A 121,896-nucleotide genomic window follows, 5' to 3' on the forward strand; every position below is an offset into this window, starting at 1 on the left:
AAAAAGTAATAAATTACTTTGCAGTAATTGTTCAATTACTTCTGGGAGGCAGTAATCAGTAACGGTAATCGGTTACTTTTTTGACTGTAGTAATTGTAATTGGTTACTTTTTTTCAGTAACGTGTACAAGTCTGGCGTGTACCCAATCAGGATGCAGAGGATCTTGAACTTGATAGTAGTACCAAACAGTCGGCTACTGGGATGACCCAGCAACGATGTTAGCAGCGAGACCCTTGGGGCCGGCCCGTTGAAAATCTGTGTAGTACGAAGAACGGTTAGATGCGGTGTACACCCCGTGCTGCCGCCGCTGCCAAGCACCGGTGCACTGCATCGCAGTGCACCGGTGCTCGGTAAGTAAGCGCACTGAGCGGGGCTAACCCACCGCAATCAACACTTCGAAAAATTCGAATAGTGCGGTTCTTCTCGACGCGAATATCAAATAGCGTAATATTCGAAACTACTATTCGAAATTTCTTATATTTTCACAACCATAGAGGTGTGCTTCCAGCTAGCATCTGTGGCTAAAACACTATGATTCTCCACAGGCACAGAGACCTTCAGGCGACTGGAGTCTGTGCTTGTGCCAGCCCACCTGCTAAAAGACATCCCTCGGATATCTGACAAGCAGCAGACGTACGCACTGGAATCGTTCTATGGCCTGCTGATCCATTAAGCACCAGAGTCCACCAAGTTCACGTATGCAGGAATGCTGGCACGGTAAACAAATGTACTCATTAGGGAGGTTTAGCATAGCATGCCCAGTTAGCACATATTACGGACTTAGGCACATGAATATAACTTCAGACAGTTTCAGAACGGCACTTGGCAGCAACTGAGAACATATGTGTTGTGCTTCCACCTCTACATGTAAGTAGAGACAGACTGGCAGGACCGCTAAGCAAGAATATGAGCCGCCAGCTTCGATGGCACATGTTGTCACTTGGGGCTGCAATGATTCGCCAGCAGCATATGATGCTAAACACAGTATACTCTGTTTCACCTTACGTCCGGGCGCAGCGGATGCTACGAGCATTCGGAGCCAATCCAAGGCCGTGTGAGTGTCACTTGACTTCAAAGAGGGGACACAGCGGCGCGCAAAAAGCGTATCATGGACTATGTCCATGATCGGGATTGGCTAGGATAGCTTCATCCGGACATAAAGTGAAACGGAGTATAGGCGAAGACGGCACATTAGGCCGCAGTCCGCACACCTGAGGCCCATCGTGTAGTTTCGTATGTTTGCACTAGTGACAGATCTCTCTTCCCTAGCGTTCTAAGACCCTTACTAGCATTCTTGGGCACTACTAACATATTGTCAAACTTGCTGTTTATAAAAAAAGCTTATTTGCCCACACTGCAACTTGTTTTGGGAAAGGTGAAGCATCTGCACGTACGCTGTGCGGTAGGCAGTAATTGTTTGTGTACATTTTTTTTTTCATTTAGTTCCCCCAGGCAGACATGAGCAGTTGCAAAATCTGCTTTGCCACTTATCCATGGCACCTTTCAGACAGGAAGCACGAGTTCACACAACATTTTCAATTTAATTACAAGTTCATACAAAGATGGAACTCTCTAATGTGGAGGCTATTAGATTGTGAGACAGTTTTAATACTTAATAAGATTATTTAGGAAAACCGCATGAGGACGCTGACTTTTACTTTTTCTAGGACCCGGGTCGCAGCCCTCCACTACAACTTTAGTGCAGACAGGGCTACTCTAAAAACTGCGGATTGCCACCCACAATTTTCTAAGCGTTGCTCGAAGGGGGACAGGCAGTGGACTGTCATTCCTGTGAAAGAAGCTGCAGCATATGGTGAGGATGCTTGAAGCAAGATTACAGAAGCTACAAAGTACAAAAAGAGAATCAAATGTGTGCCATTATAGTGCAGATACGTGTGATATGACCAGTCTGATTTTCAGGATAATTGGTATACGTCCTAAAGCATCGATATAACAACTCTCTTGTGACATATTTGTTTCAGGCTATGTTGGCAAGCTCATCGACGCCGTCTTGACATGCGTGGCACGCTGGCCAACATACGAGTTGGCAGAACAAGCCGTGCCACATGTCGTGCACGAGACCCTGAGAGCCAGGTGCGGACCACGGCCAGACAAGGAGGAAGCAGTGCGACGCCACCGATCAAGGTTTGCTCTGTAACTGATTCTGGCCTTCAGTTGCCCCTCCCAACTGGGAATAAACTTTGCATGGTAGGAAGATCAAACTCCGCTTATAGTCTGGGACATGTTGACAATTAAGTAGAAGCTCTGCCTTCATCGGGCTTTCTAGCCTGCCAAAGCATGGCAAAAGGCAATGAGTGTGTGCTGGAGGTGTAGCTTCTATCGGATTCTTAGCCTGTCACCGACCATAGATATTAGCGTAGCGGTGAGAAAAACTTCAAATAGTGTAAAAAGTGTAAAATAGAATACTCAGCTGCACTGTTTTCAGACATTGTGGTATTATCTTATGTACTTTTTGCTTGTGCCTGTGTTATCGTCTTATTTAGATGTTCAACTTTTGATCAGGTGTTTCTGTTACTTGCATGCAGGTTCCCTATTGGCCACTTTAAGGGACAGTTCATACCGATCTAACTTGTACTGATTTGATGCAGTGTCATGACTTTGCTGTAGCTTGTATCGATTACTTACTTTTTCTTTGGTGTTCTTTAGCTGAGGTTCAATCGCTTGTATTGGTGTGCTGAAAAATTCTCTTGCAATTTGTAGAATATCCTGTGCATTGCGCAAACACTCTTAATGTGCAGTATTGTCACTTTTTCCTGTTGTATGTGCTATTGGGAAAGGTAAATGAATGAGCTTTGTTTATCAAAATCTTTTACTAATATTATATGTTGTACTGTAATCAAACATTGAAAAAATATCAGATAAAAGTAACCTTATTCATTATGGTTGCAGCATTTAAAGGGATACTACAACGAAATTTCGGCGCTTTTTTTTTGGTCTATACGTGTTCAAAGGAACAGCATCACATCGGAAACACCAACAACTTGTTAAAAAAGACACAAAAAGGAATTTTTAAACGAATCAAACGATTAGCAAGAAGCACCTGGTTGATGTTGCTAAAGCCTTTTTTTGTAATGCCCTTCTAGGAACGTTGACAGGTAGTGACGATGGCTGTCTCTCCAGAACTATACATGCTTTGAACCTGACGTCATCCCGACAGCTCTACGGCCAGCACAAGAGAAGAGGGGAGGGACGAACTCCCCTCTCACCTGAACTCTCTTTTGTGTGTCCCAGGCGTCGCTATTCTCCCTCTACGAGATTACAGAAGATTAACCCGTCACCCAAAATTCGTACAAGAGCAGCTTTGGGGTTAGGGCCCGATCGCTAGCGTGCTTCGACCGCTTTGGTGGCTGGAATGGCTAGGGCATCCTGACGACGTCAGCCTCGCCGCAGCTTTGCTCGTCTCGAGACAATCGACGTCGCGATTACGCCGGATGTGACGTGCTCTCCGAGCGCTTGCCAGAGTAGGCCGTTTATAACTAAATATTCAGCCATAAGGCTTAAAACAGAAATCTGTGATTGTCATTTCCGGATATTGTGAATCATATTCAGCCTATTTCTGAACACGACGGGTATATTTAAAATTCTGTTGAAGTATCCCTTTAAAAGACGACGAAGGAAGAGGACCAGACGAATGCTGAGTAACGACTGAATGTTTTATTTGGAAAACACAACACATCACTATGGGCGGTTGTGCACAGGCCTTCACAGATAGCGACACTGTTAGCGTGGATACGCAATCGGCAGTTTTTGCTGTTTTTTTGTTTGTTTTTTTTAATCGGAAGGTTACTGGTGTTATGGGAGGTGCTCATTTGGGGCACTAACCTAAGCATTAAAATTTGGTGTCCACTAAAAACAGTAATAGTGAAACCCTCTGATAGTAGGCTTTAATTTTTTAATATCACTGATACACTCTGGGCGGTTATGCCTGCGCAAAACCGCCCAAAGTGAGGTGTTGTATTTTGTTTTCCAAATAAAACAGTTAATCAACGGTCGACTTGTCATCTTCGACCTCATCTTTTCTTGCTGTAACCATAATGACCCCCTACCAACTTGCCTAACTTTCCAGTTTGTTTTGTAGTCTTACTTTTCAGTAAATAAACATGTAAACCCTTATTTGTTGTAATTTTCTTTTACCACACAACAGTGTGAATCAGAGGCACCCTTCATTTCCCCTCTGCTCTGACAGCATTGAGGCGCTCTACCTACTACCTTTTGGGGTCTCTTGACTCCATATGCATACTCACAGTGAACGTGATGCCACATTTAGTAATAGTAATATTTACTTTGTCCCGGGAGAGCCGCGGCACTGCAGAAAGGGAAGTAGCCCGTACCAAAGAAGCCCACGATGATGCGTCCAGTGATGATGTAATGATAATTTACAAATGGCGGTGACTAAGAAATGAGGGGAAATTAATGACGATGGTGACGACGGTCTTCTTGAGCTGTCAGCCTCCCTGTTTTTTGGTACGGCCCTGCCGGTGTGAGTAGTCAATATACTACTAAATGTAGCAGGCCCTTGCATCCACCAAGATGCCTTATAGCCCTTCCCTGAACTAGTTATTAGGACAGCAATTCTAGGTTCTAGGAGGGCTTTAATTTTCATTTCAATGAACTCAATAGTATGCTTGGCAGTAGGCTCACAACAAACAAGTTTAAAAAGAAAGTTGACATACTCGCCTTATGCCCATGAAAATAGCTGGTAGCTAGATGATGGGAACTTTTCTCGAATCCTCCGCAGGACGCAACCTGGTAAACGGTGTCTTCGCGACTTTCCACAGTAGGCCCACACCCAGCTTACGAAGATCCGGTATGCCGTATACCTCAGTTTTCTGAAAGGGAATAAGTAACACTAGCACGGAAATTTCTGGGTCAGCAAATGTAAACTTCATAAATACTTCGGTTGCTAGGAGCCTCCCAAAGTGCTCACATAACCACCAAAGTCATATCATCTACACGCATAGCAGTTTCCATCGTACGTCTCTATTTCTGTCGGAGTGAAGTGCTCCATGATCCGCGCGTGAACCTCCATCTGGGCCCGTTTGCTCGAAGCACTAACCGCGGCTAAAGTTAGCCGCAGTACCTAGGAGAGGGATTTTGAAATCACGTGACTGGCTCGGTAGGGATGCGGGGAAACATGGCGGTGCCCCGGTGAGTGAGCGCCGCTCGCTTTGGAACTATTATGTCGTTGTAGCTGCGATATCGGGCGCTTTCGTCAGACACGAATGGTGCAGGAGGCTTTCGCTTTGCCTTACCTCACTTAACTTGCAAAGCATGAGCAATGACCTCGCCTTATTTTTTAGATAGTCTTTCGATTCTGGCCATTTCTAAGCCTAAATGAACGCGATAATTGTCGGCATGGCAACGTCTTTGGAAAGTGTATTGCCTTGACTCAATCGGCCGGGTATTGATAGCAGACAAAAGCAGACAGCGTCCCCCAAACACCGAGGTACATGCTACGAGTGTAGTTACACGCGTTGCACGTGCTGGCGTCTGCAGTACTAATTGTTCTAAAGCAAAAAGTCTAAAACAAATTTTGTCTTGCACGCGCGTTCGCCAAAGCCTTATTATGATTATTTACTTGGAATATTTTATAAGAGGAAGGCTAGCGAGCGCGAGCCGTAGAATTACACTTCCAGCGTCCTCCTCGATGGTTGGGTATTTCATAGAAAGGTTTATTGGGACTTGATTGGGACGCTGACTGCTTTTGTGTGCTATCAATACCCGGCCGATTGAGTCAAGGCAATCCGCTTTCCGAAGACGTTGCCATGCCAACAATTATCGCGTTCTTTTAGGCTTAGGAATGGCCAGAATCGAAAAACAATCTAAAGAAATGCGGCGAGGTCATTGCTCATGCTTTGCGAGCAGTGAGGTAAGGCAAAGCGAAGGCCTCCTGTACCATTCGTTGCTGACTAACGCGCCCGATATTGCAGCTACAACGACATATTAGTTCCAAAGCGAGCGGCGCTCACTCACAGGGGCACCGCCAGGTTTCCCCGCATCCCTATCGAACCAGCCCAGCACGTGATTAAAAAATCCCTCTCCTAGGTACTGCGGCTAACTTTAGCCGCGGTTAGCGCTTCGAGCAAACGGGCCCTGGTCTCTTTGAAGGCGTAACCGGTCGAATAAGACGTTGCTCGTCACGCACCCGTCCCGTAGTAGTGGGGACATTCTCGCAATCTCCCCACAGCACAGGTCTTCATCCGGCAGCATTGGCCTACAAGGGCCACAAGGGCACCTTGTGGGCACCCTGGCGGCTCCCCAGCCAAGTTGCCCGACTGCGAGGCAAAGGTGCCGAAGTTTTCCCGCGTGGCGGCGACGTCACGCCAGCCACGCGCACATCGGATGCGCCTCCTTGATAAGGCAGATCAGAGGCGGCGCACGGAGAGTCGCTGCCTGGACTCCGGCAGCGCCGGTAGCAATGTTAATCGTCTTGTCCATGTCCAATTAAATGTAGTTTCTTGTTGTTGAAACCGTTGGCTCCGTGTTATTCCTCCGGGTCGGGTATGCAGCAAGGCAAACCGACCACAGTGGCGCCCAACCATGGTATGCTACCCACTCGCAGGAATTTCACGGGGCTTGGTTTCTTCTTTCGGTAAACCTTTTTCATATTCCCCGTGTTTCCTATCGTTGTTTCGTGCTTCTGTCACGTCCACGTTTGTTGTATTGGCGTGTTTCTGACTGTTTGTTTTGTGACCGCGGCAATTGTTTTGCGCGCTCGTGTTGGGTTTTTGGGGGGCGTTTCTTTTTTTGTGCTTGCAGGAATGCTCACGCGGGAGCAGGAAGCCGCGATGGCCGCAGCAGCACATATGAACCTGCTCACAAAGGTCACGGAGATGTGCGACTCCGTGATGCAGCGCCTGGCCCACACGCCTGGCCAGCAGGAGACCCCCCCGCGAGAGCCCCGACCACACTTGACTGTTCCGGTCTACATGGGCTACAACGACGTCAAGTCCGTGGCAGACTTCCTGGGCGAGCTGCAGACGTACCACCTTGGCTCCGGTGCCTCGGAGGCCTTCATCGTGGACCGGATTGTCCCGCTGGCGTTACAAGCCAGCGCCAGGTGCTGGTTGGGGTCGCAGGCCCCCTTCACCAGCCTGGCGGACCTCCAGACAAGGCTTCGCGAAGAGTTCCTGCCTGCAGGCTACGCGACGCAGATTCTCCGAGAGCTCGAGGCAAGGACGCAGCACCCGGATGAAAGTCTGGTCCAGTACGTTCGGGTCATGCAAGAGCTCTTCAAGAGGGCGGACCCGAAGTCACCGGAGTCGGACAGAGTAGCTCGGGTCAGAAGACAGTGTCACCCAAGGTACCACGTCTACCTGATCAACCGCACCTTTGAGACCCTTGAAGCGCTAGCCCGGGGCGCCCGCCCCCCCCCAGGAAGCTCATCATGCCGAGCGGGACTACGTGCCGCCGCCACCAGCCAAGCACGCGCTCGAACCGGCATGCGCATGGCAGGGCCCCGAGGCCTCCACGCAAGTGGACTGTCCGAACGAGACCTCCCTTCCCCACCACGTCAACCAGGAGAGTTGGCGTGGCATGCATGGTGATCTCCAGTGCGGGATAAGGGTATGTTCGCCTAACTCTCCCCGAGAGGTCCCCGGAGGTCACAGCGAGGCCCGTGAGGGTTTCGGGCGGGGGTCGCCACGACAGGTGGGAGGTCGTTGGCCGTGCCCTATCGTAAGCTGGGGCCCAACGGAGATCTCCACCCAAGCGAACCTTCTTCATCAGTCTGCTCCTGCAAGTGCTGGTGAAAACTGGCACGGTGCGGTCGCAAACCCGCAGCCCAGCAGCATTGACCCCCGCCGCAACGGAACAAGCCCTCCCCACAACAGCCAGTCGCAAGCCTGGTGGAGGCCCTCCCATAGTGGTTCCTTATCCGATCACTGGAGGCGGTCCGACGGGCACCTCGGTGCGGGTGGCCTAAGCAGGCAACTGTCGTCAGACTGCTGCAACCACTGCGAGCAGCCCGGCCATCACCGAAAGCAGTGCCCAAGGCTTCTGGACACTACAAACAAGAGGTGGCACGAGACGGCGGCAAAAGGCCGGAACCAGAACCAGGGAAACTACTACGGCCGGCGACACTGAAACCAGACAGCCACTCGCCGACGGCCGTTGTAGTCCCTGGGAGCAGTGAGGCCGTGGCACAGATTCCATCGGCATGTCGAATCCAGCCCGAGCCTAAAATCATTGAACAGCGCATGACAATATCACTGCTCGATTTTCCCATCGCCGCACTTTTGGATTCCGGGGCCGCTATCTCGCTCATAGGGGATTTCGTTTTCGAACTCTGCAAAGCAAAAAAGATGAGCCTCCGGGAGTGCGAAACCCGTTTGCAGCTAGCTTCTGGTACAGCGATAACAGCTGGAGGAGCCGTGAGGCTGCAGATTCGGTTTAATGGAAAGAAGCGGCGTCAGCAATTTCTTTATATGCCAGGACTTGTGGTACCCGTGATCTTGGGCCGAGATTTCATTACAGGCGAAAGCATGACACTCAACTTTTCTGGTGGTGGATACCGGCTGAGACAACAACCGGAGCTGACTCCGTTTGCCAAAGGGGAGGACTGCATCCCTAACTCGACCACTGCAGCCCACTTCACCGCGGTGCCAGACGTCTTGCCTGCCGGCGTTCGAGAGTCGTTGCGGAAGTGCCCCGCAAGCAGCCAGCAGAAGCAGGAGCTGCAAGCCGTCCTGGAGTCTTTCTCACCGATGTTCACGGAAACACCTGGAAAGACTGACATTCTGCTGCACCGCATTGAAACCGGTGACGCGCCGCCTCGGAGGTGCAACCCTCGACCGATCAGCGTCTACAAAAGGGCACTCCTTGATGCGGCGCTCGAGGAAATGATCGACACCGGTTCAGTACGTGAGTCGAAGAGCCCCTGGGCATTCCCCGTTGTTCTCGCCCCGAAAAAAGACGAAACAGCCAGACTCTGTGTGGATTACAGGCGGCTTAACGATGTGTCCGTACGAGACAGCTACCCTTTCCCCAGCATTTCCTCTGTGATGTACGCGCTCGGTAACGCGACCGTGTTTAGAACGCTGGATTGCAGTCGCGGGTTCCTTCAGATCGAGATTAACCCATCAGACGTTCCAAAAACGGCTTTCATCTGCCACAGAGGGTTGTTCGAGTTCACCCGACTGCCGTTTGGCTTGTCTAACCCTCCAGCCAGTTTTCAACACCTGATGGATGTTGTACTTGGGAACTCGAAGTACGAATTTGTCATGGTATACATGGATGACGTGGTTGTTTTCTCGAGAACTATCGAAGAGCATGTCGAGCACCTTCGCATTGTACTTGAGCGAATGCGTAATGCTGGGCTCACGATTCATCCCGGAAAGGTTCAGTTAGCCGCGCCCAAGATTAACCTCCTTGGATTCGTTGTGGATAACGGCACGCTCCGCCCCAACGAAGATAAGTTGCGCGCGCTAACGGAATACCCAAGCCCACATGACGTAAAGAGCCTACAAAGATACCTCGGAATGATTGCGTTCTACAGGGATTTCATTCCACACTGTTCCGAGATATCGCAACCGCTCAATCACCTTCTAAGAAAAGGCGTCAAGTGGTGTTGGGCCGAACAACAACAATGCGCATTCGCAGCCCTTTCAAAAGCCGTGACTGACAACGCTTGTTTACAGCTCCCAGACTTGAACAAGCCGTTCGTTCTGCAGACAGCTGCAAGCGACTGTGGCCTGGGTGCTGTCTTGCTGCAGGAGTATGGCGGTGTGCTTCGGCCAGTTGCTTTCACGAGCCACACGCTAACTCCAGCCGAGCGCAACTACAGTGTCGCAGAACGTGAATGTCTCGCCATTATTCATGCTTTGAAGCGCTTCGATATGTACCTAGATGGCGCAACGTTCCAGATTCAATCTGATCACTTAGCGCTATCATGGCTAAGGGGACTTAGGAATCCAGCTGGACGTCTTGCTCGTTAGGCGCTTAGGCTACAACAGTACGACTACTCCATTGTGTACCGCCCGGGGTCAAGTAACAAAGTTGCTGATGCGCTCTCTCGTGCTCCACGTCCCGAGGAACACTCGCAGGATACCCATGGCTTGGTGACCATCGCGGCCACGACACGAGGATCCCCAGATTCACGGTGGGGTACATTGGTGAGCCGCGAGGAGCTTCGCGAGGCGCAGCTGGATGACGGACTCTGCCAACGCGTGTCCGCTTGGCTGGCAGCAAGAGGTCCAGTCGACCGCCCAAGTGACGAGGAGTTCGACTCCTACCTGATGAGCGACGACGGCCTCCTGCTGCGCTACATCCCCCAGGCCGACGACGATCCGGATGGCTCGGCATTCCGGACCGTTATACCCCGCAAGCTACGTAAGCTTTTCATCCGATACATGCATGACTCTGCCTTGGCAGGACACAGCAGTGGGAGCAAGACTTACGAAAAGTTATCCCAAATTGCTACCTGGCCAGGCATGAGGCAGGATGTGCTCCGATACGCTCGTAGCTGCTCGGTGTGCCAGAAGGCAAAACCACGTGGTGGTCAGCCCCCCGGTCTCATGCAACCAATCGTGAGTCAGAGCCCTTGGCAGATTTGTTGCTATGGCGTCATGGGCCCCTTCCCACGTAGTACCCGTGGCAATCAGTACCTATTCGTGGTAACCGACCACTTCACGAAGTGGGTCGAGTTATTCCCTTTGCGGAAGCTAGATTCGCAAACAATCTGGGAGTGTCTACTCGAAATATTCGCTAGGTTTGGCTTTCCTGCACAGCTTGTAAGCGATAATGCCTCCTATCTCACGATTAAGGTGTTTGTGGATGCATGCGCGGTGCTGGTAATTAAGCACAAAAGAACTTCCCTATACCACCCTCAAGCAAACATCACGGAAAGGGTAAATCGGAACCTTAAGATGATGCTAGTGGCCTACACCGAGCGCCACAAGGACTGGGACGCGAAACTGCCCGAGCTGGCATTCGCAACCCGTACGACCACTAATCGGTCAACGGGACTCACTCCTGCTCAAATGAATTTCGGCAAGGAGCTTGCGTTTCCGATTTTAACAGTCTCCTTTCTACAGAGTCTGGGGGAAGGCTTCGCCCCTACGTGCAGTTCGCAGAGGACCTGCGAAAGCGCTTCTCCAATAACCTTCGAGAGGCCCGAGAATATCTCGACGTCGCCCGAGTACAGCAGGCAGAACAGTACAACCAGGGGCGACGTGACTTGCAGTTCCAGGTGAGAGATATTGTGCTCCGGCGTACTCACCCACTGAGTGACGCCGCTCGAGGCTTCGCAGCCTCCCTCACCAACAGGTGGGAAGGTCCGTTTCGCGTGCGTGAAAAGTGCTCGCCACTCACTTACAAACTAGTTAACTGTGAGTCTAGCGAGGAAACCGGACCTGTTCATGTCACCGACCTTAAACGATTTTTTCAAGCAGAAGACGAAGATTCCTCGCAGGACCGGAACGACACTGACGGCAGTCCCGTTCCGGAAACCCCCTTGTCTCCACCGAGGCGGCGGTATAAACTGCGACGTCGGTGACACCAAAGAGAGAGGAACCTTTTTTTTGTCTCCTTGGCCTCTCTCGCATTTTGGGGGTAGTTGTCTACTTCCAAAGATCTGCCCCCTTTTCAAGAGAGGGGGGAGAAAATTGTGTGCCCACCTCAGATCCGTTATTTCAAACTTTCTGGAAGGGGTGCGAAGATAACGTCAGGCTCAACCCTCAACTGAGCTCTATGTCGTCTGCTTCCTTTTTTTTCTGTGGAGCTGGCTCATGGACACCACCGTCACCACCGCCACCATCGGAATGACACGGCGGCCGGTCTCATGGTGGACCGGGCCACCAAGGACGTCGGCGGCCAGGGGCAGCCCAGAGAACCATGGACCGCCGCCACCCTCTACAGGATGGAGCGGCAGCTGGCTCGGATCAAGGACAACGTGCAGAGCAGCCACCTGCTGGAGGCGGTCCAGAGCAACAAGGTGGAGGCCTGGTCCAGAACACGCTCAGGTGACAAGCTGGAGCTGACCGAGCCGCCGCGCTCGTCAGCAGCCGCCGCGCTCGTCCAGCAGGCGCCGGCCGGACTTACGTCAGTCCGCCCAACAACACCATCCACCCCCTGACGCCCACAACGTCTCCCGTCATCGACATGCCGGACGAAGCTTGAGGGGGGGGAAGTGCGGGCACGCTGGCGGCTCCCCAACCAAGTTGCCCGACTGCGAGGCAAAGGTGCCGAAGTTTTCCCGCGTGGCGGCGACGTCACGCCAGCCACGCGCGCATCGGATGCGCCTCCTTGATAAGGCAGATCAGAGGCGGCGCACGGAGGGTCGCTGCCTGGACTCCGGCAGCGCCGGTAGCAATGTTAATCGTCTTGTCTATGTCCAATTAAATGTAGTTTCTTGTTGTTGAAACCGTTGGCTCCGTGTTATTCCTCCGGGTCGGGTATGCAGCAAGGCAAACCGACCACAACCTGTGGAAATAAGCATGTAATCAGCCCAAGCCACAAGCGCTCGGACGAGTGCAGCACACGCGAGTGCGCGCGTGATGAAATGCACGTTCACGAAGCCGAAGCTACATACGCGAATGATGTCTCAAACGACGCTTTTTCAGCGCGAGAATGGAAATTGAGGTTACAAGGCTTTAACGATCTTCCGTCCCTGCGCTCGTGCCTTCTGTCCATAGAAAGTTTTAGCAGATAGTTTTCAGAGGTTCGCTACCACTCCGGGCGCGCGCGAAAGCATGCTTGGAAGTGGCGCCACGATCTCGCGCTACGGAAGCGTCGCTTCAAAAACACAGCCTACTAAAACCGTCTATTGTCAGACCCCAAGATATAACAAAACGTGCCTTCAATTAAAAGAAATAGCGTCGATCAGTTTTTTTTTTTTTTTTTTTTTTTTGGCGTGCTGGCAACAAAAGCTGCCTTACCATTCCGCTTCGCAAGCGGCATCTGGGTCCACATGGCGGCGGATCACGAATACTGCCACCGCTGGCGGTTCCCTCGGAAGCGATGCCGGCAAATCGTATGAAAACGGGTTATCGTCATCCTCCTCAAAATCTAGCATCATATCCTCATCGTTGCTCGATTCAGACGAGCCTGATGAGTCCATCATTATCCGCGGCACAAACACAAAACAGTGACCTGCTGCCGGCTGGCCAGGCTCAAACTGCACACGTGCGAGTGTTTATACACTATGTGACGTCACGTCAAAATGGCAGACCAGGCGAGTGGCAAGTTAGTTCCGGTACCGGTTTCAGTGTATTTTAACGATTATAAATTATGTAAACAGTTTTTAACGATTTAACCGCTGCTATAGGCTAAATTTTTAGTACCCTTTCCGAAAATATGTTTCGATAAAAACGCTCAAATTGACGGCGGAGGTGCCCTTTAATACTACTTAGTGGGTCAAAGCAGTCTAGCACACGAGGAGCCATAAACATGATTTCTGCTTGGAGGTCCCATAAAGGTTCCTTTAGCTAAGATATATTTATGATCTGCGATGAATCAGTTCACGATCCCTCGCGCATGGAATGTGCTCGCGACCGAAGAGCGCTGGCTGATTCGCCTTCCAGCGAGAAGTAGATGTTCTGGAGGCGTTGCTCATCAGTATATCCGTTGTGGCGGGCCACCCGGTCGTAATGCTCGAGCCAGTCTTCTACGTCCTCATAAATTTCACCGCGGAATGGCGTCGGCACACGGGAACCACAGGCAAGAACACGTAAAACGCCTCTGCTGGAGTCTTTTCCGTCTGCTGGGCCCCGGATCTCATCGTCGACTTCATTGGCTTCTTTGTCCTGTCCGGCAGCGGTCCAAACTCAGGGCGTTGTCCTCGGAGACGCTGGCTTGCCCGGGGCCCTCTCTTTTCTACGATGGCCGACTTGGAGTGGGGCTTGCCGAACGGGTCCTCGGAAGGGTACAATTAAGAAACATTGGGTACGTACCCCGCACACACCTCCCCCGGAATGTCACGGGTGGTGACAAAAAGAACAATAGACAGAAATATATAAGTATTTAATCGGGCGAACTTCTGACCGAAACAAAATGAGAATAATATCAGGCGTGGTAGGCGAGAGTCAATGCCGGCGTAGTGGCAGGATCGAGCGCTGGCGAAGAACTAACTTCTTAGAGCCACGTGGAGTGCCCTTTGTAAATGCACGAGTTTCGCGAACATTTGAACTAGAAAGTTCGGCCTTCGAGCATTTTAAACGAGAAGCTAATCATACGTTGTAGAAAATGTGACTAAAACCCAATATTAAAGTTGCGCGGCCCTCAGAAATCAAACCTGTGGCCTCTGTGTGCGAATCGGGTGCGTTGCCACTCGGCCACTCATGTGGCAATATAAATTTAAAAAGTCGCAATTTTCGCCCCCAATGTGCGAAGAAACGAAAGATATAGCTGTAGCAAGATCGCGCCATGCGGGTGGATTGGTGCCATCAGGTACACGAGGACGGAGGTGCTACGTGGTTAATTCTCATAGCCAACGTGGTTGGCGTCGTGGATACTACGGACGACCTTTACCAAAGCTTGGTGATCCGTGAAGTGGGTAAGTCCGTGGAAGTTCTTAAAATTCATCCAGCATTACGCGTAGCAACTGGATACTGGCAAATTGGGATTCCGCATAACGCGAGTAATGCTTGGAAACAAATTTCAAGCAGACGACACAGAAGACTTTCGTCTCGTCGCGTCGATACTGGCGAGATGCCAGGGCGGCCGACGGGATAACCAGACTTCTTTGGACTCGCGCCAAGAGCGGAGAAAAGGGTCTTTCCGTATCGGTGACGACAGGAGACGAGGTCGAAATCTCTGCGATGTATCGCCCGTAAATCTATCGTTTTAAAACACCTTTTAACATCCGAAACAAATATCTAATTACTTAAAGGGGCCCTGCAACGACTTTTCTACAGGTTTTTAATTTGCACTCAACCTGAGCGCACTGAACGTAGTAACTTAGTGAGCCTTTTCTCAGAATTCGCCTTATTTTAAAAGTTGTAGGCACATTAAAATTACAAAAACAAGCAAAAATAACCTCCCTCATGACGTTCCTGGTCTTGGCTTGGGTGGCCAATGGTAGAAGCGAAGCGACTGGCCAATCGGCTGCGGCTTACGTTGATGGCCGCTTCCCCTGCAGCCGCGTGCGCGACGCTGCGCGTCAACGGCTCTATGTTTCCTCTAGCCCTCCATCGCGCTCGCCGGCATGAATTTACCGGGTCTGTCGGAGTCTGAGCTCCAAATCCTCGATAGAAGTGCGGATCGAGCTTGGAGTAGTGCCGTACGAGGACATACGGTGATCATATCACACCACGCACACGCGCGACTGCCCGACGGGCCTGGCATTGCCACCGGATCTGTCCCCCCTGTTCCCGCGCCGGAGGATTGCCCTTGACCGCGGTGATTGAGGAATGTAGGGAGCGGAGGGGAAGACAGGGAAAAGAGATGAGGCCGAGGAGATACAGCTGCCAGGGAGCGGGTCAGCTCTCTCTCCTCGGCCAGGTGCTTGTTTTCGAGAGGGTTACAGGCCCCACGGATTATCTCCGAGAACCAAAATGGCTGCTGGTTTGTCGGCGAGTGGTATTACTAAGGGTGGCATCACCCTAGCAAAGCGCACATGAAGGCTCCCTAGGTTTCACCTGCTTGTTACTGACTAGGAAATAAAAATGAGTTGAGTTTGGGACGCTCACATGCCTTCTTTGCCTACACTACGTCCCAACAGACACGCCTCGTAAGCGTCTGGAGCGCGCTAGTGAAGCCTCTCGGTCTTAACTCGACGACGCTCAAGTTCCAGGCAAGTCCGGGTGGGTCTCCTGTGCTCTCGCAAGGAGACGCCGGCGGCACATTTTGCTTCCTGCAAAATGTGCCGCCGGCGTCGTGCGTCGTCGTCTCGGATCCGCGAAGCATGGCTTCCGAGATTTCGAAGCGAGGGCGGGGAGGGAGGGGGTGGGGGGTGCTGCGCTAAGGTTCCTATTAGCCCCGAGAGCGAACACAAGCGTCGCTGCGGTCACCGCGCCCTAATTGGGTGAGATCTACCGTTACGTCAGGGGAAGGACTCCGCTTCGCGATCTCGCATCCTGCTCGCTTCTTTGCCACGGTTTCCTGGTTTGGCCGTTGTGTGCCGCAAGTACTTCGGGGAGCGGGACCTGGTTTACCCGGTGTACAATGCGCTGGGTTAGGCCGATACCGACGTGTTTTAGCCTCGTCCCACTAGAGCGACAAACACCGGTTTTTGTCCGTCGACACCACAAAGTTCCGTGTCGCCGATGCTGTCCCACTGCAACGACCGACACCCGCGACAATCGCCGACAAGCGCCGACAAACGATCGACGACGGACGAGTTCTTGTCTGTCGTTGGACTTGAAGCGCAGCAAGCAGTCCCACTGAGAAACATCTCTCGGAGACAAACTTATCCTCCTCGTCCGTTTATGCCTTCTGTTGCCTCCCTTCCCACCCTTCTACAATTCCTCCCGGAACGAGAAGTCCTTGGCGGCCACTCCTCGTTCCCGGCCCCGCAGTTCCGGTCCCTTGATTGCACGTAGTGGTCGCGGGCGCGACTTCCTGGCTGGCGCCGGGCGGTCGTGTTGGTTGCGAAAGGGAATTTGCTGTGGCTGGTTTTGGCGCGAAAACTTGGTGCGCAAGGTGGTGCTTCAAGACGCCGAAGTCTACGCCCTTGCATCAGGATGGATACACCCATGTGCGAGGACCGACCAAAGTACGACCGCTCACCACGAAGTAGGACACGACGTTCCGCCGCAAGCCATTCCGGCAGACGAGAGACTTGTCATCACGTTCTGTGGTAATCGGGATGCCGTATTGTCCACCAAAGAGCGCCTGCCATCGATCACTCGAATATGAAGTTATAAACATCCACAAAATCAGCGTAAAATTCCGTGCCGCTCACCTAGAATTCCTCGAACGGCACAAAAAGGGAACGATTCGGGTATTTCTAGTTCGGAAAAAGTTTGGTGTCGATTGTCACGACTGTTTACGGAAAGTCGCCAACGGCAAAACAAGGGAAGCGAGAGCTTCTCTTCATTTGCCGCAAGAGCAAGAGCCAAACACGAAAACGGCGTCGCCAGACCCTGTTTGTCTGTGTATTTTGAAGTGTTTTGTTGACAACTCCAGTCCCACTAGGAAACAAGTTTCCTTGCCCCCGTGTTCTGTGTCGTGTCCGCCAGGAGGGACTGCGGACTCCGGCAAACAGCCTGTCTGTCGGTGTCGTCTGTCGCTCGTTGTCGTGTACCGCTGTTGTTTGTTGGTGTCTGTCGCTCTAGTGTGACGCGGCTATTTCCATGCCTTTTATAAGCGTGCTTGTCGCTTTCATCTTTATAATTGGGTTACAAATCCCGAAAGCTATCAGCGAAGGCAATTCCGCTGATGAACCTCACTGTCGGTTTATACAGCACGACTTAATCGTACAAGGAGTCGGTGAAGCGGCGGCGTTAGTGTTTCAGACGCTGGAGTTCTGTGCCTTTGCAAACATCTGAAATGGAATTTATATCAAGGGCCTTCCAGCGGTTGGAAAATTAGCTCTCGACCCCAACTTTGCGCGCGCGCCGCTCTGCATGCGCTGGTTCGAAGATGCTTTAAGGGCCCTGAGTCTGCAGACTTTTGAAGTACTCGTGGAACAGGTTGTTTCACATACAATAGCTTTTTAGCGAATTAATTATATAGTGCGTACACGTATGCAGACATGTTTTATTTATTAGACGATGTACAATTACGGGAAATTAGTTTCTATGGTAGGAGGAAAAACAGTCGAATTGCCCCCAGTTGCCTGTATCAGATGTTTTGAACTGCTTAAAATATGCACAGCAATAGTACCATAATTTAGAATGTTCATACTTTTTTCTGACATTCTTTCTTTATTCAAGCATTGTGTATTCGGAAAATACACTGTTTAGTTTGAATTGTCATTTCCAATTAAAAGAGACTGCTGCAGGTCCCCAATAGCTTCCTCGGCCTCCAAACTCCCTACAGCTGCACTCTGGCAACACAGGAAAACAGGAGTAAAAGCAAGCATTCGAACGTCTGTCCAGCGGTAGATGCAGCACTAGTAGCAGAAAATCTGGAACCTGTGAAGGGTGACAGTTTGCGTGAGAAAGCTTCTGGTAATTTAGCTTCAGGACAATTTGATTTAAATAAAATCCAAATTTTAGAGCAGAAGGGACTAATAACGGGCTAGAAAGCCCTCGCTTACGTTTGTTGTACATTACTTGAGGGATGATATAAACAAGTCCACAGACACCATCAGTGGTGTCCATTGAAATACTATCCGAATCCAGCAAAGGTCAAATGCTAGCAATGTATATAAATAAATGTTCCTTCTTTCTTCACTTTGCCCCTGTACTTGGGTTGTCTCACTTGTGATTCTCACTTTATAGCCCAGACTATATTTAACATGTTGCTCGAGCAGCATGCAGCTTTTCTGCTTCGGCGTTTTTGTTTGAAAACAGAAATACAAAAAAGCACGAAATAACTGCTTGCCAATTTATTCACGCCATCAGCAGCATTGATTGTGTGAGATGGAAATCTATATATAGTAATGTTCCTGCAATTGTGGAAAACATTTCTTCATTTTCATACGCCAGCAGTGATTCATGCGTTGCCTGTCCAGTCAACCATGCCTGAAATGTTGGTTGAAGCTTCGCCTGCAGCTACAGGCCGTGCCTCGATAAAGCCACATACCGAACTTCACACTTCCTACGAAAAACATGCACAAAAAAATTAAATAGAAACGAGCGCGCCGACAGCTCGTCACAGCCTCCACAGGGCGAACGGGGTGAGTCAGAGAAAAATTCTGTCCTCACCGTGACGTCACCCCGGTTCGCCGTAAGGGGGCGGCACGCAAACTTCTCGGGGCTAGTACACCTTTCCAAGAAACACTCAACACCAGGGGCTACAAGCCGTTTTCAAGCCCAGTCACTGGGTTTAAGGCTACACTCTCACCGGAGTCCCTGCTAACCCTAACCGAGTAATTAGGGTTAGCCAGCAGTGTTTAAAACTGCGTCTACGCAGGCAGAGCCTGCGTAGGCGCAGTTTTAAACACTGCTGGCGGCTAAATTCTCGTCTTTTTCCGCTATATTTTTTGTGCTTCACGGTGCATGCGTTTTCCTGAGGACATTAAGAAAGCATTGTACCACATTTGAAAAAAAACAAAAAAGCAAAAAAAGACCTCCAAACCATTTTTGTTGGGTACGCGCGCGACAGAACGAATGCGACTAGAATGTTAGTTGTATGTTTTTTTTTTTTATTTTTTTACGATAAGTTCTGACGGCGCCACCCAATTAGCCGCGTGTCAAACGGCAAAGCGCTTAGCTGTCCAAAAAAATTAATTACAACAGAAGATAGCCGAAAGGCATGCATTTTTCACGCTCACAAATAACGTGTTTACTGATGGACAGGACACGGACATGCAATTTAGAAATTTTTAACACTCGAACAATATATTGTACGTACCACACGATGTTGCGTTATCTGAAAATAATTTATTTGAGTAAGATCTGAAATGACTTAGTCAACAGTCAACGACAGTCACATCTTGACGATCGGACGGAATCCAAGCTGACTTCTTTGGGGGCACTTTTCGGGGAGAGCTTCCTTTTTTCAGAACAGCACTAATGCAAAAAACCAAAGACGATTGACTCGTCTCCTACCCCAACCCGGACAACTATTTTTGTAGAGGACTCTGCGGGGATTATCCCTGGGAAAGGGAAAAATAATTGTCTTTGTTCGCAAAATCGCGTCGAAATCCATTCGACGTCCTTCCTTTCCTTCGTTTCCCGTGAATGTTGAGCAAAAAAGCTTGAATGGCAGGCACTTACCAGCTCTATTTTTCACAGTGGAAGATAACACACAAAGGGTAGGCAGCATGCATAAAGATAATTGAGTGGAAACTTTCAAGAAAAGCCAAAAAAACGCCCAATGCAAAACGGCAAAACATAGGTAGAGAATTGCGCTGAGCGGGTTTTTACAGTCCAAGAGATTGGCAGACAATTTTTAGCTGATAGAGGGCGCGAGATTCGTACCAGCCGCCTCAGCATCAGCAATAAGGCGGCGGCCTAGGAGAGCTTTTTTTTTTTTTTTTTTTTGAAAGGTGTATAGGGCCCTTATACCCTATTCACACGGTAACCTAAACGCACCTATAACATAAGTCGGGAGATGGAGGTCGTGTTCACACGGAGCGTAAAGGTCCATTTCGGTAAAGGTACCTTTGGAATAAACGGAGCTCCCTGTCCTCCGTTTGGAGCTACAGGGAGTAGTCTCGGACCCCTAAATTCCAAAGAAAAATCTATCGTTTATGTATTCCTGTCGTTTAGTGCGTCGTTGGTACTGGAATCTTAGAAACTCTAACATTTAAAATAGATGGGATCGCAAACGTGATACAATAAAACAAACTTATACTACCGGTAGCAAGTAACGGCGGCGGCAAGGGTGGCGGGAAACTATGGCGGGGACGAAAGACGCAATGGCTGCTATCCCTGCTCCCGCATGCAACGACGACGAGTCGCGCTTTTCTGCTCTAGAGATTTTCGTGACGATGGTTTCGTCAGTTCTTGAGCCAGTGAACTGGGGTGCCAGCTGTAGCGGCACCAGCGAAAAAAAAAAGACGAACAAGTGCACTGGTCCGAGCCGGAGGCGTGGGCGCTCATTCGCCTATGGCAGGATAATTTAGCGGAACTCCGGCGGCACACAAGAGCCTTTGGTGTTTATGAGACCATCCGTGTCGGCCTAGAGAGGCTGTTTGTCTCGAAGTCGCGCAAGCAAGTCAGCGACAAAATAGACAACCTGAACCAGACGTACAGGTGAGTCTGTCAGAATGATGCACATGTTCTGGGGCGCGCTCGCAGAACTTGGCCAAACACGTTCGTTGTTGTAGCTAAGACGACTTTTTTTTCTCCCAGTTTATGTCGTAACCAGACATGGTAAGCTTGTTCTTGACGCAATACGTTTAATGTTTTGATTGGAACTAACTCATTTAGCGGTGTTGTTCTCGGTGTGCCGCCTTGGTGGCTCTGAGGCAAAATGAATTGTAATCTTCGGTTGGTTAGAGCCCAGAAGGGAGTTGACAATGAAAAAAACTGAATTCCCAATGCCCTTCAGCTATTCATCTGCATTGTAAAAGGAAAATGCAGACGACAGATTGTATCTAGGTGGCATCAAGCCCAATTGGTAAATAAATAACATCACCAATACATTATTACATTCTTTTCCTCCATGGGCAAAACAGAAAAGCCTGACCACTGGGTCAGGAAAGATTTCCTGACCCTTCTACTTTGACCTCCACAGTTTCCTGGGGAGCCTGGCCGTCAATGATCCAAGCCTGGTGGACGACTCGCTCCTTGCGGATGTTGTCGAGGTATTTACCGATTTTGTATGCTTTGAATTATGAAGAAGGCGATTTAACCTTTTAGTAAGCTTGTAGAGAGTGGTTAACGAAACTCCTGAAATGTTAAGGTGAACATAACGAGTTACGGATTCGTCCTTATAAGCTGAAATCAAAGCAACTGTTGAGTGTGCTGAAGCAGGTGTGACATTCGCAATCACCGAAAAAATTTCATCTGTTTCCCTCGGCACGTAAAGACACGCTTGCGCTATTTGTTTCATGTGCACGGTGAAATCAATCATAAAAAAACTAGATTTTCTGTAGCTTAATAATGCAAACTAAGCAAACATCAAGAGAACTCATTTGGATGGAGCAATTGTGCCCCGCGCATGTGATATTCATGTGCTGCCACCTCTTTCAGAGGTGCTTGTCAGGGTCTGTTCTTCGTGGAAAGCCAGTGGGGCACGCAGAATACATGTAAAGCAGCTCTGCATCCGTCTCGGCAGCGTAAACTGCATAACTTCAATAACAATGTGGTCATTTCCAGCTCAGAAGAGCGTCGACAAAACTTAGATGTCAACTCCGGTTTCTTTTCGGTGTTGAGAAAATAATGCAGAGGAACAAAACCGAGCGGAGCACTACACCTTCTTCGGGATGTAGTCAACAAATAAGGTGACGACAGCTGTAACGGCAACGCTAATGAAACTGCTGTCAGTGCCACTTTTGTTTGTTTCAGTTTCATACCTGGATCTAAAATGCAGGTTTTAGTTCGATTATTTCAGCGTCTCCTGGTCATACACTGAAAGTTCGTATGCACCTTATGTTATATCTGTTAGTATATTGCGGTACGCATACATCATCAAGTGATAAACCTTTCTCATAAGCACCCATTGGTTTTTATCAGGAACCTGGAGACAGCCCTCACGAAGGCCCAGACGACGACAACGAGGTGGTGGCCCTAAATAAAAAAAAAAAAACACCTCGAGGGACGGCCAAAAAAAGAGTAAGCCCTCCATGAAACAGGGGGATATTCTCATGTTCTTCATTTAGGAGCAGAGGAAACAAAGGAAAGAGCTTTCCGAAGCTAGGGAGAAGGCCCACAGAGACCGGCAGCGGCAGTTTTTGATCATGGAAGAATCAAACCAGCGCCAGCGGGAGTTCCCGGATTTCATGAGGTCAAGGAAGGAAAACTAAAAACAGAAACACTGAGAAATAACCTTCGTTTTACTCCAGTTTGGATATGAAGAATTCACGTACCCCAGAGTGAAGGGCTGCATGCTTCTGTCCTGTGAACCTCGATTACAGCCATTTTGCTCAGGATGGGACAAACGTCATGCCACTAGTATAAATCTGCAAGTTAGTTGGCAGTGAAATGCAGGTGCAAAGAAGGTAAGTGCAAACATTAATGATATAGCAAGGACAATTAACCGGCCTGCGATTTTAACTGTGCAGCTGCATACTACAAGTGCGGTGCATGATTATTGGAACCTATGTATAGTACCTACACCTATATGGACAGTAAGCATGGAACGAACAGCGGATGTACGGTTTCCGTCCGATGCTGTGTGACTTAAAAGAGGAACGCCGAAGTTTGAGATGCACCGGGCGTGCGACTAACACATCGAAACAAAAGTCGCACTCGCAGCCTCTGTATGAAGCAAAGGGTGCAGCGTCTAGTGAAGACCATGCAGCCCCTGGTCGTGTTTTATTTCTAACCGACTGTAATGAAATCCCAATTTTACAGGCTTTCATGTTTATTCTAGCACACTAGCAAATGACCTGTATTTAAGCAGGCAAAGCATGCTTTGCTGAAAAGAAATGAAAACTGCTGTGTTACGGGACTGGTTGAAGGGGTGTCCAAAAAGGGTACTATATATATACAAACATCGCCAGGCGACACGGCTCCGACAAATCGTGCGGCGCCTCGCTTCCGCCCGCTCTCTTTTTTTTTTTTTTTTTGCTGGGGGTAAAGTTTTTTTTTGTCATATCTCGTCCGTGTCCTCAACGCGAGCCTTGATCTGCTCATCACGTGGGTCCGGAGGGCCACTCACATTCTCTGTTGACTGTGGGTCAATCGCTCAAGGCCTTCGCCGCTTTGCGAGTCCCGAAAACGGGAAAGGGAAGACTCGAAGGCAAGCCAGACAAGCGTGCGTCGTGTCCAAGGTTGGTAGCAAGGACGGAGACTACGTGAGTAGCGGGACATAGGCATCAGGCACACCATTGGCAGGTGGCGTGCGACGTCAAGTCTGACGAGCACCGACGTCAAAAAAAAGTGGAGGAAGCGAGAAGGAAAGTCGTGAATTTGGCTTGGCCGGTGATCAAACAGACATACGACCAACGACTACTGGACCCTTCGATTTTGACGATTTTTGCAGGAGTCGTGTGGCCTGACGATTTTTGTAGTAGCCGGTTTGGAAAGGCCTTAAGGGACGAACGTTTCTCCCTTTCTGAAGGAACATATGTGTCAAGAGCGTTCCTCCCTTTAGGGAGGACTATATCTGACCCTTTTTCCCAAGAGTGTGGGCGCCCGGGTGTCCATGCAAAATCAGACACGCCGGGAGTCTCACGACGAAGAGTGTTATGAGCTAGCCGCCCGGGTGTCTGTGCGAAAGCAGACACGCCGGGAGTCTCAAGACCGCGAACGGTGTGAGCTGGGCGCCCGGGTGTCGGTGTGAAAGCCGACACGCCGGGAGTCTCATGACGGATAGTGTTGTGAGCTGGCCGCCCGGGTGTCACTGCAACAGCAGGCACACCGGGAGTCTCAAGACCGCGAACGGTGTGAGCTGGGCGCCCGGGTGTCGGTGTGAAAGCCGACACGCCTGGAGTCTCACGAGGAAGTGTGAAAGTGTTATGAGCTGGCAGCCCGGTTGTCAATGCGAGAGCAGACACGCCGGGAGTCTCAAGACCGCGAACGGTGTGAGCTGGGCGCCCGGGTGTCGGTGTGAAAGCCGACACGCCGGGAGTCTCACGAGGAAGTGTGAAAGCGTTATGAGCTGGCCGCCCGGTTGTCGATGCGAGAGCAGACACGCCGGGAGTCTCAAGACCGCGAACGGTGTGAGCTGGGCGCCCGGGTGTCGGTGTGAAAGCCGACACGCCGGGAGTCTCACGAGGAAGTGTGAAAGTGTTATGAGCTGGCCGCCCGGTTGTCGATGCGAGAGCAGACACGCCGGGAGTCTCAAGACCGCGAACGGTGTGAGCTGGGCGCCCGGGTGTCGGTGTGAAAGCCGACACGCCGGGAGTCTCACGAGGAAGTGTGAAAGCGTTATGAGCTGGCCGCCCGGTTGTCGATGCGAGAGCAGACACGCCGGGAGTCTCAAGACCGCGAACGGTGTGAGCTGGGCGCCCGGGTGTCGGTGTGAAAGCCGACACGCCGGGAGTCTCACGAGGAAGTGTGAAAGTGTTATGAGCTGGCCGCCCGGTTGTCGATGCGAGAGCAGACACGCCGGGAGTCTCAAGACCGCGAACGGTGTGAGCTGGGCGCCCGGGTGTCAAAGCGAACGCCGACACACCGGGTGTCTCATGACGGAAAGTGTTGTGAGCTGGCCGCCCGGTTGTCGATGCGAGAGCAGACACGCCGGGAGTCTCAACACCGCGAACGGTGCGAGCTGGGCGCCCGGGTGTCAAAGCGAACGCCGACACACCGGGTGTCTCATGACGGAAAGTGTTGTGAGCTGGCCGCCCGGTTGTCGATGCGAGAGCAGACACGCCGGGAGTCTCAAGACCGCGAACGGTGCGAGCTGGGCGCCCGGGTGTCAAAGCGAACGCCGACACACCGGGTGTCTCATGACGGAAAGTGTTGTGAGCTGGCCGCCCGGTTGTCGATGCGAGAGCAGACACGCCGGGAGTCTCAACACCGCGAACGGTGCGAGCTGGGCGCCCGGGTGTCAAAGCGAACGCCGACACACCGGGTGTCTCATGACGGAAAGTGTTGTGAGCTGGCCGCCCGGTTGTCGATGCGAGAGCAGACACGCCGGGAGTCTCAACACCGCGAACGGTGCGAGCTGGGCGCCCGGGTGTCAAAGCGAACGCCGACACACCGGGTGTCTCATGACGGAAAGTGTTGTGAGCTGGCCGCCCGGTTGTCGATGCGAGAGCAGACACGCCGGGAGTCTCAACACCGCGAACGGTGCGAGCTGGGCGCCCGGGTGTCAAAGCGAACGCCGACACACCGGGTGTCTCATGACGGAAAGTGTTGTGAGCTGGCCGCCCGGTTGTCGATGCGAGAGCAGACACGCCGGGAGTCTCAAGACCGCGAACGGTGTGAGCTGGGCGCCCGGGTGTCAAAGCGAACGCCGACACACCGGGTGTCTCATGACGGAAAGTGTTGTGAGCTGGCCGCCCGGTTGTCGATGCGAGAGCAGACACGCCGGGAGTCTCAACACCGCGAACGGTGCGAGCTGGGCGCCCGGGTGTCAAAGCGAACGCCGACACACCGGGTGTCTCATGACGGAAAGTGTTGTGAGCTGGCCGCCCGGTTGTCGATGCGAGAGCAGACACGCCGGGAGTCTCAACACCGCGAACGGTGCGAGCTGGGCGCCCGGGTGTCAAAGCGAACGCCGACACACCGGGTGTCTCATGACGGAAAGTGTTGTGAGCTGGCCGCCCGGTTGTCGATGCGAGAGCAGACACGCCGGGAGTCTCAACACCGCGAACGGTGCGAGCTGGGCGCCCGGGTGTCAAAGCGAACGCCGACACACCGGGTGTCTCATGACGGAAAGTGTTGTGAGCTGGCCGCCCGGTTGTCGATGCGAGAGCAGACACGCCGGGAGTCTCAAGACCGCGAACGGTGTGAGCTGGGCGCCCGGGTGTCAAAGCGAACGCCGACACACCGGGTGTCTCATGACGGAAAGTGTTGTGAGCTGGCCGCCCGGTTGTCGATGCGAGAGCAGACACGCCGGGAGTCTCAACACCGCGAACGGTGCGAGCTGGGCGCCCGGGTGTCAAAGCGAACGCCGACACACCGGGTGTCTCATGACGGAAAGTGTTGTGAGCTGGCCGCCCGGTTGTCGATGCGAGAGCAGACACGCCGGGAGTCTCAACACCGCGAACGGTGCGAGCTGGGCGCCCGGGTGTCAAAGCGAACGCCGACACACCGGGTGTCTCATGACGGAAAGTGTTGTGAGCTGGCCGCCCGGTTGTCGATGCGAGAGCAGACACGCCGGGAGTCTCAAGACCGCGAACGGTGTGAGCTGGGCGCCCGGGTGTCAAAGCGAACGCCGACACACCGGGTGTCTCATGACGGAAAGTGTTGTGAGCTGGCCGCCCGGTTGTCGATGCGAGAGCAGACACGCCGGGAGTCTCAACACCGCGAACGGTGCGAGCTGGGCGCCCGGGTGTCAAAGCGAACGCCGACACACCGGGTGTCTCATGACGGAAAGTGTTGTGAGCTGGCCGCCCGGTTGTCGATGCGAGAGCAGACACGCCGGGAGTCTCAAGACCGCGAACGGTGTGAGCTGGGCGCCCGGGTGTCAAAGCGAACGCCGACACACCGAGTGTCTCATGACGGAAAGTGTTGTGAGCTGGCCGCCCGGTTGTCGATGCGAGAGCAGACACGCCGGGAGTCTCAACACCGCGAACGGTGCGAGCTGGGCGCCCGGGTGTCAAAGCGAACGCCGACACACCGGGTGTCTCATGACGGAAAGTGTTGTGAGCTGGCCGCCCGGTTGTCGATGCGAGAGCAGACACGCCGGGAGTCTCAACACCGCGAACGGTGCGAGCTGGGCGCCCGGGTGTCAAAGCGAACGCCGACACACCGGGTGTCTCATGACGGAAAGTGTTGTGAGCTGGCCGCCCGGTTGTCGATGCGAGAGCAGACACGCCGGGAGTCTCAACACCGCGAACGGTGCGAGCTGGGCGCCCGGGTGTCAAAGCGAACGCCGACACACCGGGTGTCTCATGACGGAAAGTGTTGTGAGCTGGCCGCCCGGTTGTCGATGCGAGAGCAGACACGCCGGGAGTCTCAAGACCGCGAACGGTGTGAGCTGGGCGCCCGGGTGTCAAAGCGAACGCCGACACACCGGGTGTCTCATGACGGAAAGTGTTGTGAGCTGGCCGCCCGGTTGTCGATGCGAGAGCAGACACGCCGGGAGTCTCAACACCGCGAACGGTGCGAGCTGGGCGCCCGGGTGTCAAAGCGAACGCCGACACACCGGGTGTCTCATGACGGAAAGTGTTGTGAGCTGGCCGCCCGGTTGTCGATGCGAGAGCAGACACGCCGGGAGTCTCAACACCGCGAACGGTGCGAGCTGGGCGCCCGGGTGTCAAAGCGAACGCCGACACACCGGGTGTCTCATGACGGAAAGTGTTGTGAGCTGGCCGCCCGGTTGTCGATGCGAGAGCAGACACGCCGGGAGTCTCAACACCGCGAACGGTGCGAGCTGGGCGCCCGGGTGTCAAAGCGAACGCCGACACACCGGGTGTCTCATGACGGAAAGTGTTGTGAGCTGGCCGCCCGGTTGTCGATGCGAGAGCAGACACGCCGGGAGTCTCAAGACCGCGAACGGTGTGAGCTGGGCGCCCGGGTGTCAAAGCGAACGCCGACACACCGGGTGTCTCATGACGGAAAGTGTTGTGAGCTGGCCGCCCGGTTGTCGATGCGAGAGCAGACACGCCGGGAGTCTCAACACCGCGAACGGTGCGAGCTGGGCGCCCGGGTGTCAAAGCGAACGCCGACACACCGGGTGTCTCATGACGGAAAGTGTTGTGAGCTGGCCGCCCGGTTGTCGATGCGAGAGCAGACACGCCGGGAGTCTCAACACCGCGAACGGTGCGAGCTGGGCGCCCGGGTGTCAAAGCGAACGCCGACACACCGGGTGTCTCATGACGGAAAGTGTTGTGAGCTGGCCGCCCGGTTGTCGATGCGAGAGCAGACACGCCGGGAGTCTCAACACCGCGAACGGTGCGAGCTGGGCGCCCGGGTGTCCTTGCGGAATCAGACACGCCGGGAGTCTCACAACGGAGAGTGTTATCAGGAAGAAAAAGTGGTGGAGGGCCACCGAGGGTCGATAGAAAAGAGTCTGTCACCGGAGCCCGTGCGAGCCTCCGGGAGGCCCGAAGGCGGCTGCGGCGGCTCGATCTCGTGGATTGTCTTTTCGACGCGGCCGGCGGAGAGTAGAAATTTCTTACCACCGTCGGCCGTAGCCGTTTCCCTGTGTCTGAGGCGGCTGCTGCCGTTCGCTGCAGTCCCGGTGTATGTGTCCTAACTGATCGCATCGAAAACAACGGGGCGTGACCCGCCCGTCGGCTTCGTGCGGTGTCCCGCTCTCTTTTGCCTCTCCCAAGCTCCGCGTTACCGGTCAAGAGGACAAGAACTCATCTTGACCAATGGAGGGGCTGTAGCGTTGTGAATGCGTGCCTTCGCAACCGCTGCACCTCCGTGATTCGTATACACGAGGATCTAGGGCTCGTGATTCGTATGCACGAGGATCTAGGGTTCGGGGGACGGGCACCTGATTGGAATCGTCCTGTTCTCTCTCGACTCTATGTGCACGTGCGTTTCCAGACCACGCAAATGATGGTTCCAGAGTCATGTTCTGCGGTGGAGGGGGTCGGTATCTTAGTTCCGCGAGGATGTCGGCCTGGATGGTGATCGCCTCCCGTGCCATCTCGTCTAAATTCGTAAAGGTACGTCCCCTGAGTTGGGGATGGAAACGCGGGTGGCTTTGGCGGATGGCGCGTTGCACTTTCTCCGCGTCCGGTGCCGCGGCGTCGGCGATATCGTACAGGCCCTGGAGAGCCCTTACAAACCCAATAAGTGACTCTTCCGGGTGCTGTGTGCGCGCGCGCAGCTCGTCCTTAATCCGCACGCTGAAATCCGGAGGCAGGAACTCCGTCCTAAATCATGCCTCAAAATCTGACATACTTGTGAATTTAGTTTGTCTTTGCCTCCACAGTGCTGCACTGCCTGTCAGTGCAACCGGCAAAAGGCGGGTGAGGATGGTTTCGTCGTCAATTCCCGACGCAGCTTGGTAGTCCCGCAGTTCCGAGACGAACATCGCGACTGACTTTCCATCTGCGTACCCCGAAAAAACCGGAACGCTAAGCGAGAGCCTTAGGAAGTCCCTGGGGGGCGTACTTCCAGCAGGAGTGGGTCTTGAGCGCATCATCTGCTCTCGTTGTATGTTAAGAAGCATGGTCATGGCCACTCTTAGTTCTGCTAGACCACCCTCTAATGATGCGCCCACCGGGACTGAGACTGCAGGCTTAGCGTCTGGTTTTATGTCGCTGACGGCGTTATCCGCGAGTGCACCGAGCGTCAAAAGGTCGTCCTCACTCACGTTTCTGTCGGCGTCCTCTGTAGACGGCATCGTGTTGTAGTGGAGACTTCCGCAGGTCGATGAACTTAGGCTTGCGAAGAAACGCCCCCTCAACTGTGGGCAAACTCAGGAACGCAAAATGGACTATGTAAAACGTAAGAACGAACCCAGTTTGCTGCCATCCTCCCAGACGAGCAGCATATCACGTCTGGGCGCCAGTGTGGGATTTCCCTTGCTGCTACCCGTCTCGGAGAATGACACAGCACACTGGTTCAACAACACGTAAACATTTAATGAGCGCTATCGCCTGCGCCGCGATCCCAACAGCCCCCGCGCATCCGCTGCGACGGCCTTTTATCAGCGGCGGAGCGCCGCTCACGTGGCCAGTTGCCCTTGGCCCCCTCGTGGTCAAGATGACCACTTATGATTGTCGGAGGGGCAACCTGGGCCAACCGCTTGGAATCGCCAGGTTGCCCACAGAGTAGAGGAAGTTTGGAAGGTGGAACGAGAGAAGCGCATGTGTTTACATTTGTTAACGTTGAGGGACATTTGCGAATTACTACACCAGTTATTAATAGAGTTAAGGTCATCTTGTAGCGCTGCAGAATCAGAGGGAGATGCTATTTTACGATAAACGACACAGTCATCTGCAAACAAACACATTGATGAGGACACCTGGAGTGAAAGGTCGTTGATGTAAATAAGGAAGAGTAGGGGACCAAGGACTGTTCCTTGGGGCACACCGGATGTTACAGGGGCCAAGGCAGATGAAGAGTCGTTAGCATAAACAAACTGGTTTAGTTGCGAGAGGAAAGATTTAATCCATGATAGTACGTTGGTGTCGAGGTTTAACGATGAAACTTTTAGTAGCAGTTGGTTATGTGGTACTTTGTCAAAAGCTTTAGCAAAATCAAGAAATACAGCATCGGTTGGTAAACCGGAGTCGAGGTTAGAAAAAAGGTCATGGGTTAAGCAAAGAAGCTGTGTTTCACAAGAGAAATTTATACGGAAGCCGTGCTGTGCCTTGTTAAAAAAGGAAATGGAATCGAGGTGAATGAATAGATTCTTATGGATTATGTGCTCCAGTATTTTTGAAGATACAGAAGTAAGAGAGATAGGCCTATAGTTTAAGGGAGATGATTTATTACCGCTCTTGTGGACCGGAATGACCTTTCCGATCCTCCAATCGTCAGGAACTGCCGCTGTATTCAAGGACTGCTGGAAAATTTTGGTTAAAAAAAAGACTCGACGAACACACTGTGCCCTGCAGTATTTTAGAGTTGATGTTGTCGACGCCACAGGATGAAGACACTTTCATAGATTTAATAATTTTTACAATACCGTCAAAATCAACATGTATTGGATCCATATAAGGGACGTTGTTAGCAATGGTTGGTAACAATGCTAAAGGACGTGGGATGGTGAACTGAGCAGAGAATATGTCATTTAAAACTGAGGCACATTGACTCGCCTCTATTTTGTTTTTAAATTCATCTTCCAGGTTAAGTGGCGAGCGTGGGGTATGATTAACAACTTGCCAGAATTGGCGAGGGTTATTGAGGAGCAGGGATGGGAAGGTTTCCTGGTCGAAAATACGTTTCTGTTCCGCAAGCATGCGCTTGTACTCATTTGCGCATTCATTATACCTGTCCCGAGACTCAGTGGTATTATTATTTTTGGCTGTCCGAAAACGGTGTTCCTTTTTATTGTTGAGTGTTTTCAGCGAGCGCGAGTACCAGGGGTTAGAAGATCGGGAACTTATGGTGGTGCTTGAAACATGTATTTCAAAAAGTTCTAATAATTTGCTCTTAAATTTACACCAGTTTTCGTTCACATCCCTACTATCAAATTTATCTAAGAAGACTGAGAAGTAATTTGCGAGGTCCATGTTAAACTGCTCATAATTTCCTTTGTTGTATAGCCTTATCGTTTTAACAATTCTTATACGTTCAGGCGCTTGAAATGCTAGGTCACAATGTACTGCCTTGTGATCACTTATGCCTTCGAATCCAGACAGCGACGAGACACACTCAGGTTGATTCGTTAATACCAAGTCTAATATATTTGAGCACACGTCATTTACACGCGTTGGAAAAGAAACCATCTGGGACAGATTGAAATCTAAACAAAATTTAACAAACTCACGACAGTCACTGGTAACACAATCTTGATCAGGAGAATTCCATTTAATATTGGGGAAATTAAAATCCCCAAATAAAAGAACAGGATGGTCAGGAAGTTGCACACATAAAGTGGACAGCTCGTCATGCAAAGAAGGCACAAAATTAGATGACGCATCGGGTGGCCTGCAACAGGCGCCAAGCAGGATTGATTTAAAACCGCATTTCATTGATACCCAGATTGCTTCGATAGTGCTCGAGATAAAGAGAAGGGAACTTTGAATACTTTCATGCACGCATATTACAACGCCACCACCACGACTGCCGCATCGATCTCGCCTATAAATGATAAACTCAGGGTGACTCGGCAATATTTCATTGCTGTCTATACCGGAATGAAGCCAAGTCTCGGAGATGAGTACAATTTTAGCATCACAAGAGGAAATAAGCTAGAACAAAGCTCCTCTCGTTTTGGCATTAGGCTACGCGCGTTTAAGTATAAAACACTAATTTGGGAGCTAACAGCGGCAACAATTGGGGATGTAACAGCGGCAACACCACCAATGGGGGAGCTAATAGCGGCAACATTTATGCTCCTACTCCCTGCCCGGTCCTATGGGAGAGTTTCAATTACGGAATCCGAAAGTGCGTCGCAGCTGAAAGTCTTAGGGCCCATGTGCAATTTGTCAAACCGAAGTTTAAATGGGAGACCCTGCGGTTTTGCGAACGAGTAAAGTTTCTTTCGTGCGATGCGGATGTTCACAAAGAAATCCTCAGAGAGAGTGATGGGTGTACCTCGCAATTTAGGCCCACAAAGAAGTAGTTGATTTTTCGTCTTGTAAGAGGAAAAGCATACAATAACCGGCCTGTTTTTTTCTTGTGAGTGCGCTCCCAGTCTGTGCGCACGCTCAATTTGGGAGCTAGCAAGCGTAACACCTAGATTATTTTTGGCCAAATCTATTACTTTTTGTTCAGTGGATGACCAAGATTCACCTACGCTATCGGGTATTCCATGAATTATCAAATTACATCGGCGGGAACGATTTTCCATATCTTCGAGCCGGGACGTCATTTCTTTAGTTACAGCTGTTTGTACAGTGGCCAAATGCTGAAGGGCACAAACATCCGTTTTCGCCTGCGCGATGGTTGCCATTTCTCTCTCAAGAGAATTGAGCTTGGTGGTAAGGGCAAAGACCGAGTTCTCGAGTTGCGTCTGGTCATGAAGTACCCTCTCAACATCGGTTTTTAGAGCAGCCTGGCCCGTCGTCAGGCTCGTTACATTGGCGTCTAGGCTTAGTAGCAATACATGCATATCCTCAATGTGCTTTGGATCAACCTTTGGAGGGCCGGGGTTGGTTTCGACGTCACCAGAGAGTAATAGTAGCTTAGCAAAAACATGAAAACAATCACAAGCAAAACAAAACAGCACTTTGGGGCACGGGAACCATAAGATGAATACGTAGCTTGAATTTTTTTGTATGTAGCGAGAAACGTTTACAGACCTGCACAAAGGGAAGCATGTCGTGCGTGAGCGTCGGTGTCGTTACGGCGCTCCCGTGCCCACTGAAGGGGGCAGCGCTGGGTCGGTCCTTATGTAGGCCGGCGGCCGGGGATTCTGGGGGCGTTTTCGGCCAGGTTGACGTCACTGTGCCTGGACGGAAGTTTTGGCGGGGCTCGATGGATGACACGGCTGGAAGCGTTGGCGATAGTGGCCCATGGGAACAGCTGATGACAGAGGCAGAGCCCAGTGACAGCGCTAGGACGATGACTTTCTTAACGGCAGCTGCACGAAAAGTGTAAGCGGGTTTTTCAGCGACATAGCTCTGACGGAGTCGCCGCGCCCGCTGTCGTTGAACCACCTTGATTGCGGCTTTATAGCTGGTTGAGCCCAGGAAGTGACCGTTGATGTTTCCGGTCGCGTATGCCCGAAGTGTAGAATCGGAGCGTGCTCGATAGTTGCCCGGTAATCGCTGGATGATGCAGGAATATCCCAGAAAGTGATGACTGGAAGCTTCGCCGCTGAGTCAGATGTTGCTGTTCCTCGTGCACTCGCTGGTGCATGAATGGCCGAATAAACCGCCAGGGTCTGCACGAAAAGTGTAAGCGGGTTTTTCAGCGACATAGCTCTGACGGAGTCGCCGCGCCCACTCGTTGCTATCTATGGGGCGTTCTTTTCTAATAGCGAGTTCGTTTCACACGCACTGGCACCGTTCGAGTTCCCTCCCAGAATGCATCGCACTCACAGAGTGTTGCACGGAAAACTGGACTCAAACGAACTCGCCAAATGCACCGAGTGCAAAAGACTGATGCTGCCGCCATCTATGTTGTAGAAAAAGTACCGACTTCAAACCGAAACTAGCGCCCTTCTGTTCCGTGTGATGCGTGGGAATGCGAGAATGCAGTCGCTACCAACGTTTATCTACAAACGCTGGCAACTGCAACCCGTAGTTTGTAATTGCGATGTCTTCAAGCAGCTCGGCTGCCGTAGAGATAGTTACAAACGGCGTAAATTTCCGCAACCAGCTGTCTACAAAGCAGCTGGTTGCGATCTTTCAATTCTTATAACCGTTTACACTGAAGAAAACTGATGATGCTGTCCGAGCAGAAGCTTGATCCGTTTGAGCATGGTATTATGCGTGAACCACTGAAAGGGCACGGCTTAAAACTAGCCTGTTGGAATATCCAGCAAAACTAGGACTTTCGATTTGGATCGTCATTATAGGTGGATTAGATATTAGCCTTGGTGAGGGCGTCGATAACGAGAGCTTTCTCGAACAAAATACGACGGGGCAAGTTAGCTGCGTAGGTAAATGTTAAATATGATGATGTTGCCCAATCCTCGGGTAAAGTCACCATCTTTAGCTTTATCTGATGCTTATTGGGCAGTCAGAGGTTTCTGCTGGGGGAGTTTTATCGACAAATGTTAAATTTTTCACCCGCACACGGATGGTGATAGACATCTCGGGGGCCGCTGTTGCGTTTGTTCTGAGTAATTTAAAACCTGCAAATAAATCACGGGTTGTCAATGGATTCTTTCGTGAAATAGCAGACGCTCACAATTCAGGCTCGCGTTTGATTTCGTTGCCCGCGGGACGCGATTTCTATCGGAAAATCTACTTTTTTTTTTTTTTTTTTTTTTTCCGTTCGGTCCCGCGACACATCGTAGCAGACGAACCCTCGTCGTCTGCTCCCGCTCCTCGCCGGCCCCGCCGGTGCGAGGCATGACGGGATTGCATTTTGGCGCACTCCCGATTTTCTCGGAGCAGCGATTGTATGCACGCGTGGGGTGTCAGCGCTGAAACGAACTGTAGAGTGCAACCACTCGTGGAGCGCCGGCCGAAACGAACCCGTTCCACGCTGCGAGTGGGCACGCGTGGGCACGAGTGCCGTGAAACGAATTCGCTATAACCTTCTAACTTTTAAACCGAAACTACAAGTAAACCTTAAAGGAATGCTAAAACAAACAAATCCTTAAAAGACACATGCAAAGGAAAAATACATTTTTTTTTAAGCAGCCTGGTTGGGAAAAGGAAGTTATAAAACGAATTTACAACGAAAAATAATTTTTTTTAGAGCTATATCTGCAGTAGGCGCTCGGGTGCGCCGCGGAAAAGTGGCCGCTACTTCTCACGCGGTACTTGCGCTCTTTCGGAAGCTTTCTGTAATCTCTAAAAGCTGCTTATTCATCTTTGGTTCAAGTGCAACAAAAAAAAAGAAGAATAAGTAACTACTAGACCCAAAGGAAGCTTCTGAAAAAGCGCAAGCACCACGTGATAGACCTGTGCGCCAGTCAGATGACGGCAGCGGCGCCGCGGAGCAGACGAACTTGCGCGGCGGCAGCGTGGAGAAACGCGTTGAAACGGCGGATAACCTAGGGTGCCTTCGTGTGCGCTTCGCATAGAGTGATGCCAACTGCCTATTTCCCTTTCCCACACCATCTTCCACCGCCATTTTGTTCCTCATTGTTTCCCCGTGCGCTGGAAAGTGGCCTTTGTGTCCATCAGTCCTCCAATCCGAGGGGGAAAATGCTACTCTTCCCTCCGCGGGTTCCACAACGCTGCTCCGAACTTGTGAGATAAGGTGCTTGTTTCCGGGAGGGTTATAAACCCCACAGATTATCGCCGAGACCAAAATGGCTGCTGGTTTGTCGGCGAGTGGTATTACAAAGGGTGGCATCACCCTGGCAAAGCGCACATGAAGGCTCCCTAGGATAACCAAGCTCAGCGTGCGGCGGTGGCGTGACTTTGAGGCGGCGGCGGCGCCGCGCGACGGCGCACAGGTGTACCACGTGACCCGCGGCGGCTCCCGTTGGCGCAAACTACAAATTCGTTTTGTGCGTAAATATGGCTTCTTTTTTTTTTTTTTCGATGTAAATTCATTTTATAACATTCTTTTTCCATCTAGGCTGTTTAAAAAAAAAACTTTTCCTTTGCATGTGTTCTTTAACATTCACAGCGATACAGTATATTACATATAAAGAAATAGCACAGAGAAAGGAGAAAAAAACGGATACGGGGCTGCATCAAATGTGTTGAGGTGCTTGAACCGCAAAAATGCGAAGCTGTTAAGCGGTTCAACGCATAACAGCGCATAACTGTGAAGCTGTTATGCGCTAGTATCTGGAAAAAAATGTGTCTGCGGATTTTGACTCCCCATTGGTCGCGGCAAGTATGAATAACTAAAAATCAAGAGGGAGCAACCAGCGTGAGTCAGCTTTCCTTGGTATTATTAGATAATGAGGTCCTGATCCCTTGTTATCATGTCTAGGCATCGTCCTCAAGGTCGCCCTAGGCGTCGTCCTCGGTGTCAGGTCGTCCTAGAAGTTGTCCTCGAGGTCGTTCTTGAAGTCGTCCTTTAGGCATCGTCCTAGACGTCGTTAAAATAACAGCATTCTCTTGTCCTCCATCTTCACGTGAAGAGGAAGGGCTCTACAATTTAATCGACGTTCTTGCACCTTGAAAAAATTTCCGCATTTTATTAGTTTATTTTGATTAAGAGTTGTAAGCTTACAATCTTTTACTGCCAAGTTATTCTCGTTCATTCAACTCAATGTTTCCTTATTTTTTCATTCCTTGAAAAATGCAGGCATTGCCATATCTTTCTTGTTTGGTTCTCCAAGTTTTAGTTTCGGGTACTTCAATTTCTGAAAAGCCCATTTCAAGTGGTTCGAGATAAACGTGACTACCAAATTGGGTCATTATACACTGTATATCAGATTTTTTTTCTCTCTTCTTTTATGGTGTTGAATTCGTAGGCTCCAGACCTTAGGCAGTTTTTCAAAGAACGTAGTAGCGATATGTGGATCTTATCTGCCATGCACACCCTGTAAAACATATTGTAAATAAGCGTTGCAATTAAAAAAGGGGACCCCTTTTGTACCACAGAGGTACGCTATCAGCCTCCGAGAGCAAAAAGTAGGGTTTGAACTCTGGGCGGTCTCTCCTCATAGGAGTCTCTGGGGCGTCGCTCATAGACTCAGTTTCAGTGATGTGATTGGCCCAAGCTGTTTTCGAGCACCTTTTGAAGCAGCCAAAACAGTGTTTTGGAGTAGCAAAAGTGGCTTTTGGAGCTGCCAAAACAGTATTTCAGACCAGCAAAGAGCGGCTTTCGAAGTAGATATTCTTAGAAAAATAAAAATGTTTGTTTTAAGTGCTAGACAAATAAAGGAACTTCGCTCACTGCAATAAACAAATTATGGCGAAGTTAGACACCTGGGAGTCTTTCAACATGCTAACTGAAATGCCAATGACATGACACATTTTGCAATGCTTCAGTTAAATTAGACATGTATAAGTACCCGCTACAGATAAATAAAAACCAAACTGCACATATTAAATTTATATGAAAATGACCAGCTTAGTAGTAAATATCAAAGCATAAAGTTGACTAGTTATATAATATGATAAATTAAAGCCGTCTCCAACATAACTACCCTAATACTTTATTACTTTTTGTCAATCCTTCCTATGCCTAATTTGTCAGTGAATATTTCTAGAACTGTAGCCAGAACAGTTTTTTGGGGGAAGCCGCCTTAAATGTCAACATCGCGCGATACGCAAAACGCGCACGTGACTAAAGTGTGCTAGCAATTTTTTTTTTTTTTTTTGCAAAGACAAACTTTTTTTTTTTTGAAAACCAATATTGGTTTTATTTTTTTGGACATAAAGCCAGCAAAATGTTTTTTTTTTTCATCAAAATTTAAAATAGTCACTGGACATGGTTGTTCGATTTTACCTGAAAACGCCCTGTAGGCGTTGCCAGTGATGTGATTGCCCTAAGCCATTTTGGAGCACCTTTCGGAGCAGCCAAAATAGTGTTTTGGAGCAGCAAAAGTGTATTTTGGAACAGCCAAGACAATGTTTCGGAGCACCAAAAGTGGCTTTTGGAGCAGATATTCTTAGAAAAATAAGAAAAAATAAATTTGTTTTCATTGTTGTACAAAGAGCACTTTATGTTGCGTTGTGATGTGACTTGTTGTGACGGAACTCGCTGCTTGTGGTTTTACTGCTGAGACATCCCACAAGTGTACAGTGCTGTAGGCATTGCCGAGCAATTCCGAGAAACCGCTTGCCACCGTTTTACTGGTTCCTGACGTGCCAGATTTTAAGCAAACGTCAAACAATGGATTGCAAGCGTCCCGGCTGGTGCCTCTGTGCACGTAAGGACAACTTCGGAACCGCTTGCCACCGTTTTACTGGTTCCTGACGTGCCAGATTTTAAGCAAACGTCAAACAATGGATTGCAAGCGTCCCGGCTGGTGCCTCTGTGCACGTGAGGACAACTTCGGTAGGCTTGCAGTTGCGCGTGCTACGTCGCGCGATCGGAAACAACGGCTGTTTGATCAAAACCGGAGCCATGCCACTCCGCTCCGTCGCTAACTGATTCCCAAAATTCTATGCAAAATGTAACTGTCGAGTATACAACCAGGCCCGGCCTTACATCATCAAGCGCCCTGGGCGAACTCCAGCCGTCGCGCCCCCCACCCTCTTTTTTTTCTTATAGGTAAATAAATAAAAAAGCTAAAATAATTCCAAAAGGGGGGCGCCAGGGCGCCCCCCTATTGATGGCGCTCTGGGCGACCGCCCAGGTCACTCACCTCTAAAGCCGGCCCTGCATTCGACAATGAACAGTCCAGTGGTGCGTGCCTGCCAGGCCAGCAAGCCAAATACAAGCTAAACACACACACACACACACAACAAAAAAAAACGTGAGGGCATCGATGCCAGACTTTGCGAGCCAGGGTCAAAAAGTTCTTGCCGCCGTACAGTTCGCGCTTTCCACTTTTTCTGCGTTTCCTCCTCTCCTGCCCTCCTTTCCTTCCTTCACCGCCCTCCCCCACCTGTTTACCGCCCTCCCCCGAGGGGACAACATGGAGAATGGATTAGGAGACGCCTCCGTTAATCCGGCTTAACCCGCCGAAGAGGGGGCCTGCTGCTTGACTAAAAATTATTTCGCTGCTCGAAAAAAAAAAAAAAAAAAAAAACGCCGCGGGCAGCGACCGTATGCGCTTTGCCGGATGCGCAACGCTCCGTCCGCCTTGAACAAGCTCGTATGCATTGGACTAACATTTTTTGAAGTGCGGCAGGTTTAGTGTAGGTCCTATCATATGGTCCTGCAAGACTTCCCTGTCCGCCACAACCTAGCCAATAATTCAAGAACATAACGACGGCAGCGTGGTCAAACAGTGTAAAATAAAATGTATATAATATTTCTAAGAACACCGTTGTCTTCGCTGCTTGGCTTTCAAATTCTTAGCGCTGCCAATAATCGTAATCAAACTATTTTTATGATTGAAGACAACTCGTCGTGCATCGACCCCAAGATTACGCTTACGTGAAACATGATTCGGCGCGGGAGCGGCTCGAGTCACCGTAAACATTTTTTTTTTTTTTCAACGTGGATTTTGTTTTTTTAATTTAGCTGAGGCACCACTGGCAGAACACGAATCGCATACTTGGAAGGTTCAGTGAATGCAATACTATCGCATTCGTTGAAGCTTGATTTGTTGATTCGAACTTCAACAAATCACACGCACCCATTCTCCCTATTCCTGTTTACCCAGTCATAGTCGTTCCCTCACGTTGCAATACGAGTACAAGTAACTGCAGTTTATGCATTGTTGGCGTTAATTGGACAGCCGTGATCACACGGTTTTTAGAAGCGCTATAGCACGAGCACAAGCGTCGAATTCCGGTACACTGATTCATTTCTGTCTCACCGCCGTGACGCCACACAAGAAAAGCGATTTCGTTCTGTCTGTGAAATTAGGAACACAGAAATCAAGCTATAATCCCGGTAATAAAACAAAGCGAAATGGATCTCTGCAGCCAATACCCAACCGTTTGCGAGGTGACTAGGCGAAAGCATATATTACCTCCGTGCCTTTACCCTCTGCACACTGCCAGAGAGAGTCATATACAAACTCCTTGGAGCTATTGTCAACACGATTGCGTTTGCAAGCCTCTAGTTTGACTCGGCTGGGATTCGTCCCTTTCATAGCTCTCTATGAAACGAGAAAGGTAGATACTTTTCTACATTGGGTGGGTTTGCCCGGGGCCTCCAGTTATTTACGGCCAAAATCACACTGGAGGCGCTTCAGCAATGTTCACTCTAGAGTTCCTGTATAGCTACCTACGGTAGCAGAGTTGCGCATTCAGTCTCGGCGCGTGGCCGTAGCGCCGGCTTTCCCGCACGAGCTGGATGCTTTGCTCCTCACGTGACTAAATTTGGCGAATAGCGGCGCCGCGCCCGCCGCCGCGCCCGCCGCCGCGCATGGAAAACAGGAGAGGAGGAAAAGGAGGCGGAAAGCAGGGAAACATACGCCGGGGCAAGAGAAACGTCGGCGGAGCGACCGTAAAGGTGCCTTTCTTGCACGCCAACGGATGCTTTGCTCCTCACGTGATGGATCTCGGCAAATAGCGGCGTGGCGGCGCGGGGAAAACAAATGCGCAACTCTGGCTCCCGTAGGGAGCCTATACAGGAACTCTAGTTCACTCTGGTCGACACACGTGCACACTAAAAATGCGAGTCGTCTGCCTTCCCAAAAGATACTTGAAGAGCCAATCATAGAGACCGACGGATAACGAGGCCGAAATTATGCTTGTGCCTCAAAAAAATTATAACACAAATTTGGCCTCGTCATTCCCAAACTGGTTGCCGGACGAAATTCTCTATGCGTATTGTAAGCCAGGGCTGGTAATAGTAACATAAGATACGTACGGCAGAATTCCCTACCATAAATAAAATGATTTGGCTAACGCTAATGTAACGCGAAATAGGTGCAAAGAGCTTTGCAAAAGGGAGCGTAAACCGAAAAAAAGGAAAAAAAAAAAGACAGAAGAAAAGGAGAAGTAATAATAATAATAAAAAAATCTCTGGCGACGAGGCCAAAAAAAAATTCTGTTCATGTGATTTTTATTGTCACGTGACCGAACAAAAAAGAAATAAACGAAATAAAAAAAGAACACGAGAAAAAATCATCCCCTGCCCGGTTTCGAAGCTAGGCCCTCTTGATCGTGAAACTAGCGCGCTATTCGTTGCGCCTAGTTGCGCCGACATAACTTTTTTTTTTTTTAGAACCGTGCGCATCTAATTCAAGCCCCGACCAGGGCGCCCCTAGCGGCAAACGGGTCCATTTCATCGGGGAGCTTCTGCCAGTCGCTCCGTTGGTTGTGCGTTGTAGTGGGTTAGCGCTATAATTTCTGAGATGGCTATTCCGCACCAAGCCGCAAAAATTGCTGCGTGGTCGGCTGCAACAGTACGTCGAAGATCGCGCACGGCACGTAGTACTACATCGTCCCTACGAAGCCGTACGAGGCGGAGTACTGCGCGATCTGGGTGCGACTTGTGCGTCCATACAGGTTAGTGGCGTTTCTTACCTTCCAGTTCGCGCTTTGCTTAAGCTGCTGACGAATAATACAATTAACTTTTTTCCATTCTAGCGACGATGGAACAGCATCGACACCGACGAAAAACTCTATAGTATGCAGCAAATACTTCACCGGAATCGAGAAGCGGAATGCGGTCGCCCACCTAAGCCTACCGTTGGATGTTTCCATCAGCCTACAGTGGGAATCGCGGAACGGCGCGAAAAAAATCGCCCAGTTATTGTCAAGCTGATTCAGAAATAAACGTACATAATTACCACAGTCCACTCAACGCCAACTACATTTTTTGCGGGCGCGCTTAATTTTGTTAGCGTAGTACGGCGCTCCGTGACATCCGCTTGTCCGTCGAAACGGACCTCCTTCACGTCGTACACGCGGCCAGATTCACGAAGGAGTTTTCCCTTCTTCATATTGGTACAGCAGAAGAAGCTTTCTGGGTTCGTAGCCGCCTTAAACCCCGTCGTAATCACCCCGGAAACACTGTCCGCTGTGCTGCTCATCGCCATGCTTCCCCCCCGATGATTCTACACCGGCTACCGAAGAAGCTTTCCGGATTCGTAATCGCCCACTGTCCTCTGTGGTGTTCGTTGCTTTACTTCCCGATGATTCTGCGCCGACGGCACCGGCTACCGAAGGAACCTTCCGAATTCGTAACTGCCTTAAATTCCTTCGTAATCACGACGGGGACACTGCCCGCCGTGCTGTTCGTTGCCATTGCTCCCCGATGCTCCTGCGGCGGCTACCGCTAGGTCGCAGCGAACAATAGGCGACCGCAGCGACACGGCCGGCTTGCTCGCTTCCTATTGCAAGTTGCGCCAACATAACTCTGCCTGTAATGCTCGCGCATTTTCACATCATAGGAGAAAGCTTAGGTGCCTTCGTAGTTTTTCATGTATGTGTTATTTTTATTTGTGGCAAGACTTCACGTTCCAGAATGCTTTTAGAGTTTTGGAGCAAAACGAGTTTTCTTCATCCGAGTCACCTTCTAGAGCCAGTAGACCGCACTGGGTCGTCCAGCTAATCAAGCAGCTATTTTCAAATTCTCTGACGTGCCCGTCCTCGCATCCGAGATCGCCGTTTGACAAGCTTATCTTCCACCAGGTAGCCGGAACCCCCACGGCAGCTATGTTCCGTCCCCACTCCCTCTCGAGAGGATGCCCTCGCCCCGAGGCTAATCCCATTCTCTAGACACCCTTTCCACCCAACGCTGGCCCTTTCCCTCCCCGTCTCCAGCTTCGGGAGAGAAGGTTCTTCCCTGCAGAACGTCCCGTTTGTACAGCGGCCTTTAACTCGAGACAAACAAGCGCGCTGTGCGGGTTCAGCGTGCAGACATTGCTTGATTTGCTTCAGCTCACTTCTCTTCACCACCTTTCTGTCATGGCAGATTTCTCAGGTACCGGGGTCCCTCTCGTAAGAAAGCCCACCGAGAGAAACCTAGGTAATCAATACTTCAACACAGCTGTCTCGGTTAAAGAGGGACTTTTATAGTAACGTATGCTTTAAACAAGAACAGGAATGTTGATGAACCTGCGGCGGTACTTAGTTCCATTTTAGAAAGTACCATATCTGCAGTGATGTGGGGACGGCAACATTCGAAGTCGCGCGACCACGGTGACTGAAAGGCAGCGACCAAATATAGTTTTCCCACAGCCGTTGCTTCAGCTCACAAAGTAACTCCCGCCGCGCAAAAACGTGGTTTCGTTTCTCGGGAGGCACTCATTTGATCGAATGACGTTTTAGCGAACGCCCACGTTTCATCGAACGACACTTTAGCGAATAGTCGGACGCCGCGAAGCGGCGTTTTCGGGTGGGCCAAGTGAGTTCATATTTTTGTAATGAGTTGCCGCAGACTGTCGCCGCGAAGCGGCGTAAAGCGCAGCGCGACGGATGGGTTAACGCGCGCCCCCGTTATTCGCTAAAACGACCATTCGCTCAAATGTCGCCGTTCGCTAAAATGTCATTCGCTCTTGTGATATGGACCCGAGAAAAATGTGAAAGAGGCGAGGCGTCAAGCGAGCATGGCTTGTGGAGGCTATGCGGCTGACGTCATGTCCTCTCCTACCCTTCTAGTCTCCATGCGACCAGAATGCGAAACGCGAGATGGCGGGGAAACCATGCAAGACCGGATGGACAATTAGTGGAGGGTACTTTGTGTCCGACGGCCGCATGCGGCACCTCGCTCATGCATGCTCAATTACGGTACTCAGTTTAGTTTCGGTTTCCAAAAACGACCAAAATAGGTCCTTTGGCGCAGGCTTGGCGCAGATTACTCATGTTTGTCAAAATGTAGCAGGATGTAGCAGTGTTAGCACCCTGGCGCAATTGTCGCAGCAATCACATCACTGCGTTGCCGAGCAATTCCGAAAAACCATTTGCCACTGTTTTACTGGTTTCCGACGAGCCATATTATCGTCAAAAGCAAACAAATGTAAAGCAATGGATTGCAAGCGTCCCGGATGGTGCCTCTGTCGTCTAATCATGTTTGCATGCGCGTGAGGGCAACTTCGGCAGCTTGCAATTGCACGGGCTTTGTCGTGCGAGCGGAGACGGTTGTTCGATTGAAACTATGCCACTCCGCTTTGTAGCCAACTGGTTCCCCAAAATGCAACGATCCAGCATACGACAAAGAACAGTTCAGCGGCGCGTACTTGCCAGGCCGGCAGGCCAGGTACAAGCTAAACACACAGAGAACAAGAACCCTGAGGGCATCGATGCAAAAAATCACGAGTCAGGGCCAAAAAGTTCTTGGAGCGCTTTGTGCAACTACTGAATTCGAGACAAACAAGCGCGCTGTGCAGGCTCAACGAGCAGACATTGCCTTTTATTGCTTTAGCTCACTTCTCTTCACCAACTTTCTTTCGCGGCAGACTTTTCACGTACCGGGGCCTTTCTCAAGAGAAAACCTACCTAGAGGAATCTAGGTAATCAATACTTCGACACAGCAGTCTGAGTTAAAGGGAGATTTTTGTAGTAGAGTGTGAGTTAAACAAGAACAAGAATGTTGATTACCTTGCGGTGGTCCTTACGTTTCAGCTTAGAAAGCGCCATATTAGCAGCGACGTGGGGACGGCAACACCCGACATCAGGCAACCACAATGACTGGTAGGCAGGGACCAAATATAGTTTTCCCACTGCCGTTGCTTTCAGGGGTGAGTGCTTCAGCTCACAAACTGACCCCCGCCGTGCAAAAACGTGGTTTTGTTTCACAGCATGACGGCATGGCTGGTACCCGGCACGCTGGCGTTGGAGCCTCCACACACCCTTGCATCTAACCAGTGCATCTAATGTTGCAAAAATTTTAAAGACGCGGGACGAGACGACGAGGGCGCGGAACGAGAGACGGTGGTAAAAACCATGAAAGAACGGATAGACGATTGATGCAGGGTACTTTGTGTCGGGCGGCCGCTTGCGCTGCCTAGCTCAATTGCTAGGTACATGCTCAATTACGGTACTCAGTTTAGTTTCGGTTTGAAAAGCGACCGAAATTTGCTCTTTGGCACAGGTTTGGCGCAGATAACTCATATTTCAGCAAAATGTAGCAGGCTGTATCAGGGTTAGCCCGTTGGCGCAGCTTGGCGCAATTGGCACAGCAATCGCATCACGGCAGTTGCTTTATTATGTAACCCCCCCCCCTTAATCTCGAGCACGGAGTTGCCCTGGCTGGAAATAGGCTTTTCCAGCCAACTTGATATTTTTCCCTATCTGGCTGGGAAACTTCCAGCTGGGTCATGCACTTCCAAGCTAGCAAAACTGGTGCTCCAGCTGGAATTACTGATTTCCAGCCAGTGTGCAGCACCCATTTCCATCTGGTGCCAGATAATTGAGCCAAAAATGTGGCTTGAAATCCTAATTTCCAGCTGGAAACTGCAGCTTACATTAATTCTGCAACAATTTTTTCCACGGGTTAAGGACAGAAAACACCGGGTCGCTCTGTTGCAATGTAGCCGAGACTATTTCCTCGCACTTCCCCGCATTCCCTCCTACTCCAGAGGTAGAAACCAGAACCTTGACTCCTTTAAGGCAGCCAGGAGATGGACAGGCTGGTGTACGTGTTTCAAGACCGCATCGAGGCACAAACAAAGGGTACCCAGAAGACGTGGGCTGGACATGTTTATTGGACAAAGGAGCTGGCGGTGTGACTAGTAGTACCTGGCGCGTCCCTCGAAGAGCGCCCTCTGGTGTTCCATCTCCTGGCGGACCTGGGCGATGCAGGGGCCCCAGAGGTCGGCCAGCTTCCGAGAGGTGGCACTGGCTTCCTCCCACGACCAGCGGTAGCTCGGGAGGGCATGTTCCAGTGTGAAGGGCCCCTGCCGCACCTGCTCCAGGCTCGTCAGGCAGGCACGGCTGCCCAGTGCTGCGTGCACAAGGCGGAACGGAAAGCACGCTTTGTCCAGACATCGAGGCAAACGGGAAACTAAAGGGCAAAACTTCTCGCAAAACACGTCGCGGCACCGTTTCATTGGCACGTTCACTGGCCTTCCCTCCGTTTGTCGATCTGAACGCGATGGACGACAACCAGTCTGAAACGACCGCGAGCAAATGCCGTCGTATGGTACACAGAACGGCACTACTGCTAACATGGCCAGTGGATATAATTACCGTACCTACCAAGCTGTCGTCGGCAGACTACACGTTTGAAAGTTGAAAATTTAAGCGCAGCATACTGTCTACAGTTGCGGACTATTTATCCGCCAAGTTTGGAGAAACCAAATCCGGAAGATTTTCTAAGACGGGAGAGGGGGGGGGGGGGGGGTTAAAAGAAATATTGACAATGAATTGACATGAAGATAACGTCATTATATTTGTATTGCACTGCTCATGCTAGTGAAATACAACTGGGTCTCGCTATCATTGCTGCCGTCTGTCGCTACAGCAAAAACTCCTCGTTTAAAGGGACACTGACAGGGTATTTATGCTCGCCGAGGTTTTTAGTTGTACATGACATATGACAGCCCAACTACCAGGAACAGAAATCACGACTCGAAGTTCGGCTTCTTTCTGCTCGAAAACTGCCGATCGAGAACTGGCTGCTTTGAGTCGCACTCACTCTCTTCTCCGTGGTCACGCGTCGATTCTTAAGGTTTAGACATGACCACTGAATTTAATCAAAGTCGTGGGTCATTGAAGGCACCCAATCAACATTAAAAATAGAAAAAAATATGAAACCCATTTTTGCGGCTTCATTTAATCTGCAAATACGCTGACTGAAAAAAAGAAAGTTGCACAGAGAATTAAAAGCATTTTGTGTGTTCACTGCGTAATTCTCAACATGTCGTATCACATATCGTGGGAACTACGGGCTGGACGGCGACGGCAGCGGACGACGGACATGGGACGTCTACATAAGAACTGTCGTTCGTGATACCGGCGAATCTGTCTTCCTTCGAAAGAGAAATTTCGGACTGCTCAAAAGAATGGGGATTCGTTCCGTACGACACGCCCGACCACCAAGCCCATTTGGACGAAGACGTTGCCGAGCCACTTTATACATGAATTTGTTTTTTCTAGATTGTTTATTATGACGATACTTGACAGATTTTGTGAAGAACAGAATATGGTAATAATGTATGATAACAGATTCTTTGTGAGCTAATAAATCAAGCATGTGTGTACATTTGCTGTGTATGAAAATTTTTACTTGCAGACTAGGCAACAAATGTGCACGATGCACCAAAAAATAACATTCTTTTTAAAGGTTTATATAGGACTTTTTTTTTATCCAATTTTTTTATTTTTTATTTTTTGCAATATATACAATATCAGGCCCAATTTAGGTGGAGTTTGCCACCCGCTTCAGTCTTTGCCCAAAAACTGGTGGTCCCACCCATTACCACTCGATTGGCTCGCCTGAACATGTCTGCAAGCCTAATGTGTGCCTGGCGCGACGTTTGGTGCATCTAGTCTGCCGTCTGACATTGTCTGCTAGTCAAGTGGTTAGACAGGTGGCAGCATACGGTGTCGTCTACCATTGCACCACCGTCTATTGCCGTCTGCAATGCCCATAAGACGCGGTTATTAAAGCCGCGTGTCAGTGTCCGTTTTCAGCTACGTCAGTCTGCTATTCTGCTCCCATCTAAATCAGTCTGCTATGCTGCAAAATGGGACCATGAAACATTGTTCTAGCATTTCATCGTGCATGAGCCATCGTCCAAAAGAAGTGTCTGTCAATGTGCAACAAAAAAAACACGAAAAAATGAACAAATCAAATATGCAGTCATTGCAGCTTTTCTGTTCACGTTGCTTTCTTGCATGGTGTCTGTGAGCAAAGTGGGTGAGCATCACGACAGACAATTAAAACGGGACCTAAAAATATTAGCTCTACCAAGCCAGGTGCACTGTTTAAAACTTGAGAGCTAAGGGCCTTCCGAAACAAATGTTAAATTGTTAGCCTACATTTCCCTCATTTAACCGAAGCTCAAATACTGTTCCGTAGTCTGGGATCCATTTACAAAAAAAAAAACAACATTAAAACGCACAGATTCCCCATCACTGCTAATGCAGACAAATAAAAAGCACCGGCATTAAATTTCCCATTTAAATTTCCTTCATCAGCTTGTCAATTCCAAGGTTTCTCTTAGTCCTTGTTTATACGTCAGTCAGCTTTCAACCAGATCAACAAGACACAACCAATGTTACTCCTTAACACCCATTTCGCGCATACTAATATATTTACGTTTTCATACTTTCCACGGACAATAACCGGTTGGAATTCATTGCCCTTGGAGTTGTTTCCTTCCCCAATTCATCATCTTTAGAATCATTCCTGTTCGAGTGAGCCTCGGAGCTTTGTAGTATGAGTGTGGCCCTCTTATTATGTAAAACTTCCATATTATTCCAAAAAAAAAAAAAAAGGAAGAACATGCGTTATTGTTATTACTATGCAAATGGGATGTGATATTGTAGGTATTGATATATATGTATATTTTTAATGTGTGTGTTTCTACGCAGAAGTTTTCTTTATTTCTTTACTTTTCCATGTTTATTATTGTTTGTGTACTGCGATCCATCCTTTCACCCACCCCGCTTAGACCCCAAGGTAGGCAGTATGTACTAAATAAAAAAATTAAACAAATGACGGAAACACACTTGGACAAACCTGACTTGAGGCAAACACAAGATTTGTTCTGACCAAATGGCTCGCAAATTCTTACCTGCGTAGGTTGTGTCTCAGTACTGAAACCGTGGTCGCAGTCACGACAGCTGCACGATTCTCAGAGTAGCAAAGCCGCTTTTACGGGAATCAGCACATTGATACAGCATTCAAACGCTAACAAATCGAGCCAGATCAAGCAAAATAGTTTTACACCAGTCTCGCTACGAAAGCAAGTACTGGCACAGCGCTTCTGAAGACGTGTACCTGCGACAGTTGTTTGCTGCAAACTACATCGGTTGAGGATATCTTCCGCTAAACAAGTCTGTGAACGCGAAATGACTCTGACTCATAAAAACAGGCCAGCTCAAAAAGTTATGAGGTGTGAGAAACTGCTCGCCGCAAACGCTGGCAGCCACGTTCATTATCGTTTGAAACCAAAGCGGGATAGACGATTTCGTTTTATTCTTGAAAACAATATTGACTATCTGTATACAAGTTTGGTTCCCAAACAAAAGAAGAAAATGTAGAATAAAAGACTACCAAGGCACGGGGAAACAGATTTACAACAAACATTCCTCACGTCCAACCAATGAAAGCTGAGAAGTGGAGTGTAGCTGGCGACGCTCCTGGGCAGGGGTTAGGGTGAGCTACCTTCACCTAAATTGCGTAAAACAACGTAAATATTTCACAAAATTTTCTTTAAATTGTTGTTGAAATTTAAAAGGAAAAAAAGAGGTGCTCCAAAAACACTTAAAAAGATGTTAATTTCTAAAATTTTAGTGTCCCTTTAAGAAAAATAGCTTTTTTTTTTTTCAACCAATATTTGTTGCTGCGGATTATTGCACCAGGTGCAAATTATAGTAACGAAAATACGGCGTATCAAGAGCAACCAAAAAGCTTTGCGGGGGGTTCACTGTTGACGCCAGGCACACACACAACGTGCAGACAACCCGAAGGTTCCATTTCGGTTGCATTCAAGTACAGTTGACCCTGCATTCGGCGAATCCAGAAAAACAAGCATTTTGCTGCACAAGTGGGTTCCGTGATGCGTTGTGGAGATGCGACCGAAATGAAAGCCCAATTTTTGGGCAGCTTAAAATTGTATTTCTTAAAGGAAATCAGCACATAGCAAAAATAAGAGATGAGATAACTATACTGCTCGGACCCATTGTATGTTCCTATTACAGTAAACGTTCGTTAGTTCGACTTCGGTTAATTCGACTTTTCGTTTAATTCGATCGTGTTCAAAGGTCCCGGCAAGCGCCCGTACATTTCTATGGGAGGACAAGTTTGACAGTTTGAACTCGGGAAGACTCCGCATCGGATAATTCGTCCCGAGCGAATGCGCGCGGGCTCACGTTACAGGGCACCACGGCAGAAAAAGCAGTAACGTACGGTGAAACACGGGCCCCTTGCTGCAAAGCCGAACGTGCGCAAATATGCCCTTGCTCCTTTATGCCGTTGAGATGGACCATAGCAAATGACACGAGCCAGGGCAACCAATCTAGCGTGGAGTAGTGCGGAGAACACAGCATGTGGTCGGGCGCGTAGACAGGGCGTGCTCTCTAAGCGCTCTTCTGTAGCATCGTGTGCGGTCCATTTCATGCGCCGGAAAGCGCGAGCTCTCTTTTCCTTTCTTTTGTTGTTATTTTTCCTCTGGCGCTGACGGTTTGGCCGCCCGGCGCCAAATTCGCTCGCTCGTAAAGCTTCCTCAGCGCGCTCTCAAAGTGCTTTTCTGTAGCATTGTGTGCGGTCCAGCTTTCCAGCTTACACGTCAGAAAGCGCAAATTTCTCTTTTGCTTTTTTTTTTTTTATTTGTCCCCGACGGTCTGGCTGCTTGGCGTCAAAGTCGGCTTGTAAAACTTCTTCTTTTCGTTTTTTCTTTTTTTTTTGTAGCGCACGATTTCTTGGGGTCATGACGTTTAGTTACGCTGTTCTCCGGAGCATGCTTTTAGACACGCGTTCTAAGCGCAGATGGCAGCAGACCATCTCTAGGTACTTTGGATAATAAAAGGAAGTTTAATTTGAACCGTTTTTCTGCCCTTTTTTAATTCAATCATTCGGATAATTCGACCAAATTTCGAGGTCCCGTCGAGGTCGTATTTTTGAAAGTTTGCTGTATCCCACTGCATTTGGTTCGAAAATATTGTGATAAATCAATTTATATGCGGGAACTTCGGAATCGCCCCGTTCGAAAAGGCCGCCGCGGCTGAATGGCTGGTGACATCACTGGCCAGCTGCGCGGCATCCCCTCGCAAGCACTCGCAGACTTCAACTTCCTCGTTTACATTCTGCGTTTCGAGCTTGCGGTTCGTGAAAAAAATTACGTCAATGGCAAAGTTCGCCTTGTCCAAGTCTTGGACACTAGCATCAATGAGAGTGATTGTTATCGAGAGATCTTGGAAGCTGTTCATTTTGAGAGTGACCCGTTGGCCACCAGCTCCGGCCCGGCGACGGCGAGTCACGGACAAACTCTTCGCGGTCGTTGTCGTCCGGGACAATCTCGTGGACGCACGCAGGGTCGAAGGTCAAAGGGCGGGGGCGAGAGCGAGAATAGCATCGGGATTGCCGAGTTGCGCGAGCGGTTTTGATCGTACCGCGGCAAGACGAGGCGATTGTGGGACTGCCTAGAATGAGAGAGCGTTCGTAACCACATGGTTTATGGGCACCGTGGTGTGACGAACTTGAGCGGTGCTGCCTGGTTGCCAGATGAAAATTGTCAAAATTCATAAATTGATTATTGCAATTAAGCTCCAAAAATACCAAAATTTGCTGTTCATCTAAGGAGCCTATGAGCATTCCATTTCAATAATAACCTATCACTTGAATTCTCGTGTTCTAGCCCCATTCAAAGGGAAATGCAAACAAAAAAAGGCAATGTTCTGCAAAAAATAAAAATGATTTTGTGTTTTAGGTTGTCTTATTACCTTTGAATTTTCATATTTAAAAGGCAACTCCATTCAATTCCGAAAATTTTGGGATACCGAAACGTTGGCTTTGTCTGGCAAAATTGACCCCGGGCCGCCAAAAACATGGCTATCACGTGGTACGAGATGTCAGGTGATAAACTACGCAACAATAGGCGGGATTGGGGTGGGCGTGTGCCAGGCGCAAGTGTCGTCTGCACCGCACACTTCACCACATCTTGGTGTCTACGATATTCAACGACATCTGCACAGCTGCGGCATCCGTCTGCGCATGTAGCGTGAACAAAACTACGAGAATAATCATAAACAGTGAGACGATGACGGCGGTTATGACGTTTAGCTCAATGTTGGCTACGCCCATGCCATAGCCTTGACTGCACCGTTGGTTGCGCCTGAATTCTCCCGCTTGAGTCAGCCGATTTCGGCAACTTGGCGCGTTGCAAAGTTTGCTGGCCCCTTTCAGAGACATTTAGACAGAACTAGGTCATAACATTCGACATGTGGTCTTTGGACTGCATTGTTATTCAAAAACAAAAATGAAGCGGAGTGCCCCTGTAATGTAAGGACCAAATATGTCTGCCAAACTACTCAAATAGGCATTTGAAGAACGCCCAACAACCCAGAAAGGCATAAATTGGAGCCATTATCATGTGCGTTGTTCTTGAGATTGTGTCCTCGCCCACCACCACATTTGTTCTGAGAAGTAGGCCTAGCCGTCCTCTCTGCCTAGCATTCTTATGTAGTTGCAATTTCTCGCAAAAAATTAATTAAAAAATTACTTTTTTGTTGCAAAAGAATCTACTATACTTTATAGCAATAATGCGTCTAAAAGAACATTGCTATTATAAAAACAGTTTTACCCTGGTGCATGCCCCAAAATAATAAGGTGGGCTCGTTGGATATGCTGAAGCTCAGGCACACACTGACGAAACACGTGCTAACTCACAACTGTTGTTTCAATAGTCATACAGGCGACAAGAAAGAGGCAGCGTTTCCTTCTGGTCTTTCTTCTCAGCATATAAAAACCTTCCCTAAATAAAGAAATGAAACAACCCTACTTGAGGTTGTTTCAGTGGTTTACTGTCAGCAACGTCATCTTTCGTCCTTTCTAGTAATTCTTAGTTTTTCGAACATAACATTCTCCTGTTTCTTTCTTCATGTTATTTCTCAGCTCTCCAAACATAAGTTTTATATGCTGAGAAAAAAAAAAGAGAATGTTATCTCTTTCTCGTCTTCTGTCTGGGCATTAAAATGGCATGTCCCAACTTTCGCAACAGCAATCAAGGAATTTTAGTTCACGGTCAATTATATATCTCCAGGTAATAATAAATGGTTCCATGAAATTTATCTTAAAAAAGTGTAATATTTATTGCGCAATCTTCGTTTAAAGCTCACTACAAACAAACCTTGCCCACAGCGACCAACATTGTTCCTGTGTCATCACCTAGATTTTTACTTATTTATTTACTTCAGGAATACTGCCGGCCCACCCTTGTGGTTGCAGGGCACACATGGTAAAGATATACAATATAAAATTTTGCATTTTAAATTATACAAAAGTATTGCTCAATTTGAGTATGTTTACTTATATACAGAATCGCCTAAAGCTCTAGTGAAACAATCATACGTAGCAAGACTTGTCACACTTTGAGACAAGTCATTCTAATCACGGACAGTTCTAGGAAAAAAAAATATATCAAAATGTCTTTCACATTGAAACCCATGAAGAAAATTTGTGAGCTTCCACCTTGTCATGGCTGTCGTTGTATTTTAGAGTCGTTGAAATTGAACCCAATCTTATTGTGTATAGGATTATACAAAAACTTCAAGCGCTTGACTTTCCTTCAATATGTTAACTGTGGTAATGCAGATGAGGCATACAAGGACAACATGGACGTATCCCTGCCATTATAAATGAATCCAAGTGCCTTCTTCTGAATGCCTCCCAATTTATCAATGGATGTCCGAAAATGCAGGTCCCATAAAATATCAGCATATTCCAATAGTGGACGAATCAAAGAAGCGTAAGCCACAAGCTTTGTTTCTGCAGTACAGTGACACATTGCTTCGTGAAGACCACAGTTTACGGGGAGCGTTTGTTATAATATTCACAAAATGAGCAGATCAACTTAAGTTCGACGTCAAGATTACACCTAAATACTTATATGAAGTGACTATTTCTAAAGGAACTAAGTTTATAGCATATTAAAACACAAGTGGAGACCTCTTTAGTGTTAGCATCATCTGAACGCATTCCTTTACATTTAGATTCATTCGCCACACCAGGAGAATACCATGTGCAGATTATCATTTAACCATTCCTCATCGGCAATACAGGATGCTTCGGAGAACAGAACACAATCGTCAGCAAAACATGACACCGAATTAATGGGTGGACCACCCACAGATCATTAACAAACATTAAAAAGAGCAAAGGATCGAGCACCGAGCCCTGGGGCACTCCTGAAAGAAGAGGCATTTCTATAGACTCCTATCTACCAACATACTGCTGACAGTCTCTAAGGTAAGAGTTAATCCACTGCAATAGACAGTCATTTTCCAGTACCTGATTAAGTTTATGCAGTAATTTATGACGCGAGAGACTACCAAAAGCCTTCGCTAAGTTTAAAAAAATAGCACCCACCTGACCATCATCCACTACGGTAGCAAATTCATGGAATGTGTGAAGAAGCTGCATCACTGTTGAATACTCTAATCACGCGGCACAAATCGTGATGTCATGTAACAGGCAGCCGGACGCAAGGCAGAAAGTGTTAACTCTAATGACAGGCAGTCCATTCGGTAAAGTGGAGTAAACTACACGTAATTATGTCGCGACGGGTTTGTAGAAGCACGCCGTGTTCAACGTCGCCAACTGGCTGTCTCGCACGCGACAAACGCTGCTGGCAATGACGCATGCTTGCACAGAACACACGAGCGCAGGCGCATTCCGCGAATCACGTGGTCAATGATGAGCGCTCTGCTGGTGCCGCCTCAAAGCTTTGCTTCAAAAAGTGCGAAACAAGAAAACAAATCTCCCCAAGTGCCCCGAGCACGTCGGTAGCGAAGGGTGGGCCGTGCCAACACGGTGGCATTTCCCGCGCTATTGGCTCTGCCACGTCTCGCCCGCTAGGATTAGCCGATTTTGGTCATTTTGCAAGCCTCAAACTTTGCTCATCAGTTCGACTATCTTTTAGGCGGAATTAGATCGAAATATTTGACGCGTAGTCTTTTTAGACAATACTAAAGAGAGTTGCACTCTTTTCTTAACACGTAAAATGAACCGGACTTGCCCTTTACGTTTCGGCGAAAGAGTATCGTAAACAAAATCGATAGAGGAAATGCATACAAAACTATTTCAAATTTAAATTAGCTCCGCACTTTTGTGCAGAAATAAATTTCGAAGCCTTGAAAACTGCTCAGGGTTCCTACAAAAAAGACGATTCGCTGCATTGTTTGCGCTTCATCGGTGGCACAGCAGTACTGCGGGGGAGCGACGTGTGTAGTTCTGCCCCCTACAGACACCAAAGTACTCAACTGCGCAACAAATGCCAGGATTCCTCGGGGTGTTTAATGTAAAAGCACGTACGAATGTACCATCAACAATACTATTTTGTAGACTCTTCCGCACCACCTCAAACAAGAGTCGCAGGTTAGTCGAGGGATGATCCCCGAGTGGCTTTCCAACTGGAGGGTGACAAGAGGGCAGGAACGGGGGACTCACACTTGGGGCGTGAAAGCATGGACTGGCCCATACCCTCGAAATAGGGGGACTTGGCAGAGCACCCCACGTCTCAACATCCTTCCCTAGTGCTTCAAAATTCTCTGGGTGCTCATTACCCGAGCATTTTAACGGTTGTTTTAGAAATATCGGGGGTCTGAAAAGTGGTTTGAGTATTTTGCCAACAACAATTAAGGGGAGACATGGGTCTTTGGAGCTAAAACAATCCTAAATAACTGGTGTTTGTTGTTGTTGTTTTTTTTTGGGGGGGGGGGGGGGGGGGGGGGGGGAAGGAGGAATTGTCAATTTTTAAATGTATAGGCATTTTTCTTTTGATCGGCCAAGTTTCTTATTTCGCGGATTAATATTTGAGCCATAATATCTATGCAGGCTGAAATCGCATTTAAGTTGATCCTAAAATGTCACTTTCTCAAAACACAAATTTTTAACTTTGCAAATTTTCAAAAGGGATATCTCAGGTTTTAGGGCAGACAGAAAAATATCTTTTGTTGGTAATATGTAGCTAAAGTTTCTAAGTATACAATCTTGCGAGCAGATCTTTTAATATGGGTGTAGGAAAATTATCGAGTGAACTATCGTTTTATTGCTTAGTAGCCACACATTGAACACTGAAATTCAATGTGCTGTAAAGTCACTAATAACGGTTCAATCTAAAAAGGACTTCCAACATCATATTATATACAAGCTTTGCAGTATCTAGCCATACGTAAACAAGTAATTTTTTACGAACGTTTTTTTCCTATTGTTTTTGGAAGGTGGATTAGTTATAATTCTCCCGAGAACTAACCCACTGATTACAAACTTGCCATATATTTGAAATCAGTAGAAAAATTTGATAATCTTGCACAATTTAATTGGGTGTGTTCAAAAATAGGGAAGAAAGCTCCAAGACCAGCGTTCTGCTTTCAATAAATTAGCAGATTTGGAGCTGCTTGTAGGCACGGGCAATGCTTTTAAAACTGAGAAGGCTTACCTCGTCCAAGATCGCGCACGAACACCCGTGGGGAAAAGCCAGGACCGCTCTCGATCTCTGCAATAACAAAGTCCGAGCTTAAAATCAGCATGTGGAGCGAATCGGGGTTGCGATGACATATAGGAAAACATGTGCCCAAGCATGCCGTTCCAAAATTTGGCGGGTGTTTCACCACGACGCTAGATAACCCGAGACAGAATGATAGTTGCTTCCGCCACAGATACCTGCCCAGTCCAGGCTTCAATCCCGGAATGTGGCCGAGACAGGCAGAGAGCTCCGCCGCCCCCACCAACTGGGCACCAGCTGCGTCCAGTCGGCATAAAAACCTCAAGATGACACTTACGCGGCAAGTCTTCTGGGGGGGGAGAACGTTTACAATAACAAGTTTTTAAGGGGGGACACTACCTGGGCATGTCTACTTTTAAACGGCTCACTCAATCGGCGTGAAATTAGCAGGAGGTGTTTGTAGCCATATAGAAGGAGGGCATGCAAAGTTTCAGACCTGTGAACCTATTTTGTGAGGTCCTATACCCCCCAAACGAAGTAAAGCATAGCTTTGCATGGAATCTGCTCAATGAATTTATCGTTGAGAAATGGTGTTGAGAACCACGTATTTTTCTGGTCGAATGCATACTGGAATACTTGTTGCCGGTTACTATGAAAAGAAATATTAAAAAATAAGCACTTCTTAATAAGAAAAAAATTATGAAATATATATATATATTTTTTTTTTAATTTGCAAAGTTTTGTAAATTACAATTTTTCATAATAAAGGAACATGAAAATGCAAAATCAAAGTTCATAGTAACCGGCTCGATAAAGTTTCGGCATATAATCCGCAGATATCAAGTCTCTCGGTAGTTTCATACTGAAACGATTGTTTTATTAAGGTTGTGGTGCCAAAAAGTGAAGCTGAGATGAATGCACTTGAAGTTTCAAGATGACGTCTTAAAAATTACTTTTTTCGTCTTAAATGTCAGAAATCCTTTCCAGCAGTGTAGGTAGGTGATGTCTTCGTCAAACTTCTTCAGATATACTGACATTGCTTTCAGCTATTTTCACTAGTGGGTGACGAGTGCTGCGCAGTGCAGCACACCTCACCAACCTACAAAGAATAATTATTTTTGACATTGTTTGTCAGTGCACATATACAAGACTTTGTGAGGATGTTCCTTGTTATCCATATATGCCAAAACTCTACTAATGTGGCGATGCAGGCGAGTTGGTTATGCATGTTGAAAGTAGTGAAAGCGCACAATAAAGACAAATACAGCGCTCGTCCTGTTTGCCTCTCCGTCTTCGTATTTGTCTTTATTGTGCGCTTTCACTACTTTCAACATGCCAAAACTCTGCAGTTCTGAATATGCATTTTTTTGAAAAACGGTGCAATTCAAGGTAGTGTCCCCCCTTAAATGCAATAGCATTTCTTTGTTGTAAACATTTGTTGCAAGTCGCAATAATAATGTGATTTTTATTTCCTTTCAAAAGAAGCCTCCATCATTATAGTGCACCAGTAACCTTCTACGCGTCGATGGCTTCATGGCTACGTAAAAGCTGTATGTGGGCAATAAACGTGCTTACTTCAAATCCGGTAGATTTCGTTAAGTCTATTGCCAGGCTTCCATTCATCCGCAGCATAAGCTAGTCTCGTTTTAATTTAAACTACTTTATTTCCAATTAATCATAAAGTAAAATTTTTTAAACTACAATTGACTGTGACCTCTAAAGAATCTGTGCAACAATTTCAGTGCTTTGCTTAAATAATTTGGGAGTTGGTGTCTTGACCTTTCCGAAGTAAAAAAAAAAAAACGCATTTGCCTGCATGTCCTAGTTTTTATTTTAAAAATGGACAAAGATGGAGGTTTTTGGCATCTCTCAACACCTTCAGCATCTTCCGAGTCATGTGCGCTGCGACGTCGATGGGGGTCGCGCGGGGTTCCGGTGAAGCTCTCTCTCTAGAGCCATCAGTGAGCAGCGAGAACTCAACCGCTCGCGACCGCTTGACTACGTGGTGGTGCAGCGCGAACAATGTGGTGAAAGGAGGAAAGTCTCATCCGGGTGCGGCCATCCCCGTCCGGCTCTGTCCCCCTCCGGCTTCCGGCGGCTGTTCGCGGTAAAAGTTACCTTTTATCGAGCAGTTATTTGCACAACTTGCTGTCTTTCTACAAGACCCCCATTGACGTCGTGCTGCGTGGTTCTCATGGCCGCCGTTCGCGGCTGCAGGTCGGGGAATATTCTCATTTTTACCTTGGAATTACGCGGCGGAATCGCAACATTTCGAAGGAAAGAGGTGTGCTTTCTGTCCTTTGTGACAAGATGAACAATGTCAAAGGTAGAAGATGCCAATTCTTTAAACGTTAAAATCGTTGCACAGCCCCTTTAAGAGTCAAAGCCTTCAGAGAGGGGAAAAGAAAACGAGGGATTTCACATGGAAAACGAACCTATAAATCATACGTCCCTATACCTACTGTAATAGCCCCAGAGATAGCCCACCTAAAATCGAGAGAAAATTGAGTAAAAATAAGGAAAGGGCTAACTTTTGGTGTGCTATCGAGAAAGTTTGAAAAAATGCTATTTTTAGATTATGTGTCTCTGTCAAACATGTTACCGCAACAAGGGGCGATGAAGCAAAGATGACTGTACTTCCAGTCAACAATGTTCGCTTATATCCTGCCATAGCTAACTAGACGCATTTACCCCGAGGTCATCGTTGATTCAAACACTATGATCACTAGAAGTGGGCTATATTTCGGTGTTTAAAAACGAAGTAGCAAATTGAGCCATAAATAGGGGGCGGGTTACCTTTGGGGGGGATTTTGAGGTACTCGGATACCTCGGTATACTTAGATACTCTTTCTTAAACCTTAAACCCGAAGAAACAATCTCGACCCGACCAATAATGTACGCAGCTATTCGAGGCACTGAAGTTGCAGATAATAATCGTGGGTTTCTTTTGAAAACTTTACGGCAATGTTGCATCGTCATATCAACATGCGCCACGTTTCAAATTTTAATTTTTTTTAATGCCACACTCGGAAAGTGTTTTCACGGAGAACGCATCTGCATTGCAGCGAAGCGCTACATGCAGAATGGCTGTGCCCGCAATATGGTTGCTTCTCCGTACTGCACCAGAGCCTATTAAGAAGCACATTTGCTGGAGCTAGCCAAACCGCCCAAACTTCGAGCAATTTGAGCAACACATGTTGGGGAACTTCCGACAACTGTCGAGTCTGATACGAAGGTCGAATTGAACAGTATGTAATCCGAACCGATATTACAAATCATTTAAAGTAGGCACCATCCTACTGTAAAGATCCAGCATGCACTGAGATCCAAATTATTAGAAGGCAGTCAAGAACCAAAATGAGCTTTTCGCAAAGCGCTGACACAAGTTCGTCACATTCAGCTGAATTGTAGCAGCATGTAGCAGGGCGAGCCCATTGGCACAGTTTGGTGCAGCGATCACAACACGGTGGCAGTGCCCCAACGCAGATGACACGCGAGTGAAAAGAAGGGAGCTTTAATAATGAGTAGCCCAGCGTGATGCTTCCCACGCACAGCGCCTTTGCGCACATTTCTGAGCCCGGACATTTTCTGGGTCTCGTGTATTTTGCTCTCCGTACGCCCCGCAGAAAACCAGATTTAAGTAACGATGGATTTTTTTTTGTAATAAGTAAGATTTGTTTTAGAAAAGCTTATCTTTCTATATTTGCGTCGGTATTGTTTTTTTGTCTGCTTATGTTTGTGTCGCCATTTTTGGGCGTTTGCTCGCAGACCCGCGGCAGGGGGTACGCTTGCGGGAGAGCATGAACGGCGAGTGGTCTTCCGCCCCAACGCGCGGGGGCTTCAAGCAGCCGCGGGGCTCGGTGGAGATGAGTCGGACCCCGGTCGTTAAAGGGAAGCTGAAACACTTCTTGAAAAAAACGAGTTAGAGGTGAATTCTGGCGTATTTTTATCCCGTGAATCTGAATATCACTTTTGTTTTCCCTGAAGATGCAACTAAAAGCGAGAAAAAGCGAAAAAACATTCGACCAGTCGTGACGTCATACTAGGATCTTCGGGCCTCCAAGCGCGTGTCGCTCGTGTGTTCAGCGCGTGCAACGGCAAGCTTGCCAGGTATATTTCCCCGCACTGACACCAGTCGTGACGTCTCTTTCTGACCTTTCTGAAAATAGCAAGAGTGCGCGTGCATAGCTTTGACAGGCGCTGAAGATGCGCGAGAGCAGATATTCCGAACGCTCCTAGTGTGACGTCACGCCCCGGGAAGGAGGGGCTTCGGCGGTACTTTAAAAATTAATTTCTGAAGCCTCCGTGCACCAAATTGAAAAATAATCTTAATATTCCTGATCCTGGAGGTAGAATGAAGGCCATTGAAATGTTTTTTCTCAAATAGAGAACCGCTTCAGTTTCCCTTTAACAAACGGATTGGGTTTCATTCTAAGGCGCCGGAACAACCGTGTCTTGGGCAGAGGTATGGAGCGCGACACTGTTAACATGAACAAGCAATCGCCGGTTTTTCCAGTTTTTCTCTTTGAAACCAATTGGGACGTCACCTAAGCTATTATTGCTACGGAAAGAGCTCATTTAGTTCTGTAATGAAAGTGATCAAAATTCGTGCTCGCTAATACCATTTAGAAGTAAAATGCGAAAATAAGCCAATGTCGTGTTCGCGCTAACAGTGACGCGATGTGCAGTTCTGTCCACACTTGTGGCTTTTAAGCGGGTGTGCCTGTGTCTGGTGTATTTCGCCGTTTAGTGTAGAAACTTCGCTTTTAGTCGATGCAATAACTTAACTGGGTGGTGCCAGCCAAGCGGCGAGGAAAGCATGTAATGATTCTACAAAGAATTTGGTGTTGACCGTTGAGGTGTCGGAGGGGGTCACGTTGACAGCTCGCTGATCATTGGGTAAGAGTGTACTACGTGACAATGGGCAAATTTGAAGTGATTGGTCCGTCTCTGGAGGGAAAGGAGGCCCCCACGAGTCTAGAAAAGGGGTGCCGAGAGGATTCTCGGGGATTCGGCTTTTGAGGTCAGGCAGATTCGGCTCTTGAGACTGGGGGACTAAAGTATGGGTTTTAATTTTGGGAGTTTTGAATTGTAAATTACAGTTCACTTGTTGCCGTTTTGTTCTGAAATAAACGTGGCCACACTGGCCATCGTAAACCAATCAACGTCGTAATGTGTCCAGCGGGATCGAACAACTTTTAGTTTTAGTTTTTTTTTATTTGACTTCCCGTGAGGCCTTTATCCGGAGAACATCATCATCGGTCGTCGCCATCCTGGCCAGCCCCCTCCCTCGGAAAGTTGACTCAGATGCTCGGGCCTTTCGTTGCGGCTTCAAGTAACGCCTTCCTTAAAACATTTTGCACGAACAAAACTGCACGATCAAAGTGTAGCTTACGGGGAAAAAACGACACAAAAAACAGGACTAGAGGAAAGAGCACCCATACACAGCACTGTTTTTTCATTAGCAAGGCAAACTAACTAGCCCAACTCCACGCTTTGTCGCGATGAAAGGGGTGTTAAACTGGTTCACAAACCGACGAGCTTTCCCAAATTGTTATCAATTCGCGAAATCACCGAGATTTTAGATAGGAGAGACATTCTGGCATCTGCCTCGGCCCCTGGAATGTTTCCCCACTGCCAGCACACGCGTAGAGGAATGCTTACCGAGCGAGAAATCGGGCAGGTCGAGCTGGGCACAGGCAATCGCGTGGCAGACGACGGGGCGCTGGATGGGAGCCACGGGGCTGGCTCTGCCGCCGTCCGGGGGAGGGGGCACGTCCTGGAAGAAGTGGCCTCGGAACCGGTCCAGCGCCCTCTCTACGGCCTCCGGACTCACGTGGTCTGCGGACAGACAGTTTGTGGGCGAGCAAGCAAAGGACACCCGTTTCTACGGCGGTGTGATTGTTTTGATTGTCGCCGAGATTCCGGACCAAAGAGGCGAAAATTCAATCTCAAACTGGCGTCGGAAAAACCGAAAACTGCCCGCCAACTGCGCGTTGCCACGTCGAAGGTCCCCAATCGCGCGGCATTTTGGAGAATGTCCAGAAATGCTCTTTTCTTATGGAAGTTTTGTGCGGTTACCGTATCGATTGTAATGCAACGTTTGTACCAACCTATACCAAGTGTACGCATTCGCGTTCATTAAAAGTGCTCGTTATTGTTTTTTCCTTTAGGTTGCACGTTTATGCAAGTTGGGGTTCGTGCCAGTAAGGTTCTTGATAAGTTGTAGACGGTGGTTCCTCCTCGATGGTGTGGAGGAAGATGGCTTGCGTTGGACGGTGGCGGTGGCGTAGCAGTTCGGGCCAGACAACTGTTTACGCAAATACTTCTTTGCAACAAGACAATTTATCATACGGCATACAGGAATACAAACATCAACAACCCGAGCCCCGGACTTGGCCGCCGTTAGAGAGCGGCTCCTTTCTCTCCAACGGTACCGAACCAAAGACCCCCTCCCTTTGTCTCGCCTGTGCTCTTATTGAGAGCAGCCAGTCCCTATTTCTTATTTTCCCGTGGGGTCAACATTCTCATCCGGCGCTCCGAGTCCAGGGCTAGACAGCACCAGGCGTAGGAGGCGCATACGAGTCTGGCCCTCAGACACGACAAATCACCCCTGGCACTCCAAACACCGGCTGGAGGGACGGGTGCCGACAGACGAAGCACAGCGTCCGAGACACTTCTAGGAAAGCGACCGGCACTTGCCATTGGGAAGCGACAAACGACTCTCCAAGCAAATAACCCCAAGCGGTGGCACTGGTCGACTACCAGAGAAAAACACTTAACCGCGGAGCCTCCCCAGCTGCAGGCAGCCGAGCAGGGTGCGGAACGCGTTGCGGCCCACTGCGCCACGGCCCACCGTGCCGTGGCCTGTTCCTGAGTAACGGGACACCCACACCGCAAAGGGGGCTCCCCACCCCGTGCACAAATTTCTCCCTTCCAAAGGTCGTAAACAGCCCCTAGTGAACCCCACACGTCTCTCCCGAAATCGTTCGCGCACGACCTCCAGACGAAGTAAGATAACAAATAAAAAGGTTCCGGAACCTTACAGTGCCCGAACGTTCCGGCAAACAAAACGCGACATTCTTTGTGCAACTGCCCGATTTCACTTTCTCTAAAACCGACTGTTTGCTACGTTGCATCTATGTTATCGTACCACAAATTCGGATACAAGACACAAGGACAAATTCGTACAATGCCAGCGAGCACCAATTTCATACGGTGCTCTACTGGAAAACTGAGGTTATATAATTCTGGCTTTTGGACAATGTCTCCACATTCTACCTCACATGACCCGTCATTGGGGCAATAAAAAACATCAAACTCAAAAATTTATCTTCATCATTCGACGCAATTTAGGCATGATAGGTGCGCTGACCAGCAGAATTAATCCGAAAGAGAGAGTTTGGTGTTCGAACGTAGCGAGTGACACGGCATACGTCAAATCCTGCTCGAGACAGATGTCGAACTGCGTCTACAAGGAGTCTATGGAAAAAAAAAAATTGTTGCTTCCTACGTCCCATGCTTCAGCCAGCCTCGCAACAGACACTTTGTCAACGAGACTACCAAAACCGGAACCCTTCTTGTCCCGCTCCTTAACCATCTGGCTCCCAGGATGCAACATGCACAGCGTTGCATGCGGGGATTTATGGAAGCAGCCTATTGCTTACATTTGTGTTTTGACTCCTATTAATTCAGAAAGGTACAGCTTGACCATGTAGTGCTTACCTTAAAAGCTCCTCTAAGATGTTGAAAAAACAGTTAGGGCGCAGGCGAGCTGGTGTAGGTGTACCATTTTGTTAGACCACCTGAGACTGGGTGGAAGAAAAAACGACGACGATGTTGCTAGCTAAGCAATAAAAAAAGATTAAGGTACACCTAAGCACTTCTTATGAGTTGTGAATGCGAAAGCTTGTACATCAATCTTGCTCTCCACGTGTTGGCGCGCTGACTGGTGCCGACGGACATGCAGCGCCATAAAGTGGCCGGTCATTAAAACTGACGCGCAGTGTCAGTTTCAACGACTAGCCATTCCATGGCGCTGCATGTCCGGCAAATGGGAGCCTGGTCGACCTACGCTGGCTAATGGGATTGCAGCCGTGTAAAAGGTGTCGTTGGCTGTGGCTAGCCAATGGGATCAAAGCAGTAGAAAAGAGCCGTTTGGCTTGGTTTCAAAGCTGACGACGTCGGCTCGCTCCTTGAGACAGTTAAAGGGATGCTGAACTGAAATCTGGATTCCACAAAACACGGCGGCAAAAGCGTGCAACAGGATGCTACAAACACCAAAACATCACTCATACAGCGATATCTCGAACGGATGACCTTATTTTTCAAGAAAAGGAGGCGCATTTGACAGATATGTTTACGTCTTGTATCTCCGAGAAAAAGAGGGAACGGCCTCGCGTCTTTTCCGCCTCGCCGCCTTGAGGGGGCAAAGCAAAGAGAGGAGGAAACAAGATATCTTGACGTCACGCGCCTCATCGGCCTCTTTCGATCTCGACCTCTTTTTCCAAAAATACAGCCGTCCATTCGAGATATCGCCTTACGAGTAGTGTTGTAGAAATTGTAACATCCCGCCTACATCTCCTGCATTGTTTTTTTTTAAATACGAATTTCGGTACACCATCCCTTTAATGCTTTCACATTAAAAAAAAGCCGCCTATTTTATCCCTCAGAGCAAGCATAATGCGAATTTCGGTCCGATCAGAATTTCCCTCTCTGCCGTCTCCGAAAACGTCTGGAGGTTTTGCAATCCTTTCCAGAGGCAAAAACGAAAACGTGCTCGAGAGCGAGCACTTGCGACAAATTTCCAGCCTCAGCCAGTGCACCACGGCGTGGATCGGGGGCGGCACATGCGCAGTGGTCCACCACCTCTTGTTGTTGAGCCCGTAACGTCTCTTGAGAGAAAGATGGTTGCTTCTTCCACACCGCTTGGAATAAAACATTCGAGACAGTCGCGTTACTCTGTTCCCCAAGCGGAGCATATACAGGGTGCACGAGGCATTTCAGAACGCAACAACAGGGTGCTTAACTTCTCTCATACGCTTACTACATCTGTTGTGGGAATTGTTGGTCGCCCTTCCCCGATGGCCAGCATAACGTCAGTGGTTTGGAACGTTCGGCCTGGTGGCCGTGAGCTCCAACCTGTTCGTGAAGCGTAGCAGAGCCACCTGGCTCGGGGGGCTCTCCTCTTCAATCTCTTCCAGGGGGATTTTTTTCCATCCACCCGCTCATCCAAGAACCTGGTTCTTTTGGGTGAGGACGACGCCCGCGAGGGGAGGAGGTCGCCGCGCGTTCCCGACTTCAGGGAGTCCTCTCGCGGAAGCGATAGAGATCGGACGTGCGGTGAAGGACTTCTTTTGCTCACACTGAACTGCGCTACCGGGAGGGTGTCGACAGGGTGAGCCTTTCATCTGACCTTGCTGGCGCGGGGGTTTTGGGACAGTGTGTCTTTTGGTGTCCTAATAAACACCGTTGGACCCAGTCCTATTGTGGTACGTGCTCCTCCTTTTTAGAGAAGCAATCAGTTGTGTGGCTGATGTTTGGACCCGCCCGTAGCGGTGTTCTCGAGAGAAAGCTGCAGGGTGTGGGAGTAGGCTTGTCACCTTCCGATTAGAGACCGCCGCTGAATTCTTCAGTTACCGCCACCCGTGACCATCCCACACTGTCTAGATGCCCGACTTCACCTTCGACTGCATCTAGTATGTCATCTAACTAGTAGATATACCAACTTCAAAATGACAGCTTCTGGTCAGACGCAAGAATGAAAAGGCACGCCGTTGCAGTTGCCTTGGCCGCCGACCACAGCGGTTTGGATGTAACCATCTTGAATGTGTCAAGGTCTTTCGTTTTCAAGGTCAAAAGATAGCTTTCAGATTCCGATGGGACATTGTGAACGAAGACCCCGGCAAGTCAATGAGGCCCACTGCCAAGTGGCTCAAGGTGGCGGGGTCCACTATCCGGCTTGTGGTCCACGAGGACCTTGTATACTAGCTATTGTGATGAGGAGAGGGCATTTGGTGTCCCAAGAGACCCAGGAAAACCGTGTCATCCAGTCAAGGCGCTTGTTTAACAAGGTCAACCCCCTTGAGGAACCGGACATGCCTTGGTTTTTTTACAAGAAGAACTTTGCCCAAAACAAGAAGGTGAACAGGAGGAATGACAGGTGGCGTCGTGCGAGTCCTGATGAGGTTTTTACCGTCATGCAGACAAAGTTTCTGTCATCTGCGATGGTTCTAGCCATTGCGAGCAACGAAGGTCACGTTGTGCCACCGTACTTCCTCCAACGAGGCCTTAGTGTCAACACGAAGGACTTCATCGTGACCCTGGGCACCGTAGTAAAAACCTTGGACAAGAGGGTGGCCCGGGGGACGCCTTACATATTTCAACGAGACTCCGCTTCATGCCACCTGGCTCACGCGACCCAAGATTGGCTGGCTGACAATTTCTACAACCACGTCACCCCCAACGTGAGCCTCCTAAATCCCCAGATGTAAAGCACCTAGACTACTATGTCCGGGGCGTTGTTGAAAGAGGCCAACAAGCAGCCCCACAATACCAAGGAGTCACTAAAGGCTGCCATTGAGGACGCCACGGCCAACATAGACGAGGAACACTTGATCAAAACATGCAGTCATTTTCCGAGCCACATCGAGTCAGTCGTTGGTGCTGAAGGTGGTTTTATCGAACCGAGTTCGAGAACACGACTAGAAAAGAATATCTCTACCGAATTTCGCGCAATTATACAGTTGAACCTCGATGTAACGAAGTCGGTAAAATCCGCAATTTACTTCGTTACATCGAAATTTCGCTAAATCGAAATTTGGCTTTAGCATGCAAAAAAAAAAAAAAGTTCCGAAACATTTTACGGGTATGAAAACTCACCGAAAATGACATTTATTTAGGGGCAAAGTAGTCCGCGAGTTTTGCTTGCGCCTTGTCCGACAGTAGCAGCGGTAGCAGCGGCGTCGGCGGCGTTATACGGCGTTCGAGCCATTCGAGCGCCCAGAGCGCTTGCACGGCATCTTACTGCGCATGCGACGCCGTGTACCTCCTCAGTACGTCCATTGCGTAAGCACTTCCCGAGTGCTCGTGATCTCGGCAGTTTCTTCAGGATGGCGTCCAAAACGTTTGCTTTCTCATCCAAAGAAAGAACTTTACGTTTCCTTATGGCAGCAAGCACGTAAGTGAACCGCCCGGTTAAAAAATAAAGCTGTTTAGTTTAGGCGGTGCCAATGTTTCCAACCTACACAGCACTCTTTACCGCACAGTTTAGTTGCCTCCTTGCGCCCACAGTGTGCTTGCGCCTTTGCTTTACATCACGCTCGCAAGACGATAATCGGTCTTTTCGGTCTTCTCCTAGATGGCACTGCCCGTGCGGTCGCGCTGGGTCGCGCGGTCGCGCCATCACTGCCATCACGTCGCTCCCCCGCTCCCCCGCTGAAGTTGGCTCCCGCGCTACCCGCGGTATGGTGGCTAGAACCCGCGGTACAGTGGACTATGATGATCAGTGAATGTCAGTGGTGATGCTGTTATGCCGTGTTAACTTTTTGCTCGGCATTTTCTGGCCAGCCCCGCGGAATGCGGTTTGCCGCATGCCTCGCCGGCGCTACCGGCGCCGCATCCTCAGGCAGCCTAGGAACGTTGGAAGGCCTGTCCCCGTGAAGTAACCTATCAAGCGCTCGCGTTTGCGCATAATTTTTTTTTTTTTTTAACCACAATTTTTTTGCGCAGTTGTTTTTTAGAGTTGATTTATTTATTGCCTTCTATGGCAATGGCGCTTCGTTATATTGAAATAGCAGCAAAATAGACTTCGTTATATAGGGACTAAAAATACATGGGGTCTATGGGCAAGAAATTATGAAAAATAAAATACTTCGTTAAATCGAGGATTTCGTTACATTGAAGTTCGTTATATCGAGGTTCGACTGTAGCAATATCTTTAAAACAATGTTTTATTTGCCGAGACCACCGTTATGGTCTCAAATACCTCGTGCACCCTGTACAGTAACTCCACTGGTGCCGAAATGCAGGTGAAGCTCGGCGGCCAAATTGCAGGACAGCTCTCATCTCGAGCCCGCCACAGCCGTGGCTAAGAGGTTACCACCGAGCTTTCAACGACGCGCGTGCGGCCTTCAAGTTACCCCTGCCCAGTTCCAACCCTCAAAGGAGGGTTGGAAGAAGAGAGGGCGCATGAGCCACTCACGGTACGGTTGGGTCTCGACCACGTCCCCGCTGGCGTCGAAGGTGCTCGTCTCCGAACCCAGGCGTCCTCTCACGACGAACCCCTGGAAACATGAGCACCGGGCATCGGGTGATCGCACTCAATGTCCCGAAATTATCCTAAATCTCTAGAGGGCACCCACTCAAAATGAAGAGATAGATGGCAAAAAAACATGAGGTGGGCTATCTTTGGGCATGAGGCAGCGAAACTTTGTCAAAAATTAAAGATAAACACTACATATCAAGCGACAAGGGAACTGACACCGCAGATTGTGAACAAGGCAAATTTGCGTTTCACAATTCAATAAACGTGCAAGGAATTTGCTACGATGGGAAAGGATACCGCACACTGCGAATGTGGCAGATTCGTATTTCACGCCATGATAAACACGAGAAAACCAGCTAAGCTTGCGTGACACGGGAACCTATATCACGTGAGCAGATTGTGCACAAAAAACGCGGGAACAGCTGCGAACCCGCTTGTCACGAGTACCGGTACCGCAGATCGTGCAGTTCATGTAATCCTTGTTGGACACCGCCTAATGCCTGACGGGAATCGGGGGCAATGCTTCCAAATTTTTATGCGACGGATATTTAGCCCGGGAAAACAGGAATGGGGATCACTCCAGGAAGGGCGCTTTTACGGGAATTTACGTAGATGCAAAACATGTTGCGGTGAACGAATATGGACCATTTCAAATACCAGCTGCACAGCATTCCCTTTTATTTTACAAAGGCTGAAAGCAAAATGACAAAAAAAAAAACATTTTTTTTTAATGGGCGCCACAAAGTTTTGTTTTTGAGTCTTGATTGCGTGTTTGTGCACTAACATCTTGGCAACTGCCCCATACAAATACTCTACATTTACATAATTTTATACGTAAATAAGTGTGAGAGTGATACACTAAAAAAGATCTACTCTCACCAACATACAGGCCCACAAACATTGCAAATAATCACTCCAGGTGCCAGGATTTTTTAAATGTTTTTATAAAGATGATGATGATGATTGCAAGTTTAGTGGCACAGGGACAACTAAGCCATAGCATGCCAAACACAAGTTTTTCAAGAATGGTATCTGAGAAGTAGTTAAAAGTTACAGCTGGTCTAAATGGCCAACTTTATTTAAAAAGTCCCAAACACGCTGAAATGGTACTAAAGGTTGGTCACCCAAGTATGAAGGGAATGGAAAGTGATCTCCAAAAGCTTCCGGGCAACAGGATAGGCGCTGAACATTTAGGTCTCTGCACCGTTGCACGATCAGTTTTCTCCTACTTGGGGCGAAGACTAGACTTTTCGTAGACCTTACGCTACAGCTCTACATTAGCAGCGGGAACATTTACCGTCACAATGAGCACGACTTGAGCTGGCGACCCCAAGGCCCAAAATCCGCAGCGTATACGATACAAGAAAAGACCCTAATGAAATGAGACATCCAGGTCCCTTCGTGCAACGCTCTTGCGAGGCAGAAAACAAAAATTTCTAATTTGATGCACTCACTTTCTTCGTTAAAAGTGCATCACGCATGAACACGCCAACCAGAACCATGCGCTCAGTAGCAGCCCCAAGGCACCAAGGCCGACCGTCCCTGACGCCGTCCCCGCTCCTATCGATTTGTGAAGTTTGGTTGGTCTTTCTATCCCATTGAGCCAACTTTGCTTATTACAGATTCTGTTATAACACACATTTGGCCATATTGGTCTGTACGTATTTGGGAGTTTGTAAGCAGTTCACCCTTCCATTATAGCGTATTAGGGAGTTTGTTAGTAGTTCACTCTTCAATCCAGACCATAGACCATGGACTATAAAATTTGATATCGTACCCCTCTTATAAAAAAACTCAAATAAAAAAAAACATAAAAAAAAATTATTTAAAACTTTTTTTAACTTGCAGAAAAAAAAACATTTTGCAGAATATTTACGCTGTTAGGTGCAATTTAGATGAAGATAGCCCACTCTGGGCCCCGCCCAGTAGTATAACTATCTACGTTCCATTTCTCAGCCCTCATTAATAGGAGAGATGATTGGTGTGTAGAATGTTGTTGTAAAATTGATTCCCCGTGCCCAGGTGGTCTTTTACTCTACATTTCTTTTATGTTTTAGAAACCAACTATATTGATAGTATATTGTTCTTAAAAAAGTGGAAGCCGCTTACAACTCCCTGTAACGCCGAATTAGAGCGCAGCTCTTGAGGAGGAGGAGGGAAAAGTACTGGGGGGGGGGGGTTCAACTAACCAGGGGGGGCACGTGACCCCCAATGCCAATGATGTCATCACTGACGTCACTGATGACGTCATCAGTGACGATGACGATGCGGATACCGATGACATCATCAGTGATGATGACGATGACGATGCGGATGCCGGTGACGACATCAGTGACGTCACTGATGACGTCATCAGTGATGATGACGATGACGATGCGGATGCCGGTGACGTCAGCAGTGATGATGACGATGACGATGTGGATGCCGGTGACGTCATCAGTGACGTCACTAATGACGTCATCAGTGATGATGACGATGACGATGTGGATGCTGGAGACGTCATTAGCGACGATGACGTCATCGGGGGGCCACGCGACATCGGCGGGGGTCACGTGACCCCCCTGAGGTCACGTGACCCCGGTGGGGGGCTCGCGCGGTGCATTATGGGACATTTCCCATAATGCACCGCGCAATTACGTTGACGGCGACGGCGACGCCGCTCAAGTCGGAAACGGGCCCCTAAGAGCTGCGCTCTAAAATATCAGGAGATCACCTTTTCAGTTTTGGTTTCAAACGATAGCAAACATGCCTGCCGCGATTTGTGGCAAGCGTTTGACACACTGCACAGTTCGCTGAGCTCACTTGCTTTTAACGAGTGCAAGTTGTTTCGCGTTCACCGAGGTGTTCAGCGGAAGATATCCTCAACCGACATTGTTCGCAGCAAACAACTGCTGCAAGTACACGCCTTCGGAAGCACTGTGCAAGCGCTCGTTTTCAAGAGCGGGACTGGTGCAAGCCCAGTGTCCCATGTTAACTATTTTGATCGATCTAGTTTGATTTGTTCGTTTGCGCGTTTTGATGCTGAATAAATGTGGCGGTTACTTCCCGTAAAAGCAGCCCCACTACTTGGAGAATCGTGCAGCTGTCGTGATTGCGACCATGGTTTCAGTGCTGAGAGGCAACCTACGCGGGTAAGATTTTGTGAGACATTTGGCTGGAAGAAATCTGGTGTTCGCCTCACGTCACGTCTGCCCAGGTATGTTTCTGGCATTTCGCTTCAAAAGGCCCTTAGGTCTCCAGTTTTGAGTGGTGCACCTGGTTTGCTCAAACAAATATCTTTAGATCGCCTTGTCATTGCTTGTTAGGACGCTCATGCACCTTGCTCGCGGACGCTACGTGAGAAAACAACAAGAACAGAAAAGACTGGATATTTATTTTGTTGATCTTTTTATAGTTTTCGGTCACTTTTTCTCACAAATTGACAGACGCTGCCAGACGCTTGTATTAGATCACGGCTCGTGCACAATGAAATGCTAGAGTGCAGTTTCATGGTTGTGTCTTGCGATCCTCGCAGATGGATTTGGACGGGGCCGGAATAGCAAACGGATGCAAGTGACGGTGGACGCAGATGCGCTGCTTTCGTGGTCACGTCTTACGAGTGTTCCATGGGTCGTATGTAGATGCGTGTTCCAATAGCAGACGACGCCATACGCTGCAACGCGTCTGTCCGCACAAGACTAGCAGACAGTAACGGATGACAGACTGGACGCACCAGACGTTGCAACAGGGACGTCTGCTGAGCGGCGGGCGGGCGCACGCTCGGCGTCTCGCGCCACCCGGATTGACTACGACGACTTTACAACCCCGCCACCAGGGTTGTAAAGTACCTAGGTACAAGTAACTAGAAATTGGCATCTAGGTACTTTCGTTGTACCTCAGGTACAAACCTAGGTCCTTTCATTTCTCGGTATCTGTATCTGAATTGTAGGGACATTTTCCAATTACTTGCAACTAAGTGAAGTCACTTTTTACCGGTACTTTTCTATTCACCTCGTCAAAATGCTAGACACTATAAATCTTGAAATACTAACACACTACCATTTGCCGCGATTAATGTTGAGTTGGGTATGGCCTGGAAGGCGCTAACTCTATATAATGACGTTTTAGCGAATAAAGTCCTGCCCATAATGTTTCATCGAATGAACTTTAGCGAATGGCGGTGTTCATTTGAGCAAACGGTGTATTAGCGATGCCGTTCAATCGACACCAATTTGCGTCGTGATTCCGACTCGCAACTTCTTCTACGCACAAAGCGAACGTGGCAGCTGCTGTGTACACGCTAAAGATGCTCCGCCAGAGGGATCACTTACTCGATTTGCCAGCCGAAACCACCGGAGCTGGTTCGTGGACGTCCCGACGCAGTATGCTGCAGGAAGCCAGAAGGAGCGGACGTCGAAAAGTGAGACTTCGCAAACGTTCGCCTAACACCAAAAATACTCTCTCTCAGTTATTTTCGAAGAATGTGCGAGGCACCTCTTTCCCTGGAACCCTAGAAATGCACCGGAAGTGAGCTTTTTTTTTTTTTGGAACGGCATCAAGTGCTGCGCGTGCCTTATATCATTGTAACATAAGTGGATTCAATAGTTTTCTGCGATTCGCATCAAGTTTCTCATTAAAACCATACCTCTCAGATTTATAATTAGAAATTTAATTACTCCAAAGTAATTAATTAGCCAACCATACCGAACACTAATCTTTTTCGTTAATTGCCCTTTGGCTCGAATCAATATGGCATCGACCCTTTTTCTGCGCGATGCATAGTTTTCGCGAGAGTGATTTGGCCCGCATTCCCCGAGACATCCTACGATATAGATGTCCGATGTTGCCGATACGACCAAACCAAGCCGTCCCAAATAGTTTCAAACCGAGTTAATGGCTTGAAGTGTGCGCAACTATGTTAATTCGCCATTCTGCCGCTCCGCACCCGGTTGGTACAACACCAAACCGGAGCGAGCGCGGGCAATGCATGCCCGGCGTCCGATTACAGCGACCCTCCGAGCCGGCATGGCCCGGGAGAAGCCGAGCTCTTCCAGGGATCGGTGGAGCTAGCTGAATCCCTACACCTCCCCAACAATGGCCGACCACTCGGCGACCGCGGTAAAATTGAACGAGGCTCGTTACACCGCCAAACTTCCAGCAAAAAATGTGAGGTACGGTGATCCATCCCGCATAGACGTTCAGAGTGGACGCTAAACTTGATCCGCGGGACGAGATTCTGCTCGCTAACTTCAGTTGCAACATCCCTTGGGACTCTCCGCCCGATGCCACCAAGCAGAAGAGCGATGACACCCTTCTCCGAGCCTCTGGAGACACTCACCTATGACACCGCTGGCCCACGGTTCCAGCACACCGGCCGGCAGGACGCTGATGCCAATGTTCTGCAGGCGCTCCTGCAGTTCTGCATGAAGCAGCGCGGCCCGGGGGCACAAACAGAACGAATCAATCTGGGTTCCGTAGCCCTCCAGGAAAGAGAAAGAGAGAAGGGAAAAGGAAAGAGGAAAAGGGGCAAAAAGCGCGGGCTGCGGCCACCCGGGTGTGGGTGGCCGCAGCGGTATCCGGAAAGTGCGTCGGATGACAAAACAAAAGCGCGAGCGAGAAGGGCCCTCTCTAAATTCAAAAGACACGAGAGCAGAATGCATCGCACTGGCAGCGCGACTCACCTCGTCTGCTCGCCGATATAGGGTGCTGCACCACTAAAGCATTTCTGAGTGAAAAGTATGCTCCCGTCGTATGGCATTCACTTGCCCGTCCCTCACGGGGTTTGCCCATTTCTGCCTAGATTTTCTCCCGTGGATAAAAAGCGGCACCTAAATGGCTGCCCTTTTTGCTTTGACCATAAAAGCCCGATCTGTTCTCAGAAAAAGCGAGGAGAGGCTCTAAATATAAACTCAACAAATTGCATCTGTGTCTTTGAGGAGCAACACGCAGTGGTGCCGCCAAAAAACAATGTGCTAAAAAAAAACAAACAAAAAAAAACATTAAGCGGTTGTTTGCTAATGTGATTCACATTGACTTATTGGACGGCCCAAATTGGTTGGGATTGGTGGCTGAGTGGCTAGACCTGCGTCTCTTTTCAAGCCGTCTACCAAACTGATGCTTTCAAATTCTTTGATTTTTCGAGGCTTGCCCCGACCACTTCATGGAAATTCCCCGACCGACTCCTAAGAATGTGTCTCAAGTGCAGTTTTAAAACACGGGAACTTCAAACGGCCGAAAGGGTGCTGGCCAAGAGCTGAGCACCTGACCTTTCCAGTCTATTTTCGTATGTCTTTTTATACCGAATGAATATCCACTTTTAAATAAACTACCACACAAACTTATAGAGGAATTTGAAGTTAAGGCAGTTCCTAGGCACTAAGCTGCGGAAGCATACATACTCATCGCTTAGGCGTCTATGCTACCGTGGCTTCCCCAGGACAACTTGGGGACCTTCTCATCAGAGCGGCAGAAACGAACTCGACCGCCATGCTGTGGACAGCCTGTAGGAATGCTCAATTTAGGGGTGGGTAAGGAAGCCCGACAGGCAAGGTCTTGCATCGTGAACTTGTTTGGAGAAGCTCCCATACGCAGGAACAGTTTTTCAAAGTATGTGGGACAGACTGGGGGCTGTTTGTCCTGGTTTTTTCAGAAGAGGTCTTCGAGTCGCCCCACACACGCGTCCTTTGCAGTGGCTCCGAGAAAGGAAAGCTCCCCGACCAATGCCGATTGGAGTAGAGATTCCCCGACTTTCCTAGATTGGTAGACACCCGCTCTTGTTCCATCCCAGAAAGCTTCTGTGCCTGATTCATCTTAAAACCAAGTACTTTTTATTTTGCATTTTTTCGATAACCTTATGCAATTCTGACACTACTACAACTCAAATTTGTGGTTTATGCCTCGTTGCTTCTTTGTCAACAAAACGCAGGTGGCTTGAGAGGAATGATGGTCAAGATACATACCACTTCCGCCCGGTTTGCACGTGAAAACCAGGTAAATAAAACTGCAAGCACATCGCAGTAATATTGGGACTGGTGGCAAAAGTCTACTACCTATTTCAATCTTGCAACTTGGCACTTTAAAAATACTCCCCCGTCCCGCATGCACCACGCAAATTTGGCATTGTTGGGATCGGGCAACCATGCCTCAGCCCCTCAGCAGCGCCGCTGCATTCAACCTTTGCCACATAAAGGTTATATGGAGCTAGATCTGGGAAGTAAGGAGGGTGGCCCAACACTGAAGTCCTCATCTAGGCCAAGAACTGCTTCATGGACAGAGCATTGCGAGCCTTTTCGCGATAGTTAGAGAACCTACACACTGCTCTACCAGGACTCTTACTCGCTACTCTCAGCTTGGCCAGAACTTGGAGGCAATGCTGATTACTAACTGACAGACCTCCATTTGATCAAGACTGTGCCTTTGATAATAAAGACGCCAATCAGCACTGCCTTCCATTTCAACCTGCTCCTACCTGCTTTTTCTTATTTCCGGTGACATGGGTGTTCTTCAACGCATCCATTGGCTTTGTGTACGAATTGCACCGGAAAATCCACGTCTTTTCACACGCGACAACCTTTTCTAGCATATCGGGAAATCGCAGAGTAAACTTCAAGCAGTTACCCAGCGATTGCTTCCATTTCACGAAAGATTCTGGAGTAATTTGCTGCTCAACTTTATCATTAGCTATTTGGTCTCATTTTGTCTCACACGAACGTAGCATGTTTCGGCTGCTTCTAGAAGCTGCGAGGTCATACTGACATATGCATATTACCTCCAGGACGCCCAGTCTCGCCCACACCTCGTAGACGCCGGTTTTGAAAACAATAATCTACAAAATCCTCAGTTGCTCAATTGTATTCGAGTAGCAAGAACGGTACAGATTGAATTTTTAACTAGCATTTTGGTGCTGCGATATGGATGGAATGTGCTTTCAAGTGCGGCACCCGCATGGATGTGGGTATTGTAATGTGCCCGCAGTTCACTCACCCGTTCTTCCTTCGCAGACCAAGCAGAGACAGCACACATCTCTCGTTCTGTTGTGCCATCAGCATTCTGGCAGAGAAGGAGGAACGGGGAAGAGGCCAAAATCTTCTTTAAAGATGGAAAAGTTTAGATGCGAGTGTATAAATTAGTTTTGTGAAATTTACAATAAAAATTCCTAAATCCTTGGCTTCGAGAGAAACCTAGAACTTTGCAGGCTTGAGTAAACACACAGAGTGTCCACTTGGCCACCAACCAGAACAAGACGGAGAAGACAGATACATATATACATATCAGTTCATTGAACAAAACCCTTTAATATTCTTTTTCTAAATTTCTTTTTTTTTTTTATTAGCACGATGCTTACCGCCAGTAAATTTAGATGTCGCTCTGAAGTATGCAGATGCAGTTCCCTTCATTCTCATTTCGAGCCTCTTCCCACTTCTTCCAAAGGTGCGATTGCGCTTTTGTGAGCATAGCAAAAAGACATTCACAGCAGCCCTCTTGGTACGCTGTCCCAACATAGGCAAATGCCTTTTTATCTTAGGAGAGAAATAACCACAGAGGTAAGCAAACTACCCCTGGTGAGAGTAGGATTCCTACTATGCCCACATGTCCCCAGAAATGGAGAAAATATAAGATGTTTACGTAGCAAGAATGAAGGCACGTATATACCGGGGGGTTCTCAAACACGTGGCTCGTCGGCGAACAAAGGTCGTCTCCCACGTCACAAGTGCCAGGGATAGCTCGTGCTATGGTGGTCTGAGCTTGCCAATTAGTCACTTCTAACAGACACAAATAGCCTAGCCTCTTTTAATGTTCCAAACGTTGGTCTGCTCTTTTAAGACGTTTATTGTGGTTTGCACCCATTCGTTTCTTTTTTCTCTCACACTCTATCTTGTTGAGTATTGATCCTAGCTTCCCGCTGTTTCTTGTGTCCAGTAAATACCCACACGAGGCGATGACTATATTATGTGCCATTAAAAGCTCCAAGAAGCCTAGCCTATGGTGTGAGGAATGCTGGCTGTTATTTCGTGTGAAGAGCTTTCTTTTTCTTGAAACCTGTCGAATGCAATCCTTAACCGAGCGAGCAGTGCCACACGGCAACAGACGGTGTGCTTTCTTTTGTTACCAAAAATACAGAAGCCCATTCACGAGGTGGTGCCATTTTAAATGGACCCCCTGCCACAGATGACGAGGCTATTATAGATTCACTTGACATGTGCCCCAGTGACTCGGAGACGGGAGATGACGTAGGAACTTTATACAATACTTTTAAAGGCTGAACTCCATGGAGCGAATATGCCGCGAAGAACCGACAAACTTTGTCGTGCAGCACGTTCGCTTTCCACGCGGCGCAACAGCCACTCTTCCAACGCCACTCGCAGGGCAAACACCGCCGGGCGAAATTCGTTGCTTTTCTTTCTCCATAAAGAAACGAATGGCCATCGATCACTAAATCTTGATATGCTGTCGGGTGTGCCTCAGGGATCGGTCCTGGGACCATTCTTTTTCTTTATCTACGATATAGACGCTTTGGGCACGTGCCAGATTGAGCCGCCATTGCCGACCTTCTCTTGTCTTACCGAGATACCCAGCCCCTGAAGAGGGCGTTGATGAGCATTCACAAAGGCCTATGCTGGGGAGGACACAGTAGCGCCTAAAGTGGCAATAACCTGTCCTGCTGCGGCAATGATTAAGAGAAGCAAACGAAATAAGAGGAAACAAAAACTGAAGGTTGGCTATGGCGGCGCCCACGCACAGCTGCCTGAAAGCGTCTATGGCCGATGACTAAAGCCCTGCGCGGATAACGATTTGATCATCCGCATCCGATCCAGATCCGCAAACTTCGTATCCGCACCCGATCCGCATCCACAAATGTTCTTAACTAATTGCATCGGCATCCGATCCGCATCCGTAGACTTTGTATCCATATCCGAACCACATCCGCAAAACTCGAAAATGTATCCGACTCTCAATGTGCATTCATTTACACAGTAAAATCCAGCATTAATAAACCTTGATAAAAATCTGATGGTATTCTATAAGCCGTCTGCTTACCTTTCTACAAAGTACTATTCGTGTAAAAATATGATGAAAGTAATTTTACCGTATTCTGTTTTATCGTATTTATAAAATAAACAATCATCCTCCCAGAGACACTTCGCATCGCTCAAAAGATGATCGCAGTTATTAGATCGTCTTGGGAGTCCGTGACACTGACGCTCTGTCCAGTATATGCGCTCAAAAAATAGATAATCTATATTTATCTTCCTTTTTGCTTTGTAGAACCCACCTCAAGCAGACACATATTTTATAAACATGAACATTGTCAAAGGATAAACTAATAACATTGTGGTATCTTCTTTAGTCCAAACAGTAAAAAAAGTGGGAGGAAAGGCGCTCACTCGCAGCAGCAAAATACTCGTGCATATATGGTAAGGGGCGAGTACACCACTGGAAGAATATCACAATATTCAATAATGGCAACACCTCCAATCGGTCACAGTTTTGAATACAAACTCTCAAATGCATGCTCGGAACCATATACATAAAAACAACTCAGTGCCAACTGTCGAGAAAAAGAAAACGCACACACACGCAACATTTCACTTGTCGAGGTTGTTGAGTAGAAGCAACAGAATATCATCAACTTGGACAGATTCAGACTGGTTCGCCTCTATTAAATTAATACTCGCTAGTGAGAAGTTTCTCTTCGGTGGTGCACTTGATGTTGGGACGGTATGCACAAACTGCACTACAAGAATGAGGTGCGGAAACTCGTACTGGTGCAAGTTCTACCAATCCAGAGGATCGAATTCGGTCTCCTCAATATATACTTGTAGGCAAAGAAGCTACTTGCAGGCTTCTTTTGCTTTCTTGTGGCTTGTACGTTTTAGTTCTTTTTTGCTATTAAAGAGATACTTCAACGAAATTTGAAATATTCCCGTCGTGTGCAAAAATAGGTTGAATATGATCCACAATATCCGTAAAAGACAATCACACATTTGAATTTTGAGCCCGGTGGCTGTATTTTTCGTTATAAACGGCCCACTCTGGCAAGTGCTCGGAGAAGGCCCAGCGGAGACCACGTGACATCCAACGCAATCGTGATCTAGGTCGTCTCGGGACGAGCAAAGCTATGGCGAGGCTGACGTCGAGAGGATGGCCTAGTTGTTCCAGCCACCGAAACGGCTGCTTTTGTACGAATTTTGAGTGACGGGTTAATCTTCTATAATCTTGCAGGGGGACAATAGCGACTTCTGCAACACACAAAAGGCCTTCTTGGGAAGAGGGGAGTTCCTCCTGCCCCTCTTCTTTCGTCGTGGCCGAAGGCGAGACAACCTCCGTCACTAACTGTCAAGGTTCCTAGAGGAGCATTACAAACGAGGCGTTAGCGACATCCACCAGGTGCTCTTCGCTAATCGTTTAATTCGTTTTAAAATACCTTTTCGAGACTTTTTTAACAAGATATTGGTATGTTCGATGTGATACTGCTCCTTTGAACACATATAAACCAAAAATTGAGCGCCGAAATTTCGTTGTAGTATCCCTTTAAGAACATTTTCCGCTCTTTCCCTGCCAAAGAAGAACACGCCTCCCGGGACGATTGACGCTCCTGCGTTCTTTACTTTTTCTAGGGACAGTATTTTTGGCGAGATAGAATGTTCTAAAGCAACCTTTAGTGACAAACAAATCTTTATTAATGTAAAGAAGAATTTTCTCTCCGATTGGCACCTTTAATCTAATAAAGTAGTTTGCCCCCACAATACATTGGATGATGCACATCATAGTATCACTCATACATTCTACACTCTACGGTCGCACACGTTTATGGGCCGCCTCAGCAAAAACGGTTTTGGACCCGCGGATATTCACATCCGATCCGCATCCGCAGCCCCTGGCATCCGCATCCGATCCGCCAAATCTGATTAATTTTTATCCGAATCCGCCAGTTTACTGCAAATATCCGCGGATGCAGGCCTCTACCGATGACCTTCACTCCGGTGCGACTGTGAAAATGTTTGCTAATGACTGTCATATTGAGGTATTTAGCGCACAAAGTGGAGAGAAGAACAGGACAGAAAAGAGTGCCACTGACAACTACCGTAATATCCCGAGTCATCGCCCATCCCCGAGCCATCGCCCACCCCATTTTTCGGACCAATATCGATTTCCGAAAAAACACCGAGTCATCGCCCACCCCTTCGAATACCCCAGCGCGGACTCTGCGATCCGCGAACACTCATCCTACCCGAATGACGCGGCCGCAGACCTTGCAGTTGGAGGACGTCCGTGACAAAGTAAAACGAAGAAGGGAAAGACACTTCTTTTTGTTTACGCATTTCCTCCGTGAGCGACCCCAAAGTGGTCGTGTATCCGTGCGAAAAGAAAACGATGGTGATAACAAAATAAGAGTTTGTTAACGTATCCGCGGAGTGTTAGGTCAAAGTCTGTCTCCGCCGAAGTAAGGTCCCCACGAACCCGCTCCTTCTTCCCGCCCGTCGCGACCGCGGTTGTGTAATATTTTAGGCAAAGCCAACGCGTAAATAAAGCTTTGCTGGAACGCCCTACACAGACGTTCGCAGAGCGTCCCAACCGTGCATTGATAGCCTGCCGTCCACGGACGCACGTATGTACGCACCAAACAAGAAAGTTGCGCAAGAGCTTGCAATTGACAAGGCGCCCGACTTGGCCCGACGCCAAAGTATTTGCCAACGCGACCGCCGGCTTTCCTGCTTTCCCAGCATTGCTCTTGGTCGCTTCTTTGGTCCGCTCGCTCGCTCGTTGCGCCTGGTCGGTTTTTCTATTTTCTTGTAGACTTTTTTTTTTTTTTTTTACTAACTAGGAGAACATAGTGGTGACATTCTTTCACGGAACAAACAATCGCGCTATATGCAGATCGGCGGTGTTTCTAGCGCGTATGCAAGCAACGGACTTCGCTATAGTAAAATATTCTTTCGTGAGCATTTTTTTCTATAAAACAATGAAACTAAATCGAGTTTTGAGTTTGATGTATCTCTTGTGCATCAGCGCTAGATACGCAAAAAAAATTAGGCGGTTTTTTCCGCTTTTTTTTAAGTGTTTGTGCTCACCCACCGAGACATGGCCCACCCCACTTTTTTAATGAATTTCAGGCGGTAGGGGGGTGGGCGATGACTTGGGATATTACGGTATGTCTACTGACAAAAAAGAAAGAGAAAATAAAAAGCCCAAAATGATCCGCCACGGAATGACTGTGTTATTTATAAAACTGTTTGCAACTCTTCAAATCAACTATTGCTAAATGAAAACTTGCGTAAAATTGCTGAATTGGTGTGAGAGGAGGCAAATGGTTTTTAATTACTCAAAAAATTGCACTCTTACAATAACCCATAAGAAATCTCCTGTTGAATTCATGTGCCACGTCGAAAATAAATGCATTGAATCTGTGAAAAGTATGGTTGCTACCTGCCCAGTTTGTAATCAGCCCGGCCGTTTTTTTTTTTTTTATTATTGAACGGTTGGTTTTTGGTTTGTATGTAAAACCAGCTGTCATTTGCCAATTTTCTTCAACTATCCAAAAGCATTTGTTTTGTTTTGTTTTTTGGGGGGGAAGAGTTTGCTCTTGCATTGGCACGGTAGCACGAAACAAACGCTCGGTATAGTCCATTTTCTGGACTGCCCGCTTGACTGGCGAGCCTGCATTCCACCGACGTCGCAGCAGCAATGGGCCTGGGTACATTTGAATGTTGGTTTTGGCATGATTTTCATTTGCCAATGTCACAATAACTATATTTAATTTTGCGTAATAAATAGCCATTTGCAAAGGGTAAAGGCCGGGGATTCCTACTTTATTGGGGTAGCTAAAAAAATCGCCAGAGTACACCTTTAAAAAAATGCGAGAGAAGCTCCTCCCGCAAAACAGACCACCCTTCCCCCTTAGCCGAGAGAACGCCTAACGAGAGGGGGCTCCTCTTCGGTATTTGCTCTGCTAAGTGGAAGGGGGTGGAGGGCTTCGAGGGGGAGCTTTTACCATTCTTCTTAACCTCTAACAGGGAATAGATCAAAGTCAGTCGACAAGCATCTTAGAACGCCTGGCACCTTTTCGTGGCACGTTTGCTCGGTGGCGGTCACTACGCTATCAGCCCACCCCATATACAGAAGCGGCGGAGCCGGTGGAACATTCGATGCACATTGCCTGCAGTGGAAAGTTATTAAGGAGAAAGCCTCGTTCGTCTCATCCTTCAGTCGACCTTCAAAATCCTTCAGCGAAAACACGTCGGCGACACGAAAAGTATGAAAACCTGTTGGCAACAGAAAAGGTACCAGTGAAACGGCGCCAAAAGTGTGTCGTCAGAGAGCACGGCGTCTTCGGAGGCTCGCTTTCATGTTTACATCAGTGCTTGGGCTTTCGACGTCAAGTCGTCTTAGGGATAACGTAAGAGACCCTGTAAATTTTTTATAATGTGGATTTTATGGTAAACAAGCTTTACGCATACATTTGCGCAAAAAGAGCATCTTTTGAAAACGATTGTTGCCCGTGGACGCGTTGCCGCCAGTGGTGCTAGGAACGCTATCCGCCCGTACCTGTTCACATCCAGACAACGGAGAAGAAGCGTTTTCGAACGACTCTCTTCCATGGAGCTTGTCAACCGTTAGATCGAAGGCACGCTTCGGATGGGGCAATTTTCCCATCAATTTCGGCGTTGCTGGCGAGTTGTCCCCTAGCTTTCACTGGAGCTTTGTACTGCAACATGAATGGCTGGGATCGAGTCCGGTTTGGCACGGGGGAGCAACTCGGATAACTCGGGGACATTGTCATGTGACTCCCCCGTGGTGCCAATGACGACAACTAAAGACTGGGTTTAATATGGTTCTGGTTTGAAATGGGGGTTGTTCGTGGGAATAAATTGTTTCAAAAAGATGAATTAGTATTCGCAAAGACATTCAGAAATAAAAACATGCCTATATTGCGTAACTGCATGCCTAAATAGTGTAAAAATGGTTAAAAAATAAAACAATGATGATGGCAAACAGCAAGGACCATGCCATGCAAACAGCATGGCATGGTCCTTGCTGAAATTGTACGCAAGGGCCAAATCAGATATGATTTTCACAAATCAGACACATTATTTTTTTGCCATGTGCGACACAAATTGTTTTGTGTGGACACCCCTTGAGCATCGTACCAGCGTGCGGTTGCATATCCCTACCGATTTGTCACTACTGTGCACTGGCTAAATTTCTCATCTCCTGCGTGAAATGATGTTGCCATACCCCAAAGGAGAACACCTAAGGTATTCTCTTTGAACTTGCCATTTCTTTATGACGATGATGTCTCACTATTACACCCTGCGTTAAGTCCCGGGCACTGTCAAGACTTGCAGAAGGATATGGACCATATCCACCAGTACTCGCTGGCAAACACCTGCCTCACGATTCATCAAAATTGCTGGCGACACGCAGAAAGACCACCGACAGCCCACCGATGCTGACATTGGCTGGCGACACCGTTCACCGCTGTCAGCAGACCAAACTTCTTAGTGTTGCACTGGACCAACGACTTTAGTTCACTGAACACATTCATGAAGTGACATCGAAGGCCAGACGACTGCTTGGCTTGATCATTTAAATCTTCAAGGGTGTTGGAAGCTGACACTCTCAGGAGCCTTTTCACTGCTCGTTTTACCATGGCTGGAGTACTGTTGCTCAGTGTGGGACCCACTGCAAGCACGCACCAGTGCCTCGCCGGAGTTTATACGTCACGCCGCATACACAGTCCTGTGCGGACGTCCCCCACCACGCCCTCCTCGACACGACCTTTGGACGGTCCAGCCTTTAAAGGCTGTAGGTTGGGATACTCTACAACGGACAGTGGCGTCTATTCAGCAACCTGCCTCCATATCCCGCCCAAATCACTCTCCCCCTTCACTTTCTTACGACCTAAAACATACCCGGCTCCAGCCCTTACTTGCAAGAACGGAATGCCATAAGCAGTCTTTTCAGATTAGAGCTGTTAAGCTGTAGCGCTGGCTGCCGAACGAGATGACAGCTAGTGCCTAGGTGGTGACATGAGCCCCAAGGAGCTTTGCAGGGATGTTGTCTGCACTCTCCAGTACCTAACCCCCCCCCCCCCCCTTTTTTTCTTCATTAATCTTCTTTCGTTTCCACTCATTATGTTTCATATGTGTTGTGCTTTGAACTCTTGCAGCTTACCTTTAGAACAAGGTGTCACAAACCTGGGCCACTGGCCCTCCGCGACTGCCTGGCTAAAGCCGCCTGTACAGGCGGCTTTGGCCTGGCTCTCATAAAGAGCTAAAATAAACAATATGAATGGCAGCCTAAGCTCATGCTGTCTAAGCATCTATATGTACTACAGCTTGGATTCGCAGAGAAATGAACGACGGAGGCACCGAAATTATACCTTTCGAGATACGTTTCGCTCAGCACCCGAAGGCCAAAGCGTGGCTCACCATGATTGAATTGCAGCGTGAGCTTCTCAGTTACGTCGGCCAAAGGCTGCCCCTTCTCTTTAAACACTGGAAACAGCGCCCGCGCAGTCTTTCGAAGGTATTTTATATAAGCGTTACGGCTGCTAACGGCTGCAGATGTCATACTGGTCATATCACACCATCAACGGTGGCTAATACACCAGCTAATACGCTAATACCATGTAAGCCGCCATCTTGAGAATCAAAGCAATAAAACAGAAAGAAACATAAAAAGTGGTTAGTTACCCCATCGGTGGTCAGAGGGCGTTCTTACGAGTTTAATTAATTATTTGAGGAACTTTCGCTCTTTTTAAATTGTTTAATTATCAATATAATTTAGCTTGCGCGGAAAATATTTTATGAGTACATCTAGAATGTACTTTTATTCACACAAAGCCGCCGATGACGTGGTGGGCAAACTGCGCGAGTGTGCGCAGTGTGCGCGACCATCTCTGTCGTTGGACGACCGTGCGACTCGTAGTCGTGGACCCGGACCCCCCGGACCCGACCCAGCGTTGCCAGGTGGTGAAATTCGGCACCAGATTTGGAAAATCTGGTGAAATTGAAAGGGTACTGGTGTTGATGTACCGGAACGGCTACACCAGACCATATCTGGTGAAAACTGGTGAAAAATCTTGAGAAACGGTTTGCCACTTGCATTAATTATATTCCTTCCCTTCACCCGTCAAAAGTGCTGTCACAAGCGGCACGCTACCCTTTTGAGAAGCTTCCCTTCCACCGCCTCTTGGAGGAAGAGCAACACATTTTGGAACAACAGTACAGAAAAATCGTGATGCACACCTGGGCTAGAGGGTGCGTGTTTGATGGCAAAGTGCCGGATGACTGCACGTTATTCTGGAGTGGAATATTCAAGTACGAAAACGGAGCTAGGAGAGAGATCATACAAAGAAAAGACTCTATGCCTTTTCTTGCCTGTCCGGCCCAGTGTCGAATGCTGTAGTGGAAATGGGTTTTAGCCAAGTCACCTGCATCAAGACCGAGTACAGAAATAAGATGTCTGTTGCAACGCTGGATGCTATTGTGTGCATTCGCACAACATTGTCATTGAAGTCTGACTGCTGTGTGCAGTTTTTTTTTTTTGCAACAGATGATATGCTTCGAAGGTTTACGTCAAAAGTCTACGAAGCAGTGTAGTAAGCTCTGGCACTTGTTAGTGTATTTATGTACCCTAATTGTTTATGTTCCATATTCTTATGGATATGAGCGATAGATGTGCTTCATGTGTCAAGAGATATTCCGTGTCAGTGTGTCTGGACTGTGTGAAGTTAACTGTTATGTGACTGGATGTCATGCATATCAGTTTTCTTTCTTGACGCTTGACTTCAAAACCTGTTATGAACTAAACTTTATCATGGTGTTGTACGTGGACTTCGTTCTTTGCGTTTCTTTTTCTTACTGCTGAGCAGAGAATGTACGCTTAATTTAGACTGCCAGTGCCTTTAAGCGCAATATTATGTGGCCTTTCTTACGTGTCGGTGGCCTTCATTAATTTGAATTTCCGTCTAAGGACTACTCAGTACCAACATCTCATAAACATGGTATATTAAAAAGTAACAATGCTGATGCGCCACATGTCTGCTTTCTTACTTTTTTATTGTGCTGTGATGAGCCTTATATTAGTAAACCTCCGAAAGCCATCCTTTTGCGAGTTCATGCGTAAAAAAGCTGAAGGAATTGGAGATAATAGACGCGATATTTTATTCCTGGTGAAATCTGGTGAAATTTCTGCCAGGATTTGGTGCCGAAGCATATTTCCAATCTGGCAACGCTGACCCGACCAACGACCTTGAGATCAGTGGACCCGACGGATAGACGACGGACCGACGGACCAACCCCCCGAACCCGCCCAACCCGTCCCATCCGAACCTAGCGAATTTCGAAACACACACCGAGGTTCGGCGGCCAGTTCGGCCGTTCTTCCGAAACTTTCCGATTCGGAAAAAGATTTATCACTGAAAGACTGAAATACCAACCGGGCCGGCGGCGGGTACGGGGTAGAGGTAGAGAGAGCGGTAGAACTACGGTAGAGCTGTTATTTTGTCCGAGTTAATTGTTAAATCAAGATTTCGTCCACTTGTTGCATTGATTTGCAAGATGGCGAAGCTGGGCAAAATTTCAGCAGACACGACAGCTTTCTTCTTGTGCGACATGCAGGAAAAGTTCCGACCGGTCACACGTTATTTTCCCGAAGTTTTGGCAGCCGCTTCTCAGTTGGTACGGGACACTTTTTGAGCTGAATTGAATTCGTTCTTTTAGTGGCATCTAAAACAAAATAATAAAATTTCAACTTGTCCAAAGGTCTCTGTCATTTTTTGTTTCTTTTTTTTTTTTTTAGGTTCAGACGTCGAAGTTGCTGAACGTGCCTCTAATTGTCACCGAACAGGTGAGTGAGCGGTGCCGTGGAACGACCTTGGAAGCGACGAGACTGGTGCTACTCACGTGAGCGCAGGTGGCTACGCAGGTGTTTGCGCTCGGTCTCGATGTTCCGCAGCTGCATGGGTGTTCGGAAGGGTTGGCCCACCCTTGGCATTCGATGGTGGGCTCATTCAAAAGGCAGACGCTGTCCCCTTGTCTGGTCATGCAAAAACTCTCAGCGGACATACTGTCCGTCTAACCAACCGTGGTTGACAGAAAAGTAAAACTTGCCGACCTTGAAAAAAGTTCTGCAAACATCCATGCAAGTTGTAGTGTGCAACTTTGCTTTTGAAGCACCAATTAAAGCAATCTGCAAGGGGAGCCTTCTCATGGGTTCATTACTCCGGTAATTTGAGGGGCTATAGACAACAGACAGTCTTTGACAGGGTTTCATTGTGAGCAGTTTCCCTCCGGTCTCTGTCAGTACCCCAAAGGCCTCGGCAGCACGGTTCAAGAGCTGAGCATCCAGCATGCGGCGGGCATATTCCCCAAGACCAAGTTCAGCATGATGATACCCGAAGTGGAGAACTTCCTCAATGGACCTTTGGGCAAACGCATAGACGTCGTCGTACTCTTTGGCGTCGAGGTAAAGCGAGACCTTCAGACCGGTGATTTGGGACTAATCTGGGAGATTGATTAGAAACGCAGAATCGTGCAGCTAGACTCATTACGAGGACCAAAGGTTAGAAAGACGAGCATAGAAACTAGTCGTGCCCATCACAGGCTCTATCCCTGCATTCAGGAATTTTCAATGGGATTTGTAAATCCAAATGTCTTCCTACCTGTCGGGCGGGAGATTCAATGCACAAAAAGTCCTCTATTGTTACTGTAGAATTAGTCAATGACATATGATCCAAATAGTGACAGCGTTTGCTTCAATTTTCGGCAATATTGTCACGATAGAAGGCGACGAGAGGGTGAACGGCGAATAATCGGTGGACTTGTGCCATACAAAATAAAGAATGAGCGTCGAGGGGGCAGAAAAGTGGGCAAAAATTTGGCGAATCTTCTAGATGAACGGAGAAATGTATCCTCTCGATGGTGCAAGCGGCAATATACCGTACAATACTGTCAAACATATCATTACTTTTGCCTCGCGGAGTCCTAGCTATTGGAATGTTTTCTTTTCGAACTCGCGCCCACTCAAGTATGTAGAGCAGCGATTACAAATTTCCTTTTTTCTGCACTTCTATTCTCAGGCTCACGTGTGCATTGAGCAAACAGCCCTAGACTTGCTATCTCTAGGCAAGACGGTGCACATTGTCGCAAATGCCACATCTTCACGAAGCCAAGAGGACAGACTGCTGGCATTCGACGTAAGGCTTTACCTCTGCAATTTTCTTAAACTCTAGGAAATGTTTATTTCAGCTGTCTCAAACTCGTCCAAATCATGCACCATTGTTTCTCATCAGGATTAAGATGAGGAGCCAAGATTAGTGTTTGCCCCCATCTGAAGTTTGCACAGCATTGTTCCTGTCAAAATGCCCCGCTGTTATCTGCAGAGACTACGCCAAGTCGGCTGCTTCATCTCAACGTGCGAGTCCATCATCTTCAAACTGGTGCAGGACAAGAACCACCCGGACTTCAATGCTGTTCGACAGATAGTCAGAGACCCCACCCTCTACACTGGGCTAACAAGCTGCTAAGGTGCACAATACAACAAACATGGCAGCAACACTCCTTTCTCGGACCACCCGCAATAAACAGCTTTTTCTTCTTGGCAACATCAAGCATCGCACAAATGTGTTCTCAATGGCAACTATTTCTCACCCTTTTTCAGTTAAAGATGTTTACACCTGTCAATGTGGTAAACGTTTAAGCCTTTGCCTTAACAGTAAATTGTGCAAAAGTTTGCTCATAATACATACATTGAATGCTCATCTGATCTAAAACTGGGTGTCTAACAAAGTGGCATTTTCGAATTCCCCGGCATTTCCAGGTTTCCCCCCATTCTATAAAAAATTTCCTGACCAACCGCTAGCGGGTACACATGTTTGAAGTGCAGTTTTTGTGGGAAAGACATGTACATATGATGAACACAGGCAGGGAGGTGGGCTAAGGTGCACCCCAGTGACACTCGCATGACGAAATGTCCCTACAGTGCAATTCGTGCAACGAATGTCGATGAAACTTTCATGTCGACAAAGCATGTTTCCATGAAACGTGTTCATGAAAATCTGTTCACGAAACAAGTTTCGACGAAATGCTACTGACCCCTTTTATGCGCTACTCTTTTACCATGTCAGTGCTGTGCAGTTTTTTGTTCCCAAGACTCTGACTTTCAAGACGCAAGATATTAGCTGTACACTTCCTACCTTGTCTGCAAAGAAAACAGGACTCTGCCTGTACAGCAGCATTTGTACAGCCATAATCTAAAAGATTCCAGAGCGCACAAAACCACCAGTCACATTCGCTTCCAGGGATTCCAAGGAGCCTGCGACCACAGAGCCAAGTTGACTCCTTGGGAAGACCAGAGGGGAACGGAGTGCAGAAGGAAGGCACAGCTGTCTGGCACATGGCAAAAAACACAGTAATGCATCGAATAATTCTGCATTTTTTTTATTACGCACAAGCCTAAAAAGAAAGTGTAAGGGTGGTGCCAACAATGTTGCACGTCCAATTATTTACGCAACGTGCAATAAATAGAATGCAAGGAACTGTGGCCACAGCCATCAAATTCCCTCGCTCCAAAACACTGGTGAAGAAACGAAAGAACCGCTACTGCGTTCCGGTGGATCCAAAGCCTCCATCGCCGCGTTCCGTAGAGTCCAGCGTCTGAAAGTCACAGAACAGGGTTTTTCAGCTTATGTCACATAACCCAGTTCGGGTGACAACTGCAAAGCACAGTTGAAAATATTGATGGTAGCAGACGAGCGTTTGCTGCCACTGGAATGCGCAAAAGCCCGCCACTGCCGTAGAGGGCGTTGCAAAGTGAGTAGCTGCATGCACTTTCTAAGTCTCAATTACAATGAGGGCAAACAGCAATAGTCTCCTACAGCTCCATTTTCAGAAATGGCAGCTGCCATCCACGTTTTGGTACTTGCGTCTTTGCTCACAAGCATCATGGAGACCGGGGAAGAATGTGCTTCTGCTTTAACCACAAGCACAGACAGAAAGAAACAGCTGGTGGCAGTGACAATTTGCAGAAACCAAGGAAGCGGGAAAGGGTAGCTCGAGACATTCTGCACACGCAATTACTGCCATTGCAAAGTATCAACCAGGGATGAGCAAAATACATGCAAACATGTATCGAAATACAAATACAAAATACTTCGTCGAAAATGTATTTAATTACAAATCTAATTACATTTCCAAAAAAGCATTTAAGTACAAGATACAAATGCAACCAACTGTATTTGGTCTCCTCCAAATACTTTTCCAAATACATTCCTCAAAATTTGCGTCAGCGACATCAAGGCACCTGCAACGGGTTTCTGGGTATCTCATTTAAATTTTGCATCGCACACTCGGGGGTTAGTGTGCGAGACTCTAGTAACGTAATAGAAATATAATCACAAAACAATGTATTCAGCTTGGACGTAATAGGTGAAAAAAGTACAGAGCTTCATCCCGCTTTTTTGTCGATTATATTTTGGTATAGACCAACAATTTTGTTGGTATGGACCAACAACAATTTTTTACGAAAATCTGGACGACCCGCGCATTTAGAATGTTTCAGGTAAAAATATGGATGTAGATCAGGCTGGAAAGCATCACAAGTTGTCACAGGCACTTATTTAGACAGTCTGCCTGTGAGCGTCGATTTCGTCACTATTGTTGCCCTGGACTAGCACCGTAATCACAAAGTCACTAAACGCTTGTGCTTGATTGAGAGACACTGCATTCGGTGCAGAACGTAGTTTTCTTCCTGCTCTGGACAGTGCCTTTAAAATGAAGCCGGAGGAGAAAAGGAAAAAAGCCCCATGGCTGAATAAAGGATGGAGATTATATCTTACTACCACATGGATAAAAACAAGAATTGTCGTGACAATAAATTTGAGGGATGTATTTTCGCCCACAAAATTGTATTTAATTACAATTGTATTTGAAATACCCACGTTTTAGTATTTAAATACACACGTCAAATACATTACCCAATTTGTAATTAAACACAAATGCAAAATACACAAAGTATTTGAAATACGTATTTCAAATACTTGTATTTGAAATACTGCCCATCCCTGGTATCAACTATCTCTGACTAATGCTCGCTCAATATTCAACACATCAGTAGCTTGATCTGTTCTGTTCTGGAACATTTGCTCTTCCTTGTATGCATGATATTATGAATGGAATAAGATCAAATATAAGACTATTTGCACACAACTGCAATATTTATATAGTAATTAATCATTCGAATGATGTAAATTTCTTACAGGCTGATCTTTACAATATTTCAATGTGGTGCAACAATTATTAAACAAATATTTTTAAATGTTAAAAATATGTTCATGTGAGATTTACTCAAAAGAAAAGCCCAACTGGCTCTACCTACATAATAAATATTGAAATTCAGGCTACCTCAAGCACAAAATACATGAGGGTCATTCTGCCTAGAGATATAACGTGAAAAGCTTATGTGGAAATGACAATTCTAAAGTCTGTATGCATGATTAATTTTATACGACAAAATTTTCGACAGGGTTAATGAAAAATTAAAGAAACTGTACTTTACGTTTATTCGCCCCTGTGTTGAATATGCAGCAGTTGTGTGGAATCCCCGCCACAACAACCTAATAGAAAAACTCGAAAAAATACAAAATCGGTGTGCTAGATTTGTTTTAAAAGATTTCCATTGCAGGGCGAGTGTCCCCGCCATGAAGGATAATTTAAAGTGGGAATCGCTAGTGGAACGCCGAAACATGTTTAGGTTAAAAATTTTACATGATATATTTAACAAACACTTTCTAATCAGTCGAGAAATGTTTTTACAGGAACCTTTTTATATGTCGGGAAGGGCAGACCACCAGAACAAAATCCGACCCTACTTTTACTGTACTGCTGTTTTTGCGTTTTCTTTTTTTCCGAAAACAATAAAAGAATAAAATAGGTTGGCTATTGAAGGATGTGTTTGATGTTTATACAAGTTTGTTTGTATTTCGACACATATCACTTCAACAACATCAAATGCTCTTGATTTAATACTGACTACTTTGCCTGGCTTGTGTTCATTCGTCATTCCTTACTTCACTTCCTTACTAGTGATCATTCCTTACTTCACTTCAACCTAAATATTTCATTGCCTGTTACAGTTGACAACAAGAAACTTAATAGAGATTATAAGCGAGCAAACTTTGATGCAATTAATATTGAACTGCGTGTTTTTCTAAACGGCTTCCTAACACAATTTTCAGACCGCTCCCTGGATGTAAATTGGAATTTATTTAAAAGCAAAGTTGACATTCCTATCACCCATAACTATTACCTCTAACCATAATTCACACGGTATAATCAGTCCCTTAGAGGCCGACGTACATGCAGGTAAGGTAATCCTTTTAGCGCTCCCCTCCCCTACGCTGCGAGGGGAGCCAAGTTGGGGCAGGGTAAAAAGTGGAGGATACTGGGGAGGAGGATGTGGGCAAAAGTGGAAAGCGCGAAGTGTATGTCGGCCTTTAAATGGGTACTTAACAAAAAGAAGCGTTTATTTCGTTCAGCTAAGTCATATACTCTCAGCACCAATTGTACGTCGACTCGGCTGCAGATATCACCTATCAAACAGCCATTATGGAAGCTAAAGATTTCTTTTTTTTTTTTCAACATACTTCGTCGCATATGTTGATTAATAATCCCAAGCAGTTCTGGACTACTCTAAGTAAGACGGATCAGTATGCTGTACATCTTAGAGGTTCAGACGGCGAAGACGTTCACAGTACTGACTGCGCCAGTGTTCTGAACGATGCGTTTGTTTCTACATTTTGTACATTTCTGAACCCTAGTCTCCCTGAACTCTCATGTCATGCATTTTTTTCAATGGACCCAATTTGTATCGACACTGGAGGTGTAGCATGTTTGATAGGTTACCTTAAACTGTCTTTTAGTATCAACAACATTAATTCAAAATTTCTTAAAAATACACAACCATATAGTTTTATTCAGGGATGGGCAGTTTTTCAAATACTTTGTGTATTTTGCATTTGTATTTAATTACAAATTGTGTAATGTATTTGACGTGTGTATTTAAATACTAAAACGTGGGTATTTCAAATACAATTGTAATTAAATACAATTCTGCGGGCAAAAATACATCTCTCAAATTTATTGTCAAGACTCATTTTGCTCATCCTAAGACGTGTCCAAAGCTGCTCTTTCTTCACCTCAACGCCAACGGCAACAACAAACCAAGAAACTCTTCATCTCTTCATACACCAGTCCTGCGGCAGCTCGCGTCTCGCTCACTGCGGGCGCCTGTGGCACTTGCCTCTATTACGTTAAAGGGTGCGGGCATCTTCTAGCTCCGATTCCCTCAAACCCTGTCTCCGGATGAATATGACACTGCAATACTTCGCTCTCGGCAAAAGGGTTTAATCACTCACTCATTGCCTTGGGGGGTTTCGGGATCGGGGGACGGTTAACAGCGAGGCCGCGGGAGAGTCCGCTGCCATAGCAGCTTCTCCAAGTCCCAGCGGTGGTCATCCACACCGCGTCATGGGGACGTTGTCGTCCAGGGTCGCTGTCCGGTCCGCTTGTCGAGTCCGCCACTCGACGTAGTGCCCGCACTCCCCCGCGCCAGCGTCCGGCGCCGTCCGAGCTCGCCTCTGTGACCGGTCCCTTGTGAAGTCGGCAGCCCAAGCCCAAGACCCCTTCCTTTGTCTTCCATTCCCCTCTTAAGACCTTCCCAAGTCCTTGTCCCGCCGACCGTCCAATCGGGAACTTTGCTGCGAGCCGACCCTCCGACGTCAGCGCTGGGTGAGGGGGCGCTTGCCCCGTACCTCCCGGAGAGCTCGGACATTCCGCGACAGGCCGGCGACTGGAAACGGGAAGGTCACAGGGAACGAAGGAGCGCCCGACAATACGGCGGCGGGGACCGGCAAGGTCACGGAGCGCGGGGGAGCCAGGGAGAGGGTCCCCACAAGGGATACTGAACTGAAATTTGGATTTCGCAAAGTAAGGCTGCAGAAGTGTTGAACCGGACGCTACAAACTCCAAAACATCACTCGCACATCGACATCTCAAACGGATGGCCGTACTTTTGGAAAAAAAGGGAGTGATCAAGCGAGTTCTTCGACGTAACTGTCCTCCGGGAGAATTTGAGAATGAGAAGCGGCCTCGCTTCTCTCCTCCTCGCTTCGTTTCACCAGCTTGACGGGACGTAGCGAGGAGGAGAGAGAATGGGAATCGTGACGTGCCTTGTCTCGTCGGCCGCGTTCAATCGCGCACTTTTCCAAAAAATACGGCGATCCGTTAGATATATCGTCATATGATTGATATCTTTTGGTTTTTCAGCTTGCCGCCTATCCGCCTGGCCTTGTTTAGTGACCTCGAAATTTCAGTTCAGTATCCCTTTAAATAAATGTTATTGCCAAAGTTACAATTCTTGTTTTTATGCATGTAGTTGTAAGATATAGTCTCCATCCTTTTTTTGGCCATGGGGCTTTTTTTCTTTTTCTCCCCTGGCTTTGTTTTAAAGGCACTGTCCAGAGCAGGAAGAAAACTATGTTCTGCACCGAATGCAGTGTCTCTCAATCAAGCACAAGCGTTTAGTGACTTTGTGATTACAGTGCTAGTCCAGGGCAAGAATAGTGACGAAATCGACGTTCACAGGCTGACTGGCTAATAAGTGCCTGTGACAACTTGTGATGCTTTCCAGCCTGATTTCCATCCATATTTTTGCCTGGAACATTCTAAATGCACGGGTCGTCCAGATTTTCGTAACTGGTGCGAGTTGCAACAATAAAAAAATTCTCTAGCGAGTGCTTGCGTGTCTTGGTCGTTTCGGTTCTTTGTTAATCTATACCAAAATATAATCGACAAAAAAGCTGCTTGAAGATCTGTACTTTTTTCACCTATGACGTCTAAGCTGATTACATTTTTTTGTGATTATATTTCTATTACGTTACTAGAACCTCGCACACTAACTCCCGAGTGTGCGATGCAAAATTAAAATGAGATACCCAGAAACCCGTTGCACGTGCCCTGAAGTCACTGACGCAAATTTTGAGGAATGTATTTGAAAAAGTATTTGGAGGAGACCAAATAGATTTGGTTGTATTTGTATCTTGTACTTAAATGCTTTTTTGGAAATGTAATCAGATTTGTAATTAAATACATTTTTGACAAGTATTTTGTATTTGTATTTCGATACATATTTGCGTGTATTTTGCCCATCCCTGGTTCTATTATATTGACAAAACTTTTTGAACAATTTTTAGAATTAGGAAAAACCTCGAAGACTGGAAGATTGGCAGGGTGATTCTCTTACCGAAATCAGGTGATAAATTTTTATAATGCAATTGAATGCAAAGATGCAAGCGAGCTGGCCGAGAATGCTGAAAATAATCCCTGAAGAAGGGAAACAAAGGGGACAAAGAAAAAGCATCGTCCCAATAACTGTCGTCCCATTTCCCTAACTAGCATCTTGTGTAAAATTCTAGGAACATGTCATATGTTCACATCTAGCCAATTTTTTAGACTTGTTCTTTACTTCTACTCAGCAGGGATTCCACAGCTCTTTCTCTTGCGAAACTCAGCTCTGTTGCTTCACCCATGACCGCGATTCCATTCTTGACTCCCATGTAGACTGCACATTCCTTGATTTTTCCAAAGCTTTTGACAAGCTATCTCACTCCCTTCTCTTTCACAAACTAAGCAAATTTAATTTAGACCCTAATGTCGTTGTATGGATACACTTTTTTCTCACTAACCGATTGCAGTTCATTACCATTAATGATGTTGACTCTGAACGTTCTCCAGTTATCTCCGATCGAGAGTTCATCCATAGATCGAGCATAGAGAGGTTGCTTCTTGAAAAGGGTCAATAACTGTTGGCCAATAGCTCACCGGAATGGCTCCAGAATGCGACATGCGTCGTTGTCCAGTCGAAAATATTTTGTATCAAAGCAAATGCTCGGTACAGTAAAACCTCGTTATAAAGAAGTTGAAGGAGCGGTCATAATTACTTTGTTATAACCATTAGTTTGTTATAGCCAATGTCCATTTTTTCCAACTATTCAAGCAAGGGGAATTATGATTGCTTTGTTATATCCATTTGTTTGTTATATCCCATTTTGTTATAACGAGGTTTTACTGTATATGCTTTTGAAAATTTTCGGGAACGTTACATTATTTGTTTAAGAAACCTAAAACAAAAAATTTGAAAAGTGCCTTTGCCTGGTTAGCAGGAAGTCGGCATGTGGTGGACGCTCTAGACAGAACGCTGGGAGTTATCATGCGTGGCTTTGAAAAGTGAGCGTATCAGGCGCCGTACGCACAAATGCCGAGATCGGCACCGGGACGCACTGAAATGGCAACGTTGCCTTCAGTCATGCAGCGACTGCGCGTGCGCATCAAAACTTCTTTGGGTATAGAAAGTCAGTTGTAACAGCGGGCAGACGAACCAGAACACAGGCACAGAGCAGACATAGCCTAAGCCTATTGTAGCCGAACATGCGACGAGCAGACGATGAGAGCAGCAAAGGTGTGCAAGGCAGTCTGGGATTAAGTTATTTATCCGGCGTCGCTGAGCATGATGCCACGCCGGGTCTTGGGGTATTTAAACGTCCTTGGGAGCTGCTACTCAATGCACCCGTAGCAAAGGCTCCAGAGCCAAAGCACGCTGTTTCATGTGCAGCAGAATAGAGTTCGACCAAACTGATTTGCTGGGCGTAACTTCACAAATTAAAAACATAAAATTGTTCCTTTTAGCTTCGATTTTACAATGTTGCCATAAGTCAAGAAATGCCAAACTTATGACACTTCTCTTTTAGTTCCTTCGCGTTTCCTTGCTTTAAGTTTGCCGCATGTTTTCTAGTTTAATGCCGAAAAAAACGTGTCTTTATTGCGTGTGTTGCCGGTACCTTCCGTGAGCTTGCTCCTTTGCTCGTCTCATAGGATTTCCGCAAAGTTTGACAACCCAATGTTGTCAAAACAAGCCAAGCGTGCAACATGTGCGCACAATAGACCTATTGCTACATTACCCACGCATCAAGGGGAATGCAGATAATGGTGTGCTAAATGGCATCTTGCATGCGCATTCATCAACACTTTTTTTAAATTATTTACTTTGAATCTTTTATATGTGCGGCACGTGGAACACCACTCCCTGCCTTCTCCTTGATGCTGGGGTAATTTTTTTTTTTTTTTACCGGGATGAATATATATTGCTGTTGATCTGTCTGAAGACGTCCCAGAAAGTTGCTGCGAAGGTACATGATGCAGCCACGACAGCCGCTGTCAATGTGATGAGGACCGCTGCACACTCGGTGCAAAAAACAGAGAAAGCTAGACTGGGAACACCTAGACGTGTGCGTCACGTACGACAGAACCTGGCACAAACGCGGCCGTACGTCCCACTATCGTGTTGGTGTCGCGATCGAATTTGAGAGAGGTCTTGTGCTGGACTTCAGCGTCCACAGCAACTACTGCCAGCTGTGCACCCAGGGGCCAAAGCCAGGCGCAGAGGGGTACACGGAGTGGATATAAATCCACCTACCCAACTGCCAGAAGAACTTCATAGGGTCTACCAGTGCCATGGAAGTGGAAGCAGCCACTGTTATTTTTGGCCGTTCAGTCGAAAAACACGGTGTTGCCATCACCACTACGCTGCGTGATGGCAACAGCAAGGCTTTTTCCGAGGTAGGTGGTCTTGAGCTTTACGACAAGGAAATCTAAAGAGAATTGCGTCAACCATGCCGCAAAGCATATGTATGCGGGTCTAGAAGCCCTGAAGAAGGCAAAGAAGGGAAGCTGGCAAACCTGAAAATGAAGAAGCTTACAAACTACTATGCCTGTTCGCTAAAGGACAATGCACCCGACGTGATGGCCATGCAGCAAGCAGTGTTTGCAAGCCTTCTGCACTCATATATCACTGATGAGGAGCCGAGGCATGTAGGTTGCCCCACTGGCACAAACTCCTGGTGCCACTACAATCGAAACAAGGCACTCAGGCAGCGGGGGAACCACCTGCGTTCCGGCCACACAAGCCAGCCTTCTCCCAGGAAATCGCAAGGGAGATGGTACCCCCATACAACCGCCTGTCACGAAGAAATCTGCTTGAGAGGTGTTCCCAGATGAAGACGTGGTGGGGAAGGGGTGCCCCAAGGTGGAGTTTGCCTCCCTCAAGGCCATGGAGTGTGCTGTGGCCCTTGCACTCCTTGAGCTCAACCTGAGGCCTCGAGGGATCGAGGAAGCTCAGTTGGAAAAGGGCATCCAGCCAGGGAGCCACCAAGCACCGTATGGAGAGTGGGCCACCAAGCACCGTACCGAGAGTGGACCACCAAGCACCGTACCGAGAGTGGACCACCAAGCACCGTACGGAGAGTGGACCACCAAGATGAAGGTTGCAAAGGCTCAAGCGAAAGTGATAGTCCTCCAAGATGTCCCACAAAAAAAAAAGGGGAAGATGGAAGCTGTGGCCAAGGCAGCGAGAGACCGTGCAGAGGAAGGATTGACATATGGCCCTGGAGCATTTTAGATGAAATGGCAGGCCCCATTTAAAGTAAAACACTGTGTCGACTTCACAACGCGTTTTTTTCGGCTTCACGTTTTCACAATTTTTTCATAGCTCTTAAACTATTGCTCAATGAGTTTAGCCCCTTCATGTTTAATGCGTGGCTTTTCTGGGGTGAAATTTACTGGAGAACTCGGCTATGCGCTTACTTTTTGCAAAGTGCTATTTGTTTACACAGAAATGTTGACTTCTGTAAAACAGAAAAAAAAAATTAAAATTGATATCAGAGTGTTTAGTACATCGTTCAGTCACTCCTGCTACGCTATCAACAATCCACTACGACCTCCGCTATATGTAGTGTACTGGAAATATCATTTCAAGTTTTAGTAGATTGTTTGCAATCCACTACAAATTACAGAGTGGCAAGAGCTAATGCTAATCTTTGCTTCTTTTTTAAGTAAATGACTATTATGTTTTTAATTGAATACAACTGATGGCCAGCTGTCCAAGCCAGTCCGATATGAGTCAAGAGCCAAAGCCATTGAAAAATCTTTAAAAAAATTGGGGTGGCTTAGCTCGGCTATGCCTATGCCAGGATATACGTAGCGCAAGCTTATGCGCACAAAATGAGAGGCGCTATCAAGCGGCTCCGGTGCAGCGTCAGACTTGGCTACTGCGCAACGGAGGTGCACAGCTGGGCACGCGGCGGCGCCAGTGCGTCTGCCGCAGCTATGACGTCACTCCTCTGGAATGTGCAGACCAGCGAGGCGCGCATGGTGGCGGTGGAGCGCGTGGCGGCGGCGGCGGCTCTGGCGCGCCAGCCGTGCGCCGTGTGACGTCACTGCTCCTCGCGCATGCGCAGACCGGCGAGGCGCACGCGGCGGCATCTCCGGCCACTAGCTGTGCGCCATGCGACGTCACTGCTCCTCGCGCTTGCGCAGCATGGCTCTTTGGGAGCCACGCAAAACTGCTCAACCTCGGCCAGTGTAGCTAACTCTACAAAATAAATAACTACTGTAGCTCTTCTGTTGTGTCGTTCTTCACCAAAAATGAAACGCCGCGGAAATCCCTCAGATCTGCCTGCTCGCTCGCTTCAATGGTCGGTTCTGTCCTTGCGACAAAGTGGCCTTTCACACGTTAACAGCGGATAAGGATGTGTTCTTTGCCAAGCAGTTCTTCCTACATTCGTTTCTTTGGGGACAAGGAAACAACCAGTCTGTACAAGTGCCTACACAAGACATCCAGTTAGGAAAGCCGACCATTCTGTCAAATGAAAAAGTCTCTATTAAACATAGTGGAAAAGCGATGCCAGTACAACTTCTTCCCAAGCAATTACATACAAGAAGTCGGATGGCGTAGAATGAATGCCATGGAAGCTCACTTCAGGTGTTTGCTCAGCAGCATGGAGAAGCATTTATGGCAATTTATGGCATGTTGCTAGGCAATCGTATTGCATAAGTGAAATGTTCTAGCATTACAAGCGTTTAACGATACTTTGAGTTCTCAGACGCCAGACGCCTACATTCACGGCGCTCTTCATCAAATAGTTTAACGCGTACCATGTGTACACTTGACAGTTGTTACTAGAATGAAGCGATACTACCGCTTGGGTGAAAGAGCGCACAAGATTTACACACAGAAGGCAGGCAAACAAAAAATCACACATACACAGCGCTGTGTACGTGTGACATTTTGTGTGGCTGCCTTCGGTATGTAAATCTTGTCGCTGCTTCACCCAAGCATGAACAACCAACTTGCCCAAGCCTCCGTCTTCTCGATACTACAGCTAATCGGGCTGATAAACCTGGTGATCTTCCAGAGCCTCCCATACTCTCGAGCTCCTTTTTCTCAGAGCGCAAAGGTGGTCGAACACCTCCTCGCCTACGTCACTCCTCTTCGCCTACGCTTCTGGTCACATGACCTCCCCATTAACCAGTCAGCGTCGACACCTCACTCCTCCCCTTCAACCAATTAATGGCGGGCCTCGCAGCCATGCTTTTATCTAGGCTTCATGAAATGCCGAACACCTAGCCAAAGAATGTTTCACATTGAAAACATGAGAGATACTCCGTTTGTGAGACTACCTACTCGTGCCTGCCAGTGATGGCCCACCACTGAACAGTTTGAACATTGATTTTAGCATTGCCTTCATTTCTCACCCTCACAATAGCGATAAGAAATTAAGAGCTCCTAAATAGCGAACCGGAACGAGCATGGCTCCTCAGAAAATGTAGGGTGTTTGGGAAGCCAAAAAATTAGCAGAGCAATCTTTTTCCTGGTGTCCAAACCTTCGACATTCGAGATGGTGCCAGGGGTTTTGCTCGTACGGTTGGACCCTGAAGTTCACTTAGGAGTACACTAAAAATCTGCAGTAAAGTGGTTCGAGAAATTTAAGGACCATCCGGCTGACACGTAATTTGCTGCAACAGTTTCCAAAGGTCCCTGGAGGACTCCTCGGTCACTGGCGGGACCAGTCTCCAACTCCGGCCAAAGCGTACGGCGAGTTCTTGCGATTACCTCGACCGTCAATTCTCTCGGTGTGGCCTCGGCAACACACAGTGTTATAGAGCCGGCGAATCACATCGTCGAGTTCCAAACAGTTGCTCGTAAAACTTCTGAGAAAGAGTATTAGCTAATGCGCGTCGCCATCGTTGCGGCGTTCCACCCCCCAGGTGTCGAAGCTTGCATGGACTGTCGGCCGGAGAGTGACCTGCAGCGGAACAGACACCCGCTGCACCCACTTCCTCTGCCCCACCAAGATCGTTGCAGGCTTGACGCTTCCACGACGTCCTCGGGCGAAAATCGAGGGATGACACTGAAGATGTGGTAAACGTACGAGTCGGAGACTTATTCTAGGCACAGCACCCATGCCGAGAGATTGCATCGGTGCAACTTCTTTGTGCTTTCGAAAGATAATCCAAGCCGAGCCCTCTAAAACTGCCGTCGCATCAAATGGGAACCTTTTGCTACTGGTCTCAGACTGTATAAACAGCCATTAGGTGAAGGTTCCCATTTCTGTAGACTTTTCGATGGTTCAATGTTTGAAGCAGCACGTTTCAGGCAATTGCACCAACTGGGTTGAATCCATAAAGGAAAAAAAACTTCAACATCCCAACTGCCTAGTGGCGCACTAGTGGCGTTGTCCATACCGACCCAGTTGAAAAATGCGGGCTGGGGGTTGCTTGGTTGCACCACCGACAATCATTAGTAGCTGCGTTCGATTTTCTTGTACCTCCTGCACCGGTGCAGAAAAGTGTAAGGCGGTGTACTTTGGGTCATATCTCAAAACACATACTGGGAGTACACTGACCTACACCTTTACACCTTCCTGCACCTGTGCAGGAGGTGCAGGTTGTGGGATGGTCACGGGTGGTGGTAACCGAAGGATTCAGCGGCGATCTCTAATCAGGGGATGCCAAGCCTACTCCCACACTCTGCAGCTTTCTCTCGAGAACACTGCTACGGGCAGGTCGGAACATCAGCCACACAACTGATCGCTTCTCTAAAAAATAAAAGCCGTTTACAATTCCCTGTAACGCCGGTTAGAGCGCAGCTCTTGAGGAGGAGGATGGAAGTGTACTGAGGGATAGGTGACTTCCTTGAGGTCACGTGACCTCAAGGGGGGGTCGTGTGACATCAGGGGGTCACGTGACTTTAGGGGATCACGTGACCTCAGGTGGGGCACGTGACCTTAGGGGGTCACTTGACCTCAGAGGAGGGGGGAGAGGGGGTCACATGATCTCGGAGGAGGGGGGAGAGGGGGTCGCGTGACCTCGGGGGGGAGGGTCACGTGACCTCGCGGTTACGCCGACGGCGACTCCGCTCAAGCCGGAAACGGGCCCTTAAGAGCTGGACTCTAAAAAGAGAAGCATGTACCACAATAGGACTGGGCCCAACGGTGTTTATTGGAACACCAAAAGACACACTGTCCCAAAACCCCCGCACCGTCAAGGTCAGATGAAAGGCTCACCCTGTCGACACTGTCCCAAGAACGCAGTCCAGAGTGGGCATAGTAAGACCTTCGCAACACGTCCGATCCCTATCGCATCTGCGGGAGAAGTCCCTGCGTTCCCGAAGTCGGGAACGCGCGTCGACCTCCTCCCCCGTGGGCGTCGTCCTCACCCAAAACAACTAGATTCCCGGATGAGCGGGTGGACGGAAAAAGGTCCCCCCCGGGAGACAGTGAGGAGGAAAGCCCCCCAAGCCAGGTGGCTCTCCTACACTTCACGAACAGGTTGGAGCTCACGGCAACCAGGCCAAGCGTTCCAAACCACGGCCGTTATACTGGCCATCGGGGAAGGGCGACCAACGCTTCCCACAAGGTAAATCGAACAAAGCTAATGTCGAACGCTTGCCGGGATGCTTGCTGCGCCGACGGGAGACCCGTAACCCCAGAGGTGATTGCATTGCCTTAGGATCTCGTCACACTCCCAATATTCACATTAACTAAAGAGCATGTTGGTAACAATGACTGGCAACAAAAAGAATAAAACAAAGTCCGGACAAGGGACAATGAACATTTCTTTCATTGGTAACAATGACTCCCAATAATAACAATACTCCCAATCATTTGTGCATTTTCTCGTAACAGCACAACGGGGAGGGGGGGGCTTGCGCTCAGTGTCTTGCGAAGTTCTCGGGGTAGTCCCAATTAAGCAAACCCAGCTACCAATGCTAGATCAGCAAGTTCTGTAACTATGGTACACTGCTCCAGTACTTGCAGCTCAATAGCATAGCTTGATTCGCCTTGCACCCCTGAAAAGCCTCGAAATGAGCACAATCAATATTGTTGGTGTTTCTTGGAATCGCTAAAGGTGCTGGGCATTTTGGAAGTACCAGATTCCTTGACATTGCACGGGTAAGACGTATAAAAACTTGTGCGGCATCATTAGTGGTTCAAATCGAGCATCTAATGCAGTATTTAAAAGTCTCCGAACCACTGAGACAGGTGTTAAACCGTCTTGAACAGTATACAAAAATAGATCAAAAGAAAACCAAAGAAAATTATGATAAAGTGGCAAATCATCTCTAATTGCAGGCTGATCTGTGCTTGTAAATAAACAATTCTTTTAAAATTATGCCTAGTGCCACCTATGTCAGCAACAAATCATTACCCTTTCTGTGTTTTTTTCTCACGGGCTACGAAATGTCCAAAGATGTAAGCACTCTGCGTCAAGCCCGACCCTCATGCACACTTCAGCAGCCAAGACGTTTAGCGGGCGTCGAGACGCCTTCTACAAAGGAACACTGGTGTCGCCAAAGCCAGCGCTTTTGTCCGCACGTTGGTACCTTCTAAAGCTACATCTCGGCGCTTCCAAAAGGGCCTGCCTACACACCCCTAGGTAGCAGGAAAGGCACCCGCTAGAATTACGTAAAAACGTCAAGAATATGTCGCATGAAGGTCACCATTTGGAAGGCGAACTTGCGGGACGCCCCGTGCTAAAAAAAATAAACAGACATGCTGCAAAAGACACTCACCTCAGCTTCCTCGAGTGTTGGGTAGGCAATCTTCTCGCAGACAAGCTGGGCTATCCTGTCACCTTTGCTCACTGCAAAGTATGTGCCGTCGGCGTGAACTTGGAGCACACATGCAGAGGGCACAAATGAAACAACATCCGCCACCGCTCCAGGTTTGGGGGAAGTGCACAAACACACCTTTAAAGTCGGTGTCGCCGAAGTTGAACAGGACCACTCCGACGTTCCCTCGGTAATCCTGATCAATGACACCAGCTGCAAAAAAAAAAAAAGAAAGCCATTGATCCTATTAGTTTTCTTGACACCTGACCAGAGAAAGATCCATAGTAACAAAGCTCCCAAATTTTCTCCGACGTTCATGCCCAAAGTCTAGTATTCTTCCAGTTTGAGCGCTACTTTGGAAGATCCGAGCCGTCCACTGATGCATAACTACATGGTAGCATCGTTCACGAGGTCCTCTGAACCATCATTACCGGGTCTGGGAAGATTTCCTCAGCCGTCACTCGAGACAGGTTCTTCGAGATTGGAAAGATTGACAACCTTTTCTTCCGTAAACAGGAGCAATTTCTGTGATGCTTAAAGGAACACTCAGGCTCAATTTTAAGCTTTTCTTAAAGTCAACATCTTTTAGTTTTGAGGAGGATCAGAAAGGTAAAACATTGCATGTCTGGAGAATTTTAAACGAGCATTGTCTGTAAAAAAGAAGTGCTACAAAAACTACATCCCAAAAAATCTAGACAGTATTTTATCCATACAAAAGCGAGCATTGCGAGCAATTGGTAACATACAACTTCTTAAAAGTGCCACACCATATTTTAGGACGTACCAAATACTCAACGTAAAAGATCTAAATAAATACAAACTATCACTTGAAATTTGGCGGCAATTTCAGCTCGATAAATTGTTGTTCCATGCCAAGTCCCACGCGAAAGATAGCCCGTATAATTTAAAGCAAGATTTATTAATAAAATCACGTTTGCGAAGGAATTACGGAGACCAGAGGTTGTGTTTTCTGATACCAGACCATTAAAACCAGCACCCGTATATTTTAGCTACACTGGATTGCGTACAATCAGTCTATCAATATAAAAATATTGTAAAAGAATGTTTACTCAGAGAGCAATAAAACCGAATATGTTTTAAGCAAAATACTTACAATGATTGATAACTAGCAAATGTCTTTTCACGCCATGTTGTTTTGAGATGTATACTGTAAACGATTTATATTTCGCGATTTAGGTCAAAGCTGAAGTTTTGAAAATAACTCGCGAACTCTAAGTTTTGTGACATGGTGGGATCTCAATATAGATTCTAATGTGTTTATATTTTATCGGAATAGTATGCGGGACCTATATTTCGCAAATTGTAGGCGATTCGCGAAAGTTAAGTCGTTTACAGTATTTGTTTTGTATACAGTTTTAGTTTAGAGCGAAATCGTATCACTCCGCATGTGTCATGTTTTTGCTACAGTTGTTGCCAAAAGGGTGGCATGGCCCTGTCAGGCATTTACGCCTTTTGCCATGTCCCCTGAGACGTCCCTGTACAGTTATGTCTCAAATAAAGGCATAAACAACAATTATCTGAGCGGGAAAAGGCAGCGAGAACACACAAATATCAGCACTGATTTTTTCAACGAATACAATATGCTATGTTTCGTCAAAGGTGTATCAAAGACCCCTTTAAAGGGACACTGAAATCTCCAAAATGTTTCGAGTGCCTGAATCGAGCATGTATGTCACAAAATAAAGTTTCCGCCAACAACTTCTGTAACTAAATTACGATGCGAGACACATCTTCAGTTATGAAAGAATCCAAAATTAAGACCTATACCGAGAAATTAAATCCAAAATAGAAGTTAGCTTGGATTCGCTCCAGAATTAAAACGTTCCTCCTGGCGTAAATGTTACTCTCTACGCTAGACACCCTTTTTGCTTTCAGGATAGAGAGATGACCTGCACTCATAACACCTTAGGTTCCTCGTGTTACCAGAAATAATTTGTGTCGCTCAGTGAAGCCAGCACAGGCACAGCAGCGGCACCTATCTCCCACCCTCACTATACCTACCATATTGGAAAACAAGTGGCGCCACCTACGGTGAATTGGAGTCACGAATACACCGGGTGCAGACTATGGCCCGGAAAATATGAACTATTCGAAAATTTGAATATTTGCGCAACCCCACTCTTGCACATAGTGCTTAGGCATTCAAAAGAGAAGGAATTGTACTTTCTTCATTTTCAGTGGCATCGCCAACAATACCCCTACTAGGCACTTTGTTTTCTTTTCGAAAACAGCTCCCTTTTGACGCAGACATGGTGCAAATTGTGCACATATACACCCTTTGGAGCAGCATGTAATTCGTTCTGGCGCAAATGGCGCAGCGGTTCTACCACTCGGTCTGATGAAAAAGTTACGGGACTTATTTTGTGGTGCAAAAAGCGAGGGCAGCACGGTAATGCACACGAGGCAGATGCAGGAAGGGACCTTAGTGTCTCCTTATACCAAATTGCGTCGCTCTGTGAACACCTGGAGCTGCGCTACACGAGCTTGCGTGGCGTAGTTCCAAAGAACGCCACCAGAGAAGCCCTCTTCATCGCGATGCAGCGGCCCGGCCGCTTGTAAGAGGGACCGGCTGGCCACCGAGCTAGCAGAGCCCGCATGGGCAGACTCCGGAGTGGCTGCACGGCCACTTCATCAGCGTGCGCGCTCGGTCGTCGGCCACAACCTCGGCATTACCGAAACGTGGCCGTCCACACCAGTGTGACGCAGACAAACTAAGGAAGCGGAAGGATGACATTCATGCTTTTACATTCACAACTCATTAAAAATGCTAAGTGTCCTTGGAATTTTTTTTTATGTGTGTGGTTAGTTATGTTAAATCCCTTGTGGGATTGACAGGATTCTTAAATAAATAAATAAATATTCTTTCGACTGTTCCAAATGCGAAGACTAAACTAAAAAGGAAAAGGCAGGCTAAAGAGACTTTATATCCTTACAAAGGCCGATTCTGAGAAGTGCAGGCCTTCCCTTCCTCGTCTTTATCAAAAGGGTCACAAGAGTTAGCACAGGGTCATTTCATTCTATCCCAACATCAAGCAAACATTTATGCGTACATACAGCGTATTTCATGAAAGGTGGACAAATTCGATCATGTGAAAACTACGCATCACGCACAAAAGAAAAAGGCTTCTGCCATTTTGGTCCGCAACCTAAGTTCTCGCTGCTGCCGACCTCGAAGTTTTAGCCACTGCGATGAACCTACTAAGTCGAACACCGCATTCAATGTAATCAAACGTAGCGTTCAACAAAAAAGACAGCAAAATCCCGTCTCAGTGTGTGTTGAGCAAACAGACACGTCGTCCATGTCTGTTGTGTTTTCTACTCTACATGACCGGCCTTTAAATATTAAAGGGAAGATGGGGCGGTTCTGCATTTGAGAAAAACACTTGAATTGTGTTAATTTTGCCGTTAGAATAACAGATATCACAATTATATTTCAATGCGACGCGCCAAAGAGCTATAAGAGCAATTTCAAAATAGGGCTAAAGCCCCGCCTCCCTAGCCTTTGGCAGCCAAAAGATCTGTCGATGACGTCACGGACAGCGACTGTCTTTCGCGTTTTCTCGCGTTTACCAATTCTTGCGCAAAAAATGGTTTGGGTATTCGGGTTCACAAGGTAAAAATAAATTAGAATTCACTTCTAACTCATTTTTTTTTCAAGAAGCTCTGTAGCTTCCCTTTAAAGAATATTGTATCAACAAACTCTCCTGTTCAGTTTTAGAGGTGTTTTACACACCTTGTTTACCGACGCCAGATCCAGTGTATACAAATCACTGCAAAGCAACGAGACTGTTTTCTGGCTTTCCAAAGTATTTTTTTTTATACATATGACATTAAAATTAGGGCTCCATGGTGCTTTCGGCTTTTCTTTTCACTGTTAACCATAAACATCTTCTATTATGGCTGGTGGCGTAGAATATTAAAATTGTAATCTTTTTGCTTCGCTTAACATCCTTGGTCTTGTCCGTATGCATTGAACTGCTTTCGCACGAAAAAACACAGACGGACACTACAATGTGCATAAAAGAAAAAAAAGGAAAAACTTCAGAAACATATTTGACACAGCTTCATGAAAAGATTGGGGCCCAGTTCAATAGTTGTAAATGGCTTCACGCCGTGCAATAACGTCCGCATGTTTCTTCGCGTTGTCACCTATTGTTTGTCAAAAGCTGTGTCTCTAGTAACAAATAAAAATAAGAAAAAAAAAAAGGGAACCCTGTTCATGCCACGCATGAATCAAAGGTTTATCGCTGCATCCGCAGTGGAAAGCAGCAACGCGTTGGCATCGCATCTCTCGCACGAGGCGTGGTCGATTGTTCACATGGTGTCTTTGCCGGTCGGGTCACTGGTTTCGTTTTCTCGCCGCTACCAAAATGGCGGACGTAGTACTCGGCGCGCTACTAGATGGCGCTCTACATTTCACATATGGTCTATTGTGGACAATCAGTGGCCTCGAGGACCCTCTGACAAACACCATTCTCGCAACCGATGCAAGTTGGCAGAGTTGTTACAACCTCTTCTGAAGTTGAACAGTTGTTTAAATTTTCGGAAATGCATTAAAATTTAGGACCAGAAAAGTCATTCGCAATTCCACAACTACCACCGGTCTACGCCGATTGAGATCAGTTCCTCGAATCAATCGCCATTTTTCACTTACATTTTTAAAAAGTGCAGATGCGATCGAACATGTAACGATAAATGAAAAACTATTTACCCATAGGGGCACCATTCTAAATTGCATCATATATCGCTGTACAACCGCAGCATTATTGCTGCAAGGACTAACGTTTGTTCGAGGGTGTGGTCACATATTTTGGGAGACACAGAAGGATGATTACAAATTTCGAAAGTGCCCGATTGTAAATAGACGTTTCACCGGCTAGCTTGTTATTGAGAATTAACTTTTCCAGCACAGCTGCCACTTACGCTGGAGGTGTGGAATATCTGTTCTGCTGTCAGATCGTCACACTCTACTGTCTTTATCTGCACTGTTTAGAACAAGGTTCCGCTGGAAACAGTGAACTGCCGACACCACAAAACATATCAGTCTCCTGCGGAGTTGCTCAGCAGCTTGGGTTGGGCTTCACCGCACGGCCAGTTTGGCAAACGCTTCACCTACTCTACCCCACTGCAGCAGTACATACTATTTGCACTCTTCCTTCCGCTTGCCTCTGCTCGGAGCCGACGGGCACTGTGCAACTATATGGGAGGGCCGAAACAAACACACTTTTGCTCGAGTGGCGACATCTCGGGACCCAGGGATCTCAGGTTTATCCCCTGCAACTTTCGATCTGGATGAGCATTGTACCGGCATGCGGTCGTGTATCACTACTGCGTGGTGCACGTTAAAGACCCCAGGCTACAGTTGTACCGCACTGGTTAAATTTTTCATCTACAGCTGGGAGACAAGTCGCCCGTTGAGGCAGACTAAGTTCTAGGCTGTATAAACATACGCACATCCCAATTATGTTTGGTGACATCTCATCAACCTTTAACCCTTTGCGGTCATGTGTCGGGCCAGGCCCGACATCGAAGAAACGCGCTTCCGGTCAGGAGTCTGGCGTCGCCGACACGTGTCCTTTTAAACTTACTCCTTCGCTCTTTTTGCTGGATTGGTGGCGCCATCTCTTGGAAAACACTTCAATCACATCACTCTTGAAAGGGTTCGAGTTTCTTCTCATAGAGGGCAGGACTAGTCATAAAAAAGAAGAAAAAAGCCATGCTCTATGTCGCATGTTCTTTTTTGCGCAACTACGGTGGCTATAGGGGTTGGTGTATCGAGCACTCCGCGTTTATAGGTAGTTCCACGTGGCGTCGGTTCATGACGGAAAAGTGGTGCCGTAGCCGTACCGGTGCATTTCTGCTGGAAGGGGCGTGGCGTGAAGCACCACGAAGCACGAGAGCGTCTCGTACTCCGCGTGTTCATGCAGGACACGCTTCTACGCTTGGTGCCATTGTGCGCCGCCCGATGGCACCAGGCGCAGAGTACCGGTGCCACCGGCGTCATGAACAAGTGGCATGCTATCGATTTTCTGTTCGGCACGCCTCCCCTTACAGCCACCAGAGCGCAACGGAGGAGCGCGCAAATTTCAACTTCGCTGGCACGATGGCTATAGGAGGTATTCACTGGACGCCATATTTGTGGGTGCTGTTTAGAGCGCATGCTCAGAACGAGCTCACATTAATAGCCTGCTAAGACCGGCAACCTTGATGGTGCTAAATGCACGCTCCAAAAGGACAGCGGAAGCTCGCCGTCAGCACGCGCTCAGCAGCAGCGCACACGGATACGGCCGCCAGTGAATACTCCCTATAGCCACGTTTCAGCCACACTCGTTTTATGTAACTCTCTGCGTGATGTAATTGAAAGTGACAACGATTTCAGTGAAGAGGATGACTACATCCCTCCATCAGAAGATGGAGAGGCGACCTGTGTGACTTGAGTGAAAGTAGTGATGAATATGAAACAACTGCGCAAGCCAGCGGCCGCAGAGTCGCTCCGCCACATTGTTCCAGAGTTTGTACACAAACAATCTCCAGGACTTTCCTGTCCTTACGTTCAGTGTGAGACATTCCCTTTGTACGCCGAAATAATTTTACTTTTCCGGGGCCCATCCGTACAAAATAGTTCCTGACCGGAATGACCATTAAGTTGGTCAGATCTGACCGCAACGGGTTAAAGGGGCACTCAAGTGCTTTTTGGAGAAGCTTGTTTTTGGAAGCATATAGTTTGTTGGCCTTCAGTCAATAAAAATGACCAGTTCTAAATGGCAAGGCGCCCTAGTAAACTCACAGCAATAGAAATACACAGGCACTATATCCTCTTGCGGGGTCCATCCCGTGTCTCCACCACCTCCATAGAATTCGACCAATAGAAATAGCGAACTGCGAAAAGATTGCTAAAGTTATTATTATTGCTCTTTTTAGGCACATGCACATTATATTTTTACAACAACGTCAAATCTTTGGCTGTAGGTGACGTAATACAGCTATTATTGCTTGAAAAAGAGCGAACTACGTTTTCTCCTCGCCTTGTTACGCGGGAGTGATGTGCCCACGCACATCACTCCCGGGTGTGCTACAGGCCAGCTGTAGCACACCCGGATCGAGGCACAGCCCCTCGAAATCCGGGTGGCTTGTCACGCAGCTCTGCCGGCCCTGCTGCTTGCGAACGGCGGCCGGGTAGGCACGGCAGCAGACACACTCTGCGACGGTTTCCATCGGCACGCAGCAACTGCATTGGCACCTTAAAACAGAAAACCAGCATCAGCTATACATATGAGAGGTATAATAAACAGCTCATCACCTACCAGTTGGTGTTCCCAAGCCGCTGGGTTGCGTCGTCGGTTTCGTCGTCTTCCTCCGGTGTCGACATTGAGCATCGCGAACTGTCGTCCGAGTCCGTCGCGTTCGGGGCATCGGCGTCGCGCGTAGGAGTGGCGTCGTAGGAGATTGAGCTGATATCTGCCGTCCGCCGAAGAATTTCCACCTCCAACGGTGTTAGATTTGGCAGGTCCATCTCCGCACGACGCAAGACCCGAAGTAAACAAAATGAGTCCCAACGAGAATCCATCAAATACGCGCACATTCGGAAGATCACTCCGCCGGTTCGAAGGATCAATCCGCCGGGAAGCCGTCCCTCGTGATTGGATGGCGCACGCCCTTCCCTGCTGCCTTCCCGTCCGACAGCGCCCCTGACGGCGTGCGCCTAGGCGCAGAACAGCGATCTTTGATTGGATTTTTAATAGGGAAATCGGCCGCCCTTGAATGTAATTTTGGGATTTCTAGGATGCTTAGAGCCCGCAGATTGAGTTATGACAATAAATAGACGATCGCAGAATCCACTTGAGTGCCCCTTTAAGCTTAACCTTTTTTTTTTTTTTTCGTTTGAATTGCTTGCAAACTGGTGCGACTCAGCTTGAGCGTGTAGCCTTGGCTATGAGGAGTGCAAGCTTGTCTGCTTCTTGTGCAGGCGTTGCACTGACGTCAGAACGCCGAGATCTCACTGGCTCTGTCGGAGAAATAGTGGGTAGACCACCAATGCCACCTGCCTTATAATCCATCCACTATCCTTCCAATTGGGGGCCAATCAGAACTTGGCGTTCAGAAGTAACTGCAACCCCTGCTCAAGAAGCGGACAAACTTGCACTCCGCATATGCTTGGATGCCATTCTACCGCACAAGTGACGAACCGAGTGCGCCAGAGCGTCGTGCCGTGAATTCAACAAAGAATGTCTTCACGCTTAGAGACAACACGCAAGCACCCTACATGGGCCACGCAGGGCGGTGTTCACACATTTTGATGGTGATAGTACACTCCTTTAAAAATACGTGTCCCCAAGCTCCGTTTCACTTGAAGTGTGAGCGTAGGAGAAGCTAAAAGAGCGAGCTCCGGGCTTGTAGCGTCCCTGCCAAGCACTGTTCAGAACCACATGTTCCCACTTGCAGCATCGGCTGCGTCTGGACTGAAAGCAAGTAAAACCCAAGCAGCGAAGGCTCCCCAGCGTTCGTAACAATCCCTTCTGTGCTATCCAACTGTCTTGCAGGAAGATATACGCGGTTAATAAGAAGAAGAGCAACATGCGCAGTCAAGCGTTATGAAAACACGTCAGTGTTGGCTGCCGCGATCTAAGTGGCTCCATCGCTCCGGCGAGCGACGACCAAACGTCAACACCAAGCCTAGTGTTTACCTCCGACGTCGATGAAGTGCTTGGCCGCAAGACCGGACCGTGGAGCTGCGGATCAAAAGAGGTACGTGAGCGATGCGACGTCGACCGCGCCAACGGCGAGCAAGTTTCGGCGCCGTACCGACGCGACCGTAGCATCCGTCGGGCACCGCTATCTGGATGTCCGTCAGGCACACGCATTTTCCCCGGCTTGGCACATTGTAGTCGTACGCACTGCGGAATAACGAGAACTGGAATGAGCGCGGCTTCTCGCGAGGGATGAGCCAAGTCCGCGTACAGCTCACCTGTAAAGATCGAAACCCGCGGCGCTCGGGGAACCTTTGGTCGGTGCATAAGCGTTCTTTGAAAGCTTCGCGAACTTCAGCGTAAGGGATGCGACCTGTCCCGGCATTTTCGAAACTGTCTGTATCCCCTGGAAGTTGACTTGGGTCACTGGGCCTATTCCCGCCAGTTTTGGGACGCTTCCCGCCTGTTCCACGCGTGACGTGGTGAAAAGACGACCAATTGCGCAGCTGACAAGCGTCGCCATCCTGCGAGCACCTGGAGAACCATTCGGAGGAAAGATGCCGCTGGTCTTGATGTGCGGGTTCCCGTGCAGCGGGAAGTCGCTTCGCACGCAGCAACTGAGGGACTTCTTCCAAGTCAAGGAAAGCGTCCAAGTGGTGGCCAGCGACGAGGAACGATCGCTACGGAACAGCGTCTTTGCAGGTCAGCTCGCTGCCATTCCGTCCGAGTCGTTGAGGGCGACGCAGTCTTATCTGTTGCTTCGCGTCTCGCACACTATTGCAGTGCAAACCTGTCTCCGGTGTCCTTCGTTTCACACTCTTCCAACCTTCCACTAGTCGGCGAGACAAATTAAATGGCTGGGATAAAAGAGCGGTGTTGTTTTCAATATTGTGGTTGTTGGCAAGTTTCACGCTGCACTCTACACTTGCCAGACCCATTCTCTTCACCGCTCGTTTTGGTCGCAAGCGTCGAGGAATATTTTGCAATCTCGTTTAAATTTGCGCGCGTAATGCTGCAAAGATGAACTGACGCTTGCCCTCATTTTTTCACTCAGATTCACGGAGAGAAACGCAGTTACGAGGCGAGCTTAAATCCGAGGTAATCCGGTGAGTGATTCGGAGAGAAAATAAACGAAATAAAACATCTCGACGATTCCTTTTCTTCGCAGCCTGTTGTCAAAGGAGCAGCTGGTTATTCTTGATTCTGCGAATTACATCAAAGGTAACGATGTCACCACTGTGCAGAAAATCAAATTTTTTTCGTCTTCAAGTGCTGCATTGATTCTACTATTGGGCACAAATTTCTATTCCTCGCGGCATTATCTTCCAGGTTTCAGGTACGAGCTCTACTGCCTGTCCAAGTCCGTCAAGACCACGCACTGTGTGGTGAGGTCCTGGTGGCTCTGAATGCACTCGTCTCCCAGAGGCTAAGCTCCGCCCATTCTTTCAGATCCACACTGACACAGCGGTGGACACGTGTTGGCAGTGGAACAGCCAGCGGCCCCAGGAAGAGCAGTACAGCAAAGAGATGTAAGATGGACGTCCCGGCAGTAGGGCGCGTATGTCTCCTGTGTCTGCTTTGGTCGCTAGATGCCACATTGGTGGCACTGGAACAGGCCCGAGGCAGCTGTGGGGATCAATCATACTGCGAGACTTGCCTCAATTTATTTTACGCAACTTTGAAGCATGATTTATTTTCGACTGAAAACAGTCTGCCCACTGACAGGTTTGCTACCCTCGCTGGTGTCATTCTCTAGAATTAATACATGCAAAGGCACTCCTTAACATCACTAAAGAGCTTCAATCATATTGGAGATTTCCTTAACACCGGCCTTCTGCCAATGCTGCCACGCAACATCAGTCTGGAATGTTGGCATGGACATTTTGTGACAGCTTACACCCAGTGAATTCAATAGAGCTGAAGTGGTGAAGCGGGTGAGTTGGCACATGACTTATAGAATATTAAGTGCTATACTCGGTGACAACTTTTCTTGGCAATGCAGTGGAAGTTGAGGAAGGCCCGCACATAGCTTTATCCGGCGCTCAAAATGGGATAGGGAAGCGCACCTTACCCTCCACTGCATTGCCGAGAAAAGTTGCTGCCAAGTATAACAAAGAGAAGGACCAAAAAGAATGCGAGCAGGACGAGCAACAGGTGTGTTTTGGAAGGGGTGGATTCCTTGTTGCAGTGTGCGCCAAAAAAGTCATCGGTCCCTAGTTGAAGCATGCTAAATAATGTAGTAGCATGTTTGAAACGTAACAATGGTCTGCAAGTTTGGTTCCCAGAAGCTTTGATGGCCGGGACGCCGCAATTGCGCCGACACTCACTCGTGCATTTCACTGGTGCTTCTAGGACCGGGATCGCGACAACTCCGGCTTTTGCGAGGCCGTCTGTCGGTACTCAAAAATAAGTTTGGACGCGCGGGGGGGCACACGCTGGTGGGAGGCATGTTTCGGGTGCTGTAGTGGGAAGGAGGCGGCCAAGAAAGGGTCGGAGGGTTTCTTGTCGGGACGGGTGCGATGGCCTCGTCCGTGACCGGAGGGCGTCCCCGCAGATTCGACGGACTGGTGCAGAGGTTCGAGGCCCCGGACTCCCGCAACCGGTGGGACAGCCCGCTCTTCACGCTGCACTGGGACGAGGAGCTGCCCCTGGAGGCTGTGTGGGAGGCCCTGCGGGGCAGGAAGGCCCCTCCCCCCAACCTGGCCACCCAGTGTGTGCGTGTCCCCCCTCCCACCGGGAAGGGCCGCTCGTCCTAAAACGGCCTTCCATTCCAGAGATGGCCCACCTAAAATTGAAAGCGAGTCTGGCGAAAATATGGGGTAGACTAGCTTTCCGCCTGACATAAAAAAAGCTCGCAAAAATGCCAGTTTAGCCTTTTGTGATCCTCGAAACTTGCGATTGCGGGGAGGGGGATGAACCAAAGACGACTGTTCTTTTCCGTCGGCAACATTCGCTCATCTCCCACTGTGATTATGTAACGCTGTTTTTGCCAAGGTCACCATTGGCTGGGGCCCCGCAATTACTCCGAGTCGGCTATCTTTTGGGGTTTTTTGAAAAAGTTACAAATCATACCGAAAATAGGGTGACACGCCTATGTCGCCAAGTCAACTTCGCCCGAAAGAACAAAAAAAAAGATAAATACTTTGGATCGAGCCAGTTTACGTTCATTTAAAAGGTGTCAAAGCGCAGAAAAGACGAAGAAGGAACACATATAATGTGGACAGGTAATAAAACAATATGGATGGGTGTTTAAAAAATGGGGCCAGTCCATGTACGTGTTCCTTCCTCGTATTTGTGTTTTTTGCCCCTTTAGAGCTTTAAACGAAAAAATATTGGCACAAAATTTACGTCGCAAAACTCATTTTGAGTTGGGACCGATTCAGAAGCGTGGAGCTCTTTCGAGACCTCGAAATAGAAGCGGCATTCGGACCTGCTCCAATGCATCTGGCCGCAAAAATATTAAGCTAAATTTTTTGAACATATTTTTTAAACGTACAAGAGTATGTCACAAAATGCATTCAACCCTGAAACTGCATTCACACGTGCGTGGATGCAGCGCACACATCATTCTCCTCTTCACTTCTTTGCATACCTCTTGTATGTTTTTTTCAGCCAATGGAAGAGCCTCCCATTGGCGGAGTTACTCCTACCGCCGCAGTGTTGCCAACCTCCACAACCGTTTCTTCCGCAAATTTTATCTGAAAATTTCCTAGATTTTCAGAAAATGTGTTAATTTGCGTCATTATTGAGATTATTGTTATGGAGTAGCTTATTCCTGTAGTTGGGTGGCCATTTATAGGTTAAACTTGCTTCGTTAAAACCTTTTTACATAATAAAACTTTGTTCCTTTGGCCTTGTGTGGTCCCCCAAAATCGCTGTTCTTACCTCTGAAGATTCTCTGGCCCCGACAATATGCAAAGAAGCCTTTTTCCCCGCTGCACTCGGCCGGCACGAGGATGAAAAAGGGAAGGAATGTGTCTCTAAAACCCTCTGAAACCCATTAAAGATCAATCCCTAGATTTGAACAAATTTCCCTTTGCCCCTAGACAATGACAGAATCCCTTGATCAAGAGAAAAATCCCCAAGGTTGGCAGCACTGCGTCGCCGTGACAGTGACCTCCAAATAGAAGCGATCTTTGAGCGATTACTTCCAAACGTTCTCACTCGCTCCAGACTTAAAATGCATTGCAACACAACAATAGTACGGATTTTTTTTTTTTTTAAGTGCTTTTTGTAACGTACGTGTGTCCTCTCCGTGCGGTCAAAAAAAGTTGTTTATCGAAAGTCTTGCCCAGTTGGAGAGATCGAAGGGCTTTCTGCTGGCAGGATACGTAGCGTGAAGTCTGGAAGCGCGTGCGAGCTGTCCAGTCCTTCCGCCGCTTCCCCAGGCTTGTCGCGCAACAAGCTGTCTGGTCGGCCGATGTAGCCTCCAATACTCCCTGGCCTCACTGGTCCCAGCAGAAAAACCACCGGGTGAAGCAGAATACTTAATACCGAAAGAATAAAACACGGAGGACAAGCACAGGACAACCACATTCTTTCAGAGTCCTGCGATTGTCCTCCGTGTTTTATTCTATTGATTTTATGTATTCATGTTCAACTTGCTTGCAACCAGTGAAACACAAGCCAACTTTAAATTGGAGGGTGCAGTAGTCTTTGAATTAACTCTTTCCACTTACGAATTTTGGTCTGTGCATCTTGGAACCATACTCGGTCATTTTCCCACGCTAAAACTTGATCGGTGTTTCCTCGGGGAGAATGGCATCATCACGGAAACTAGATTTCCCCGACAAAGAAGGAGGATGCAAGCTAGCTGGTGGAGGTTATGTGCAGTGAATCTGCCTTTGTAAAATCCCGGTCTCGGCTGAATTCACCGTGTAGGATTTTTCTCGCGAACTAAGGTCCTTAGCATAATTGTGGAAATATCCCAAAATGGTGCTCGGTTGCGCCGCTTGAGATTTGCGGGTCTATACCCAGGGTTCGTTGAAAACGTCTTTGTTCAGTGACAACTAAGTCGTAACAGTTTGGATCCAATCAAATCCGTTTATATTGCGCCTTTTTATTTATATTGATGCTCTTCGCCACGGAACCGTTGGGGCCTTTAATTATACACTTTCTCCAACCTCAGGGTGAGCCAGGTTTAAATAATGCACCTTGAATGTTGAGAGACTCGGTGCATTTCGTAGACAAGGGTCTTTCGCGCAGCCAGTGCACAGCGGGAGGCATGGAGCACATGCTGCAGATGCTGTAAAGACGTCCTCATTCTCTCGGCGACCACCGTAACATCCAGAGATAGCCTACCTAGAAGGGAGAGCAAATTAAGCGAAAATGAGCAGTGGGCTAGCTTTGTGTGCAATATGGATTAATTTTTAAAATGCTATTTTTGTATTTTGTGACTCGCCCGCTGTAGCTAACTAGCCTGATTTCGGCCGAGGTCACCGTTGGCCAGGACATCGTCGTTAGTAAAAAGCTATCTTTCGGCGTTACTGAAAAAATAAAAAACATGGCAAATCGCGTTGTTACGGACGTTATGGTACATCTAAAAACACGTAAACAATAGGGGAACGGGAGTAATGGCAATAAATTGCTTCCTAACGATACTCAACCTTTTGAAAGCCAGTTACCCTCATTAATTACGCCGTAGATATTCTTTGCTCTTGACTACGGTACATACCAGTCGTGGAAAATCATTTTCCCCGCTCGAGCTTGATGGGCTTCGGGTAGCGCTCGTACCGCGTGCACGGTGGCGAAATCGTAGCCGCGCAGGTAAACGTGCCTCGGGCGCTTCCCTCCACAGCAACCCCTGGCGTCGCCCAACTTCCTGTACGACCTGGACCGGCTCACCTCGGAGACCATCAAGGTGGGATGATGCCTGGCCCGCCTTTGCCGCTGCCTCACGCCCGGGCACCTCTTCCCCGCAGGCCATTCTCAAGGAGCAGTACACGTGTGCGGAGGGAGACGAACTCGCAGTTCCCGGATGCTCCGAGAAAATATCCTTTCCGAGTCTAAACACCCGCTGAAATCGCTCGACACGGGAGAGTGTGTGACGCGACACCGTGGTCGCGAACGAGCGGTCCCCATTATCTTCTTCTCCTGTAGTCTCTCGGAATCGAAGGGATCTCGCATTCTACTACTAGTACGGTGGAAAGTGCTAATTCGAGGCACTGTTACATACCGGGAAATACTGGGGGAGCGCCCAGCCCACTTTCACTGAAAATCGGGCTAATTTAGACATGGGCGCATGGGCTGTTGTCCGGTCAAAGCAGCCGCTTAATTTTTAATTTGCTAAATTTTGAAGTTTCGGGAAATGTTAATAGTGGGTGCCTCTGCAGTATCTTACTGTAAGCGGTAAAATCTAATGCCCGCCAGTTCCCCTTAGAAAAGAGCGAAAACGTGGCAACGTCGTATTTGCGCCAATGGTGTTGCGCAGTGTACGTGCAAAGGCAGTGTTAAAAATAAGCGAAGGGCTTTCGAAAGTTTCCTAAGCGAGCATTTTGTTTGTGGCCTCGATGCGGGAAAAGGCCCGATGCGCCCAGGGTTACAATAAAATTGCTTGGATACAATATTCAGATGGGTTGGGGCATTTTAGTTGCTAAATTGTTTTAGTCTCGCGTTTAGGGAGTAGGGTGCGCTATTAATATTTTGTTATAGAGTCGCGCTGTTGAACATTCATCGGAAACAATTTTGACCGTCCAGACAAAGACAGTGGGGTCCCCTCGAGAGATTCCAGAGCTCCAATACATATTCCTCGGTCATTCCCAGCCCAACGTAAAGCATTCTTCCAGTCTGAGCACCAATTTAGAAGGTCCGACACTTTATCTATGCGAAACAACATGCGAGAGCTATACACTTTTTCACCAACTTCATTCTGCCAACGGCAAGGGAGATTTTACGTGTTTGTGTTTGGTTTTTTTGTTGCCTGCGGTGCTTCTTTTTCATTGTGCAAAGATATTTTATTGTCACACTTGCTTAGCACAGTGCGAGGGATGCGAAGCCTGCATGCTTTCTCGCTATTTGCATGGAGGGATGGGCCAAAGAAGAGTGTGAGGGGGCAGCCATCTTGTGCCAGTCCCTAGAAAACTCTATCTTAAGAGAACAATTATGAAGCTGTTAGCTTGCACAACCTTTGTGGTTCCTGTCCTGGAATATGAGATTGCCATTTTGGAGTTGTATACAAAAATCAAACATCAGTGGTCTGAAAATGATGAAGCAAGGAGCCGAGATTTACATCTGACGAATGTAACAGAGTAGGTATTTTCAGCGACTCGTTTGCTAAATACATTAATGGCAAGAACATTAATTTTTTTCCATAAAAAGGCTGATTTTAAAAATGAACATGTAGGTTATGAGCGACTGAAGTTGTTGAAATGTCTTTATTCAAAAGAAAACAGCAAAACCACCTTATCTGCGGATCTTGATAAATATCTCCCCGAGAGAGGAGAGGGGAGTGCCAACATCTGAAGAGTGCTCTCGTGCAGTTTAATTTCTTCCCGCTGCACAGCTAACTTGTTAATCAGTGACTTTTTCTGCCTATTGCAAAGTAAAAAGTATATTCCGGGACAGTTCTAATGCATTTTTCTTTTTTCAGTCTCGTATAAATTTAATTTAAGCCAATAAATCATTCAATAGAGTAAGACCAAACGAAAGGCTCATCCTTAGCTTTTCCCGACTGACATTTAACGAGGAATGCACCAGTGGAATTTTTTTTTTTTTTTACTTAACTGAAATTAATAAAAATGTTGAAACTGTCAAGGATGCCTAAACATTGTTAGACTTGGCAGAACAGTGTTATTATAGGGATAAACTATACTTTTGTTACAAAATTGTTTCACAGGGGGACTTATCAGACATTTGTTTCATTATAAAGTTAGAGAATTATTGATAGATATACAAACCATGGAGAGGAGAAGCATGTATGCAGTGTCTCTTATTAATAGTTTCTTTTTAATGTTGCTTTTTAAAGAAACGCTTCAAATCCCCAGAAAGACACTTTTCTTAATATAATAAGGCACGTCGTAAGATAAACCCCCCCCCCCCCCCCCCCCTTCCTCATAAAAAAAAAAGAATGAGCTCTAAAATATCATTTTGGGGGGAAAGTTCATTTTATGAAATTATGTTTTCCGGGAGTTCCCTTTGAAATGTGTGGCAGGGTTTTCCTCAGCCCGCAGTGCAGGTGGTGCTGCACCACAGGTTTGGGGCGGGGGAGCTGACGCGGCTGCGACGCCAGTTCCTGGTGTACACCAAGAGCCATCCCGTGGACGACGTGGCCAAGATCCCAAACCTGTTTGTGCACTACCTCAACACCACCGCCTCCTGACCGGACGGACGCCACAGAGGCCTGGCAGCGACGGGTTAATAAAGGCCCATTTTCGGGCGGAAGGAGCGTTTTCGAGCCACTGCACGTTTTGGGGCCAATCCTCAAAAAGAAGGCTCTCTCTCTCTGGAACCACACCGGCTACGTCAGGCCTCCCTTTCGTAGCTCCTGCTCCCGACACTGGGCAGGAGCTAAGAGAGGAAACGGTTTGGCAGACATCTTGGGACGGACGATGGGCACACTCCGGAGCTTTCTCACGCTGATCGGTTCCAGCAGTTTCTGACTGGAACCGAAGCCTTCCTTCGCTACGCACAAATATATTACAGGCCGTC

The 121,896-nt window shown here is 48.0% G+C and overlaps 4 protein-coding genes across 5 annotated transcripts; 2 read left to right on the forward strand and 2 right to left on the reverse strand.

Moving 5' to 3' along the window:
* Positions 1-45,627: 45,627 nt before the first annotated feature.
* LOC8036487 (probable tRNA pseudouridine synthase 1) lies at positions 45,628-85,195 on the reverse strand. The gene is made up of 7 exons (XM_040215936.2): positions 84,967-85,195; positions 73,872-73,952; positions 72,865-72,920; positions 68,492-68,573; positions 61,954-62,130; positions 56,284-56,340; positions 45,628-45,902 (listed from the first exon to the last, which is right to left on the reverse strand). The coding sequence occupies exons 1-7, from the start codon at positions 85,115-85,117 to the stop codon at positions 45,688-45,690; spliced, it is 819 nt and encodes a 272-aa protein (XP_040071870.2). The 5' UTR covers positions 85,118-85,195; the 3' UTR covers positions 45,628-45,687.
* Positions 85,196-86,809: 1,614 nt separating this feature from the next.
* Positions 86,810-89,150, forward strand: LOC8036484 (isochorismatase domain-containing protein 1). Its single transcript, XM_002402785.5, has 5 exons — positions 86,810-87,219; positions 87,341-87,388; positions 87,845-88,006; positions 88,620-88,736; positions 88,923-89,150. The coding sequence occupies exons 1-5, from the start codon at positions 87,100-87,102 to the stop codon at positions 89,064-89,066; spliced, it is 591 nt and encodes a 196-aa protein (XP_002402829.1). The 5' UTR covers positions 86,810-87,099; the 3' UTR covers positions 89,067-89,150.
* Positions 89,151-89,963: 813 nt separating this feature from the next.
* On the reverse strand, positions 89,964-113,773 carry LOC8036486 (deoxyuridine 5'-triphosphate nucleotidohydrolase). The gene is made up of 6 exons (XM_002402783.4): positions 113,529-113,773; positions 113,366-113,457; positions 113,248-113,292; positions 104,681-104,755; positions 104,504-104,574; positions 89,964-90,195 (listed from the first exon to the last, which is right to left on the reverse strand). The coding sequence occupies exons 1-6, from the start codon at positions 113,771-113,773 to the stop codon at positions 90,139-90,141; spliced, it is 585 nt and encodes a 194-aa protein (XP_002402827.3). The 3' UTR covers positions 89,964-90,138.
* A 34-nt stretch (positions 113,774-113,807) lies between these two features.
* On the forward strand, positions 113,808-121,633 carry LOC8036483 (protein KTI12 homolog). Of its 2 annotated transcripts, XM_029978770.2 has the most exons (9): positions 113,808-113,952; positions 114,305-114,356; positions 114,419-114,471; positions 114,580-114,635; positions 114,700-114,779; positions 115,805-115,964; positions 119,048-119,110; positions 119,172-119,240; positions 121,424-121,633. In XM_029978770.2, exons 1-9 carry the CDS (start codon positions 113,808-113,810, stop codon positions 121,565-121,567), a joined length of 822 nt encoding a protein of 273 aa, XP_029834630.1. In that variant the 3' UTR covers positions 121,568-121,633. The 2 variants fall into 2 exon arrangements, with proteins under 2 accessions (XP_029834630.1, XP_042147194.1); XM_042291260.1 differs by having other exon boundaries at positions 114,419-114,635.
* The last annotated feature ends 263 nt before the right edge of the window (positions 121,634-121,896 follow it).

Source organism: Ixodes scapularis, unplaced genomic scaffold (assembly GCF_016920785.2).
Source record: "Ixodes scapularis isolate PalLabHiFi unplaced genomic scaffold, ASM1692078v2 PGA_scaffold0__279_contigs__length_252992795, whole genome shotgun sequence".
NCBI classification, from domain to species: domain Eukaryota; kingdom Metazoa; phylum Arthropoda; class Arachnida; order Ixodida; family Ixodidae; genus Ixodes; species Ixodes scapularis.

Coding starts and splice junctions, on each gene's coding strand:
- LOC8036487 (XM_040215936.2), bottom strand. CDS start 85,117: ATGACCAGTATGACATCTGCAGCCGTTAGCAGCCGTAACGCTTATATA. Junction 72,921..73,871: donor GTGGGCCAGCGGTGTCATAG/GTGAGTGTCTCC, acceptor GGCTTCCTGCAG/CATACTGCGTCGGGACGTCC. Junction 62,131..68,491: donor GGTCGAGACCCAACCGTACC/GTGAGTGGCTCA, acceptor GTCTGTCCGCAG/ACCACGTGAGTCCGGAGGCC.
- LOC8036484 (XM_002402785.5), top strand. CDS start 87,100: ATGGCGAAGCTGGGCAAAATTTCAGCAGACACGACAGCTTTCTTCTTG. Junction 87,389..87,844: donor CTCTAATTGTCACCGAACAG/GTGAGTGAGCGG, acceptor GGTCTCTGTCAG/TACCCCAAAGGCCTCGGCAG. Junction 88,007..88,619: donor TCGTACTCTTTGGCGTCGAG/GTAAAGCGAGAC, acceptor TTCTATTCTCAG/GCTCACGTGTGCATTGAGCA.
- LOC8036486 (XM_002402783.4), bottom strand. CDS start 113,773: ATGGCGACGCTTGTCAGCTGCGCAATTGGTCGTCTTTTCACCACGTCA. Junction 113,293..113,365: donor CGGATGCTACGGTCGCGTCG/GTACGGCGCCGA, acceptor TTTGATCCGCAG/CTCCACGGTCCGGTCTTGCG. Junction 90,196..104,503: donor CAACACTCGAGGAAGCTGAG/GTGAGTGTCTTT, acceptor TGTGACTTTCAG/ACGCTGGACTCTACGGAACG.
- LOC8036483 (XM_042291260.1), top strand. CDS start 113,808: ATGCCGCTGGTCTTGATGTGCGGGTTCCCGTGCAGCGGGAAGTCGCTT. Junction 115,965..119,047: donor CCAACCTGGCCACCCAGTGT/GTGCGTGTCCCC, acceptor TTCCCTCCACAG/CAACCCCTGGCGTCGCCCAA. Junction 119,111..119,171: donor TCACCTCGGAGACCATCAAG/GTGGGATGATGC, acceptor TCTTCCCCGCAG/GCCATTCTCAAGGAGCAGTA.